The following is a 101,120-nucleotide window of genomic DNA, read 5'->3' as shown; positions in this document are numbered from 1 at the left end:
CCATATAGATCTGATTAATAGACACACACTAGGGAGAGGAAGCGAGTGATAAGAAACTCAGAAGTGGTAGCAAGTGCAGAGCCATGCACCAAAGATTCCTCTCTTAGTGCCCATTAAATTTGCAAGGTTCCGTTTCCCTTCCCGAAAGGAAATTTCATTTCCTTTCGGGAAGGGAAACGGAATCTTGCGACCCTGAAAAGAAAGGCTTACAAACACTCTGGAAAGGAGATAGGATCAAATGAAATGCAATTGAAAAAAACCCCAAAAAAACCAGAAAATTGGGAGTTTTAGTGTCTTCAAGAAATGGTCTCTGAGAAAATAAGCTGCATTGCAAAGGACCAAAACATGCCAAAACTAAGCTCACAGACATTGCAAAAGCAGGTGAAAAAGTCAAGGAGGAAGACAAAACTTGGAGGGGAAAATGTGTTGCGTAGCAATATAAACAAGAATATTTTTTAAAGAATTTTGTGTAATCCTCAGCATTCTGGCATTTAAGAAATATCTTTGTCCATACCAAAATGAGAAACCTGATAAGTCAAAAATGCGAGTAGTTTCTTAACAGAAACACTGCTGGTATTTGATACTGTCTTGTGGTTTATCCATTTTGTCTACAGTTATCTTAAGAATACGCCATACAAACTATCAAAAAGACAGAAAAAGTAAAAGTCAATGTCAAAGCTCAACCAATCAGCACAGCTTAAATCCTGCCTTTCTTCATCTTTTGACAGTTTTGAAAGATTGGAAGAAAAGACTGATTATATCAGATAGAGCACATAGAGGTAAGTGAAGAGTGAAGGGGAAAAAGCCCTCACAAATGTTTGCTTAGCTCATGAGGCTAAATTAAATTATTATTCCACAGAGCAGCTGTGTATTTGATCTGACACAGCTTCTTATTATATTGTGTAATCTGAAGCATGATAATGGAATCTGTGTCCACTGAAGAGTGATGTTTTCACATGTTTTCACAATGTTTAAGGAATACTCCCTCTGTTTCCACTTGAGGAGGCCTGTGCGCTGTCAATGACAGCAGAGGCACTTTGTCTTGAAATTATGGATATATGTTATTTAAAGAATATTTTTCTCCTTTGTTCTCTCACTATATCATTGGATTTTCCACTGCAGCGTTTGACTTCACCAGGCAGTAGATGGGCTCCCGGAAGTGCAACGTCAAGCACAAGAAGGCAAAAAGTAAGTATTTCCAACAGCCTCATTTCATTAATAGTCACACAAATTTGGAAAATCAGTATAATTTTGAAAAACAGAAATGCCGTGTGTCTCTGAAGAGCCTTGTTGATGTTAATAATTCTGTGCTTCTGTTCTGTTCCTACTTATGTTAGTGAACAAACTGTCAGCCAGACTCATGCTTTACTGAATACCACAAATATTAGCAATACTTATGCAAAGCCTGAAAGGTACTAATGTAATATATTTATTATTACAGAACTTTAATATATTTTTATGTCTCAGACATCCTGCCCATTATATGATTTCACTTTGACAAAATTACTTGGCATAAAGTGTATTTTTGCATGTATTTATACATTTTGAGGGGGGTGTTTCTTTTTACTTAGTATTGGCACAACAAAAAAGAGGATTGGACCAACATATTCTTCCAAAGCTGCACGAACAGGCCTTCTGATTTGTGACCTCCTCTCTGACTTAGATGATTTTCTTCAAGGTACAACTATTTTCATTTGTAAATATTATGTTAAAGAGTGATACATTTTGCCTGACTGATTTGCTTTTAAGGAGATGTTTTTAAATATGTGTCTGAATTTTGTATATAAATTGCCTAGAAGGAGAAGAAAACTGGAAAGAATGTGTGTGTGTGTGTGTGTACTTCCTGTACTTCACAGAGTTCCTCATAATTTAAAATGGAATTTTGAACACTGGGAAATGCACTGGTTGAAGTGTCAGAGTGCTGAGTATTTTCTCCCTATAGCTTTCAGTATATACTGTGCATAATATAAACTGAGTTCTTGCCAAAGGTTCTGTGAATATGTTCCTCATAGATACAATTTCAATATTTTACAGATTTAAAAACCTGGCACAACAGTACAAGTCAATGTTTCCCACATTGGAAATTGATACAGAAGGACAATTGAAAAAGCTAAAGGTAAGGATTTATCACTTGAAATATTTATTTTAATTTTAAAAGATAAAAATGAAGTGTACCAGACATACCACTTATTGAGCTAATTTAGATGAAAAATACGTATGTTCATTATTATGAGAGCTTTAATAAACAGTAGCTATGCTTTGTAGTTGAATGTTCTCTCTTACTGTAGGCATTAATGTAAGCTCTGTGGAGGATTTAATTCTCCTATAATATTTTACTTTTTTGAATGTTGTTTAAAATGACTGTTGTGTCAAAGAAGTCAAGAGAATGCAGGGTGATGATTTCAATTAGTGTCCAGTGTGTCAGTGGGACTTCCTTGCTTACTGAAGAATTGTTTGTGGAAGCATGTTTCAAGATCCTGGTATTACAAGAAAATTGTCTTTTTACAAATAAATCCAGAAGAGCAACTGGTAAAACAGCTTTCATAAATATCTAAGAAAAGAGGATGTTAAAAATATCTCTTACCTTTCCCATGTTTTTTCTTATAAGTTTTTGGAGCTGACACCCTGAGGATATTTTTTAATGTTCAAAAGGACTGATATGTTTGTCTTTTGGTGCTTCAACTAGTTCTAAGTCCCATTCTCAGTGTGGCTAGACTATAGCACACTATCTAAGGACATTAGCAACAAAATTTAGTAGGCATACCACATCTCTGTGAACAGCAATGATACAGAAATTATGGCATTCTAATGCCACAATAAGTCAAGTTTTCTTATATGAGTGGTTCAATAGATTGAAAGGAGTATAAACTAATGGTCGTATTTTTCAGGAAAACACAGTTATTGAGGCTGGAACCTTAGACTTATCTGTATGTTTTGTCTTTCAAAAGTGAACACAGTGTTCTCTGCTTGCAGCTATTATCTGGGGAAGCTGACATTTGTACTCAATTTGCAGGGATATGCTGAAAAAATAAGACCCATGGTTCGAGATGGTGTGTATTTTATGTATGAAGCTCTTCATGGCTCCCCAAAGAAGATCCTTTTTGAAGGAGCCAATGCAGCACTACTTGATATTGACTTTGGTAAGTTATATTCTAAACTCAGCTTAACTCCTAAGAGATCAGTTTTGTTTTGATTTGTGTTTATATTGACTTTGCAAGCAGCAGGAAAATAGAGAAAATAGTCTTTCCTTAATAGGAACTTATCTCCCAGAAGTAAAGCTCATTAAAACAGAGATTGTATCATCAACAGGATTAGTGTTTAGGGTTTAAATATTGATTTTTACTGAAGTTTATTCCAGTGCAGCTGAAATTTCACTGCAGATATTCCTGTCTTGATTGCTTTTAAATGTGTGTGCACATTGCTAAACAATCCAGGTACTCATTGCAGTGCAGTTTAGGTAATTCCTCTGCCATGGGAGGAGGATTAAACTGGTGCAGCAGCCTCTAAGTCTTGCCACTACAGTTGGTCTCTGCTATGCTTTCTTACCAATAGTCTAATTAAATCAATGAAGAAAAAATTAAGGACTTGAGAGATTCTTCAGTCCAGAGTCACTGTGTAGAGATCATAAGTAACTCTTAAGACTTAGACAATTTGTGGCAAATACTCAGAGCCACTTGTGCAGAGCATTGGGAATGCCAGTCTGTGACCTTTACATCACACTCTCCATGAACTTAATGGAAATAATTTCTGTGATACACAGAACGTTGAAAAAAGGCTTTACACAGCAGAAGCATCGTATAATAGATCCCGTGCCTAATGGAGGTAATATTGAGATGCTTTTGAATTTCTCCCTTGTGTGCAATCCTCGGTGAAAGTTGTAAAGGATGAATGACACATAATAAAAATAATTTGCCTCCCTCTTTGGCTGCTGTTCCAGTTAACTTTAAAGCCAAACATAGAAGCGAAAACCTTCTTTGAACTGATAAAAAACAGTCTTTGTTTCTTACCAATTGCTGACAGAGGGCTGTGCTGCTGTGTTTCCCTGGCAGGCACGTATCCCTTTGTGACCTCCTCCAGCTGCACCGTGGGCGGTGTGTGCACCGGGCTGGGCCTTCCTCCGCAGCGCGTGGGGGATGCGCACGGCGTGGTGAAGGCTTACACCACCCGCGTGGGCATCGGCGCCTTCCCCACCGAGCAGATCCATGTACGTTTAGTGCTACAAAATGGGCTCTGCACAGCTGGCAACAAGTAACTGTGCAGTGGTCTCGGGTTTCTGACCTCTGAGGTATTAGAAAGTCTTTTTTTTTTTTCCCAGCCCCGGCGACCAAAGAAGAAGTCGAGATTCGTCAGTTCTGCTTTTCAGGGTTGTTTATTTTTTCTTATCTATTACATTCTTTCTCTGACCGGCTGAGATCTGTCAGCAGGTTGGGTTGTGGCACACTTGTCTGCCCTTGGGGTGATGTTAACTTTTTATCCTACATACTATGTATACTTTATTTACAATAATTTTCCACTACCTGTCACCTATGTTAGGCAGTCTGTCTCTACTCTAAATCAATCAAAAAGTGTCACCATCCCAGCAGAAGATGGAGGACAAGAAGAAGGAGAAGAAGGACAGGACACAACCAGATTCCTCCATCTTGCTTCTTGAACCCCAATTCTAAAACCCCGAAATTCTACTTTTTGTGACAAATTAACTATCATTCTACTCAAACTCTTGTGGCTTGTAAATCTTCACAGAAAGTTGGTAATTTTTTCCATGGACTAAAATCAAAGGCACAGGTGTTTTTGACTCCATGCCAAGGTCTCTGAGCCCCTTGCCAGGGTCTTGAATCACCCAGGGCAACCAGAGGAATGTCCTGGGTCCCGACACAATGGGGTAAGGGTTTTCCACTGATAAATAAGCACAGTGATAATAATGCTGAGCAATCACACCCATAAAGAGCAGAGAATTTCATTATGGTGTTTGTCGTGAGAGGAGAGAAACACGAGTGTGGCGATGTTACATTGCAGTGACCACACTCCTGCTGTAATGATCAGTGTGAAAACAGATGTCATCATCTTATGTAACATCATTAGGTGTATTTCAGTGGAGAGAGTTTGTTGTGGACTGGAACTGTCAGTGCATCCCAGAAGAGCTTAAATTACAGCAACTTCTGTGCTTAACAGCCTGTGTTCTGTGTGATCTATAGAATAAATGGGGTGTGTGTCTCAGCCAGTCATGCACAAAGGGGTCAATAAATAGAAGGGAAGAGATTTTGGTTATTTTAAACTGTCTGCTTTATTTTCATTATCAAGAAATTAGAAAGTTCAGGATATTGATTGTGAGCTATGCATGCAGCAATCTCTAGGGCAGTGCTCTGAATCTAATTTAAGGATTTAGTCACTGAAATCCTTTATTTAATGGCTCAGATGAGTTGATGGTATCCTTGGGGTCTATGAATCATGAACATAAAGTTTTACCACAGTATAGCCACTGCCAGTCTGAATGGAACAGCTGGCAGTCTCATACTGTGGTAGAAGCAAGGTGCCCTAGGTGTTTTGACCTAGACCGTGTACAAGCATTGGTCTTGTCCCAAGCATTTAGAGTCTTGACCCCAAAAAGATGTGAAAAGACCAGATGAAGAAAGTAAATGCAAACCAAATTTAATAAAGGACTGAGTTGTCAAGAAAATCTTCCTGTTGGATGAAGAAGGGAGAAAAGTCTCTCCTTGGAACACAAAAGTCATATTAAATACATGATTTGAAATGCTAGCAATTGCAATACAGAAATCCTGTGCACGAGGGGATTTGTTATCTGCCTAGTCCTCTCCTAGTAAATTTTTTTTCCTGGAAAATAGCCTTCAAAATGGCACAACTGCATTTTTCTTGCTCTTCATCTGTATTTGTTTGTATTTGTTTTCCAGCCATGTTTTCAGTGAAACACCATCAGCATTCTTTCTGTCTTATTTCAGGAAATTGGAGATCTTTTACAGTCCTGTGGCCATGAATGGGGGGTAACTACGGGCAGAAAGAGACACTGTGGCTGGTTAGATCTGGTCATTTTGAAATATGCTCATATGATCAACGGATTCACTGCGTAAGCATCACAGATTTTGCACTACATTTGGAAGGGATAATTTTGTGCTTCGCAGAATAAATTTGTAGGTAACATTAATATAAGTCCAGTAAAGTGTCACATTTTAAGTAATACAATGATGCACAGTGGGCAATTGAGAATTGTCTTAATGCTAATAATAATCTAATTCCTTTGACTTTTTTTTCAAATTAAGTGATTTTGCAACATGATAGCTGTGATTTTTTTGGTACATGTTTTCATTTTGCTTTCATCAGATGGCCAGTGTAGATTGAATCAATATATTGGTTTTCTAACAGTTTACTCCAGTGTTTGTGATCCAGTGCTTTCATACTGACTTGTGCCATGGTCTAAAACCTGTTGGGTTTGAGGTTTGGTTGACTCTAATGGATCCTACTTGTAGGACCAATTCTGCATTATTTGGAGCCACTGCCCTGATAAGTGAAATTAATGGAGTGATACAAGGGTACAGCAACTGGCACAGCTTTCATTCCAGTTTCAACAGGTTCATATATTTACAAAGTGTAGTTAAATAAAGTTATATTTTCTTTGAGACCGAGTGGCTTCCTTGGTTGATGCATTCAAGCAAACTTGTCCATATATGCAAATACATGACTCTGAGCATTTTAATATATTATAGACTGAAACATAATTTACTATCATTTATGCTACTAATGTTACAAAGGAACAGTGGTCTTGTTCATTAATTTATCAAAAGGGGTTTTTAGCTTTGGCACTTTTTTTAATTGGATTTATATTTTGCTTTAACTTATGCAGCTCTAGTTTACATGGAAAATTTTAAGAAGGCTTTAGGTTTCCTTCCATTTCAGCTCTGTATAATTACTGCACTTCTATCAACAAAACTATACCCTATCTGATAACTGATAACTAAAAAAAACATGGGGAGATTTAAAAAGTTGAAGAACTGGCTCTATGGTGCTTCTTTCTCAAAAAGTCTCTTAATCCTTTCATTCATCATGAATTTACTGAGAATATATAGCCTGGACTATATGCACATACCTGTCTAAATCGTTAGCTGCTCAGATTTTTGCCAGGCAACATCTAGAATATTGTTTTGGAGAATATGACTAGTTTTAAAATGCAGTTTTATTCAGTTCAGTGAATAATACAGTGGAATAATGCCTCTTCTTGAGATTCCATTTTTGTCTCCTGATGTGTTCATTCACAAAATTAATAAGGTTCATTAAACTGACAGCACAGCCCAGTCACTGAAAGGCAGGATGGGATCCTTCCTAATGAGCTGCACATGTGGTTTTAGTAACCAGATTATGCTTGTTCTGTTATAAAAGTGTAATCAGTCACTAAGTCTGTGAGACAGTTGTTGTGAATCAGTAGGAATAACAGAAATAGTCCCTGTCAGTGATGTCATGTGTCAAACCCACCCAAACCAGGCCCAGCAGGTGCCCCTTTCCACAGTCAGGGTGTTTCCATGCACTGAGCTGAACACTGTGCACCTGTGTGAGTAGCCAAGCATTTGGAAATGTCTGGGGGTATCTCAGGGGGGTGTTCATCCCAGAGGTGTGAATTCAGTTAACAACAGTTTAATACAGTCGTGTATTTCTGCTGGCTGGGCTGCTTGAGCTGGATTTTTGAAAGGGGGAAAAAAAGGAAGGAAAGTATTTAAAAGATTGCATTATATGAGAGAATATACATCACTGATGGGGATGCAAGCAAGCTGCAAGCTGATGCTTAAGGTTGATGCTCATCTTAAATGGGCTCATTCTGTCTGTTTCTCATTACTAAACTCTTTACAAGGGTAAAGTACTTTCAGTACTGTGTATGTTGTGTTCTTTCTTGATTAATTTTTTCTCAGCTCCTATTTTAATCCTATCTTGGAAATGGTTTTGCCTCTATTTGTGTAGGTGGTCTCTTGTACTGGAATATACAGATTGTTTTTTCAGTAACATATAATTTATAGATGTTTCCTAACCAACTATTTCAAGTTGATGTGGAATTGTAGTCAGACTATAACAGACAATTTACATGTAATTCACAGTGTTTGTGGTGCACTTAACATTTTTTTTAATCTCAGACATGCTTAGGTGTAATATTAATGACAGACTGACACACAGTGTCCAGAAAGTGCTAGAGCTCATTCCAGCTCACAGTTACATGCACCAAAATAGCCTTGGCTGTAACCTCTCTTAGTTGAATTCTTCCACATCAAGAACTAGAAATGTCACTAGTTGTGGATGTAGGGGTATTTCACAATATGTTATTTAGAAGGAGGGATCTTCCTCTCTGCTCCTGGGATAAGTGGGTGGTTTAACTGTCCCTCCTTTTGCTGTGAATGTTGCACTGTATATTTTTACAGCCTTGCTTCTTATGGACAGGAATACTTGAATGTCCAACCCAGGATATTTTTAGAAATCTGTTTTGAGTGCTCACCATACACTGCAGAGGAGCAATGTTTTCTTGAAAGGTTTCCAGCTAGCTATTCATGCTGTTTCCTGTGGTGGGGTGTTTGAGTTTGCATTGGGTTTTGGTGGGGTTTTCTTCCTCTGGGAGGAGGAGAGGTGGGCCTTTTTTAGCTTTAATTTATATTCTGATGTTATGCAAGCAGAAGTTCAAAGAAAGAACAGTACTTCTGTTCAAAGAAAGAACAGAAGTAATATTTCTCTCAGCTCGTGTTACTGTCCACTTGCTTAGATCTTGCCCCTTGTGGACTCAGAGATACTTCCTTAATGATCAAAAGGTAGCAAAGTTACAAACTTTTCTGAAGAAGATAAGCTAATGTTATCATGCTCTTCAGTTTCTGTTTCAGCCAACAACATTGCTTCATTTTAATCATGCACTAAAGATCATTCCCACTCTATGAGAAAGAAAAGGAAATGCTTTGATGAGCTAGGAAACTAAGGATGCTTTAATTTGCAAAGTTCTAATTCATTTAAAGGTTAAATCTACTGTTTTAAATTAACAGTAACTCTTGGAACTCAGCTTATGCTTCCTTAAGAGTCCTAGACTCAAAGAGCTAGAATCCAGCCCATCTGAAAATTAACTCTCTGTGGATTTTTTTCCCCCGCTGAAGTAAACTGGTGGAGATTTCCTGTTATCCCTCGTCAGTTTTTAAGCCTTGGCTTAAATCTCCTTGAAAATCATGTGCTAACTTTATTAAAATATATAGATACTTAGGGAGCTCAAGTCACACCCTTGAGGTAGTTCAGATGGACACTATAAATGGTGCTTATTTATCCCCCAGGACTGCTGAAGCACTTGAATTAGCTTCTGCTGACCAGAAGAATGTGCCCATTGTCTTAGCACATTGTTTCTGCAGGTATATGAGTCTATGAGTTGTTGTCCTGTCAGGACCACTGGATTCAACCTTTCAAGATCTCCCTGCATCCACCTGCCATGCTGACTGGCCCTGAAGCTGCAGGGCATGGCCAGAAGCAAAGGGAGAACATTTGACCCCAAGTCCTACAAAGCCAGGGCAGGGGAACACCAGGCAGCAGGACCTGGCCCTGCAGAGCCACCAAGTTACAGCCTGCTGAGCTCCAACAGCTGCACAGGGAAAGGAAGGTGTAAACCTTGGGCTGTGCCTGTTCTCTTGGGAAGATGGGGGGAATGTAGAGGAGTTTTGTCATTGTAGCCTAAAAATGGTATCTAGCTCAGGCTCCTGAAATTCTTGACAACTGCAATAGGTGCATTTTCCTCAAGTGGAGGTAAACAAGATTACATGTTTCCAGTAGCCTTTGACAGCCTTTATGTTGATCAATTATTGCTTGCTTTTAAACTTAGACTAATACTAGAAGTTTTGCAAAGGTCAGTCATGCCACTGTCCACTGAGAGCCACCTACAGCTTGCCTGTTTCTTTTCCAATTGCAGCAAAAATGAGAGTAACTTCAGGAGCATTAAAGAATTTGAAGCCAGAACCTCTTACCTCCAACCATGTACTGCGAGTGGGCCCGTGCAGTAGGTCTGGAAACCAGCCTGGTGGCACTCTAAGCCCAGGATGATACAAGGCTCTCTCTCCCCCAAGGCATCAAGTACCAGACACCAACAGCACATCAGAAGCAAGGCCCTCATTCAGCAAGGAGAGTTAAGAAGGACTGCAAGCAACTGGACACACTGACCAGAGGAAAGCAACAGAATGACAAAGTTGGTCTGGAGAATTCACATGAGCCAGTAAAACAGTTTTTGCAATGCAACACTGAATGTCCCAGTCTTGTCTGCCCTTCTCAGCTCTCTTTAGCATGAGATGTTTCAACACTAAAGAGTGTAAATTCTAAATTGGATTGCATGACATTGGCAGGAGGTGTCACTCATGAGCTGGAAAGTCAACTCCAGTAATATACACATGGAAAGTATTCTTCTGCCTAATGTCTCTGAAAAAAACCCAAAACATTTACTACCGTCACTCTTAGATTAAAAGAAAAGGAAGCCTATTTCAAAAGAAATTAACAAAACCCCTGACCCCATAAAGAACCCAGTAATGTCAGATTAGCCTAGCACATTCATGAAATAGGTTCTGCCTTTCTATTTGTCTGTGATTTGCTAAAGCCTTTTGTTTACCACTGCTCCACTAAGCAACAAAGCTAAGAAAACATTCCAGCAGCAGTGCTGAATTTGCTGAACCAGAGTAAGGGGGCTCCCCCACAGCCCTGAGTTCAACGTGCATCACATGTCACACAGCAGGAGGGAGGCTGATCTGCCTTGCAGTCCCCATCTCTCCTGATGGATTCAGCCCTGCCTGCTGTGCTTGTGCTTATTAATATTTGCATCCTGCAGGGAACTACAGAAGCAAAACAAGGAACCTCTCCAAGGAAGCCTGGAACAAACTCAAATTGAGGAAAGCAAATGAAGCAAAGACATAACAAATACCTAGACTTCAGGTACTTCACTTAGTTGTAGGTGAGTTAACTGATGTCTTCTACCTTAGCTTTGGTAATACATTTGCAACTTGTGTTTTAGTTGGGGTTTTGTTTAATCTTCACAGCCATTCCTTCCTGTCCACCCTCATATCTTGCATCTAAGACATCCATTCCTCTTCCATTAGCTATTTCTCTCCTGCTTCCTCCTGCCAGTATGTTGGGAGCTTACATTCTTCCAGTGCATCCCTACTGCTCCTCAAGGCACTATGCTACTTTTCCAGAGACAATGAGGGATGCAGCACTTCCGAGGCAGGGAATACACACTTTCCCTTTTCCACAGTGCTTTGCAACTCCCATACAGGATCCAGCATTGGGCAGGATGATGTGGCCTGTGCCTCTCAGCTCTCCCCTTTAACCATCCTGCTTTATTATTTTGGTAAAGGGCTCAGCTAAAGAAAAAGCATCTCCCTGCAGTGCCAAGTACACTGAAGTCTATCTTCCAATCCCCATTTTTACATCTCTAATGGTAACCTCGTATGTCCATGCTGTGCTGCCTAACAACACTCCCCATTCCCTAGATGGGCTGTCACTAATAACAGCTCAATATATTCACAAATTACAAATTAACTGGTGAATCTCCTCTGAAACAAATTCAGGAGAACCATAGGCAGCAGCCAATGACAGGACCTAAGCAAATTTCATCCCAACTCAAACAGCATCAGTCTGACCCCTTAAAAGCCAAAACAGAGAGAAATTATACTTTGAAATGAGGTCATTTCAAGAGGGGAGGAGGGGATATTGCTGCTGAGCCCATGAGACAGCAATGGTGAGGGGGTGGTTAAGATTAAACAGCTAGAGAGATTAACATCTTATGACTGTTTTTTGTTCATTGCCCTGTAATAAAATAAACAGTAAGACTAACAAATAGGTGATTACCCTTGTTTTTCCAGTGCTGGTTTTGCTGTTAGACTACTGCCATGGTCTTCACTTTTCTATGGCTAATACTTTGTGGTTTTATAGATAAGACTAGTGAAATTAAGAGGAATAAGCAACAGAAATCTTATTATAGTATGTTATACTTACTATAGTATTACTTATTTGTGCTAATAAGCATAAACCCAGTGCTTTATTATCAGAATGCAAGTACCTGCCCTTTTGCTACTCCCTCCCCTGTTGGCTGGTTGGCATCTGATTGTCTGCACACAAAAACCAAGCCCAGCACATCATATGGTTTGCTGCTCACATGTTCAGACAGCCAGAACTAGAGACCTGAAAGGTGCCTGTGTGTGCACCACAGGATTGGTGAATCATAGCCTTCTGCTACCTTGACAGGAAATTCCTCCTTTTCTGAGCTATATTGTCTCCAGAATGAAAAAAGAAAGGTCTTTCAGTGACCAAATCAATTAGTCAGAACAACTTCAAAGTCTTTCTTCAGCTATGCAGAAAGCCTTGGACAGAGTTCAAATGCAATGCAGAGTCATGAAATTTTTCTACAGGACCCAGAAGAGATCTCTGATCATAGTGCACCCTATGCATACATTTAGTGCCTACCATTGCATGGCAAAACTACCCACAGTGGGAAAGGTAAGAGGCTATTCTGGCTCTGTTCTTCCTAAGCACCTGAAATCATGGAAAAGGGGCAAATGGGGAATTGAACAGGGCATTATCCACTTTTCCTTTGGCTAATTTAAGAGGAAAATTGTACCCGAGAGGCTGGCTCCATCAGTAGAACTCATGGTGGCAACTTTCTGTCTCAATTCAGAGCCCAGTTTATGACACTGAAATCAGATGGTTTCAGCTAACACGCCTGACTGGACAACACAGCAGCTGAGGCACAAACGTATTGTCTGCTGGACCAGAGATTCTAGCTTCTTAAATTGCTCCACTCAAGTTTGTGAGTCAGAGTCTTCGTACCACAGCCAGAGTTACTAGAGCACTGCCCATGCAAGCAAGCACAAATTTCTCCCTCATTGCTGCTATAGTAATCTTAAGACAAGTCACTACTGATTCTCTAGCTAGTCTGAAAATTCTCACTTATTATGTGAAGAGCTTTTTCCTAGCCCAATGTCATGTAGAAACATCTATCTAGCATTCATCATGGAAAAGCAAAATATCTTTTCTCCCCCAAACTGGTTTATCTGTTGGACAAAAATATAACCAATCTGTTCTGAAAAGCATCAATTTTGTCAGGTTGGAAAGTAATAGAAGACCACAGGACTATGTATCTTCAAGTGGCAGCTGGCAGCAACAGCAATTACCAAAGCCATGAGAAAATCAGTTTTACTGCATCTCTCTAAAACACTGTTAAAGATGCTGGCTTCACAAAGGGAGTCATGGTTGAAAGGGTGCTTAGAGGTCCTCAAAACAGAAACTAGCCCAGACAGGCTGTTATGGAGGTGATCTGCCAGGTACTTCCACACAGGTATTTCCACTGGCAGTGCTAAACCCATCATCTATTTAAGTGAAGCAAGTGTGTGGTGTGGTTGCCAAAGGCATCCAGGGCTAGATTTCATGGTCTTTCATGGGGACTTGCCAGCAGACAAGTATCAAGTCCTGAACAGTGTACTTACAGTAACAGCAGCAATACAGCAAGTCAAATACAACAGGTAAGCAAACATCATGACAAGGAAATCCAACAGGATGAAGGAAGGTGGTCTGAGGTAACACAGTCTGGGACAAAAGGGCTGAATATACTAAACAGGACAGAAGGGTATCTAACCTTTTTGGAAATGGTGAATGCACATTAGCCACTGTCATTTAATGTGGATGTAGTTAAAAAAAAAACATCAGTGAAGTGGTTTGTGATGGAAGGCTGTGAAGGTGGAGGTTTCATATTTCCCCAGAATACACTTGTCATTCTCTTTTCTTTCTTACTACAGCACTGAAAGCACTTTTCTTTGGCCTGAAACCTAAGCAAAGCTGAGCTCCACTAAGTCTCCCAAACTGTGCCCTGCCCTCCCTCCTTACAGCCACAAACACTCCTTTGTTCCATTGGAGGTGGAGGCTATGTAGTTGAAAATAGAGCTCTTTAAAGTAAATTAGATCTACAAAGGTGTACATCTGTGTGCCAAGTTACTAATGGATCATGTTAACAAGGTCTTCACATGCTTGAATGAGGTCCCCAGATACATAGGATTAAAAATCTAGTTTTGGAGTGCAGTAGTTTGTTTTGATCTGATGCCTCATCTACTGGTGATATAGGTCACTTTTATAACCAGCTTTGCATATTCCATGAAGCAGTTTGTTTTTCAGAGTCTAAGATTTAGGTGCAACAAAATGATAATTGAAACAGAACAAGTCAAGGTTTATTACAAACCTTCACCAAACGGGAAAAAAAAAAAAAAAAAAACAGAGGAAAAGTTTCAAAATGGAGGAATACAGTTTTCTCTAGCCTAGTATCTATGCTTTAGCGTTATAGCACTCTGCTTTAGGACTAAACAACAATCCTTCTGAGTTCCAGATAGACAGCAACTGGAGTTTAATGCTGTTTTCTCCCTCTGAATTTTTAAAACAAACTTTCAAAGGGAAAACACTGAGCCAAGTGACCCAAACTGATTTACAATGTTAGTTAGAAATTCAGATACACTGATAAACATCTAATAAGAATCACTTGATTTCAATCTTTATAGTCTTCTGGGATATTGCAATTAATCACGCACCAGGAAGAGACTGAGACTTTTAATCACTACTTCCTCCTCACACGTCTGTGTTAAAATCTGTACACAATAGAAAGGATTAGTAGGCAAAGGCTAACAACACCATGTGAGATGGAGACTTTTCCTGTCTCCAGGATAAAGTGTGTGCCAAAGTACTGAAATTGAAGCAAAGTTTATCTGCTGTCACAAAAGGAAAGTTCGCCATGGGACAAGCTTGGGCAAGTGGCAATCAGCACAGGGTGGGGAAGGAGAGGAACAGACCTACACCAGAAGCTGCTCAGGTCTGCTGAGTTTGAGAGCTTTCAGGCAAAAGAGGTTCTATAAAGAACCATTTTTATATACTCATACATGTGCTTGTACCTATCTCACATTGGGTCAGATGGACAACACGAAACACTTAACAGCAACTCAAAGTGTAGTCTACCCCACAGTTACAGCTTAAAATGGTCTCTTTTGTGTTACTTTTTGCAGATGGGGCATTAGGACTGTGGTATATAAAAGCAAGCACAATGTCTGCTCACAGCTCTCAACTTTCATCTCAGCAAATTTTCAGAAGTGGGAAAGAGAAGTGGAAACCTCAGTATGCCCATGCCCTGCTCTGACACAGACACCAGGGTGGACTATGAGTCTTTCTAAATGTTTATATTGCAGATCATTTTTTTATGACAATAAGAGCTTCTGGGTCACTGCTGTGAATGTTGCAGTGACCACCTTGACCTGCAGCCCTCTGTGAAACAATGCAATTCCTTTAAGGCAAAAAAAGGCTGCTAGAGTACTTATGAGTGCCCAGTTACTCAGAACACCATTACCTTTTAAAAAGGAAGAATGATCCTGACTTCCAGAAGTGGTTCAGTCTCTGCAATTCCATCAGGTCTTGCCATGTAATACTAAAAGTGAGTTCTGCTTAGCAGCACATCACAGTTTAAGAAAGTGGGTATAGTTTATCCCTTAAGATTATAGTTACACAGTCTCTCCAAGCAACTTTAGAGACAGGCAAAGTTCAGTAAGGGGATGCAAAGTTTCACTAAAGGTGAAGGAAATAATCTGTTTAATATCAAAGCTATTTCCAGGGCCTTTTCATAACTTGAAGATACTAAAACAAAGTGGAGTGACTGTTCCTAGGTAAAGAATATCTTTACAGCACCCAGGGAAAGGCTGGCAGGGCTAGCTGATAAAAACTTCTGTTGTGGGCTGATGTATGCAACTTGCTTATGACCATACTGCGTTATTGTACAATGATACTTGAACATGTTAAATCAGATTTGCAATGGGTACAGTTTTCCTAACATAAAAGCTGTGTCTGTTAAAGTGAGGCAAAGGATTAATACTTGCCAAGGTACTTCTCTCATTATTTTGATATCCTTTCAGTATGAGCCATAGCAGCAGGAATGTCTTTTAGTAGCATAATTCTGAAAAAGCCACATTTTTTCAGGCCTGGTCATGAGTAAGTGCCACATATCATCCACAAATTGCATTAATACATTTGCTCCTATTGTCTTGATACGGAGTCCTTATAAATCACATTTCTTGAAATCATAAAGCATCTTCCATTTACTTGCTATCACATGTGTGATCATACCCATTTGTTGGCATACCTGAGCTCTTCCCCATGGGTAAGAATTAAACCTTTTCCATTCATTTCAAAAGAGTGAATCTTTTTGCAATCCCAACTCCAGACAGAACGTCTCAGAAATACACATGGAAGCAGGCAACACTCCCTTTCCTGTATGTCTGTCTTGTTTAGTAATGTCAAAATCAGTTAAACTTCTGTCTTTTCTGTATTTTTGCTATTTGCCACTACAGAATTCTATTTCACACAATATTCAGCTCTATAAAAAAGGAATGCCCCAAGGTCAAATGTTGGATCTTACTGATATTTATCCCAGCCTATGTCCATCTCCCTGAGATCTGCTCCCTCAATGTCTGACATAGCTCTTGGATCTTGTATGAAATGCCAAAATTCAGGGTAGACTGTATTTATTGAAACCTAGGGAATAGAGAAGCATTCTTGACTGTGGTACAGTAAATGCCAAAAATTGTCTCTTTGCAGAGGCTGGCTGACACACACTAAGTTACTGCTCTCATACTAAATAAACAGTGAATGCATTCCAAAACCCTGGTTCAAACAACTCTTTCTTCAAACAAATTAAAGTTGTGCAGTTCAGAGGGAAATCTGATTTCTTTTATATTTTCAGGGAAGAGGAGGAATAGGTTTAAGATATATTCACAATCAGCCAGTGGTTCATGATAAGTTAAGGCATGATAAGTTACATAAATTTTAAAGGTCCAACTGCACATTGCTGGTAAGTGTACACTTACCATACCCTGGTAAGTGAAGGAAAAATCTGATTCTTTCATCTAAGTTCTCTATTTTCACAAGTTTTCAATCTAGGAATAGATCCCAGCTCTATACTTATCAGGGATACTACTGTTCTTCAGCAAAGTTCTGGAGACTTTTGGAAAGAGAACACAGTACTGAGAGCACAGAACAACTAGGACGCTGCAACCTTATCTAGTATGTGTTTAATTTTAAATCACTTCATCTTGGCTTGAAATGGTAGGCTTTGATTTTGTTTTGCCGAGAACACATTCTGATAATGGAGTCCTTGAATAAAACCAAGCAACTTTTACAGCAGCTGGGGAGACTGCTTAAAACTCACATCTCCCCTTGCTAATGTCAGAGACCTCATTTAGCCATTATTTCACACTCACATGACCCACCAGTAACAGCCTGTTCGTGATCCTCACCAGCCCTTCCCTGACAACACTGGAGAGGAGAATAGAACTATCCTTTGCCCTTCTTGTCCTTTCTTTTGTACATGGGACACTACCTCTGCCCTCCTGCCTGTCCTTCACTGCATGAAGTAGGCTGTTCAGCTACTGCAAATATTTGGTGTACATAAAAACACCATGCTTCAGCCAGAGAGAAATGGAGCATGAGCAACTTGGCTCTCAGGGCAGAGGTGTGAAAAAGCATGTTTCCTCTTGCTCACAAACACCTAATATTGTGCATTTATGGGAACTGCACAGTGTAAGGAATATGTGTGTTAGCATGCTTAGCTAACTCAGATTTGCAAAATAACACAGCAGTTAAGGTACAGTATCTGCTTGTCTGCTTAGAACAGGAAATCAAAATATTTCATTTGTCTTCAGCAGGAATAAATAAAGAAAGAAGAGACCAGTTCCCCAGACAGCAATTAGCATATGCCTACTTACTGCAACAAAGTATCTGGTTCAGTAAGTGCAATTGAGAACCCGGGCTCCATAGTCATGTGTAGATTATGTGCTGGCATTCCTCTGGCAAAAGGCAAGAACCAACAGAAATAACTATTCAGAGATCAGAGTGATAGGTAGGGTGTCTGGATTCTAGATTCTGCCACCGTCTAGAGCTTAGGGGTAGCTAAAGTTCTCCAAAGTTTTCCACCTGAGACTGAGATGGTGACAATACCTATTTTTAAGGACTACTGAGGGGCTGCACTTGCTTTTGTTTGCAAATGTTCAGAGACTCTCAAGGAGACGTTAAGAACAAGTTGAGAACAAGTTAATAACAAGTTTTCACTGGCAAGTCGTCTAGGCTCCTGCAGCTTGCTTTAAGGTTGGTAGCAGTTTATATCATCTTAGGTTTTTAAGATGTCAGGCAAATAAGTTTGAAATAACCTATATCAAACAAATGTAAGGAATATCACCAAACAATACCGCTTAATTTAATATTTCTAACTTGATTTTACTGCTCCTAAGATTGGCAGTCCAGCAGACCTAAAGTGCTCAGTGGGCTTACTTGCGTTGGACAGGAGAGTCTTGTTTTTTTCCAGTATCATTAAGAGATGTGAAAGCTTCAGCACGATTCAGATATAGTAGAATTATTCCTTCTTTGTCTGTCTTCTACATTACAGAAGATTTCTAGGAACCCAGGACGGACTGGGAGCATGAGATGGGCACCAAGTTGAATGAATTTGTGATAAACAGAAGTCATCCACAGAGCTATCAAAGAGCAAATAGGGTTTCACTTTCTCTAAATGCTCCCAAAATCTTGTCAACAGGATACTTTCAGCATGAAAGAATGATAACAGTTGCTCCCCACTTTCAGAGTCCCAAAGGGAAATCCACCATTCTCTAGTACTAGAGAAAGGAAGGCAGCAGTAATGATCTGCACATCCTATAGAAAATGGATATAAGGGCTTTGCTCGTCCCAGGGCTCAGCAGAAGGGTCCCTATGGACCCTTGCAGTCTTTGGATTGCTTTGTACAACCTAGGCAAAACCCAGTCAGCTTTCAAATACTTTGCAGTGTGATTGGGAGTACTTTTGTTTTATTGCAGATGTCTTTCTTTGAGGGCTGCTCCTGTTACATCACCACAGATCCATCCTCCATGCTTTCCTCAACTCCTGATGAAGTGGAAACCAGCTGCTGCATATCTATCAATGTCCCAACTACACAGGCCATCAATACTTCCTGAAGGTGAAACCTCTCCTGACTGCCAGCACTGAGTGGGCTTCAATGTAAAAAAAAACAAAACAAAACAAAAACCCCCAAAACTAAAAACAACAATAACAACAATAACAAAACCAAAAACTTTCAGACCTTAGAGAAAAAAATTCTTCATTTATGATTATGAAAATCCCAAACTTCACCTGTAATCGAACCCATGGGCTAACTCCATGCTTGAATTGATGAAAGGATGTACCTTTCATCATGAGTTGCCCCATAAAAGCAATGGCCTTTACAGAAATATTTCTTCTGTGAGTACACTGGCAAGCTGACAGCAGTGTCATCATGGAAACACTGCATACCAAGCCTCCACCTGTGACATGGATGGCTTAAGACAGAGCAAAGCATTTACAGTATTTACCAAGTTTATTAATACAAATTATTTCTAGCAATGACTATTTAAAATGCTACAGGTAACAAAATAAATCTTTCAGTTGCTTATTCACTTCATGATCAAGAAACACCCAACAAACAAACAGTCCTGGTGCCCAACAGTTCCTGCTACCATTTGGCATTAAATCCAGATTTCTGAATGGGATTGAATTGCTCCTACTTCCAGCTCAAGGCCTACACTGTCCTCTTTTGTTTAGCAAGGACCTCACACCATTTGGAGGCATGAACTCATGTTGACCCTCCACAGCACAGAAGTAACTGCTTTCCCCAGGGCCTGGGCTTAGGAACCAAAAGAGAGACCTGTTACATTAAGGCTTCTACAACCAGTTCAGTGTGCAAGTGGGCCCCCACAAGTCTCTCACATACTCTAACAGCACACTGTTTACACTCTACTGCAGAATCTTTAAAACTTAATTTCGAGTTTTACAACAGTAGCCGTCATTCAGGTCTCTATACCCTTTCTGTGCTCAGGAGTTAGGCTAGCCAAGTCCCTGGGATATTCACAAGGGAACCTCTTTGGTTTTGCATCCCACTCAGAAGCAGGCAGTGTGTTTGCAGCCAACATCTAACTTTTGGGAGGCTGTGGTACTAATATTTTGCAATAAGCCTACCTCTAGTCCAAGTTAGAGCTTTCCTAAGCACATTTTCCCTTAGTTACTTCCCATCATTTGCCTTCTTCCCCAAACCAAGAGAAGTCAGGCTCCAGTTTGCTATAGCATACATCCTTGAGACAACCTTACCCTGCTCAGCTAAGAGGGAATTAATTTCCAACAGATCAAGAGAGACTACTAACCCCTACTCATCCTTCAGTCTTGGTTGCTGCTATGCTGGTTTTTTCCTGACACACTGATTGCTTTCAGGAATCATACTGCAGATCCATACTACTGAGCACTGCAACATAGTGAAATAGTTCATTAAATACCCTCTTATCTAAAGTAGAATGATTTGAAGTGCAAGTATGGTAACTTCACTGATTCCTGGCACTGAGATTGTACAGAAAAGGATGACTTTGAGTGAGAACTCAGTTTGGTGAAGGACAGAGAACAATTTTTATGATGCAATCTTGTGCAGTAACAACTGGTGCCTTCAAGCATCTACAAAAGAAGACAGCTGTAGCACAAATCTACATGTTAGCTCTTGCACAGCTAATCTAAATGACAGCAGAGGATAGGGGCAGTCCTGAGACTCAACTCTCATCGGGAATTTTCACTGTTTGCTTAAGAACCTAGGCAGATCAAAGCATATAAACACATACTATCTATCTAGTCTGAAAGGGTCTTTAGGAGGTACCCCCACAAGAACATTCCGAGCACAGCTGCAAACTTAAGTTTGTAGTATGGGAGCCCATACTACAAAAAAGGGAGCAGAAGAGATGAAGTCACTGCCTGAGCCTTTGACAACGGCGGAGTCATTACTGAAGGCCCCCTGTGGAAACAAGCAGAAAGGACAGGCAAGGACAAAAATACTCACCAGGGTCCCAGGCTACCCTGGGGTAAATTCCTTTCTGAATTTAAGTCTGGCGAATGGCTTAACCCCACATATCTGAAAGCAGGGCAGGCAGGCAGACTTAATGCTATTAGTCAGACCACCACCACCCAGCTTTAGCTGTGGCCAGTCTCCAACACTTTGAAAGAAAGTAACTAAAATCCCTCGACACCAGTTTATATGTCAAGGGGCAAACAAATTCCTTCCCCTTTTCAAATTTTACAAACAACTAACAAGCTCTGAATTACCTCTGGTACAAAGTGAAAATAGTAACAGAAGGAAAATTAAACATTAGGTTTGCTGACTTAACAAACAGAATAATTGCAAACTCATCTGGCAATCATAGCCAGAGAAATTCAAATCACCCTCAGCAAAACATCCTCACAGACACCATCTTACAAGGACCAGCTTGCCTATTTCCAATAGCCACACCAAATCCAATCACAAGTTATTTTGTCTTGAATGTCCAGAAACTAGCATCCAAAAAGTCTTATTTCTTTACATTCAGCAAAAGGTATTTTGATAACGGAAATTTTACATGCAACCACCAGGCCATTTGTTTACTTACACTGTAAAGATTACTCCTTGCTACTCTGTGCAAGAGCCTGTTTGTAAAAAAAAAAAAAAAAAAAAAAAAAAAAAAAAAGAGGTGTGTAATAATTGAGGGCAGGTTCTTTCTAAGCTAATTTCCACATCCATTTCTATTTCAGGTCTTTATTGTTGGTAAACAAAGCGTTAGCTTTAAGACATCAAAAAAAAAGCTCAGCTAAAAGCTTTGCCATACATTCATCTCAGCATGATTTCTGTTGCTCTGGGGCTTGGTTTCAGTAGAAGCCTTAGGGCTAAACAATAGGCCTGAGAATATCTAAAAGTCAAATACAGATTTTTGCCTGATTTATTTGCATCCACAGAAAATAAGCATAATCTTGCAAAAGCAGTATTATAAGGTATGTGGCTTTTCCTGCCACTTTAGAGGTTCCTGGACTCAAAGTTGCAATCCAGTGTAGTCCATTTCTTTGTTAAATCTTTCCTCAACACACAATTAATGCCTGCTCCTTATCCACACCCTTCTTTCTAACCATTCTGTTACCTGGACTTGCTGACAAACACGTTCACTCCACAGTAAAATGACTGAGTTACTAATGTATGGCTCCTGATGAGAGATATTAAAACCCAAAGTAATAAACAAAGTATGAGAAATAACCACTGTTGTAAACAGTTACCACAAGACAGCAGCTAGGGGACAATGAAATACTAATGAACACTGCCTAGCTGACAGTTCAAGGTCCATGAAACAATTGGAATATCATTATGGAAGAGTAGGCAATGAAAAGTCTAGCAATTATCTCACAGCTGAAGCAATCCATAAACAGTCACGTTTTAAAGTACCCATCCATAGCTGGCAAGGCTTCTCTTTACACCTTCCTCCATTCTTTGATTTCCATATCATTTGCTGAGTATTCGTGTAGGTAAGTACACTGAAATATAAATTCACCTAGAATTATACTCCACCTGCAGAAATAAACCTGTAACCCACCTTTTTCCACTGACGTCTCCTATTATTGCCCATATAGCTATGTAAGAAAAAACTCATAGCAAATACTAAATGTCTGTCTGTACAGGGAAAGACTAAACTTGACACACACCCACTGATGCAGACACCCCAAAGCCACCTCAACAACTTTACAGGGAGCTTCCTGGCTTAGGAAAAACTCTAGGTCAGACCAGGAGACCACTCACCCTGAATGACACAGGAACAGACTGTTCTGTTGCAAATCACAAATGCTTTAGTTTCCATCTAGAGCACCTATATAAGGCAAGAACTGCCTACACAAGCAGCACTGATTGCCTAGGCCCACTAAAATAACTACATTGCTACAACTCCAGCAGAGTGGAAAATGGCTGCTTTATAGTCTGGGAGCATCCGAATTACGGGGGTGGCCGCACTTAGCCGGGGAGGAGTCTCCCATTTCTGTCAGAGGAAGGCTTTTTATTGCTTCATTGAAGGTTCTTGCAGGACTGGTGTGTAGGAGCAGCTGCTCTTACAGGAGTCAGTAATGCAAAAAATCAGAGCAATATCTGAAGGGAGGATTGGGATTTTTACATGGCTTTGCTAGGGCCTGACTTCTTCAAAGGGAGCAAATTGTAAGAGAAATTTGAAATAAGCTGTTGTTTAGTCTAGAAAAGGCTGCAAAAAATGTGATAAGAGTTTGTAACTCAAAAGACCTGCTAAGAAAGAGCTTCCTTTTATCAAATTACTGCAGAAGGGTCTAATAACAGTGGTTTGCATTGCTAGAAAGGTGATGCAGGTTGGCTGTTAGGGAGGAGCTCCCAGCAGTAACTCAAGCCCTGAGGTAAATCTCTCAGGGAGGAGGCAGGCTCCCTTTTTTCCTAGACACATTTCACCAAAGGGGGTCCAGGGTGGTTTAAGCTCAGCAGATCCTGCCCTGGGGACAGTTTAGACTCTAAGCTCCTATTTTTTTCTTGATGGAAAAAATGATCTTACATCCTAAAGGCAGCAGAATATTGTGGTTAGCATCAAGTATCAGAGCACATGTATCACACAACTAAAAATAATTTTACAGGCTCATTTTTGTCAGTGTCCCTCCATCCGTGCTAGATACTATGTTTAGATATTGCAGTAAAAGATACTTCTACCACTCCCACAGTGGTGATCCACATGAAACAACATTGAGCACAGATTAGCTCTTGAATTTCTCCAGGGAAACTTCACTGATATTCTAAAAACAAGACAAATATGCAAAGGCTTGTTGCAGGAATGTATCTGAATCTGTCTTTGGGCTCTTGGTGATACTTATCCATCCCTAGAAAAAAATTAATGTAGCAGACGCTACAATGATGTTGCAGAGTGAATTCCTTTGCAAAGGATTTCCAAACCTTGTATTAAATTATTGCAAAGATGTGAAAATACCCTGAAAGTAATCAACTGTGTAATGAATGACAAATGCTTTATTGCATGAAGCTGTAGGAACCCAAGTGAAGAGAAGATCCAGTGGCAGAAGGACCAGGGCTGTGGCAAGCTGCAGGTCTGTGATTCTCCCAGCAAGCTAGAGAGATGCCCCACGTCTCCTTAAAACTGCCTCCTCCCTGCTTTGGAGTCTGATCCAATATTAACTTCCAGCCTCACTGTCCAAGGGAGCAGGAGGACACGGAGAGAAGCCCATTCCCTGGGGAGTCATGCCAAGCAGATCCTGTTATTGAAGGAGCAGGAGGAAGGTCCTTCACTGGAGTGTGGTGCCTCGGCTGTGTGTCAGCACAGGCCGGTGTGCTTGGGCAGCGCCACTCGCAAGCTGAGGGATGTCTTTGCATTTCTCCTTTGGAAATCTAACTTTGGTTCCTTAGTCCTACGCAAACTCTGCATACAAGGTAGGGGGCTGCATACAGGGGCAGCAGGTTGGATGTATTGATATATCCATGCTCCGCAGGCTATGCTGGTAGCCCTATCTGGAGCGTATGTAAAACGCGTCTATGTGCTTGGTATCCTTTATTAACTTATGAAGCAAAGCAGTGCGGAGGTTTCCTGAGGTGCTCAGGATGGGGATGCTGATTCTTTACGGGCACGCTCCTGGTGCGGCCGAGGGGCGCAGGCGGGGCACGAACCGCCGGCTCTGTGGGCGAGGCGCCGCAGGCTGCGGATCGCCTTCTCGGCCGGGGCTCTGCCCCTGCGCCCGCTGCCCCGGGCGGGCACTGCCCCTGCCCGCTGCCAAGATGGCGCCCGCGGCTTCCCCGCCCCTCGGCGGCGGCCCGGGGCGTGTGCGGGAGCGCGGGCGGGGCGGGCGATGTGGCGAGGCTCGGCCCCTCCTGCCCAGCCGCCACTCGCCGCGGCCCGGGTAGGCTGCGGGTGAGGCCGCGGCAGCGCCGCGGGAGCTGGGGGAGGCCGGGGCGCGGTAGGTGGCGGCGCGGGGCGGCCGGTCCCGGCCGGGAGCGGGCGGCGGCGCAGCGCGGGGCTCCTCGCGCGCCCCGCGGCTCTGCCCGGCAGCCGCTGGCCTGTGGGGCCCGCCGGGGTCCGGAGCGGCCGAGGAGCCCGGGACAGAAGGGCGGTGGCGGTGGCTGTCACTGCCGGGCCGGGAGCGGCCGTACCCGGGGCTCCGGCGCCGCCGCTCGGCAGCCCTGCGGCTTCCCCCCCCCGCCAAAGCGAGCAAGCGCCGCGAACACTGAACGGCAGAGCTCTCCGTCAGCGGCAATAGTGACAGGGAGCAGAGCAGCGCGACCTGCCGCCGCCCCAATCCCCAGGTTGTCTGTGGGCTTTAAGTGCGGATTTGCTTTCCTCCCTCCACCAAAGGCCTGAAGGGTATGTTTTCACTTTCAGAGATTAAAACCGAAGCGGCGCTGGCGAAGAACGGACATGCTTGACACTTGTCTGCAGTTGCTTGTGTTGCACCTCGTTGTTTACTCGAAAAGGAGAGACTGAGATTCTGTTACTTGGCTTCTTCTCGGGTTATGATATAAATAACGATAAAGCAAAACTGTGGAAGAAGCACCTGGGAACTGAGCATGGTAGGATCTTGAAGGTAAAAGTAGCTGGGATCGACGGGAAGAGGAAGGGGAGGAATGGCATCCCGAGAGAGACTGTATGAGCTTTGGATGCTTTACTGCAATAAGGTAAATATTTGTGTTTGTTTGCTTTTCCCCTCTCTTGTTTGGTAGTCAGGTATTTAAACTGTAACATCTTTTTTCTTGGAAATTGCATAGACATGATTAGCCTCTGAAAGGATATAATTGCACTTCTTAGACTGTTTACAGCCTCATCCCATGGTTTGCTGTTCAAGTTGGTCTTTTTTATGTTTGAGAATTGCAGTGTTCGTGGGTCAATTTAAGCAGTTATTGTAGCTATATATTTTAACTATGTGAATGTACACGTTTACATAATTCTTCATTTTGTAGCAATTAAGCTGTACTGTATTAATTTAATTAAGTACTGCCTAGTATTTAGCTTTTTACTTACTGGTTTCTGAACAGCTTCAATTTTATTTAAACTTTTTTAGCAAAATCCTTCCCAAAGAGCAGATTTGTTAAGTTGCTCCAGAGTCTGCCTTTGCTGGCTATTGCCATAATATCTACATACTCCATTAGTAACGAATTTCCTTCACCTGGCAGAAATAATGCAAAAATGCTGTCCTGCCTCCATTTGCGTTTTATAGTGTAAAGCAATTAATGTGTTTAAAGCCCATATCCTACTTGCTGCCGGGTGTGCCGAGTATGTAGAGAAATTGGATTGCAGATTATCGGAATAGGTGGCTGTAAAATAAGTAGCATACAGAAAACAGCTGTAAAGGTGGAGGAAAGGACTGATCTACTGTCATACAGGAGCTCAGTGGCAAGGGTAGCTTTTGATGGCCTTATTCTCTGGGTTTGTTTTGCGTTTTTGCAGTCTCATGCTTTGTTTGTATTTCGGTTTCTTTAAGTCTCCAATCCAGTAGGACATTAAGGGTAGAACAGTCCTTCGCTTGTTCTTCCCACCTCATTTCTAGAGAATGTGAGATGTTAAGTACAGACCATTTAACACAAGTACACGAAGTACTTGTCTTAATTGTATTGTTTCCTAATTTTTGTACCGCCTTAATCCTCTACACGTGTTAAACCCTAGTGCAAGCATACCAGCGTGGTACCAGTTCTTACTGCTCCCCGTGTGGGTGATCTGCTGGCTTGGACCTTGCCTTTTAAACAGTGTAGTAATGATAATGGCAGTAGGAAGTGGAGTAGCACTGGAGAAGATGGATGTTTTGCCAGTGAGTTCATCGATGTTAGAGGAACAAATGCACTTGGAATACATTCAGAGAATCCAGACTTGACTCAGCTTTGAGAGACGCTAAGGCAGCAGAGATGAGCCAAGTTCTGAATTTCTTTGATTGGCTGTTCTTTGGCTCTTTCCTCCCTTGTTGTTTAAAATATTCTTCTGTCTGTCTTGGACCTACTCCCCCTTTGCTGGAACCTTTCATTCAGATTGTATGCTATCTGTCTCCATGTTGTTCATGGCAGGAAGTTTGCATGAAGGAGTGCTATTTAAAATGTGTAGTTTAGATCACTTAGGGGATGTTCAGTTTCTTTATGGGAATGATATGCCCACAGTTTACTCAGCTCTCAGGTGGTAGAGGATGAGCTGTTTGAAATAAATAATCTTTTAGCTATCAGTGACTTTTTTGATCTTTTCTTTCAGACCCATATATTAAGGGCACGATTAAATGAATTTGTTTGTTGATAAGGGCTTGTTCCTAAGTAACAAACCATGTATTTTAAAATTAAAATGGAGTGTCTTCAACATATGAGGGCAATTGGAGTGATCCAAAAAAAGGGAGTCTTCACTTTTTCAAGAAGTGTTAAGCACAAAACAGTTTTTTTCCATATCTCTCAACTGGTTCAGGTTAAAATGATATCATATTCTGCTTGAGGCATGCATCCAGAATTAGAGTATTAAACTTGGTGAAGTTAAAAGCAGGTGAAGAAGTTATGTCTCCATCTTGGGATGTAAAATGTGGGAGGCCTTAAAGTAAATTAGTTTATTCAGTCCACTTGGAAACATCTGTATATTGTGCTTTGTTCTTCTCAGAGCATCTAGCAGAATGGGAAGGTGTAGCAATAATTAGCAGTGATAGGATATAGTGGTTTAGAGAGAAGTTGTTTATAGCTGGAAGTGAAGTGTTTATACCTGCCCAGTGAAGTGCAGTATGTTGCACTGCAGTGACTGTCCCTGAATGACATCCTGGGAAATAAAGCTAGGCAAATTCTTCAAAGTAGAAAATGGCTGGAGAGTGACAGTTGAGTAAGGCACGATAAATTCCTATTTATTGTGCCCCAATCCCAAATACGTGGCTTTAGCTTTTGCAGCCTTGTTAGCTACAGAGACAGTGAAATCCAAGCTACTCCTTTGTGATGCTTCAGACTGTTGCTAATGGTCTTGTCTTTTGATAATCGGGTCCTTCGTGATAATCTTTTAAATACAGCACCCTGTGCTAAAGCAGCAAGGCTTTTCACAGCTTTCAAGTGCTACAGAATGCTGTGTCACCATCTTACCATCTATCCTGGGTCGTGACTTTTGTTCTTTGTGATTCCTTGACATCTCTGGCAGCATCAGGTGTCAGTTGCAACGATTAGTTTTGTGCAAAGTAACATTAGGAAGGCATTTCTCCATTTTCATTGCTTCTTGTGCAGTTGAAGAATTTGAGATATGGGCAGATAGCAGCATTAAGCAGGGCCTTTGCAGGAGCAGTCTTTGGAAGACACCATGTATGAGGTGGTTTAATTTTTCTGGGTTTTTTTTTTGTTGTTTTGGTGGGATTTTTTGCTTGTTTGTGGTTTTTAAAAATATTTTTAATTTTTTTTAAAGATAATATTTGGGTGTCTGCAAGAGTTTGGTTTTAGTTGGTATTCAGTTGTTTTCATTTCTCAGTTTCTAATCTAAGGGTGGGATTTGGTTTTGGATTTTTTTTCTCCTTCTGTTTCCCTAAAAGCTACAGATTGCAGTCGGCTGTTACAGATTAAAGTAGTAGCCACATTTGATGTTGCATGGAAGCAGTTTAAAACTTCTTTAGATTTAGTAAAATTTAGATTTGAGTCACTGCGGTTGTTACCATGTTGTATTATTCACAGCCTAAATCTGGTTTTGTCTTGAGTATTTTGTTGGTTTTGGTTTTTTTCTTTTTCTTTTTTCAATTTGTTAAAGTTTCTGCATAGAGTGCCTTGTTAAGGATGTAACTTCCTGATGATTTTCAGTTTGAAATTATTTTAGTGGTTGGGGGATGTTTTTCTGTTCAGTGAACTGTTAATGTACAATGCCTTTACTCAAATATTGATATGACTGTGAACTACTGTCTTCTCATCCAAATGTTGGAATGAGCATTTTAAGGTAATTGAATTGTGTAAAAGAGATAGCAACATTTTTTTCCAGTAGACTGATAGTTAAAAGCCTTCAATAACCTACAGAGGAGCATGGAGCACTCCTTATGTAAGTGCACATAGAGCAGATAGCTGAAAATGCTTTACTAATGTAAGTGTACAGCAGGAGTAGAGCTCCATCAGGTAGAAGGACATGCTTCCATGTGTGTCTGTGACTTCTTTGGGTTTGTGACAGAGCTAATCTACCAGTTTTGTCTAGTAACATTAGACTGTCATGGCTGCAAGATTACTATGGTAATGTTGCTGTTACTATTGTAATATTGGTTGACTATCCTTTTATTAGATATTAATTATATATCAGTATAGAAAATTTATTTCTGTTTCATAATCCTCTGAAGTAACTTTTGCTGCAGATTCAAATTAAAGAGATTCAACCTCTGTCCTATCTGTAAGATTTTAAGTATATGTAGTTCACCTCCAGTTGTTCTGTTAGGTATTTCAGACTCTTAGACATAAAGCATGTCAGGATTTCTGATATTTTGGATTTTGTTCAGAAAGTGTTCAGATAGCCTTTTATATGGAGATTTTTTCTAATCTGTGAAAATAAGAGATCCTAGTTGCCTTCAAAAGGCATTTCAAAGGCATTAATGGAAGCACTTAACTGCCGTATTCACATCAGTTTTCATGATACTACAATAGTTCTGAGCTTTTTCTTACACTCTTGTCTTGAATATAGCCCTGATTTCATTTAAACACTACTTTTTCCTGTGACATGAAACAATGATTTCAAGGGAAAGCTGTGAATGTTCTTCACTCAGTTTGGAGCCTGTGCTTCTCATTTCAAGAGGGAATGTTCAGCCTTGGTGTCATTGATACAGTCAGGACTTTGTGTGTTAGCTGATCATAATGATCTGGTCTTTACTAACGCAGAGAGCTGAGACAGCCACGTCCCTTGCTGTGTTAAGAGCAGCAGACCTGTGCATAAACTGTTATCTCAAATGTGCTTTCTCACCTTGTGCTGCACCTCTCATTTGTTTTTACAAAATCTGATTGTATTGAGATAATACACTACAATTGTAGTTTCCTCTCTGGCACAGTGAGGGATATCTTTGTATTATAAATATCGTCTCATTTAATATTGTAACATTGTTTCTCCAATACATGTGCCTTTAGCCAAATTATGCTTTGCTGTGATGAGAAGCATGTAATTCAACAAGAATATAATAATCATTGACGTTGAATTGTAAGCCCCGTGTGAAACACTGGCCATGGCATCCCAAATGTGATCTCATCCTGGCTTGGCTTGCCCTTGTCTTCCTTCTTGTGCAGTTGCTGACTTGTCAGTGATGCAGATCACATTGCTATATGTTGCCTTTGTTAGATTTGATAAAGAATTATTCAGCTTACAGTTAGATGAATTTGAGCAAACCAAGTGCTCAGTAAAAGTAGTTTTTAGGAATTCACTGTCATGTAAATTCATGCCTCTGCTGAAACTAGTGAAGTCTTATAAAGGAATTGTTGTGTAAGATATCTTTTCTGTAGATTGTTTTAAGTAAATTTCTTTGTTCCTAGGGATTGTAACTTGAAGAACATGTCACAAGTCACTTGTGGCCATGTGGTGACAAAAATATCTTTGTTCTGTCTCTATTCAAGAGCCTGAACTAAGAATGGATAGAGATAACAGTTGGTCTTCTGAATTAACAGTTGGTCTAATTCTGAATTAACTGCTATTTAAAGAGCTGTCTCCTAGTCCAAGAACTAACATAATTCTGATATTTACAAATATAGAACTTCTCATATAAATAGCTGACATCAGTATATGAGCCATCAGTCTCTGGAGTGGCTGTTTCCTTCCTTAATTATAGGCCAGGGTGACCTTGTGCTGGTAGTTGTTCAGACACAGAACAGAGACTGACACAGAGAATGCAGATTTCAGGTTGCAGTGAGGCAGCAGCTAAATCTAAACAGGCAAAGATGTAAGAAAACCATAAGGTTTTTACAAGCTATGAAGAAATTATTGTTGCTCATTCTATCATACAAGTAGCAGTGCATATATGTAGCTGCTACTGCTGGACAAAGTAGAGTCTGAGATTTGTTGGTGTTTTTGATGTAAGATTCAGCATTTTAGTGGAGTCCAACATGAGGTTAGAATTTCCACATGCCTGTGGGTTTGTGGATCAGCACTTTACAGAACCAGTAAGAAACATCCAGTTCTGAACATGCCAACAAATAATAATTCAGATCAAGCTTTTATTGATGTGAAAGAATTGAGTGTCTCTTAAATGGAATGATATATCACAAAGCTACGAGCACAGGCTTCTGGTTCTATATGTGATGCTCTAATATAGAGAGAAATTAACAAACCCTGCATTGTTGTGTGTGTCTGAGTTACAGCTCTTTTAACTTGGTCAGCTGGGCAGCTTTGGGGATGACGTGTGTCCTGGTGAGAGAATATTGCCAAATCAACTCAAATACGCAGTATGTTTGTGCTGATTCTGAAATGAGAGGAAGGCTTGCTAGCTGCCCATTGAACAGCATTGGAGCTTGAGGCCTGAATCCAAATGTTGTCAGTAGACACTGTTAAAATATTTACAGGCTTCAGAAAGGTTAAACAGCTGCTGTAGGAGAGAGAAGAGCTTCTCTAATTACTGAGCTTTTCTTGCTGAAAGAATTGTATGTGAGTAGGGGAACAAAATTCAAAACATGCACATCTCACCAGTACCGACAAGCACCTTTTTTCTTTAAAAAAACACCAACTTGCTCAAGTCTAACTTTTCCAATTTATCTTCTACTAAATGGGAGGTTGCAGTGGAGGACAATGGGAGAGATGACAGGGAGCACCAAGAGATGAAAACTGTATTTGGTTATTCTCTTCATAAACCCTGTCTTAAGTTTGGTATCTCAGGCTTCTCCAAGTATCTGCAAACCTAAACATTAGCTGTGAGTTCTCTGTGCTGGTAAGATGTTTGTGTGTGTTGATGCATTCTCTGATATTTAAAGCATAATCCAATTTATGATTGAGGCTTACATTTGCTTTTAGTAAGCAATGGGAATAAGTGATGTTAAATACATAGTGAGTGGGTAAAGCTCTTGGGAGTAAAGCAGGGTATAGAAAATAAATGTATTATTTACAGATATCTGACTCTAGTTAATTGTGCTGATCATTTAAAAACTGAACCAGCAGAAGTGTACTGGATGCCAAACAGCATTTAGGCAAGTAACCCATATTCTGCTATGCTGTAGTTTTTGAGGCGTTTTTTTAAAGTGTGCTTTTGAAAAGTGAATTTGGGGATTTTAAATTATACCCCTCCAGTCAATACATAAATTATACCTTCAGTGCATAGTTCAGCTTCAGTATGTTAAGTAGGGCCAGGTGAGACTGAGGAGGCAAAACCAAATAGTGAAATACATAGCTAATGATACAGAAATTGGTTTTAGTTTAATTTGGTATAATCACATGACACTTGGAAACACATGCTTTTGTCTTTGAAACAAAGACTTTTTTTTGCTAAGCTGTACTCCAGTTCTCAACGTTATCTGCTGGAAGACGTAGCTAGACAATGTTTAGCTGCTGATATGGTGAAACAGGCTGATGTTTCACTGTTGTAGCACCATCCTGCTTCCTTTGTGTCTGTGATAAACTTGTATTGTATCTTGCACTACATTGAAAGTTAGAAACTCAGTGGGGCAAAAGCTGACTTTGTGTGTGTTGGTGCTAAAATTCAGCCTTTTTCTCAGGTCAAATAATGGCAAAATTTGGAGTTTATAAGCAGTTAAGAGTTCAAGTCTTGTATAAGGTATAGTTTGAATTTTCATTAAATTTAGGCTAATCTTGACACTGTAGATTTTGGCATCATGTTATCTTTGAATTATTTAGGATGTTTCTTGTTCCCATTAAAATACAGCTTCCAGCTGGTTCACAATGCCAAATTTGGTGGGAAAATTGAATGTTGATAGAATGAAATTTGTTACAGTATGGTAAGTTCCTGATAAGTATTCTGTGTGGTGGACTCCAGAAGGCTGAAATAGGATATACCAACTTGTACATGGGGCTTGCCTGGTGGTACTTTCTGTCAAATGTGAAGACATTAAAATCTGAATTCACATTAATTAGATTCATCCCATGGATGGCATCAGACACATGCCAGTTTCAAGCTACAAGGTTGTAATTGTATCATCATTCAAAAACAACAGCAATAATAAAAATGGCAAGAGAAAGAAAAGTTGAGGCTTTACTTCTATTTTAGTAAGAAAATTCTTTCATTTTGTTTTTCCAGTTTTGTTGGAGATCTGAAGTAAAAAGGAAAATGAATAAATTGCTTGGATTGTCTTTAACGCAATACTAGAAGATTAAAAATATTTTTTGTTTTGAGAAGAGAAGAAAAATACTAAACTTGACCTAAAGTTGAGAAGAGAAGAAAAATACTAAACTTGAACTAAATTTTATCATGATTGACAGCTATAGGCTTATTTTGGTATAAATCCTTATGCTAAAGCGAATTTTTAACTTGTCCCAAAATAGTTGTTTCTATCATGATTCACTGCAGCTTCCATTTATAAAACAAAGCATCACCACTCCATCCCTTTTTGCTTTTAATTCTGGAAATGGAACAGAATGCTTGTGTGGATGTTGAAAACGGAAATTTATAGTTACTTGCCAGGAGCTTTTCTTCTTTTGGATCCACTGATTCAAAAATCAGTATTTTGATTATAATGGAAAGTTGAGCCCAAAAATTGACTGATTCCCCAGTCAATTAGAATTGATTGATTGAATTTATCAAGGCAGTTATGCCAATTTACAATGGTTTATCATGAAGTTTTTTACTAGTTCTGTCTGTGGTGTTGCTCCTATAACAAAGCTTTTCATGTTTTATTTTGACATTTTATATGAAAGTTTCACAAAAAGCATAGGCACTGTGTCATATTGCACAGTAAAGGCTTCTAGGAGTTCTCATGCTGGAAATGTAGCCTTTTATGTCTGAAAACATGAAGAGGAAAGGGCTCCCTTAACACAAATCTTCTAATTCCCAAATGAATAGTTTATTTCAAACAGTGTTGAGAAGTGTTCTGCAATTCTGCATTATGCAGACTACCTCAATTAATTTAAAGATGAGTAAACTCACCAGTGATCTAAAGGCAATGTTTCATGTTTAGTTTCCTAATGTTACATTTTGTAAGTCTAATTCAATCTTGACACCAAAGGATTGTTCTTACTTTAAATAAAATGCTTGGGGATGGGGATTATTTATGATAATGCCAGTGCCAGTGAGATTTTATGGTTGTGCTTCTAAGCTGAAATCCACTTTGAAGGTTGACTGAGTGCTAGCACAGGAGTCAGACCCGGCTGGCTGTTTGATGGCTGCATGTTAAATTTAACGACTTCAAACCACTGCCTTGTCCAACAAGTCGGGCTTGTCTGATAGCTGGACTCTGAACTGCCCTGCAGGGAATTTTTGCCTTCAGAGCATGGAATGTGACCCTGCCAAGAGCCTCGGGTGGATCCAGCTTTTGTTTTAGCAACTAATACTTCCTGAACATATCTGTAAAATTCTACTGAGCTTTGCCCTTCCAGTTCTTTGCCTGAAGCCTTAGTAGAAATGGAAGTTAGTACTAAATCTAAAATAAACCCTTTATATAACTACATAAACAGTGTTGGTTTGAAAGCTTGGGTAAATGTACAGGCACAGGGCTGAAGACTTTCAGTTGGGAGGACTTCAGTGCTAGTTTTCTGTAAAATGTTTTCATTTAACTGAGAACTAGCTGTAAGACTAGTACTACCTGGCTTCTTAATGGATATAAAAAACGTTACAGTGGTTCAAACATTTATTGTGACCTTCTTGCACAGATTGAAAAATAAGAGTGTATTAGAACATTTTTGTCATTCATTTAATGAGTTTCCATAGAGACTAGAAAAGGCTCTTGTAATTTCCAGACAATTCAGTGTATCAGAGACAAGAGCCTGTCCCCAGCTCGTGTAGATTTTGGTGTAGTTTCTTTTCCCTTCATTGCCTTAGAGAAGGTCCTGCCTGTCTGAAGGGCATCAGAGTAGATCTCCACTGGGCTCTGGGCTTTGCCTCAGCATGGTTCAGTGCTGAAGGTGAAGAACACCCCGTGTAAGAATAGCCTTTCTAGAGTTTATACATCCAAATTGCAAGTGTTAACACTCCATGGGAATCTTGGTAATTGGTTGGCAGAATTTAGTCACAGTACTGCAGTGCATACTGGAGACCAGTACAATTGATTTATTTAGCAAATGTTTTTTCTTTCTGGCATTGTACTATTCTAGAAAAGAAAAAAAAAAAAAACAACCAACCTAACCCTCCTCTGGCTCCTCTGGCTGTTTCATGGGAAATGGGTTTAGTGTGTTATGGTTTGGAGTGGTTTTTGAGGTTATTTTCAGTACCTGTTAGAAACACTCCACTGCTCAGGCCTGGCAGTGGTTTTTTTTGGGGTTTTTTTTTTAAGTGTAAAGAGCTGTAGCAACTCTTATTGTGCTGAGAGGATCTTGGGGAAATGGAGGCCTGAAGGGTGGTGTGTCATTGTGCTGGGTTGGGTTATTTGTTCATTTTTTTAATGAAAACCAGAGGTATTTAGGGAAGGGAAGGAACAAGGAAGTACTTTCACTTTCAGCTGCTCTGAGCTATATTTGATTTAATAGGCACAAAGGACTTGTTTTTCATTAGTGCAGGTGAGTGACTGCTATAGCACTTTCAAAGGCCTTCATTACAATGGACTGAGCTCAGAAGCATAAGCTTAGCTTCTGCAAACTTGTGGCTATTAACAAATTTTTATATTCCTGGGCTCTTTATTTTGTTTTTCAGTGGTTTTTTCATAGACTTTTGTTACAATGACAACTTTAAGATAGCTTTGTTAAAACTCTAGTTGTTTCCATGTATCACTATGAAAAGAAATGCTGTCTGAAGTTCTATTTTACCTTCTTGGAGTTCAAGCCATGGGGAAATTATCTTCCAGAAGTTTTAAGGCATGCAGTTTCTATATGTGAATTGTTAGTCAAATAAATTACATAAATTTGGCCTGCAGAAAAGCCAGGCAGGTTTCAGGTAAATAAATGAAAAGCTTAGGCTTGTAACTTAGAAGGCTTTAAGGCTTCAGAAAACAGCATTTTTTATCTTGTAGTAATTGAAAAGTTGTAACTGGTGAAAGGCATTTTATTACCTCTTAGAAGCTTCTTCCTGCTTTTACTGCTTCTGCACCAATCAAAAATATCCTTCTTGATTTCTTGCTGATCTAAGAGGACGTGTGTGCAGAGTGTGTGTGGTGGGGCTGGAAAAGAATACCAATCCTCACATTGGTTTATCAGAGTTTAGCCTTGTGGTGTTATTACCAAAGCATACAGTGCTTTGTAAACTGTGCTCTCCAAGTGCATCTTCAACCAGCACCACAGAAAACAATTTGGAGCTGTTTTCTGACATACAGCCTCCAGCTGCCTGTCTGCAGAATGATAACAAAAGAGTAATTTTCAAAGAGGGGAAATACATTCCATAGTTTTTGCTGCTCTCTTAGGAGGACCACAGATGTGATGTAGTAGCTCACAATTTACAGTGAATCAGGTGGAGCTGAGGTTGCAGTTCATTGATTTGTTGCCCTCAGTAGCATCATGGATCCCATGGGATGCTCTCTTCTGACACCTAGTAACACAGATATTTGTCATATTGCAACATGTACTGGCTTGGAAAGTTAATCTGGCACTGGAGAACACAAATGTATTAATGTTAAATTAAGATTAATTTGTGTTCTGCTCTTAATATGGTTTACCACTTCTGTTGTGGGACAATAGAGGATTGTTGAAAAGGTAAGTGGGGGGGGAGGACTTAACAGAAATACATTCTTTTTCACTTTTCATTCCATCAAATTTAAACTCCAGATTAAGTGGGACCAGCTGACCTCAAGAAAAAGTTCAGTTCAAGGTAAAGATGCTGGGTAGGATAATTGCATTATACATAAAATCACAGTGTAAACAAAACAGCTGATACCTGTTATTGCAGCCTGGTTTTATTATGAACTTGGAATATTAAACCACTGTAAAAAGACTGTCCTAAACTATGATACCTTTGGTTTGGAAGAATGTAAGGTGCATCTGATTCACATAGGCAGATCTTCAGAAAGGTTGTATGTATTTAGCTGTGTTTTAGGACATTTATATATACTTTGCCAAGGGTAACATTTACCATTTTCAGTTTCCTTTCCTAAAACTACTTCAGTAAAATCTAGATTTTCTTGGAGCTTTCAACAGGAGACTGGTGCCTAATAAAGAAAAATGAAAACCTGGGCCAGATTTGAAGTTAAAAAGCTGTTTATAGCTTCTGTTTCTAACATTATTGACATAACTTACATGAAATATTTTAATTGTAGCCCATTTGCTAAATATTTTGTCACTTTTTCCTGGAATGAACTTTTGCTTCACAAGTCTTCATTTTTGTTCATTTCTGGAAAGGAGGCATGCCTCTGTTAGCTGGTGTATAATGGAGATCTATTTCTTGGTGTTTCTCATGTTGCTAAGTGATCTTGTTTACTTTTTTGCCTTCATGATTTTTTAAAAAAAAATTTGTCCAGGTGGTTTGGAGTTAGTGATGGAAATATCTAGATTTGACTCTGAGTCAACTGTTGCATAAACTGTTTTCTGCTGGCACATACCAGTAGTGCTACCTGGTATTTTGATATAAAATCTGATTATTTTAGTAACTCGGAATATTACATTATTAATTGACTGTCAGGGGATTGAGATGAAGGGAGTTGGGTTGAATTGTGTGCTGCAGGAATAATCAAACAGTACAGCAGTTCTTGGTTTTTACCAGGAGCAGGAGGAGTTCTAGTGGCAGAGCAAATTGAGCAGGCTGTGTTCTACAGGTAGGCAAAAACTTCTGACTGTTTCATAACATGTGGTTTACTCTTGCCATCTGTATAAGTGCTATTTCTTGCAAATTTTGTCTGCCAGTGTTCTCTTATTCCCAGTCTGTACTGATAGCTTTGCAAAGGCATTGGAGTTCAAAGATAATGAAGCTTGAAACTCATTTAGGCTGTATCATTAAAAAGGAGCAAGCAGGCATTTAATATAACTTTGTCTTTTGCCCTACCCTTCCCCTTTTCTCATCCTTGACTTTTGTTAAAGCAATTTTAAGTCAGATAGTGTTGTTATTTGCACATCTTCTTTCATGGTAACCAAGAAAAACAGGTTTTTTACACAAGTTTACTGTTAGCAATTAGGAATGAGCCTGAGTTGTGTCAACAAAAAATTTTTATTTGGGAACATGAATCTAGTATTTCTTGTTGGATTTCAAGGAGAAGCTTCTCATGTCAACGAAGAAGCAGTTTGTTCAACAGGGAAAAAGTCTCTTTTAAGTTCAGTTTTTGCACGTGTATATGGCCGTTTTCATCAGAGTCATGGACACATGGATATGGCAACATTTCTGTTCATTACTTCCTGTAGTTGCTTTGTCCTTTGTAGCCTGAGCTCTGTTGTAATTACTAAAATGGTATCCTGGTTTCTCTTGTCTATATGATCCTGTGAAATAGTTTGCTTGCAGCTAAAATTACTTACTGTGAAATGCAAGAAAGTTAAAGCTTTGAACATGTGAACATTTTTGAAAAGCTGGGCTGTCTGAAGACAGTGTCTTCTACTACTTCTAAATCATTCTTTTAGGCAAGTCTTATTTCTTGTCTAACTTTTGCGTTGATTTTCAATATGTTTGATGTCTGAACCTGAGAAATGTGTATTCTATGCTCACCTACTTGTGATAATCGAACAAACTCTGTAGCTTAAAGCAGTATCTTGGAAACCTTGAAATTATTCTTTATCTCAACTGCTTCCTTCATTCTGTGTTTTGCAATTCCACGTTGAGAACAATTGGTAGGTGTGTTTAAGATTAGTTAACCATTTGGTAGGTGAGTGCATATTAAACATGAGAACAAGGCTACATTACACTTTCAGAACATAGTGCTGTTTTGACAAATTTTTAACAGAAAAAGAAAGGAAGTGATTACTTAAATAATTGAAAAGTGAATAAAAGCAGAGATGAGGAGAAGAAAGATTATGAAGGAGGGAGAGATTAGGAATTAAACAGAGGAAGGGAAAATAAAACAACAAGGAAAAATGAATAAGAAAATGCCATAAAGTCAGCAGAACTGAATAATCAGATGAGATATGTATCTAGCTGAAGGTTTTATTTGGCACCTGTTGTCACAGTACCTGAACACATTTTATATATAATTAATAGTCATAGTGAAGTAAATTGTGTCTGGATGTTTGTGACACTTCTTGCTTGAGTTGAGGATGGCTTTTGGGGACACAGAGAAGGGTAAAGGTTTAGAATGAGAAGGGGGTTCCCATGCTTTGTAACTCCTGTACATGCTGTGGAAAGATGCTCTGGGAAGAGCTTTGCACCACTTGAGGTTCTGGATTTATGTGTTTATTTTATTCTGAGGTTGTTTTTTTGTTTTGTTTGTGTGTTTTTTTAAAACTTGGTTTTGTTTGATTTCTTTCCCTCGTGGAGGGCTCTTTCATAGGTAGCTATTTTGCACTGACAGGACTCTCTGTCAGTCTTTCTTGCTGACTTTCTTTTACATTGACATTGCTGCAGAAGAGTGTGTGTGTTAGAGATATTCACTGTTTGCTCTTCAATCTTAACTCTACAGGGAAACATTATCTTATTTGGGAACATCTGTGGTAGTATAAAGGCAACAAACAAAAGGGAGGAGATACAGAAGAGGGAAAAAGATAAAGAAAAATGTTTTCAACTTCTGCAAAATGTTATAAATTATGGAGTGGATTCAGAAATCATTTGTAATCTCAAATACTTCAGGCAAAAATTTTAAAACTGTTTTGAAAATTATTTGTAGTGTAGAATGGGACTATGTGCATGTGTGTTAATGAACAAGACTGCACAGTCCTGGCAAAGGAATATGTTAGCTATGGGCTGGCAGCTTGTTTTTGAAAATTAAGCAGCTTGACTTCTAAAGTAAGACTACCTCAAATGCATATTTTGACAGCATTTCCCTGTGTGTTTGCAGTGGTCTAGGATCTGTCCTAGTTCCTGGGGCAGTGTCTAGCCCTGAGGGACTGCTGGTCACAAACACAGTCTTTGTGCTCTACTGGGAACAAATAGGAAGCTTAAATATAATTTTAATCTGTTAATAGCTATCTAATATGCAAGTCATAGTTTCTACATTGTTTTTTCTGAACACCATCTGTCTCTAATCTGCTATTATCTGCCATATTGACCTATGAGTGAAGCAAAAAGGAAATTATTTTGTGATTAGGATTGCTGTTAGGTCTCTTACTTAGTTTTATGAGCCATAAGGAGTGTTGTGTACTAGTATCTATGGTGTCAAGACTAGAACACATTCTAGTAAGTTTGTAAAGCTGGTATGGATGACTCTAGAGAATAAGTTAAGATTGTTTATGAGGGGAAAAGCTAAAATGCTTTGGTTGACACTGGTGCCAAGAAGAGGAGATGCATAAACTATTGAATAGAGCAGAAATGTCCCATCAGCACAACGTGGCTGAACATTTCCAAGTACACAGGTGGTCGTTTTTTCTTTTGGTTCTAAAAAATGTGTATTCTCTCATTTCACCCAGTTGAAATGCATTAAATAGAAACTTTTTATTTGTGGCAGTATTACAGAGTTGTTGATAGATGACCTTGAGTGCAATATTGCCTAATGTTCTCTTTCTTTTTACAGAAAGACCCAGATTACCTGAAGCTCTGGTTGGATAGTTTTGTGTCTAGCTATGAACAGTTTCTGGATGTGGACTTTGAGAAGCTGCCAACGAGGTATGTAGAATTACAGACCTGTTTATCTTTCCCTGATACCTGAAACAGACCTGGCTGAGAGCCCAGTCCTCTTCAATGGCAGTGCTGCCTTTAAACAAAAGTAAGTTTTTTAGTTGTCAAGTGGCACTCCCATTCATTTGAAGGTCGAGTTGGGTTGGGAATGATGAAATTAGGCAAATACTGGTATTTACATTGTATTAGGAAATTGGCCATGAGTACTTCTTGTTCTTGTTCATAGAAATATAATTGTTATTCCTTGTATTCGGTATAATTCTTTTGAATAAGTATTCATTTAATGTTGCATATGAAGTAGTGTTTACTATCTGCATCAGCAGTGACAGAAGAGAAGCAAGATATAGATAAAGCATTTGTGATTTTATTTCAGGGTTTGCTTTAAGATTAAGGATGAATGAAATTCTCAATGAAAGATTTGGCTATCTTAGCTGAAAACATGTAAAAATTAAAACATGCACCAGTTATAGACTTTAGAGTGATTTCCTTGCATCCATGAAGACTTCAGGGTAAGAGTATTGCTGACATCCCTCATGTTGCTGACCAAAAGCTCCCACTTAAAATCATGAGTCTATTGGAGCCTAATTTCAGAGTTTCATATTTAGTATTTTAAATTTGTATGCTGTGTTATCATGATTGTGTTTTCATGTCTGACTTTGAAAATGAGGAGTAAAAACTTAGGCATTGGATGTTCTGTTGCTTTTGAGGTGCTTGGATGAACTAGGGATTTTAAGAAAAACCAAATGTAAAGGATTCAGACTTCATGAGAGCTGGTGTCAGTATTACAGCTTATACCACCAATGCTCTTTGAAAGCACAGAATGGTGCTCCTTGCATGTGGCTGCATTCCAAGCCCTGTTGAAATCAATGGAAATTCTTTAATGGGCTTTGGGTCAGATGCTGTTTGAAGTGCAAGTGATAGCCTCAACTGTTACAAAGAAAGGAAGAATGCTGCAACTGCATCTCAGCAGATAAAAGCTGGACTTCCCAGCTCTTTGTATTAAAATTTTCCTCATAATGCCTCTATGAGAGCAAAATATATAGTGCAATTACCAGTAAGCAAGACCTTCAAGTTAATTCTGTGCTTTTCCTAAAAATTTATTTCTTTCTAGTGTCAAAAATGCATCTTACTATGTTTAGTTAAGGAGAAAAGTTTGTCCTTTGACACAGGTTATCTTTAACATACTGTTTAGTATTGAAATATGAACACAGGAAGATAAAAATCTCTTGGTACTTTGATTTTAAGTTTTTTAATTTATTTGTACTCTCAGTTTAAGTGGTTTTTAGTGTATGTGTTCATGGTTTTCATGTTGGATTTTTTTCAGCAACATAAAGCTTAATTATGCAGAACAGTAGTAGCATCTTCATTGTTATAAATGGTGACTTTAGTGAGTGTAAAAATAATGTGTTTTTCTGAGCTTAATGACAGGATTAGTGACTTAGTCTGGAGAAATAGAACCATGTGGATTTAGGCTTATTTGTGTAACAGATGCAAAGAAAAAGCATCAAAACAACATAGGGATGAAGGCAGATCCTTCCTGTGCTTTTATGTCTGCAATAAGCAAACCCATGGTGCTCAGATACTCGAGTTAATGAAGAATTGCAGTTTCTGCCTATATGTGCATTTGTGATATAATCAGGCATGTGAAAGTGGCATCTTTTTGGGCTGTGTCAATTTGTATTGCAGGCCTTTACATTGTGAAAACAGTATTACTGGGCCCATGAAAAAAAAAAGTAGGTCAGTGTGGAACTGTCAAATGCTGATTTCCAGTGAGTCCAGGGACCACAGGCCCCTGTGGACTCGCTTTATGTTTTTTTTTTTGTTTAACTGGATTCCTTATTAGACAACTAGTTCTGTCTGTTGGTCTTAAAAAAGCCTGATACTAGCTAAAATGAGACTGCACCAATAACTGCACCAATATTCTTTTCTTCCATCTATGAATCTTGGTGATTTTACAGCTGTATGCCTGCAAGACCTTGTGTAGTGAAGGGCTAATGCCAGGAAATAATGAGAAACTGTTTAGGGAGAAGGCTTGTACAGATTGCTGGACACAACTAACTTTTGGATTACAGGCATGACATTTTGTGTCAATCTAAAACATATGTGGGGGTTTTTAGCATCCAAGAAAATACCAGTTAAGAAATTTAAAGATTCTATTACAAGTTTGGATTTGGGTTTTTTTCCTTCCTGAAAGAAGGACTCTTAATTGGCAGTGTCACTTGCTGATTTAACTCATAAGGGTTTTTTTTCCCCCTATAAATTAGAATATCTAATTTCCTGAAGTCTGCTTTGGAAATGTGAAAGATGCTAAGCAGTACAGAATTAGGAAACCTCTAAATATAATGTGTGAGTGTACTCACAGTGATTTGACTGTATTAAGTAGAGCTTATACAGTTATGCAGCTTATACAGCTTCAGTTCTACCCCATCTTTGTGCCTCTACTCTGTATGAAATGGCTCATTGATGATGTTATAATTGATTTTGCTGAAAAGGTGAATATAGATATGCTAATGGTTTGATCATTGAGCACAAAAGACCAACACACCTGTCTGTTATTTCCCTCAAAATGTGTATCCATGTCATATGTATTTACCATAAAAAGGATAAAATCTCTACCAGCTGGTGTGAGGATTTTTTCTCCTCATTGGAGAGGAATTGTCATTTGATTCAATACTTTTAAAAATAACAAAGGCCTCCAGAGTGTTTGTCATACTTTTTTTCTGCTTTTGGTTTGCATGATCTTGAGCAAAGGAATTTAAAGGAAGCTCATGTAAAGTACCATAGAAACCGTATTTTATTACTTGCTGATTTCAAACCCACATAAAAATGATGCAGAAATCATGGTAAGAATGCTGATTACATGGTTAGTGTGATTGCATGGTGATTGTTGAAAAGTAAAGCCTGGTTTGCCACAGCAGTTTTTACCACTGGGGGAGGAGAGTTCCCAGTGTGTGTTTGAGCTGGAATTGATGCCTCTGAAGTGGAGGTGGTTCAGTTCCCTTCCAGACCCCTGACAGAGGTCATATGGCTGCATAACCATGCTAACATCATGAAGGAAATTACAAATAAAAGGATCCCAAATGTGTCAAGTTCTTTCTTATATTTTTGAGGTAGAGTACCAGCAGTCAAGTAACAATGTCAGATAGAGTATGTATTTTATATTCATTTTTTTCCTTCCTTTTGGAGTACTTACTTTAAACAATGACTCTGGTCGGGAAAAATTGGTACTACATGTCAACAAATTTAAATCCTTGTTTAAATCTAAGGTTTTTTGGTGGTATAGTAGTAATTTGGTCTGGGGTGAAAACAAGCTTGATTGGTTATAAATATTTACATTTATTTATATACTCTACAGTGTATTAATTTTGTGTAATGCCAGTTAAGATTTCTCATGCTGGTCTCACACATCTCTCCCAAATTGTCATGGGTTGTGCAACACAGGCAGCTACTGCAAAGAAAACATTCTTTGGGATGTGAGGCATGAAGGGTATGCTATTTGCTCTCTTGTAAAGCATTTCATGATCTTACTGAAAAAGACTTGTTGGCCATTTTAGGGAATTAACTTCTGGAAATATGATTTCAGCTGTCAAAAATTACAGTTTTCCTCATACTAAGAGGGAATTATCAGAATCTGAAATACAGAATCTGAATTATCAGATTATGAGAAACCATGCTTGTAATTCCAGAGTGAATCTGCCAGCAACTTGAGGGGTGAAGTTGCTATCACAGAATTTAAATTTATTTCTTGGCATTTGTGTTGGAAAAAAAGCAGTTGCTCTCAGTTTTGTGGTTTGTGTGGATTTCAGTTTAGAGCCTTGGCTATAAAATTTGTGTTACAATTGAGTTACAATTGTGCTCTGAATCCCTTGAGATTCTGAATTCCACAATCTGAAAAGCAAATTGCACAGCTGTGTGAGGGAGCAAAGGAATGAAGTAGGTAGTGATCTGTATAAGTGTAGGTAGCATTTGTTTTCTAGGATATGGGAGCTTCCTGTCACTTACACCTGTCTAGGTGTTTTACTAAACCGGGCCTCTGATTTTCCCTCCTATAAAGGCTTCCTTTTCAACATTAGAAGCTAAACAATGGTTGTTCCCCATTTTCCTTAAATAATAGAGTCATATTGTATAGGGTCAGTCACTGCATTTCTACACATCTTTTTTGTGGTTTTTCTCACGTAGGTGCAATGTGCACAGCAGTCATATTAGTGAGGGTTTGAGCGTGCTGAATTTTTTTGTTGTAGCTTTCCTCTGGCTTTGGCTGTGTTGGAGGCTTTTGTAAGCTCTAAGGCTCTTGCCTGTGTCTTCCTTTTCCTTCATAGAGTTCATAGAGGATGTGTCAGACTAAATAGCTGCTGCCGAAGGCTAACTGTTTTTAGCATGTGCTACGGTGGATAAACAATTCTCATCCCAAAAAATGTTCTTACAGTTCTGTAGATTTCTATACTGTTATTGAAATGGGTTTCCTTATGGTTGTTCCTGGGTCATTTTCTTATTTGGTTTTGGATCACTGGAAAAAAGAATTAAACCACAAATAAACCCATTCTTTTCTTCAAGTCTTGGTTCTCACTGGCGTGTTTCTAAAAATGTTTTAGTTTGCAGAAAACAATAGGCAAAAGATAATTTTGTATGGCTTTTTGAAATTTGTTAGAACAACGTGAGGTTCACTGTAGATGAATACCAACTGGGCTTCAATAACTATGCAGTAATTGGCATCTCATTTATTTGGACACTTTTAATCTTCAGTAGAAAGTAGAAAATGTTCTTCCAAATATGTTTTGTTCTCATGTTTCATTCCACTGTGACTGTCCCTGGGGATTTCCCAGGCCACCTTTTTACCTGGTGAAGATCATGCAATTTCTTTGTGGCAATTAAGGCAGCTCATTGCATGGAGGAGGATTTAGGAAGCCACTTAATGAATTTTAACACTTTTTATTTTTTTTTAATGTAGTTCATTGCTGGGGAAAAGAAAGCTCAGACTGGTGTATTGCCACCAGACGTTTCTGTGTGGCTCATTAGGAAGTGTTTGTGATGTGTCAGCTGGGTGACCTTTCCCACAGAACTTCACTGGAAAACCACATGAGTGCATGGGAATCGATTGGCAGCTTGGCATTTGTATGATTAACAATTTTGTGTCTGGCTTTTTTCATTAGGGTGGATGACATTCCACCGGGAATCTCGCTGCTTCCTGATAACATTCTTCAGGTCCTCAGGCTCCAGTTGCTACAGTGTGTCCAGAAAATGTCAGATGGCCTGGAAGAGCAGCAGCAGACCCTGTCACTTTTACTTGTGAAATTCTTTATCATCCTTTGCAGGTATTTGTTCCAATTGGTACCTCAGCAAGGCTGTTGTTTTGGTTAAGAAATCTTGATGCAGCCTATAAATATCGATTTTAATGACACATAGTATGTGATTTGATACATTCCAGTAGGTACAGAGAAATAACACTTCTCACAATCTTCAGAATAAAGGTAGAGGGAATAAAGAGAGAGAGGGGAGCAATGCAATGATCTTAGCAATAATGTTTGCAATGGAAATAGAAGGGGTTTAAACTCTAAATTCTTTGTAGCTGTAGAAGATAAATCTGTGGGAATTCAAGATATGATGTACCTCGTATAAGAAATACTTTTAAAAGAAAAGGTGCACTCTAACAACTGTTAGCTATGAAATAACTCAAGAGAATTGTACAGGAAGAACTGTTGCACATTCTTAACATGCTTATAATTCCATAAACAGCTTGTGAAACTTATTATTACACTACTCATGCAGCTGATTTCTTTCTGAAACTTCTGCCTGATAGTGTAATTCTGTTGACACAAATGAATAAACTGTTTTTAGGGATCTACTCCTCACTATTTCTTCAGTTTGCTGTTGCAAAATGCTATTAGAGAGAGGAAGGAGATAAAATATAATAGAGAATCTCCTTTACTGAGGAGTATTTGAAGCAGCATTTTTGAATACTTTCTCACTGTACCTCTGAAACAATTCAAAGAGCTGGCAGTGTTTAAATACCCTGGAGTATTGAATATAAGCTGAGTGGATGGTGGTAATGTGTTTCTGAATTACAAACTGGTGTCACCTTTACTTGCTGAAAAGTTATTCTATATCATCGCTTTGGTATTTGATCTTTGTAACTTCAGAACTGAGAAATTCTTAGTTGTTGTTGCTTTATTTTCTAAAATAATTTATTAGATGTTTGTTTTGCTCCAGAGAATTTAAAGTGAGAAATTTAAAGTTTCTAGGTTATATGTTTTCTAAAGTTTTAGAAAGTGTGTGCACTAGTAAAGGGGAAGTTATTGTCTTTGTTATCAGATGCCATTTCTGAGCTTTCTATTTAGGGTGTCCTGGGAATTTGCTTAACCTCTGAAACCCCAAATTCCAGATGGAATTGGCCTGTAGCAGAGTGATTTGAATCTTTCTTCCTGTTAGATGAAAACTCGTGAGCTCTGTAATGGTGACAGAAATAAACATTTAAGTATGTGCAGCCTTTTGGAGACTATTTTTGAAATGCTGGTATGAATATAGACAGAATGCTAAAGCAAACATTGTTTGAACTAGCTTCAAATGATACACAGTGTACAATCTGTGGTTTTTATGTTGTCTTTGCAGGAATTTGGCTAATGTGGAAGAGATTGGGATGTGTTCATACATTAACCATGTTATCACCATGACTACATTGTACATTCAACAGGTACATGGTTAATAATTCCTGTCTGTATTTTTGCCATCTCCTGCTTCGTTTTATGTGATCTGCTCTTTCAGTAATAGTGGGGAACAATTCATAGGCTCAGAACTGTTCTGGGGGAGATCAAGATTAATTTTCAACTTCTGGAAAGTTTCTGACCATAGCTTTCTTTTTCTTCTCAGTTAAAAAGCAAAACAAAAGAAAAAGAAGTGGAGGATCAGACCCCCATAGAAGAATTTGTGAGACATGCATTGGCTTTCTGTGAAAGCCTGTATGATCCGTATCGGAACTGGAGGCAGCGAATTGCAGGGTATGTGTGGATTAGCACAGGATGGTAAATACTCTGGTTTATGAGAGCTTTAACCATCAATCAGTAGAATCACACCACAGAAATGTGTTATGCTTTCTCAAACTGGATATGATTTAAATAATTTTCAGAAATTATAATATTTTTACTGTTAATACTAAAGTTAAAACAAAATTAAATTTGAGGATATATCAAGAGGTGGTTGGTTGCAACTGATCACCACGAAGGTGCTTACATTATGTTCTCCTTCCAAAAACTGACCATTTTTCTAAATTAGTGGAGCAAAGCCAAAAGGAATGTGGTGGGCAGACCTGCTTGAAATAGGGTAAAAGAACTTATTGAAGTTCACAGTGTAGATAACTTACATCTTTGAAAATGAGTTTATAAGTGTAGCAGTAGAATTACAGCCCTTTAATTTGACTATGTGTTCTCACCAGCCTAATGAACTCATAATAATGTTTTTGGCCCATTTAAAATGGCTTGGTCAAGGAATGTGGCATTCTAGCTGGTGGCTTAGTTGCAATAAGCAGGGACTAAATAAGAGATTGCTGGTTTTTTTTTATTTTATTTTTTTAACTAAACCATTTTGTAAAATGTTAAGTATTTTTAAGTGCAGACTGAATATGGGATTAGCTGTGATTCATGTCTTCAGGATGAAATACTACTTCACTATTCTTTTTCATCCTGTAAGCAAAAGATAACTCCTGATTTATGGCAACATTTTCTACTATGTCGTATTATAAATCCACATTATAAGTAATAAATTAATAAGTAAGTAATAAACAAAGGTATCATATCTAATTTCTTTGGTGTATGTTTTTAATGTAATTGCAGACGTTTCCTTAGTACAGTTGAAAGGAGCAGACAGAAGTATAAACCAGCTTCCCTCACTGTTGAGTTTGTCCCTTTTTTTTACCGTAAGTATTACTTAACAACCTGTTAAAAATAGTTTTCTGTCGAGGAATGAACTTAGTGAGCCCAAGTAACTTTCTCCTAAGCATGCCTGATAATGTTCAAGTCATTTACTTGCTTTCTGAGACTGAATGTAGCGGGTTACTTTATTTTCTGTGTTTCTTCTTGGCTTTGAGCATCACTATTTTGTCATTCCTGCTCATCTTTGAAAGCCTTTTTCTTTATTTCTAGACTTCATTTCAGTGCCCAACGTGGTTTAATAGGGTTGGTTCTGTGAACTTTCTTTTTATTGTGGTACACAGTGATTGCACATGCGATCTCTGTAGTAACTGCACTGATAACTCATGGAAAAATTATCTCAGGAGAGTGTTCATGTGCTTCTGTCTCTTTAATATGCTTTAACAACTAGAAAAAATGAAACTGTGCCATTCAACTAGCAAATGCTCCTTGGCCTCGAGTTTAGGAAGCAATTTTCTCTGGTTAAGTCATTAAATCATGATGGCTACTTTGGAATTTATGCGTTCTTATGATTACAGATTGTTTGTATGGAAGAGAAGAACTTACATGTGCATATTCTGTACTTAAATCTCAAGAATGTGGGATATCCAGGTAGTTCGCCAGTTGAGCATACCAAAGTGCTAGTGCCTACAGAATTGAAGCTGCAGGAACAAGCTGGAGGGAAGGGCGGTGAAGGAGTGAAATCAGTCCTTTTTGCAGCCATCCAATAACTTAGTTTTAATTGAAAATAAAAAAAAAAAAAAGAGGGATTCTATTCATGGAGTGGTAGCATTTATGAATTTGATTTTTCTAGGTTTGAGTCACAGCTCCTGTTCCTTGAGATTCCATTGCTGCATACAAAAAATACGATAGTTGCCAAAAAGACCAAATTGTTGCTGCCGGTAAAATGCCTTTATCTACATATCAGAGCACTGGAAACCCACTCTAAAGGCTGCTACTGAGGAATATCATCTGTAGGTTCTCTCCTCTCCATTCAGTGCATTGCCCTGTGGTTCCTCCTGTCTCTTAAATACAGTATCATGTGACCGAGCTAAAAGTCTGCTCATTAGCCAGCAGATACTCATCTGCTTGTTGGCCAACTGGCAGAAAGGACAGAGTAAGAAATTGCTGAGCATGTCCCTTAAGCATCCTGCCATGCCAGGACTAATTTGAGGGGGCGGGGGGGGGGGGGGTTAGTCTAGTGACTAGGAAAAACCCAGCCTAATGATTTATTCACAATCTGATAGGTACTGCTCTTTTCAATTTGCCTGTAGTTCTACAAAGATCCAGAGGCTATAAGTCAAGGAATGGTGGTACTAGCTCACTAACAGTGGCATCATCTAAGTAAGCTTTGTTCTGTTTGTAGAAGAGATTGGAAAAATAGCTCTGCCATCTTCTTTTAAAATAGGCCTAGACATTCAGTATATAATCAGAAATCTTACTTTCCAATAAGTTGCATTTCCAAAAATAATTCTTTGTAGTTTCTTGCTGCTGTGTTAGGTCTACAGTTATTGCTATAGCAACAATATCCAGGTTATATCTATTGCTAAGAAGAGACACTGAGGCTGTCTGGGCCTAATTTCTATCAGATATGGCAAGAGAAGAGATGCAAGATAGTTGTCATTAAAGAAATTACTGCTAGAAAGGTTACAGATCCACGCAGGATTCTCTGACAATCTGCCTTAAAGTCAGCAAGCTCAAGAACTGTTTTTTTGAGCTACCTGCACTGCATATGGCATCAGACTTTTCATGCCAAAATTTCTCTGAACTTTACCATGCTTGATAACTGGTTGTGTGTTAGAATGTCCTTCTCTTTCTCATTAATATGGACAAAATGGGCTCATTTTTACATTACAAATTGAGAGCAAAAGTTGTGTGTCTATAGTTCTGTCAGCTGGCATGGGAAGTTTATGCAAGCTGAAGGTGTGGCCCTGTGAATTCCTGATAAATGTGGTAATGTTGTGTTGCTTTGATAATGCTGGAATTGGTGTGTTTGTGTCTGAGTTATATAAAACAAAGTGGAGATAATACAGTTGATTTTTTTTAAATTTGTATGATAACAGGGAATAGAGGAGGGATTTTTTATTATTTGTTGGTGGGGTTTTTTTTGAGAAAAATCTTCTTTTTATTCAATCAGAATGCTTTCAAGAAAGTGAACATCTCAAGGAAAGCCTAAAATGTTGCCTGCTGCATCTCTTTGGAGCTATTGTGGCTGGTGGTCAGGTAAGGATACTTTGAACTTTTCAGCTGCTGAAACCTCCAAATGCTTGTTCTTTGTTTAAGATTTTTAAATACTCCATAACTTGTAAATGAGAAGAATTTATTATCCATGATTAATTATTTTTGTCTTAGCAACTTTGGGATCATTCTGGGCAATAATACCTAAATGCTAAAAGCTAGGTCCCAATTTCAAGTAACCATAGAAGTTTGCTGTTTAGAACAACTATGTGTTCATATGAACTTACTGTAATATCTTTAAGAAAAAATGTGCATAACTAGATTAGGAATTTCCACCTGCACAGATGGATGTTTTGTGTTCATGTGCATGAAATTGATCTATCTTACTTCCCAGTGCTGAAAGTAAGCTGTTTTCAGTAGGAGGCGTGGGGCATTACAGCTTGGAAGCTGTTTAAAGTCTTTGAAAGAACATGAGGAAATGAAGGTATTCATCAGCAGCAAAGTCAACATCCACTTTCTCACCTGACTCCTGTAAAGTCCTACTTAGTCTGGTCACAAGCAGCTGCTACTTCTGGTGATCTCCAAGAGGGTGTTTTTAAAGGTTTCCAGGGAGCTGCAAAGCCAGGCTCTGCTCCATCATGGAAGGCAAGTGGAGTCTGAGCAGGATGGCCAGCAGCAGTTTCCCTGACCACCAAAGGGTGCACTCTCACTGCACCCAGTGATGGGAGCAGCTGTGCTGGCTGGAACCAGGATGGACCAGCCCAACCCAGCCCACCACACAAGGCTGTGGTGATAAAGCCTAAAGTCAAGCCAGGAAGTCTGGTCAGCACGTCAGAGTAAGGGTTTGCTCTGCTGGTGGTAACCAGAGTCAGTCAAGAGGCTGGTGGCTGCCAGCCCCATCCATAGCCATGAGGCAGGGCTGAGGTCAAGCTGCAGTCAAGTCAGTGGGTCAGGTTCAAGACATGACACAGCCAGGCATGGCCATGGCTGCAGTGTAGATCAAACAATAAAGGGTTGAGAGCCAAAACTTGAATGCAGCTCCCTACACAGGGCAAGGAATCCCTGACAGGGCTTCTCAAAGCCTGCCACAAGCTCAGGCTCCTGTCTCTGAGCCTAGACAGTCAGGCCCCCAGGAAGAAAGGTGAGAAAAATGCATTCAGTGCCCAGGCAAACGTTTGCTGATGAGTATCTTCTTACCACACATTCTAAAGTATCATGAATCTCATAATCTAAAATGAAAACTCAGGTGAAGGTTTGCCTCAAATTAGCAGTTTATCAGGGCTAATTTAAAAGAATGTTATAACACATATTTAAATTGTATTTCCTTTTCTATATAAGCATTCCCTTTGAAAAAGAGAGCCTATTTATGTGAACAAGATGGGATGCATTTCATCTGTAGCCATCAGCATAATCCAAATAGAATGTTTCTTAGTTATTTAACTACACAGCATTAGTGGATGGAACAATGCATATTGCATGGTTCAGATAATTCAAGTAGACACAGCTGGCTTGAAGAGGTTTAAATTCTTCTAAATTTATTTTTCTTAATCATTTTTTTGCCTTAATGGGTTTCAGAGGAATGCTCTTCAAGCAGTATCCCCAGCCACCATGGAAGTCTTGATGCGTGTTTTAGCAGACTGTGACAACTGGGATGACAGAAACCCTGAGGAAGTGAGCAGGAAGGCAGAGCTGACTCTGAAGTGCCTCACAGAAGTTGTCCATATCCTCCTAACCAGCAGTTCTGACCAGCGCCAGGTGGAGACAAGTACAATATTGGAGAACTATTTCAAGTTGCTTAACTCAGACCATTCAGCCTTACCTAATCCAAGGCGATGCAGGCAGTGGGAGAGCAGATTCATAGCACTGCAGATCCAAATGCTGAGTGAGTACACAGTTCCTTTCAATAATTCTGAAGCAAAAAATATTGACTTGCCTAAGCAATTGAAAAATTTCTAACATTTCTTCTTAGATATTTCTTGTTTTAATTATTTACTGTCGTAGTTGAGAGGGTCACAAAACAAAGCAATGCTCCACTTTCAGGAAGCTTCAAACCCGGTTTTATTACAGCATGCATGCTATTTATACATTCTTACAAAGCTCATAAGTTTACACTTTACTCATAGGTCAGGAAAGACAAACAGAGAGCTTATTGGAATAGGCAGTTGTAGGTTTCTCTTATTTATCCTTCTCTCTTTCTTGGTTTCTATGTCAATGACCTTGGTAGAAAATTCTTTTGGGGTAAACATGGATCCTCTTATCACACTCCTTTCTGGTTCACAGAAGTCACTGTGAAACCTCTTCCACAATTTAGTAATAAAAAGAACAGAAGAAACCATATCAGATTGCTACCATTTAACCATTGTCAAGGTTCATAGGCCAAAAGTGTCTGTTGAAAGAGAAAAACTTTGCTAGGCAAGAAGTGAAGCTTATCAGTACCTTAGTAATTGCAGAATAAAACTGTTCTGTAATAAAATAGCTATGTGGTGTTGTTTTGTGATAGTTTGATTTTCAAATGGCGTTACTGTAAACATTGGCCTGAAGTAATAGTCTGAAAGAGTTGGGTATAAATTTTTGGGTTAGAATTCAGGGCTTTGAATTTTTTCCATTTTGATGTTCAGCACGGGGAATAAAGGTGTTTCTTTTCCCATATTTCCAAGAAAACTGAGGAATAGTACTGTGGCCATGGAGAATGCTTACACTATAAGGCTGCTGTAGAATGCGGAGTAATTGCTTGTTGAGGAAAGAAATGTTCATGTGCTGTAAAGAAAAGGTGATGCTGCTTATGTTCTCACTATTGGAAATTACTTGAAACAGAGCCCCAAAGCAATCAAAGATATTCATTTGGTAAAATTTCTCCATAATATTAGTCTGTGGTAGTCTTTACAGTGTCAAAATGTTTAGCTTTAGGCCTAGTGATTTGTTCTTAAAATGCATATCATTCTTGATCAAAAGTGCAGATAATATGATTTGTATAATTTTTTCCTGATATGTATTATGGAATGTGCAGGAAAAAATGCTTGATGGATTTGGGATGTGTTTTGTCTTTGATGCCAGTTCTATTTTAATTTTATAGATACCATCACAGCCATGTTAGACTGCACAGATAGGCCTGTTCTGCAGGCAATTTTCCTTAACAGTAACTGCTTTGAGCATCTCATTCGACTCTTGCAGAACTGCAAGGTAAGTTTTCCCTTATCAGCATATTTTTAATAAGCCCTGCCTTGTATTATTACTAATGAGGTGGAGGTGTCTCATCTGTCTTGTGGTTAAAGCAATGAATACTTTGAGTCCTGAGCAAAATACCTTTGCCGACCCTGCTCAGTCTCTAAAATCTGTTACAATCTTTGAATTACTGCTGAATCTTTTCCTACCTATTACAATCTCTCAGATGTCAGACTTTGAGCTAAGCACAGTAATCTCTTAACAGTATGTCTGATTAAAAAAATCAATCCCACCGGCCTTTTTATTTGGCTTTTTGTTGTGGGGTTTTGTTATTTTGTTTTGTTTCTCTTATATTCTGTCACTGGATCATTAGGAAGTCACTTAACAACTGCTGCCAGATGAAGGTCTGAATTCTAATTTCAGAGGAATGTTTTTCCATTTAAAAAAATCTTTCTGGTGTCTCATTTTAAGTCTTTCAGAATATTTGAATCCTGTGTGTGGCTGACATAAAATATGAGCTCTAACTGTTAAAAATGCTCCTCAATTTTTCCTTTTCTACATAGGATCTAGGGTTTTCATCTGAGCTGCGAATGGTCATAATTTGCAAACTTCCGCTGATTGCACTGATTTTATTTTTCCCTGTGTGAAAGAACACAGATATGATGTAACTCTCTGCACTATTTCTTTTTGTGATATGTTATTATGATATGTGATATGTTAGTGACATAGCTGTTTTGAGCTCTTCTGATGTTAGATAATTTAATGCTAACTACACTGTGCAATTTGTTTCTAATCCGTTTAGATTTTGGATTAGAATGTATTTCAGTGCAATGATGTATTAAAAATAAATGTGTTTGGATTATGTCCTAATTGTAATTATAATTAGAGGCAGAATGCCAACTGACTTGAAGTGTTTTAAATAGTCTGTAGCTTTATTATCTCCTTCTGAAAATACATTGTTTGACCTTTCCATTCTTCTCCTGCGTTTGGGAATCTGCCTGTTTTTGTACTAACCTCGTACTTGATAAGAAACTCCTTTTTTAGTTTCTTCTAAAATCATCAGCAGTGTGATGTTTACCTCTTCATGGAAACTCTTTGCTGTGTACCTGCACTCATAAACAAGTGGTGGAATTTAAGAAAGCGGGAACAGCTGATCTGTTTTTTCAGCTGATCTATTTTATCTGTTTGCTGTTTTTATTTTCATTCTGCCTGTCTGTATGTTACAAGATATATTCTTTTAAGGCTTTTTTCCAGGGGTACAGACTCACATATCACTGTGTTGTTTTGAGATCAGTGCTGCCAGTTTGGTACACAGTGTGCTTTTTTAGCCTTTCACAGGCAAAATACCCCCGCAGATGAGAAGTGGGAGAGATAGAGGCAGGGCAGGTGTCGCAGTATATTTGTACTTCCAAATATACTGTGTCTCCATTCTTTTTCAAAGCCAAATAGCAAAGATTGAGTTAGTTTTGGAATTAGCATTTCTCCTTATTAGCTGCGGGTGGAGATCCTAGTTCTAGATTTTATTCCTTATTTTGTGAAAATTGCTGCTGGGTTCCTAAGCAAACTGTGTGTGGAAAGCATGTTCTGCATTTCTGCAGAGAGCATGAGAGTCCATACACATACCTGAAATTCAGGAAGCTATTGGATCTTCTGCAAACTTGAAATGCAAGTAATTTCTATGGAAAGGAGGGGTAAAGCAAATCCATATTTCTGCTCTAGATATCCCAAAGAACTTGGGGTGTTCAAGGCTGTATTTCTACTCATACTTCCTAGTCATTTGCAGTATTACAATCTTCTAAGATGTAAATCCTTTTTTTTTTCTTTAATGTTTGCTGGTTTTAAGGCTCATAGGTAAACTGTCTTTCTTTAGCTATGCTTTAAGGTTAGAGATCTACACAAAAGCTTTTCAAAACTGCTTGGTTAAGTTTTGATGATCTGAATGTTGCTTTTTGCCAGTGATATTCAAAAAGAGGGACTGTAATTTAGAGGTATCAGGAGGTGCTTATTCTGTACTGAGAGTCATTTAACAATCTGGTTTTTCAGTGCTGAATCTTTTCTCATCTGTTTAACTATCTCAGAGGTCAGACTTTGAGCAAAGCACAATGACCTTTAACAGTATGTCTGATTAAAAGAAAAAAAATGTGGTTTTTTAACAGCTTTTAAATGGAAAAATTCAAACCGTATAGACTTTGTAAAAAGAAATCTATTTTTCCTTTTCACATGCCTTATAAGAAATGAAGCAACTCATACCAAAAGTTTGATGACATTTTTATTTTTTCATTGTCTCCATTTTCTTTTGTTTAATGTTCTTATTCTTGTTAATGTTCTAGTCCTCTGAGACATATTATAGTTACTCTGCATTGTTGAGTGCTCTTGACTATGATGTACCTTTCAAAGTGTTTCTAACAATGTGCTATGTAAGTCAAAGTAATATCTTCAGTGTTGTCCTTTGTTTTAGCCAAATTTATGGAAGTTGATTTCTTAGGTTGTTCTTCTTCAGGGAGACTAAGCTAGCAGATAATGGAACAAAATGTGTGTGTGTCTGTGTGGGAAAAGAAATGCTTAGGTTTTACCCACTGGAGGAAAGGTTTTACCCACTGAAGGAGAGGGTTTATATTTTTTTAAAGGAACTTTTAAAACATTTTGATCAGATTTTTTTTTTTTAATGCCTCAATAAAATCTTAAAACAGAAGGAGGTAAATCTTAGTTCTGATTACATTTCATCTAAATTTGGCACACAAATTGACTGCAATTGATTATGAATTTGGGTGAGTTGGAAACTGTCAAATTCAGGTACTGACTGGGAATTTAGCTACTGAACACAGAGCGGTTCCTTAGCTGTTCATGCAGTATGGGTGTATGTTTGATTTAAAGCTATTTGCAACCTGTCTGATCCTCAGGATGATGGCAGAGATATTTTGCCCTTCTTCCTGTCCCAAAGACTGTGTGCCCCAGAAATTCTGCTACTATGCTGTTTGAAGATGAACATATTCTGTCTAGGTATCTTCAGCTTTCACCTAGGCTGAAATATAAGTGGAAAATGATGAAACATTTGTATCCATTTCCTTGTTAATGCCCCACTCTTGTCTTTATTTCTTACAAGTAAATTTCTTAGAACTCTGTCATGTTGCATATTGAATGAAATCACAGTTGCTAAGCCAGAGATGAGTACAAATTCCAAATAAATCTCTCTCTTTGTCTCAGTGATTACATATTTTCTTTTTTGTTTTTAAAAAAAAGTAATTTTTTTTTGCAAAAATACAGTGTAATCATCAGTATTTTTTCCCCCCATTTTTGTTTTTGTATGTGAAATACCAATCTAAGGCAGCCTCCACAGATTTGGCTGCAGGTAACTGTTTAATGCAATTATTTCCATTATTCTTGTCTCTGTTTCTAACAGCTGTTTTTAAATGCTAACAATAAAGTGGCAGACAAGAGTGAGAAAGACCTTACCAACAAATTACTGACAGAAATGAATGAGGACCAGGTACCTACCTAAATTGTATTTTGCTTCAGTTGAAGTCAAGACACAATCACAGGAAAATTGATTCCTGTGCTTCACCTTAATCATCCTCCTCAAGCCTTCTGCAGCAAGATAAACTTTTGATGCTGCAGAGATCAGCATTTCCTGTCTCTGGAAAATGATTTTTCTGAATAACAGATTGAGTTCAGCCTATGTTTTATTCATCTGCTTCAAACTGCAGATATTGGCAATAGAATGAGCATCAGTTATGCTTTTTTTAAGGAAAAGGTGAAGCACATGAATGAGAGCCAAATTAATTTTCTCAAACTGGTGGTGATTCTTTTTGATTCTTTTTCCCCTCCTTTTCCTCTTTTTTGCTCTTTGTCTCAGCACTGTGGTGTTTTGGATTCTGGGGCCTTGTTTGTGAATCTCAATGGTTTTGTGTTTGGTGTCCTGGTTCTTAGCTTGTCATCAAGAACAGATGTTCACAAAACAATGGACAGGCTGAATCAGGGAGGTAGGAATAGCCTGTTGCTTCGCTTTTCCCAAATATTGTGGAAAGTTACAAATGCCAGGTTTTGTATAAGTTTTATAGTAGAATTATTTGTTCTGATTAAAAATGTAAAAAAAAAAAGCTGAATACAAGGGATGGTTATTTACAAATTGTGATTTTTAACTAATAGCTTTGGCTTTTTTGGACACAGCACAATGCTCTAACCACATGTAAATGTTTCTTCACATCTAATAATCTGATTCTTGACATTTCACTTTCAAAATATGTCTGAGGTGCACATCATATTTCAGAGATGATGAAACAGTATGTTTGTTTGTACAGTGTTGCTAATTAGGTTTACTGATGGATGCAAAAAGTGCTCCAACATTTTTGTTCTTAAAACCATCATAGAAATATCAATATAAACAAGAATTATAGAAAAAAACCTCAAAAGGTTACATAAATTGGAGAGAGAGGTGTTGAATCAATGCACTGAGGCTATGGGTGAGGCAGCCACCTAACTGTGCTGGTGTGACTTATCTCTTAGATTTTGGGGGTGTGTCTGTGCTGCACTGGTTTGCAGGGCCTTGGATGGAGAATAAGTCACTTTATATGAACTGCAGATGCTGATTTTCCAGCAGCACACACACTGCAAGAGATTTCCTAATTGTTTTCCTCCCTCCCTCTTGAGGTTGTCCATTAGACGCATGAGGAAAACTTGTTTGTCCATCAGAATATTTGAGGTGCGGTTTGTGTTGCGAATGCTTCTCTCCTCTTGAAGTCTGTGGTTAGTTGTCTACTGTGATGTAATTCCTTGTAGGCTGTGGGGTTTGAAATTTTGGCAGGTGGGGAGATGATTTTTGAAGCATGTTAGCAAACTCTTGGTTTCCCTCCTGGCAGGAGGGCATAGCACAGATTTTGGAGCTGAACTGTCTTTGCATGTGTTATATGACTTCTGTACCTGCTCCTTTCAGGTGTTTCAGGGACACCTGGACTCCTTGGCAGTGTCAACCATTCAAGCCCTCACAGCAGTAATGCACAAGTCTCCAGCTGCAAAGGTAACAGTGTCTATGCACAGGGCTGTTTGCAGCTTCTTCATCTTGTTTCCAGTTATACCTTGATGGAAATGAGCAGATTGTGCTCACACATTCATGCCTGATAGGAATAGCTGATTTCTTATCCCTTTATATGTGTCTAATGGCTGAACACTGAGCCATCTTTCTTAGCAAAACTGGAAGATCTGAGTATGCTGGCAGTTGGAACCTCTGTAAAGAAAGGACATTGGTACTTGTCTCATGGATATATGGGGTAGACTTAGTGGGTATTTGGAGGAATTTTCAGGCAGCTGTTTGTATTGTAGTTTTATAAGGCTTTAAAGCAAGCCAAGACAGTATTGCTGCCAGATGGTGATTATGCTATTGCCCTGTGCCCTTCCCTGATAGTTATTCTTGTCATTTGGTAAATGGATAGGTTGTGGTTAGTTTGTGATTATGACTGGAAGCTGAGCCCATGGAAAAACAGTATATTTATTCCTGGGTTGCTGAGTTAATTAAATTCAACCCTTGGCTGAATGATTCCCTGGACTTGGCGCAGGTAAAGGGATGTGACTGTCCAGTGGAGGATAAAGGAGGAGTGGGAATCATTAATTTTTTTGCTACTTGCATTACAGCCTAAGGGAGAGACAACAGGATCTATTATGCTCCTCCAGAGCTTTACTGAAGGTGTTTATTTCTCCACTGACTCAGGAAAGCCTGGGAAGAGTTGTGTGTTGGAGATGGGGCCTAGCTGGGATTCACAGAGAGTCAGAGTTTTCAATTGTACTTCTACTGCAATATGTGTATTTTTTCTTTTCATGTTTACCTAAGTAGTCACCTCACTTCTGCTGAAAGATTTATTCTTTTAAAAAAGTAATTTCAACACAAACTAGAGCCAGGAGAAGAGTATCCATTCCATATGATGTGTTAGCTGTTTAATAATTGAACCATAAATGGATACTACCATTTGAACTTTGCTGGTTGGTTTTTTTTTCTTGTAAAATCAGTTAGTTTTCAGGAAAACTTCTGTGGAACATTTCTCTAATTTTTTAAAGTTTTTAGGATAGGTGGTTTTTAATCTTCTCTATTAAAGTTTTTTACTGAAACATTAATATTTGAATACTTCTGTGTTTCAGTGTAAATGTTTCAAGCTATAGTTTGCACTAAAAAGATGAAAAACTAAGTTCTTTATTCATTGTGATATTATTAACATTTGGATTATACCAACGTAGTTATATTCTTTTATAGGTAATTAATAAAATACAACTTTGAACTGTTATTTATCTGTGTGCTCCACTGAAATGCTTCTCATCTGCAGCATTCTAGAGACATAGATTGAACAGGTTATCAAAAATAGATTTGTAACCTGTAATTATTACATTCTAATTATTATGTGTCTAATATTGCATTAAACTGTCTAAATTAAAAGTTGCTTGTCTACCTGCTGCAGTAGACAAGCAGTTTTTGTGCATTTTACTTGTTAGTGAGATGGGAATTTTTATCCCCAGGAGGTCTTCAAGGAGAGGATTGGGTATGCACACATATATGAGGTACTGAAATCACTGGGTCAGCCGTCACGGGAATTGCTGGAGGAACTCATGAATATGGTGAGCTGTGCTTGCTTTGAAGCAGAAATCTTTCATCTTTCAACAGTACTTCTGGCCCTGTCTTATTGTGTTTCATGTCTGAGTTCCCTGCTGTTTTTCAGGCTGTTGAAGGTGACCACATGGCTGTTGGGATACTAGGCATTAGTAATGTCCAGCCCTTATTGCTGCTGATCCAGTGGCTTCCAGAGCTAGAATCCCACGAGCTGCAGATTTTCATCTCCAATTGGTTGAGGCGAATCTGCTGCATTGACAGACAGAGCCGTGCCACGTGCGTCAACGCAAACATGGTCATCCGCATCATCGAGACCCTCAATTCCCACTCGGTGCTCCACTGCACCTGTGCAGAGAACCTGATTGCCCTGCTGGGCTCCTTGGGGAGCCAGTCCATGGGCTCAGAAGAGCTGCTGCAGCTGGTGCGGCTGCTGCGGCCGGAGGAGCCGCGGGGCGCGCACCCGTACGTGGTGCCGGTGATGCGCGCGCTGCTGGCCATGGCGCGCAAGCAGGGCCTGGCCAGCGCCCTGCAGTACTTCAACCTGCACCACAGCATGGCCGGCATCGCCCTGCCCGCCATCCACAGGTGGCCGGGCTCCGCCTTCTCCTTCAACGCCTGGCTCTGCCTCGACCAGGACCGGGTGGACCCCGGCACGACGGGCAAAAGCGGCAAGAGGAAGCAGCTGTACAGGTATAGTTACTGCTACAGCCTGCAGGGGTGGGCCATCTGTGCCCTGTGGCGTTTGGTACCGTGACATGTGCTGCTTCTGCTTAATCTCATCGAAGGCAATACTTAATGCTTGGTCTGGAAAAGGGAGAGCTTTCATTGGTCGCCACAGCCAAGTTCTGTTACAGAACTTAAGTGTGGTTTCTCTGTTGTAATGTCTTGTCATCTGCAGTTTCAACATCCATAACTCCAAATTTTGGGAAGGTTCATGGCTTAAACAAAACAGCATTAAAAACCAAAACCCAATCCCTCCAACCTCCCACCCAAAACCAGAACAAGCTTTCACACAGTTTGTTGTAAAGGTAATAAAGTCTGGATTTGTATAAGTGCGCAAGTGAGAAGGCACCTTCATGGTGCTTAAATAGTGCATATTGACATGAATGCTTCTTGATGTAATTTAACTTCTTAGGTATTAATAGAAGCAAACAAAGTGTCTTTTTGGTTTTTTTTTGGTTTTTTTAGTTTTTTTTTAATAAGAGAAGTAACAGTCACATAGTAAATATTGCACCACCACCAAACAACTTGAGTGGATTGTCTTCTTAATGATTGTATTGTTAGGTGGTAGTTTTGATGAAGTAAGTCCTTGATTGTATGTCTTTTGTAGTTTTTTTACAGGAAGTGGTATGGGGTTTGAAGCCTTTATTACATGCTCGGGGGTATTGGTGGTTGCAGTGTGCACAAAGAGGGAATATGCAACAGTGATGCTGCCTGACCATTGTTTTTTTGACTCACTCTGGGTAAGATTTGATACTGACAAACACTTTGTTTAGGATTGTATTGTTGGCTCCGAAGTCAAAATTGTTTTTTTGATCATTTAACAAATAGTCTGTTTTATAATATTGTAGTAATTCATTGCATAAGAGCAGTTTTAATCTCAAATAATGCAAGCAATTTTCAGATAGATTAGTTATCAGTTGAGCTAACTTATGCATGTGTGTTAGGCATTTTTGTTGATTAAGTTTGTTACAGCATTAGAGGTTTTTATATTAAATTAAAACAGGCATAGATGGCTGTGGTGCTGTTTCTGCCTTACTTTTTTCTATTCCCATGATTAAGAACTGATGTGCATTACTATGAAAGAGCTGTATCTTTCTCTTCCAAACCTGTTTTTATGTAAACATTACATTTACTACTTTGAAATAGAATCAGCAGGTGTTCTTGTTATATTCTTGTTGATGGTTTGGATTTATTTTCTTAAATGCTTTCCTCCAGCTTAGTAGAGATAAAGTTAAATAGTTTCATATAGTAATTTCACTGCTCTTAATAATGACTTAATTATTTTTTATTGCAGCACAACATAACTATTGTCCACGTGCCTGGAAAGAGGCCCTTTGGTCAGAGCCTTGTGTATATCTATGTCAATGGACAGCAGAAGGTCTCTGCCCCACTTCGATTCCCTGCTATGAATGAAGTAAGTTCCCTTCTGAGCCATTGCCTGGTAGGATGAGCTCTCATACAGCAGTGAGTCTTCAGACTGCTGCTAGTAATGTTCAGCCATGGATACTGTCCAGAATTATCCTTTTGGAGTGTAACTAACCATTAAGTAATTATTGTTTAGTCATCTCTGTTTAAAAATAAAAACGTCTACCAGGTGACATTGATTAAATAGTGGGGTTTTCCTCAAAATAATTGCCTGAGTATATTGACATAATTTATGATGACATCATCATAAGTGGCAGCTCTACCAGTAGGATTGATGTAACAGTACTCAATGGAGAATATTCCCTGTTATTTTCATGTATTTTTACTGGGTTTTTTTAATGTTTCCTTAATGTGCTATTCCTTATTCCTTTAGTAACTGAATAAGCACTTTATGTACAGGTAATCTAACCATTTGAATGTATAAACATTTAACAATACACTAGCCATCAAAATGAGTGTATGTCATGTTTAATTTCCTCTGTAAGCTTTGTTCCTTCATTTTGGGAAACAAATTTATATTAAACTGGGCTATAAGACCCAACATTCTTCCCTCTTTTTTAAGTTCTAATTTGATATTTGTTAAGTCTGTTGAGAAAACAATTAAGTTGGATGCTGTAATGGTAAAATCAGTATAAAACTTATAAATGAGAGGAAGTGTAGTTTTCATTTCAAGATAAAACTCTGGATTTTGGCCCATCTGTAGAATAAACATTATAAATCTCAAGGTAACCAGAAATAGGGCAAGTAATCTTACCATGAGAGCATCTGTTTGAGTGGACTAAGTGATACGAGAAATGTGCAGTAGCAGGTATGCTGGGCTAGTATTTTGGAATATAATCCAGAAGAGGAGTATTTACAGAGGGGTATCAGGAGCTGGCCCTCCTGCTGTGCTCCTGCCAGAGGTCATGCAGCACTTGAAGTAGTGCTGCAAATTGCTCTTAGTTGGAAAAAGGGTGTTCTTTCTATTATGAGAAGTATATGCTCTGGTTTTTGGCCTACTGTGATGGATTGCTTGGCAGAACTTGTTGCTTGGGGTTTCATTTATTTTGTTCAGATTTGCTAGATGCAGTCTTCAGATTTAAAGCAGAGATTTACAGTATGTGTTTTGTTTTCTTTCTTCCATGTATGACTCTCCAGTCTTTCACTTCTTGCTGCATTGGTTCAGCTGGTCAAAGAACAACAACTCCTCCTCCCTCTCAGATTCCAGATCCCCCTTTTTCCTCCCCAATCATGCCCCACCGGACATCGCTTGGGGGCATTCTCGCTCCAGGAGCTTGGGGTGGGGTGCTTGGAAAACCAGAGTTCATCACCAAAATGATCTCAGCAGGGACTCAGGACAGTGAATGGGGGTGTCCAACATCTTTGGAGGGCCAACTTGGATCAGTTATTATCTTTCATGAAGCACTGCAGCCTTCTCAGGTGAAAGCATTATATTTAGCAGGTGAGTGGTGATTGTACTGGTTTTAGCAAAGTAAAAGGAATGAGTTATGAACAAGACCACACTAAGCTTTGCTTTACACAGACACATAATGAAGAACTTACAATCCAGAAGAACTGCAGAGCTGACCTAAGTGAGAGGGCTTTAAAGCAAATAAGCTTAACATTTAATAAGTATGTTATGAAGTTTGATTTTAAAATGTTACATTTCCATAAGCTCATCCGTTTATCATATGAGCAGACCTGTAAAATTAAACATTAGGGAATAACTGCACTTGTAAATTTCTGAATTTTTGCTACCCTTTGCTCACATGTGTTTACAGTTGAGACTCTTTAAAAGCATTGCCCTTATTTGTTAGGCTACTTAAAGGTGATTTATGCTTAAGGATTCTTCCATAAGAATCAATAATTAAGTGGTCATTTTGAAGAAAGTACTCTGAAAGCTATGTGGTACAGTTCAAAGTGTGAAAGGTATTAAGTTGCATAATGACTCAAGGTTGTTACAGATTGGCATTAAAACACTTGCACCATTTAAAGGAAGTATTTTGTATTGCTAAACAAAACTATCTTGAAGGTTACTCATTTTCTGGGCATTTAGGCTTGATGACAGAGATTAGTGACAAATATGAGATAGGTGTTTTTTTGCCTTCAAGCAGCTCTCATGTTTGTACAAACACCTCTTCTTTGTGCAGTTTAGCATTTCATGTAGGATGTGTTCCTTTTTAAGCAGACTCTCTGAAATGAATGATTTAAGTCATAGAAACTCTACTTGAAAGCATGTCTCAAATAGATATGGTTCAGACTGTCCCATTTGTTCTTCCAACAAGTTTGGTAGTATAACATTTGTAAAGGGCAACATTAATAACCACTGGACTCTTAAAAATAGGTCATATGATTTTATATACTTTTTTTAATAGGTCCAAACTGTTTAACTCCATGGAAGTCTCAAGAAGCTGAAGTAGCAGACCTCCCCAGTAAGGTGCTGCTTCATTATACACCAAAGGTATGAAACAGGACATAATTTCTCTTTGACTACACAGCGTGCATTGCTTTCAGTGTTTGCACTGTGGCTTTTATGGGAAGATAAGGGGCAGTGAGAGCTTTCTTAAACTGTAGTCTTGTGCAGACATAGTAGGTTTGCAAAAGGATGGAATTATCTTGTACAATAGAGAATGTCAAATCTAAAATGGCATATTCTAGGGGTTTCATGTTGTTTAAATACTTTAATATCAACACATTGGCACAAAATCTTGTGTTCAAGCAGCTGTAGATGAGTGATGATATCATGGCTTCTTTATGTGTTTAACAGGCCTGCAGAAACCCTATTTGCCTTGACCTGTCTGCAAATCTTTTACATGGAAGACTAACTGGAAACAAAGTAGTGAATTGGGACATCAAGGTAAATGTCTTGTGAAGAGGCAGAACCTGATGCAGAAATAACAGTGGTTGTGTGTGTTCATCTAACTTTCAGAATGCTGGAAGTTAGTATCATAATGTAAATTATATTTAACAGATGCATCATGTTTTTATACTAAGAATTCATGGGCTAACACTGTAGCTGAAGTACTGTTGCCTTTACATTACATTTATTGAGAACTTATGAATGCCACTGCATTTACTGTCACAGTACATGAAGATATTTTGTGGCAGCTGACCATTCTTCATAATAATGTTGAATGCGTGTTGTGTATCAAGAGCATTTTTTCATCTCTAGGGAATTCTGTCATGGTTTTCTTGCTGTCATAAACTTTGAGTTAGATGAAGATTACTAGGGTTTAGTTAACACTTGGGACTTGTCAGTAGAATACCACATTTTTTCATCTTGAGGAAAATGTATGCACTGTAAATAAGATCTGCCTTTTTTTCTAAGAACTGTGAACAATTGACTGTACTGGCAAACTGATTAATAAGGAAATCTTGCTGGACCTACACCCTACATATCCACTGTGCATATCTCTACAACCACTTGCTGAGACTAATGTTAAGAAAATGCAGACACTCGTTCGTTAATTTTGCTATGATATGAATAGTTCTAAAATTTGTCCTCTACACCAGCTCCACAGTATTGTCTCTGGACCAAGCTGGGAAAATGAGTGGGTGTCTCTGACTAGCTTGCTAAAACCCTGATTTTGAAATGATTTGAAGAGGTTGTGAATCACTTCTAGAAATCTTGTGTTTGGAATATATTATACCTTACCACAAGAAGCATTGTTTGAACAACAGAATCCAGAATCAATTAAATTGGAAACATCCTCTGAGGTCATCAAGTCCAACCTGTGACCAAACACCATCTTGTTAACCAGACTATGGCACTAAGTGCCAAATCCAGTCTGTCCTTAAACACTGCCAGGGGCTGTCTTGTGCTATCTCCACTTGTGAGAAGGAGGGGAAAAAGGGGGACTTGGGAGATTTGAATTTTAAGGAGAGGCTTAGAATTGATGTATGTGTAGAGTTATTTAAAAAAAAAATGTATTATTTGATTGCCTGAAGTTGAAATGTTGCAGGAAGATGATTAAAACAGAGATGTGTATAATCTTCATCTTATCTTACTGCTTGCTGCAACTTAGAAATCAGAGAGATGTTTTTTCCTGTTTTTCAAATATATTTAGCAGAAGATTCTTGTTAAGTTTTTGTGTCCTTCAGTTTTCAGTGTTTATATGGGGGAGGAGGAAGGAAATGTACAAAATGTACTTTCAGAACAAGAGCTGACAGGATGGCCCATGTGTAAGTGGCCTGTGAGACATTCTGATTGGTTTGTGAGTACTCCTGTATGCAGAGTAAATTTTTGCTATAGTGGAAGGGATTTTATTTATGGTGATTATGCTGTTTATCCTGCTTTTTCTCTTGATTCAGGATATGATCAACTGTATTGGTGGAATGAACGTGCTGTTTCCATTGCTGGAGCAGATCAGTTTTCTTGGTGCACAGATGCCTGAGAAGTCTGAAGGAGAAGCTCTGCCTCCAGAACTTGTAACTCCTGTAGAGGGTGACTGGGTGGTGTTTTCATCCCCAAAGGCATCAGGTAGGAAAGTGAAGCTGAAGTGACCTAATTTTTGAGCTTGATTTTACAAGTCCTTTTGTGAATAACAGGTCTGTTTATTATGTGCTGAATTTTCCAGAGCATCTATGTAAAGCTGAAAGGCTCTTTCTGTTCCTAGATACCTGACATGGATACTGAATACCAGGAGTTCAGTACTATATAAAAAATAATATAACATATTTCAAGTATAGATATATTTAATAGCATTATTTTTCTTTTAATTATTTACTGTTACAGGTGCCAAGGTATGACATTGCTTTAATTTCTATTCTGATTATTTTGAGAAATTGTTTGATGTAAAACTTACTAATATCAACAGGAGAAGCTTTCCTACAGCTTGAGAGCTGGATCACACAGGCATGTGGGGACAGCAGCATCAGAACTGCACTATTTAGCCTTTAGCCAAACTTACATTTTCCTAATAAAATATTCAACTCCTACCTCTTCCACATAGTCACATTTTGGATTAAAATAAAAAGAAACTGAAAAGATGCTTTAAGATTAGATTTTTTAAAGCTTTGCTAATATTGAGAATTAACTTTGACCTTAACAAAAACCACTGAGAAAGCAGACCTTGCAAGGCAGAACACTACTTTTTTACACAGATGAAATGGTGGAGAAGAGTGAAAAAAATAGATCTTCTGTCTCTAATTTTTTGCATACCATGGCTAGGAAGTGTCAGTTTGCAGCTACAGAGGGAAAATAACTGAGCATTTGCAAAAGATTGTAACAAAGAAGTTTGTAACCTACAGTCATGGATGAAGCAATTGAAGTCAGGACTGGGATCGCTTTGCTCTGGAGGGGCATGGAATGGCTATGATTCTGCACGGGAAAAAATCTAAAGACAGGCTACAGCTAAGGAACGGGAGTTCAGAAGTTCAGGAAGTAGTGAGGAATATAAACAGTTGATTTTACTTTTTCCCCTCTATTTTTATGCAGTGATCCAATGATAAACCATAAGACTTTTGCTACTGTTGTTCTGTTCTGCAGAAGCACGTCTAGAGAAGAACATAGTTGCAACTTTCATCTTGATGATAAAACACTTTATTCAGGGACATCATGTTAATCAAGAAAATCTCATTCACTCCCATGGAGTTGCCACCCTAGGAGCCTTGTTACAGAAGGTGAGCAAACTTGAGAAACATCCTTTAGTAATGAATTTTGTGGATGAGGTTCTGATTTTGAAGCATAGCCAGAATGCCACGGTCTTTAAAGGCCTCCTTAGTAAGAATTTTATTTCTTGTGTTTCTAAAAGCAAAAAGATGTGAGAAGTTGGTCTTTATCTGCAAAGTGAAATACAATGTTTCATTTTCTGTAATGTTCTGGTTTTTTGATATAGCTATTTTGTTGTTTGGTTATTCAAATGAGACTACTTTTGTGTTTATTTTATTGCTTTAATGGAGCCGAAATTGCTGTAGAAGATAAAATAAACTTCTGTTTTTTAAAATAAAACTTTATTAGGACATTCAGTATTTTGAGTGCTGACACCTGTTGTTATTTTGCAAGGTGCCAAGCATCTTAATGGATGTGAATGTCCTGATGGCTGTACAGTTGCTGATAGAACAAGTCTCAGTAGAAAAGAACATGCAGCTTTTGCAACAGATGTATCACCACTTGCTTTTTGACTTCAGCATCTGGAACAGTGGTGACTTTCCCTTCAGAATCGGTGAGTTCTTGGCCTGAGGCAACTGTGTGAAGGCACAGGACTCTTCACATGACACAAATCTTTATCTTGGTTCTAAAAGAAACCTTTATGTTGTAGGACATATACAGTATCTTTCTACAATCATCAAGGACAGTAGAAGGCTCTTCAGAAAGAAGTATGGTGTGCAGTTTCTTCTAGACACACTCAGGATTTATTATGGGTATGAATTTTACTACTTCTGACTCCTCATTTATTTTATGTGGCTCTTGGGGATTTTTGCCATCATTTTAAAATTAATAAATAAAACCACAGGTTGGATTTTGTTGGTTGATTTTGTTTACAAAATTGCATTAATTTTTTCCCATTTGACTTACTACTTTGCCTTGCCTTGAATTTTTATGCTAAGATTACGTAAAGTTTTTCAGTGACATTAGGAGTGCTTGTAAAAGTAATTACAACTACAAAATTGTAGGACTTGTGTTAAACAATGCAAATTAAGTCATAGATCATTACCATTGTAAAAAGTTTAGCATTTTAAGTTCTTTTAAATGCTTGTAGAATTTTGAAGTAGGACTTCTTTAGAAATTTAAAATTGTAACCTTTCAGTGCTGATGATTTATATCTGCTTATGAATATAATTATGTGTTTGAGGAAGATTGGCTAGAGACTTTGCTGTTTCCTGTGGGAGGTGGGAACCTGCAATCCTGACCTACATCCAGATCAGTACAAGTCTGCATTTCAGGGCTTGGATAGACTTGCAAAGTCTGATCTAATTATTACTGTTCAGTTGCTTGAGTTCAGTAAAAATTGAACACTTGTGCACGTTGCCTGGGTAAATGATAAATTACCAAACTGGCACCATCAAATTGCTATTAATGAGCCATGAAGAGCGTCCTTAGGTTGTCTTTCTGGTCTGTTGGCAAGCAGGACTGGCTGTAAAGACGGCGATTTGGCTCCTGATGACCTGAGGACAATACGGACATCCCTGTATGGACTGATCAAGTATTTTCTGAGCAAAGGTGGAACACATGAAGAAATTCAGAGCATTGTAGGATACATAGCTGCCACCAGTGATGAGGAGCAGGTATGCAACATGGCATCAATTAACAGTTTAAACTGGACATGTTTTGGCTTTGCATTTTGGCATTTAGAAATCTTGCCTTGTTTTCTTAAGGGTGAACAAAGAAGGAAATGACCACGAACAAAAGTTAACTGATGTATGGTTCTGTTTAGATGTAGGTAAGATAAGGATGTGCCATTAGAAAAATTATCTTAGTTTACAAAACCAAATGAATTGATTTTCAGCCTACCAGGAATTGGGATGTGGTTTCTATTCTATAGCATCAGCAGCACTTGATCTTGCTTTGTGTCCATGCTTAATGTGATAAGGTATTCTATAGAGAGAAAAAATGTATTAAAAGTTGTTTAAAGGCACTAATACAGAGCAACAAACTGTCTATTAACCAGCAAAAGTAAAACTTAAAAGCCAAGAAAATTTTCCTAAAACAAAGCATGAAATCTAAATGAACTGGGTATTAATTTGGTTGTCTTAATTTTGTAGCTCTGCGGAATTTTGGATGTTCTCTTCAGCCTACTTCATTCCAGTCCAACCCCAGACCAGCTTTTTTTATTGCTCTTTGAACCAGGGAATGCTGATATTCTTTATGCTCTGTTACTGCATCAAAGATACTCTGACAGGCTTAGAGAACTTGTGTTCAAGGTAATGAATTGAATGATACGTTCCTAAATTAATCAATTGAACATAAATTTGTGTTTTCCATTGGTCTGGCAGAAGTGTATGTAATTACAAAGATACTAACCATCCAAGTTTGCTTTTTTCTTTTCTCTAATGTTAGCTAGATGGCATTGTCACAAAGGAATTAGTGTTCTCTTAAAATAAAGTGTTGGGATCTTTAAAAAAACTATCCATGTTGTTTGAGTTAGTTTGTCAAATAAACTCTAAAAACTGTGGACCAGCATGCTATATCATACACAAGTTTGAGAGATAAGGATGCTTTTTTGTGCTCAATTTGCATTTGTGTCTACTTTTCCTTACAGATTGTGGAAGAGATGCTGAAATGTACCAAAGTTTATGAGCGGAGCAAGCACCGGATGAGGCTCAGAGAAGTGGGGTACTCTGGGCTGGGACTCCTTCTGAATGAATCCCCAGTTACTGTTTCTCTTATTAAAAACCTTCTTAACCAAGTTCTGTATGCAGGTAATTGGCAAGTGCTATATCTGACATTAGTACACTTCTGCTGCTCAGAGGCCAACATCTCTGGTTTTTGTTGAGGAAAACCAGAGGTGTTACTTGTAGAGCTGTTCTGCTCAAAGTTCCTATTAGTCTCAGCTAACATTTTCTTAGTTAGCTGAAGTTTGTTCCTTTTACTATCCCTGGATGCAGTCATAACTTCCAAGGCAATTTTTAAATATTTATCTGTTACATTCTTTAGTGTAATATTGCTTATGGTGGCTTTTTTTCTTTTTTCCCTACAGATCCTGCTGTCAATTATAAAGATCTCCTAGCTGTAGTGTATCTGGCTCATAGATCAGATATAAACATGAGAGTGATTATCTGCAGAAGGGTTAGTTGTCTTCTTTAGAACTGGAATACTGTCCTTCAAGCCTATAAACTGTACAGTGTGATAACTAAATTATTTCTTTGAAACACAGTGGCAGTATTTGTTGTTACTGTTTTCTTTAGCAGTGATTTATTTTAAGAATTAGACCCATCTGTCACTTACTGTTGAATTTTGTGTACTCAAGAACTTTAAAAAGTCAAAACAAAAAGTGAAGCTTCTATCATGATTCTCAAATAGCTTGTATTTTCTGCAAGTTAGAGATAGTAGGCTCCTTGAATTTACTGAGTTTTCTCAAAGCTTGTATCACTGGAATTAGTACTGAATGGTAGCTGTGAGACACCATATAGTCAAATAAGGTTTCCCAAAATGAAGAAGTGAAACTATAATGTATACTACCAGTAAGCTATTAATACTGTAATTTTATTAATAGTTCCCAATCAAGTATATTTTCCAATTTAGATTTTTTTTTAGACTATAGGGGAATGTGATTATTTATCGAGATAACTGGCTTTTGGAGGAATTGTTGCAGAAGTGTTGCTGAAATATGGCAACTTACCAATATGCTTTTATAGCTTCTTTTCTCCCCTACTCTTGAGAATTTTTTACTTTTTGTTTTCTTTTTTCTCAACTATATTTTTTTATGAGGAAAAATTACTTTGTGGGCTGGTTTGCTTATTATTAGCTGATTATGGCTCTTTATATAAGCTTGTAAGAAAAGAAGTTGTAAGATTGTAAAATGTTTAGTTGAAAAGCCAGATGGATGCAGTTACAAGCTAAAATTAATGTGTAGGTATGGGATATCTTCTATCCTTAGATTTTGCACCTTTTGCATTCCCAATTGGATGCAGCACAAGAGATTTCTCAGCAGCTGGGCTGGCAGGACACTTTGGTTAGACTGTTCCTGAAAGAAAACTCAGAGGTCCGGATTGGCTGTAAGGAGAACAGGACTGATTCCTCCAGGGAAGAGGATAAAAAGCCTCCTACTGAAGAGCTACAGAAACATCAAGCTGATAAAACAGAGAGAGATAAAGCTGGCAGCTTTGCATCAGTTAATGGTCTCTTTGATCAGTGGAGTTTAGAAGACAACAAATCCCTGGAGGTCCCTGCCCATTTCTCTGTTAAGCCGCTGGAAGATGCATCCACAGCAGAGATGTCTTTCGGTTCGGAGGGCCGAGAAGAACTGTGGCACAGTAATCCTTCACATCTGAGTTTGGATTTGTCCAGTGTTGACTCTTATGAACTGGCTGATGGTGGGAATCAGATGACAGACAGCCAGCCCAGCACTCCCTCACCCACAGAGAGCACAAAGCCCTTCTCTGGGCAGCCTGACAAAGAGCTGGGTGTTACAAATGATGTGGGCTTGGCTGCTGAGCTTTCTCTCTTTGAAAACCAAGGAGTAAGTAACTATGGGACTGGTTTCTCCAACTGTTGGAAATTTCATTTTGTTCTTTCAATCTCCCTAATGAATCATTATTAGTTTTATTTGTCTCTCCTATCATCCAACAGGAAAGTGAACAAAATGGCTCTTTTATAGTGGATAGGGGTACTTCCTTTTGTAATGTGTCTTCTTTTTTGATTGTCCACTTGGGGCTTGGTGTTTAAAAAAAAAAAAGAACAAAAAAGCAAATAAATAAGGCCAACCTCCCAACCATAAGAAACCACAAAAATCCCTGCAAACTCTTCTCCCTCTATATTTAAACATCCTTTATCATCCAGAGGAGGTATGGAGCAGACTTGCTGTGAAAAAATCAAGGCTGGCTAAAAGGCAGTTTGTTTTACATCATACAAGCAAGCTACAGTCTCTTATATTTGTGTTTTCCTGAGCTTTTCAATTGGACTTTAGAGTCCACTTGAAGACTGCAGAGTTTCAAATGTTGAAACATGAAAACATAAGGGCTGTGATGAATAAGAAATGTTTTGAAGGTTTTCTATACTAGAAGGGCTTTAAATATTTCACTTCTTTTGTAGGGGAGTGAGAATGAACTCATACAGTTACTCACAGACATCCTACTGTGCATAATGTGGAAAGGTATTGAAAAATCTGATGATGATGCTTGGATTGAGAGAGGACAGGTATTCTCTGCTCTCACCAAACTGGGGATGTCTAACGAGTTGCTGCGGCCTTCTGATGAAATAAAACTCAAGTGAGTGTGCAGTTCATCCCTTTTGTGGATAAACAGAAATGAGGGACATGAGTGAAGCTGGGAAGGGGTGGGTGGTTTCCACAATATGTACTTTTCTCTACTGTCTCTTCACATACTGTCAGAAATACATTCCTGTACCTGTTTAGGAGGTGTGTCTTGAGGCCAGAAGGTTTTAAAACTATCACTGTTTTCATGAGTCTCTCAATCGCTTTTATCTCATTGGCTTATCAAGAAGATGGCAGTTATGTAACTGCAGACTAAGAGATTCAATTAAATGCTTAATTGGATTTTTTAAAAGCCACTTACACTCAGAACATGTAATACTTACTTTGGGATTTCGTTTTCCATACAGCTTGCTGGAGAAGATGTTAGAATGGTCAGTCACTGATAACAGAGATTCAAAAGCTCTCCCTACGCATGCTGAAAATGCCTTCAAGCTCTTGCTAATTGTACAAGGTTTCCTGCAGGCAGAAGGACTAATTAATTCAAATTTATGGACAGAAAAGGTACAGTAACTGCATAATGGAAGTACTGTATATGGGCTGAAATAGTAACAAGAAAGTTGTTGGTTTGGAAACTGTCACCCTTCTAGTCATATTAAACCACAGATATTACAGAGTAAGGATTTATAGTAGAATGGATTAGAGTGCCCTTTCATGAATAAAAAATGTGAATATTTACCACAGGGAATATAGTAAATTTTGCAAATTAAGTAGGCATGTAAGTAGTACTCTTTACTGAGAATCCAGGTTTCTTCAGACTGGAGAAATATTTAGAAAATGTAAAAGCTAATGGAACAGCAGCAGTTGTAGGCTAAGCAGATTTTGCACTGTTCAGCAGCATTTATGACTCTCTGAGCATCCTGAATGAAAGACCAGCCAAAACTCTGCCCTTGGTTGCAAGTTGGGAAATGTCACTTCTGGGTTTTGACCTATATTAGAGTTTCAACAGGTACAGTTTATCTCAACATTTATGTAATCTCTGGCACTGGTCATGCTTCCTTCACAGTCTGAGTTGGCATTGCTTTTCAGTTTTTCTAAGCAAAAAAAGAGAGATATTATTTGGAAGCCATCATTATTTCTCTAGAAATCCTTAAAAATACTTTGTAAGACTACTTGCTTTAAGAAAAAAGTATAATGTCAAGAGTCATTAACACAGTAACTACAATGCTGTGTTAGAGAGTATGTCAAGGTGTATTAGTTTTAAACAAACACATCTGGATAGCGAAATGTGCCATTTGCCTTGGGAATACCCACCTTTCACAAGGCTTGTGTCACTTTTGCTATCTAAATACTGACAGAAAGAAGTGCCTCCTAAAGTGGAGTCGTTTAAATTTTCTAAGGATATGGCATTTACTGGAGTTAACTTATAGGAAAAGCAGTAAGCATATATATACTCTCTCTCTTCCTGTACACACACACAGATATATATATATATATATAGATATATAGATATGCACACTTTATTTAGGGGAGATATTGACTTAATGTACTGGGCTGGGTAGATTTTTGTTGTCAGGAATTTCTTTAAATTACTGGTTTAACTGCAGTGTTCTCAAATGATTTTCTGGGTTTGGTTAAGTTACAAATGTGAACACAGCCTCTTCTTCAGCTCTTTGAAATTATTGTGTCTCCAGCTAGAGTAGTTATTGTTACTTTTATTCCAGTTTATTTTATTTATTTTAATGTTATGCTTATTTTCTGTTTCTGTAATAGCTCTTGGAAGAACTAGTGACTCTCATGGATAGTCTGTCAGTCTGGTACTCTGCTGGCCTAGAAGCAATTAGGCTTTCACAGGTGCAAGTCCAGCTCCTCCTTGGATTTATTGCACAAGACAACTTACAGGTTTGTTGCAAATTCTTGCAAGTGGTACTTGAGTTTTAAGGGCACATTTGATGTAACTGTTGTGGTTTTTGGGAGAGCTGCTCACACCAGTGAGCAGACCTGTGGCAGTCCCTCATCCTTCTATTGGGAAGATGTTTTATTGGCTCTTTGCTTTTGCAGGTTTACTCTACAGTCCTGCCAGTGTGCACCTGTGGAACACAAGAAGGAGGTAGAGGGCTTCTGTTTAAGGATGGGAATATGAAGGCAGGAGTGGCAGGAAAAAGATGGGTGCTCAAGGAAGATCACACTCATTTTTTGCTGTCTGTTTTTGTAGGTCTGTGCTATGGCAGCAGCCAAACTAAACACCCTCCTTCAGACCAAAGTAATTGAGAGCCAGCCTGAAGCATGCTACCTCCTGGGGAAGTTGGAAGGCATTTTGAGTAGGTCAATTGAAGAGAAGACAGAAACTTACTCATTTTTGATTCCCCTTGTTCGGACATTGGTATCCAAGGTTTATGAACTTCTCTTTATGAACCTGCACCTTCCTTCACTGCCTCCTACCAATGGCAGCCCATCTTTCTTTGAGGACTTTCAAGAATACTGCAGATCTGATGAGTGGCAAGTTTATATTGACAAATATGTAAGTAATAAATTCTTTTTGTATCATTTGCTCCCTCTTTTCAGCCATGAAAGCAGAGGAACCCATTCAGAAATTACATGGTACTTTTTATTTTGTTTTGATGGAACCAGATTATTCCAAATATGAAGCAATATGAAGAGAATTCATTCCGTCATGATAATGAGCAAATGGCACTTTATTGGAAAGATTGTTATGAAGCATTTATGGTGAACATGCACAAGCGAGACCGGGAAAGAGGAGAAAGTAAGCTTAAATTTCAGGTAAGGTTTTCAGTGAGTGTGAGGTTCTCTTAAAAGAACTCTCTCGAGAGCTGCCTTCTAAAAGATGGAGAAAATTCATTTCAGGATGATCCAGTTCAAGTAACTGTAAACAGGTTAATTAAATTAAGATTTTATGGGCAGTGGAACTATATGCACTTCTAGGATATACTTACTAATTCTGCTCTGTCTATTAACAGTCTTACATGCAATCAAAGAGATTTCAGTACAGTAGGCCTTCCTTTTCATCAGCAAGGTAGAAATATCCTCATCCATAAGCTGCATCCTCTTTGATTTGTGTTTTGAATTATTAAAACCTGATTTCCATTATGAGCTGTTTGTTTGGGATTTTTTTAAACCCTATTTTAATACAATTAAAGCATTTACAGCAGTGAACGTTTCTTACTTAATGTGTGGAAAAATTGCTTCTAAACTGACCTTTCTATATAAGGTCCAGATTGAGTTTTAGCATTAGAGCTAACTTGTAATTTCAGGCAATACCGTAGTGAAGTTACATGTCTCTTTGCTTTTTTAATAACAAAACTTGCAGGTCTATTTTATTCAAATAGCTAAAGGAAAAATACCATGAGAGTCGCATTCAAGAATACAGAATTTAAGAAAAATCCTACGTATTATAATAGAGTTTCTCATACTGACTGCTTTCCTGATGATGAAAATTGCTTTAGTCTGGATTCAGCATTGATAATACTTTCTTCACATCTTTAAATCAAAGTCTGGCACTATTTCTTCTAGGTCTAAGCTTTTTAAAATTTCTCTCCTAAGTATTACCTTAAAATTTCAGAATGTTTTATCGCTAAACCTTTTCCGTTTCTTCTTGTTTTCTGAGAATTCTTGGGAAGCTGTTTTCCAAGGTCAGAGTAAACTCAGTGCTGGATCTATTTGCACTGGTGTTTCAGGAGCACTTTGTGGAGCCGTTCAGCAGGAAGGCTCGGCAGGAGAACCTGCGATACAACAGCATGCTCAAACAGCTGAGCAGCCAGCACACAGCCACGCTGAGGCAGTGGAGAGCAGCCCAGCTGTACTTGTTCTCTGAGCGTGGGCCTTGGGCTGAAAGGTGAGACCGGACTTCCTAGACTGGGTGTGATTCTTAAAAGGGGTTTGCTCACTGTTTCATGTGGTTAAAACCAGGTCAGATTGACTGCAATAACCATGCTTGAGGTGTACAGTCTTGAGTGACAGGACAAGGGGAAATGCCTCAAGTCATGCCAGGGAATGTTCTTATTAGAAAGTAATTTTGGGGTGATTGTGATGATGGTAGTTTGTCAGTTGGACTTGATGCTCTTGAGCATCTCTTCCAACCTTGCTAATTCTGTGAAAATAAATACTGTTTACAAAATAAAGAATGATGGACAGAGCTGCAATATGAAACAAAAGCAATAGCTGCATTTTAATCTTTTATTTTTTACAATGTACTACTGGATGACCAGTATTTTTCTAAATAGGTACTCTTTTGTAATCAGTTCTTTCCTGTAGGTCTTTATTCAGATTGTTTTTATGAATATTCTTGTTTTCCTAGGAAACAGCGTCCTGTTCACTGGAAACTTTCAAATGTGGAAAATTTTTCACGTATGAGACTAAAACTAGTGCAGAATTACAACTTCAACTCTCATCAGGATGCTAGTGACCTGAGAGATAATTTAGGTATAAAGTTGTATTTGCTATCTCACTTGAGTTCTTACCAAAGAAAGGTACCCACTTTCCTCTTTGTGTTTAATAAGCAGTATATGCTTATATACTTAAATATTGATTTTTTTTTAATTTCATCTATACTAAAATCTATATTATAAGAGCGGTTCTTTGACCTTAAATAACATTTTCCTACTAAGTAGAATTCTTTTGCCCTGGTTCGTTGAAATGTGGGGTTTTGTTGAGCAATAAATAAAAGTCAACTCCTCTGTTTTAAAATAAGAAGTCACACAGCTTTCTTGTATGAGATTTTGCTTCTTTCTTGAAGAAATAAAGATCACAGTAAGCAGTATTTGTTCAAAGCCTTTTAGAATTTGTGGCTAAAATGTGTAGATAGGAAGTGCTTTGTTTCAGAAGTGTGCCAAACAGCTGAGTTAGGTGTAACTGTGAAGTTTGGTGTATTGGATATCAAGGCTCAAGCAAAAAAACCCCCACGAAACACTCTTGTAAACCCACATAACCAAAAAACAAATGCAATGCGTTTCTACTAAATCTGCATGCTTTAGAAATGTCTGGAAAAACATTGCTAAATATTTTATTGTAAGTGTCCACATCAGAATTCAAGTTAAATTTTTGTTGTCATAATTTTCAGTGTAGCTCAAGGACTGTTTGTAGTGTTCTGCTTAACCACAAAAATATATAAGAAACCTACTTGCTTCTTACTTGGTTAAAACCAAAATTCAACTGTAGAAGACAGGTTTAGTAGGCTAGATTTCCAAAAGCATTGTAGCAGAAAAAGTTATGAGCTGTTATGTCTATTTATGCTAGGTGTGCACCAGACACAGCCCTCTAGTGAGTCTCTGCTTCTGGAGGTGGTGAAGCAGGTGAAAGTGAGTGACTTGGAAGATGATGTTCTGGAACTACCAGAAGAAGACACAACAGCCAGTTCCAATTTGTAAGTAGAACAGGATAAACAATTATAATTTGTTTCTGTGCTAGGGGTAGGGAGCAAGAAACAATTTTGGGAGTTGAATAGCATCCAGAGTTTCCCTCTTTTTTTTGTCTGGCCTTAACAATTCAATCCAGGGCAGTTTTGATCAGCAAAGTTACTGTTGGATTTATCCTTGTTACCGACTAAGACAAGAAAAGCCCCAGGGAAAAGGAGGCAGAGCAGATGTTTATGAGAATCCATTAGTGATTCACTGCTCACAGGTGGGCTGAAGCTACAGAATTGTTAATGCTTTTCAGCTGTGTATATTGACTGTAATTCTCAGGAGGCAATCTGCTGTGTGAGGACATGGACCATACTGGAACTGCCTCTTGTCCATAGTTGCCATGTCATTCACTCCATTGTCAGCTGCATAGCGTGAAAATTTGTGTGGTTAGCATTTGAGTGCTGGAGAGTGCCTTGTGTTTAAGAGCATTCCAGAGGGAAGGCTGTGCTTCCTTCATGTCACTTGTGTGACTACAACCAAAAAAAAAAAAAGGGCAGGAGAGAGAGAGCAGGGAAAGGGGAGTTGAGGGAGGATAGCAAATGCTTTGCTTTGCTTCAGTAATTGGACATGTCACGTTGTGCATGCATCTGTGTTTGTGCTGTTAAGTTCAGTAGAGAGTTGGCACTCTGAGTGGTACTGATACATTTTGTACTTTAAAGGTTATTAAATGCTTGCTGTAGATTATAGCAAAATAACCCTGAAGATAACTTCAGTCACATGAACTGGAACTCAGCTCTCATCTGGACCAGAGAGCTTAAGCCCCTAACAATTAAATAAAGTAGGGAAATGCAGCCTGATATTTTTGTGCTTCACATGAAGTCAAGTCCACTGTGCCTAAGACCAAAATATGAAGACTGAAGAGTGATGCTGTTTGTGGTCTAGTCTGAAACACCCACGACTGCTGATGAAAGCAGCTTTATAGAATTGTTTATGCTGCAGTTTTAATGCCATTTAAATTTGATTCTTTTCTAACTGTGCTCTTACCAAGGATCTAAGCAACAGTATAATCTACCCAACCCTGTAACACTTGGTGGTGTTTTTGCAGGGATGAGAAGGATGAGGAAAGTCAGAAAGAAAAGCTAATATTGTCTGAAGACTGTGAACTCATTACAGTAATTGATGTGATACCGGGCAGGCTGGAGGTCACTACCCAGCACATCTATTTCTTTGATGGTAGCATTGAGAAAGAGGAAGGTAAGCATGATCAATGTCTCTTTATTTTCAGTGTAGTTCAGCATTCTGCTTTTCGTAGGCTGTTTGTTTTGAAAACGAGTGTCAAAGTAATTGTAAAGAGACAAGTTGTTGGTCTGTACTTAAAATTAATATTGCTTTTGATGGTTAGTGGCTGACTGATCCCTTCAGAATCAAGAATCTGGAACTGTAATTTCTGAGCTGGTAAATTGATTCACTATTCTTAATATTTCTTAAAAATAACTTACTAAAATCCTGCTGACTAAAAAGAAGTTACTACCTCTAATTTGCTTTGTAAATGGCACCTCTCTGTTCTCTTTCTACAACAAATAATGTTGTACTCATGCATTGATTAAAAAGCAGTAGTATGTAAGCATTCATCATCCATATTAATTTAGGGAACTTTAATAGAATATACACAGCTGGCTATGAAAACATGGAAGTGAAATGTTGGACAAATAATAGTAAAATTTTCCAAATCAGTATACCGAAGCGTTCAGCCTTGGAGTCTGTTTAAGAAAGCAAAGGGGTTGGTTCATACTTTTTGTCAACAGAATACATTTATAATATGTCTTTAATTAGAAAGCAAATGTATTCTACATTCCATCAGGTATTTCTTGCTTCATTTCTTTCAGCACAACAATATCTGAAGTTAATATTTTCCTAGCAAAATGGTTAATCACATCAGCTATAAGACTTTCCTTTTCTGGGAATAACTCTGAGGTGATTGAAGCTGGTACTGCACTGTGTCTGTATGAAAAGGGTTTTTTTCGTGTATATTCCAAATCAGTAAACAGAGCGTTCCTCCTAGGGGTAGGTTTTGATTTCAAATGGCACCTTTCTCAAATTCGAGAGATCCATTTGCGTCGGTACAACCTGAGGAGGTCGGCTTTGGAGATCTTCCTTACGGATCAAACCAACTACTTCCTCAACTTCAGTAAGAGGTATGGGTTTCCTAAATGTCATGGATTCATGTAAGAAGCTTAAGGTTAGGTTTAAGATCAGTGATTGAATTTGAGTCTGGTGCCTTCCTTAATACCGTAACACTAATAGCAAACTGTTTGCTTTACATAGTCATCATGGAAAACTACACTGCAGTCTGGCACCTAGAAACTGATTAATTGTGAAAAGATAGCTAAAATGAGATTCTCCTTTTTCCTTTCTCTCTCTCTGTAATACAGAATTACCATTTAACTAAAATCACATCAGTAGTAATCTAAATGTTTTGAAGCCCATCTTCTTAAAGATAGAACAAATTAATTGCAAATCGAAAGGGACTTTATTTTTAACAACAACATTAGAAATCATTGATATTTGATGGTCAAAGTGTAGTGAACTTTTTCCCTCTCTGGGTAATTTCAGTGATCCTTTTTATGAGGGACTATGATAAATTTCAGAATTTAGGGTGAGTTACGTACTAGTAGGTCAGTGTACTAGTAGGCCATCCCTTAGAAAATGTTGCGTGGTTTGGTTTTGATGTGAAGGATGTCGCATCCATCCATGTCCAAATGTTTTAAACAGCAAGAGATCAAAGTACTTGAAAGTGTATCTGTGTCCTAATTATTTCATATTTTAATTAGGAGACAAATTGCTTAATTATCAGCTTCAATCTCCAGAATATTGTTTTATTAGTGCTGTTTCTAACAGGTACGAAACAAAGTATATAGTCGGATACTGTCGCTGCGCTCTCCAAACATTTCTGGGACCAGATCGCCACAGGAGCTTTTCAAAGCATCAGGTTTGATGCAGGTATGAGACCTCAGCCCAATGGTCTAAAGAATTCCTCTGCTTTTTGAAGGACTCCCCCAGTGTTTATATGGCAGCTGCCAATTTCTACCCTCAGCCTGGTCCCTGAACTTCCATGTGCATAATTTTAGGATGGTTTGGTTTGTGTTTACAGTCAGGTAAATGGGTATAGGCAGCTCTGGTGATGTGATTGACAGGCATTTTAGCATGAGCATAAAACGTGGCAGATTGGCTTCTGGTTTTAGTGTATGATCTTGAGTGCTGTTTTGAAACTTCTTTCACTGGATGTGCAAATAATTTTCCCTGCTATCTTTTCATGATGGAGCTTTCAACAAAACTCACATGAAGATTAAGTGGGAATTAGTAATATTGGTAAAAAAGGAAAATGTCGTAATGTCCGTATAATCATAAACACAGATAAATTTTTAAATATAGTAAATTGTAAATATAGTAAATGTATTTTTATCTTCCATCTCTTTATGCCAAAATTGCTTTCTCTGAGGGAGGAGGCGTTACAAAGAAGTTTAAGATATTGGAAATACTTTGATTGCTCTTTGTTTTCCTGACAATAAAAACTATTGAGTTGTGTATTTACACAGAGAAAATGTCATCTTTCATGACATGTCTCCATCACTCTACAGACAAATACTGACCCCTTCTGAACACAGCTCTATCTGTTCTTTGGTTTAGAATATAATAATGGAGCAAACAAAGGTGCACAGACAATTTGGTTTACAGATTGTTAACCAATGGGAGAGTAATTTAGAAATAAATCTTGATCTTAGCACTTAGATGGATTTCAAAATTCTTTTCTCCTTTTCATCAGTATCTGCATACTTGCCTTCTTTTTGTTTTTCTTACTTCCTATTTTTCTTTTCCTTTTTAGCAAGGTTGCTAATTATCTGCTGCTCTGTATTTGAAACAGTACTGTCACTAGTCAGGACCTGATTTCAATGAAATATAGATAGCACAAGCACTGAATCAAAGGGAAAATAAACTTCATTATGAGAAATTGAATCTGGACTTGCATACAATTTTTGTGGTCTTGTACCTTTCACTTGGCAGTGCTATCCTCTGGCATATGGATATTGACAAGATGTGTAATTTGCAATAAATATATCTTTGATATAGTGAATTCCATTTAATCTTTCTTTGTCTTTCAGAAATGGGTGAATAGAGAAATATCCAACTTTGACTACCTTATTCAGCTAAACACTATGGCAGGACGAACTTACAATGACCTTGCTCAATATCCTGTGGTAATTAAAAAGTTAATTTTTAAGTTTTTGCCAAAGATATGTGTTTCTTCTGGTTTGAAAGACGTATTTTTAATCTCTATCTGATGCTTGACTTACTTTTTTTTAGTTTCCCTGGATTTTACGAGATTACACCTCAGAAGAACTGGACCTAAATAATCCTGCTGTATTTAGGGACCTGTCCAAACCTATAGGTGTGGTTAATGAGAAGAATGCTAAGACTGTGAAAGAGAAGTACGTATTTGAACACTTGGTTATATTTCTTTGTCTTTTCTGAGCCTCCAGGCTAATAGCACATTTAAAAAATAAAATGGTGGCAGTGAATTTTTTGAAGCTGGTTTTATGACATAGCAGATGCACTTGCAAATATGGTTGGTTTGTTGTTGCTGCTGCATTCAGACTATATTATATAGCACTCAGTTATATGGCAGTGAAAGGACAAAACTTACTGTTGTAAATTTTCAGTTGTTTCTCAGCTGTGGAGATGAAAAACTGAAAGATTGTAGAAACAATTTAATGGATTGAAAAGACATAATGTGTCCCATATCTGCTACAAGATAGGGAATGTGAAATCATACTGCTGAGTTGAACTGCCTAAGAGGTAGCATTGAGCCCAAATCTGTGCTTCCTCTTTTTTTCAAGCATAGATTATTATCTTCAAAATAAAATAGGTCTCAAGTGACTTTCAGCAGGTCCTCTCTAGGTGCCAGTGACAGGTACTTACACCCACACAGCGGTGTAGTGATTTTCCCCTTGTTTGCTAGTCGGGAGAGTGAGTGTTCTGTCATACCAGACTGCAGCCAGGTGTCTTCCAAAATCTTCTGAAAACTTGGAACATGGAGAATTTCCTTTGGATGACTAGGTTCTATCCTGATTGTAATGAAGTGGGTTCTCTAGAAGTATGTTCAACTAGAATTTCTCTTAGCAGCCTTGTGCGGCTGAGGAAGGTATCAGCCAGATGGTGGCATGGTAGAGTGAGTTTGCCAGTAGAACAGGAAATGGGCATGAGTGTGAAAAAGATCTCTCTCCTGCATCCTGCACAGTCAAACACATTTCCTAAATCTTGCAGGAAGCCATCACAAGTCTATTCACAAGTAAATATTCATTTTAGTGGTGGGGGGTGTGTTGGTTTGTTGTGTAAAGTCATCAGTCTTGTCTGCCCTTTGTCTGGTTTCTGACAGCTGATAGCAAATGCCTAGGGAAGAGTATAACAGGCATGCAAAGGCTTCATCTGGTGTACATTTTTATCTTTCAGCAGTCTTTTCTTAGGGACTTGCTAAGTAAGATTTGGAATCTTCATGTTTGATGGCACTCAATGTATTTTTCCTCTCATAGACTGCTGTGGTAATTTCTTTCGAATCTTTGCCTTGAATAAGCATAATCCCCATGTAAATCAACCATAATGCTTAGTTGTATTTATAAAGATTTCTTTTGTCAGATATGAGAATTTTGAGGATCCTCTTGGGATGATCGACAAGTTTCACTATGGGACACACTACTCAAATGCTGCTGGTGTCATGCATTACCTCATTCGGGTGGAGCCTTTCACAACACTCCATATCCAGCTTCAGAGTGGCAGGTATGCTGGGCAAATAAGCAGCCCCCTCCTGCTTCTTCTTTGTCGTTTTACTGAGGGAATTGTCTAAGTCTAACCTGGATTTTCTGATCCACAGATTTGACTGTGCTGACAGACAGTTCCACTCTATTCCTGCTACCTGGCAGGCACTCATGGACACCCCCAATGATGTCAAGGAACTTATCCAGAGTTCTTCTACTTCCCAGAGTTCCTGGAGAATCAAAATGGTAAACTGACTGCCAAGAATATTTTCACAGAAAACGGTTTCTGTATTCTTCAGAAAAGAATTGTTACAGCCGTTTGTGAATGCTGAGGAACACTTACTATTTAAACCTTATTGTGTGACTGTAGACATTAATCATGATGCTGGCTTTAAACTTAGAAGTTTTTCCCAGTGAAGATGCCAGTTGTGTTAAGCAGCAGCCTAAACATAGTTTAAAATTCAGGCTATGGGCTTAAGGATGGCTAAAAATATTGTTGTTTACCCAATGGAGAGATCAGAGATGCTCACTGGGATGTTTGAAAAAGTTAGTAATAGTTAATACTGATTAAATACATAGCAAAAGTTAAAAGAGATTAATTATAATTATTATAATGCTGATTAAAAAGACAGTATCCCGCATTCAGACATGAGACTCCTTTTTAAATTCACATTTATTGTTAAGTGATTTGTTTCTCTATCTTTGCACAATTTGAGAATGGATTTGTATGTTTGTGCTGGAACAATCTACTAGAGTTCTAAATTAGAAAAATTGACAACTCCCAAGTCCCGCTTTCAAGTCATTTAAGTGTTTGGAGTTGTTTCAATGACAGCTGGTGAGATTTCAGACTTCTTAAAAGCCTTGATTTTATAACCATTTAAACTTCTAAGTAACTCCCTTCTTATGAATAAACTTTCTGAAATGTTTTGGACTCTTAATCCTGGACAATTGCAATATGCAATTATGTTTATAAACAAGCAAATACAGATATGTTTACAGATGGATGTGTAAAAGACCAATACTACTTCTATGGTTGGGACTTCAGCTTCAAAATAGTTTCGATGTTTTGGATAATTGTTATCCATTATCATTTAAAATCGTAAGCATGCAGAACAGAACTTAGCCTCCTATGTTAGTGTAGAGTTATTAGGGATTTACATTAATAACTTTTCAATATCCTTCTCTTGCATTGAGAAAATAATGATTTTTAATTTTTATTGAGAAATCAAGGTACTTGAAATATTTTGTAGCAACTCTAAAACTTTTCTGAATTATTCACCAGGTTTTAACTTAGGCCAGCTTCAAATGTCCAAAGAGGTGGTAAATGATGTTGTTCTGCCTAAGTGGGCCCGCTCCCCAGAAGACTTTATTTATAAACACAGGAAGGCTTTGGTAAGATGTGGTTTGTGTGTGTAACGTAATCATAAAGGAAGTGCACCTGCAGATTGTTACTGTGGCTTAAATGTAAAACTAGTGGGATGGCGTTGACACTAGAGTTGGCGTTGCATTTGACATTACAAGTGCCATTAGAACTTCCAGTTAAAAGCTCTGTGCACGTTGATAAAATGCTGAAAAGAGCATTTAATCTCTTGGGCATTTTGGGCACTAATGATTTGGGCATTTGCTGTCTTAGGAGATAAAATGCAGAGGCAGGTGAGTAGGCTTCCTTTGCTATTTAAAGATGACTCTGTCTGGTGTTAGGGAGCTGGCAGGTTACCTTCCCTTGCACAGGTGCATTTCAAAAGTGCATACCTTTTGTGTCACTATATTGATTTTCCCTCTTACCTGGCAGTTACTGCCCATAGCACACAAGATTCTTATGCCTCTGCCCTATATGTTGCTAAATACCTAATTTGTGGATACTCTTAATTTAGGAATTGAATCTTTTCCATAGAGAATAGTAAAAACTTCAAGAGGGAGCAGTATTCTCTTATTCTTCTAAGAGCACTTTTTTTCCTTCTAGGAATCTGAGTATGTTTCTGCTCATCTTCATGAATGGATAGATTTGATTTTTGGCTACAAGCAGAGGGGACCAGCTGCAGTGGAGGCGCTTAATGTGTTCTATTATTGTACTTATGAAGGTACAAAGCATGTTCTCTTGTCATTGTCATCAGGCTTGTGAGTTTTCATTATTAGACAGTAGACACTTGATTTGTGAGTGTACCATTCAGTAGCATATGGTAAGGCAGCAGATTTATAGATGAAATATGGCAGCAAACCTTGTAATGTGTCATCAAAAAAAAAAAAGTATAGTTTTTTTAAAAGGAGGGCTGTTACGATTTTTTGTCTTTTTTTTTTTCCTAAAAGTTACTGGGTTTTCTTGCCACTTATGTACTTGCTTAAATGCATATGTGGGAGGAGGTTTCTTGTGGTTTAGAGTTCAGGCACATCGACTGAAAGCAATTAATATTAGAGATAAATTTAATCTGTTAATTTCAAAGCTAAATTTTGGGTGGTTTTTGTGTGATACTTGTTGCTTGCAATGAGGTAAATTAAATTCATTTGATAAGACAAAGGCCTGCACTTCTTGCCTTGACAGATACACTTAAAATTCCACATGCAGAGTGGAGTTTTCAGATTGTGTTTTAAATGGAGGCATTGTCTGGGGCTTTTCTGGGGGTAAAGGGTCATAATGCTGCAAGTAAATTAAGTTGACCATATTGGTTCTTAATAAGTTGTTTGGATTGTGTTCTCTTTTTTTTTCCTATTCTTCATTCTGATTGTGATCCAGGGGCTGTGGATTTGGATGCTTTAACAGATGAGAAAGAAAGGAAGGCTTTAGAAGGGATGATAAACAATTTTGGGCAAACTCCCTGTCAGCTGTTAAAGGTACTGCTCTTTTGCTCCCTCTCAACCAGACCTTTGTGGTTAAATACAACTGAGTTACAGGGACTTCTGAAAAAAACAATGGTTTTTAAGGTAATGGTTTGTAATTTTAGCAACATTAAATCTTTGTCACATTACCAAAGAATCCATTTTCAAAGTTAATAAATTTACTTCAAGAAGGGATATTAGGTATTTAAGACTGTTTTCCCATTAAGAGTCTGAGTACTCATGTGCATTGAACAAATTGATAAACTAGTCTAATTTGTTACTCCTTCAAATATTGCCTCCTAGGAGCCCCATCCACAAAGGCTGTCAGCAGAAGAGGTAGTACAAAGACTAACTAAAAGCGATACCTCTACTCTGAATCTCTTCCAACACCTCACTGAGCTGAAGTCATTCTTCATAGAGGTAGATGTGTTACTTGAAATTGTTTGAAGTCTAACCTGAAATTTGATGTACTTGAAACAAAAGGTCACAACCTGGATGAAAATAAACTTGCTTCCTATTTAGAATATTTTACAATGCAATGTGTATTAAATGAGCTCTGTCTTTTTAGTTGGCTTCCTAGAGGTTGAATCCCATAATCTGCTGGCTGCTTGTGTGGGTGTTGAGTATTAAACTAGTCACCACACCAAGAAAGCTGCAAGCCTCACTGGTGGTGTGTGAGGAATCACTGAACTTGGTAGTTAAACTCTCTGATTGGGGTCAGGGTTTCATTTGCAGTGTTTGTGATGAAGGTTACCTGCACAAACTGAATGGGTGTGTGCCAATGCCTTAGGGTGCTCTACAGGTCTGACACTGATTCCAGAGCTTTGCATCTTACTCTTTACAGGTTCTAGATTTATCCTTTAGCTTTTGGATATAATCAGATCAAACCCATGTCCTTTCTCTTAGGGAATTAGTGATGGTGTGCCCATTGTCAAAGCTGTTGTCCCCAGGAATCAATCACGCTCCTTTATTTCTCAGGGAAGCCCAGAGATCTTGGTGAGTTGCATGTGTCAATACTGTTCTTAAACTGCAGATAGTCAAATGGCTGTATTTTTTATGCAGCTTGTAGAGAAATATTTCTTAACTGTTCCTCTTCAAATGTGTTCCTTTAACCTGAAGCAACTGTCAGTTGAGTTAAATATTTATCTTCCAAGGAGAAGCCAGGCTGATTTTTTGAATGGCGTTTAAGAGCTAATGAGATATGACTGTAAATTATAGTGAGGCATATTGTAAGTTGACACTTGATCAGCTTCCCTGCAACAACCAATTTGCTAATGCAGTGCAGCCCAGATTTAAAATTACAGCATTGAGTTATTAATGGTGTCATTGTTTGTCGTTGCTTTCCAACCTGTATGTTAAACTATACCATATCTGGTGCATGCACCTTCCAAAGGCCTGCACTGTTTCTAGAACTAACTCTTGCACTAACACATTCTTGTACTATGGCAGATACCAGATAATGAAAGGAGAGCAGTGGTTTTGTATCTGCATCTGTATATATGGCCTAACACTGGCCCCAGTGCAATAATATCTCTGTTTTGCAGGAAAGAACATTCCAATATTCCTATATTGTATGTCAAAGTTACTGTGTTCACTTAATTGTGGTACATTCATAGGTTATTGGAGCACATCTAAAATTCTCCTTGTGTTTTTCATAACTATCTAATCAAAGTACCCTTGAATATTTAGATTCCTTTGTTACTTCCTCAGAAATGAAACTGTAGTACAATGTTTGTTAAACTTCTTGTGTTAATATGTTTACTATTAACAGTTAGTATTTAGAGAAGAGAAGAAGCAGCAGCTTAAACTAAATGACTGATTTGTAATTAAATATTTGAGAGGGGTTGGTTGACTGGGATTTTTAGTGTTTGTCTCCTCCCATCCTTCCTACCCCAACTTCTCTGACCTATGTAGAACATGTACTATTCTAATATGTTTCTGTGTACCACATGTGGATTAACTCATCTGAGTGGGATTTTTTTTTATTGATTTATTTGTTCAGGGAGAGGTGCATGTGCTTTTTCCTTTGTGGTAGGTTTTCAAGAAGCCTCTGCTGAACTTTATGCAAGCTCTACTAGCATTGAGGCAAGCAGAAAGCAAACCTCTGGGTTTCATCAACTTTTTCATTAAACTTTTTTAGGTAACAGCAAGTCTGAACTGTGTTATTGGAACTCATGGTTGGCTGCCTTATGACAAAAATATTTCCAACTATTTTACATTCATCAAAGATACAACAGTGACAAATCCCAAGTAAGCAAATTTTGAGGGGGGGTACAGATGAATGCATTTAAAATAATGAAATACAATAGTTGTTGAAAATCAGTGAAAATACTGTTTTCACTGTCTGGGTTTTCACCAAAAATGTATCTTCTGGTGTTCACTAATATTACCTCTAATCTATAATAGCATTCTAGTACAGTTATGTAAGTGGTATTTCAGGCTTCATTCTTAGAGCTACTCCTAATTTTTTCTAATTATCAATCACAAAAACTCATTGTGTAAGCTGAGATAGTCTTCATACATTCTTATGCTGTAGTAATACATAGACATATATGGCATATTTGGATTTTTTGGTTTTAGAAAATTCCTTTTTTGTCTTTAATGTTACAGTGCTTAGTAGGGACATGAGTTATCCAATTGTGTAAAAGGCTGAAAAAAAACTAAGATGAAATCTTGCTTCCAGTCACTGGTGGCAGTGCGAGTTTTACCATGGGTGTAGCCTCTTCTATAGATGGAATTCATTAGTGATGTTTAAAGACAGAGGAAGTGCAAAATACATGGATGTGAACCAAGGTTACTGTTAACTGCTCATCGTTTGCCTGCAGAACACAGCGCAGCATGAGTGGTCCTTTTGCCCCAGGGCTGGAGATCACCTCCAAGCTGTTTGCAGTGTCCCATGACGCAAAGCTGCTCTTCAGTGGCGGACACTGGGACAACAGCATCCGAGTGACATCCCTTACCAAAGGCAAACTGATGGGACAGCACATCAGGCACATGGGTCAGTCACTCTCTGTTGGGAAATGGAAAAGGTTATGTGTGTTATTTGGTGGTCCCAGAATATATCCACATCCCCTGGGCACCCAAGTGTAGCAGCTGTAAAGGAATGGCAGCATAAGAACAGAGGGATGCTTGAATTGTGATTATACATAAATACTTGAGCATGGCTTTTCAGTCATTGGACTGGTGCTTTAATGTAGTTTCAAAATAAGGCTTGCCTGCTATTTTTAAGTAGCAGAGCTGAATGTGTAAAGTGGGTACATTTGGCTGTATGATAATTTCACTGTTTAATAGTGTCACCAGCCCTTATCACAGTAGAGTGTTTCATGCTGACTGCAAATCAGGATACAGTGTGACAAATTGTATCCACATTGTCAGGCTGAGGGAAATTAGTCTTAATTACCTATGTGACAACTTTGTCTTCTTTTCTTTATCTAGATATTGTGACCTGCTTGGCAATAGACCACTGTGGAATTCATTTAATTTCAGGCTCCAGAGATACTACCTGTATGATATGGCAAATTGTTCACCAGGTGGGTTATTTAGGCATACTCAGAAGCAGTTTCTGGATGTATTTTTTTTTCCTCTGTTTTGCTATTATGTTTTATTGATTTCTTCTCAGGTTTGTAGGGAAGATAGTGCACTTTAGCTATATAGTAACTGATATGTATAGTACTTCAGAGAAGACAATGGGAGTAAAATTACTAAGCTGATTGCTTTTAGTGCACTATTTTAAAGGCTCTCTTTAAGATTTCATAGATTATTTTCAGGGCAGGCAAATAAGAATTTTACATTTCACTCCTAGTGGTTGCATTTTAGCACTGCCTTTTCTGTGTGGTGGGTATTGATAACTATAGCAAAGACAGCACTGTCTATTTCCTGCATTTGCACTGGCATTTGAGAATTCTTTAATATTAGTCTCATGCTTTCACACAGTGAGAGTAGTTGTGTGATCCATGTGTGTACTTATACTCAATCATTATTTCCATCATTATTCATTTAAATGCTGATTTCTGATTGCTGCATTTAAGATATACAAGTAGGATTAATTGCTGGGGGAATCTGTCATGTTTCGGACAGTAGATTTCATCAAGTCACCTTGTGCTTTATCGTGGAACTAAAGTCAGCACATTAAAGCGGTAGAGTGGTGAATAATTGCATGTGCTTTCGTGGAAGCTGTCTTTGTGGTGGGAGTATTTATAATTCTGTAAAGTACTTTGTAGTTACAGTGCATGGTCAAAAAAAGTAAGACCTTAGTGCTCATACGGGTAGCTTTTTGTCTCAAGTGGGGATAAATGTTGGAGATTTTTTTAGTTTATCTTTTCATGGTCAGTTAACTCACACTCTGGAAATGATCTTTATTTAGAAGTGCTTTTTCTGAAGATTTTTAATGTATTTTTTATTAATAGATACATAAATGCTATTTTATGTATAGTAAATGTTTCTCTGAGACTTTTAACTTGGTCTTTACAAAGTGGCAGCGTATGGACTGCGTACTGGCATTTCCGTTCTACTTGTCTTCTCTGCAGTGACACCTTCTGTATTTTGACACTTGTTCTGTATTCCTGCATGCTTCAGGCTTTCAGGGCCTGATTGGCAAACAAATCCTTATCACAGAAATGAAAATAAATAGTTCTCTGTAGGACTATTTACAGTACCTTCTCTTTAAGGACAGTTCTTTCCTTAGAACTTGTTTGAGAATAAGTCTGTATATGCTGACAGTGCACTCACTGGGACAAAAGCTGTGATACCTGGAGTTACATGGGGACATTGCTATTTTTAATGAGCATTATTCCAAGATTTCCTTCGTGTATTTTACTACTGGTAGTCACTGAGAAGTACTATTTGCTTCCTTTTCCTTGGAAAATGGAAAGAGTTGCTGTTATTTTAAGTAAAATAAAAGTCAATTTCAGCTTTTTTTAAGCTTGATTGTGAAGATAGTGCTTGATTCCAGGGTAAACTCTAAGAACTGGAAAAGCCCAGATACACAGGTGAAGAACAAGTGTGTGGATGGGGTATGTGAACAACTCCTGTTAGGCCTGCTCACTGTTGTCCTTGCACTCCTGGACACCTGCAGGGGTAGGAGGGAAGTCAGCAAAGTAACCTTGTCTCTCACACCCACGCAGTAACTACATGTTCATTCATTCTTGGGATTTCAGTAAGTGAGGTGCTCACAGAGGGTAATACATTGATATTGGAGTGGTGAGTTATGCCTTTGGCTCTGACCTCTATCAAATACACACCTCACAACTGGTACTGAAGATACCAGAAGTTCATTTTTTGTTTGTCCTTCAGCTGCAAGAGAATGTGTCATTGCACTTTTTGTTACTCTCAGGGAGGAGTGCCTGTAGGCCTGGCACCTAAGCCATTACAGATCCTTTATGGGCACACAGATGAAGTTTCGAGTGTTGGCATCAGCACTGAACTGGACATGGCAGTGTCAGGATCCAGGGTAAGCACCTTCCTACTTGTCTTTTTTTGCCTCTTCTCAACCAAACTCAAACCGTATCAGGTGTTTGAAGTTGATTAAGAATAATAGAAAAAAAGGTCACTATTTCACAATCTCTTTCTTAAGCCTTGCTTATAAAGAAGATATTTGCCATCGCCTTTGCTGTCTGCTTAAATCAGACTATCTCAAACAGCTGTGCAGAGCATAGACCTCACCTCCTGTGTGGTGTTATTCTGCACAGATGAGCTTTTATGTGTGTGGACTTTCTTGGAGATTTTAAGCTTCTCATAGCAGCAGTGTTCTGATTGTTTCTTCCTTGCTATGTTAACCCTGAAGGTTCTGTGCCACTTGCTCATGTTATGCCTTACTGTACTGCACAGGCAGGCTGCTGAAGTCTGGCTTTGTACTCCATGTAATGCCTACTCATAAATGTGACCTGTGAAGTGGCTGATTTGCTGCCTATCCTCCCTCTTGCCCTACTTGCATTTGTTTTTTTCACATGCCTATAGTACATGGTCTTGAGGGGAAGACTTCTTTGTGAAGAGTTCCTAATGCTCAGGAGTCCTTATCTCCCACTAAGGATTGAAGTGCATTCAGAGTATCCCCTGTGTACTGTGTATGTAAATTCTGAGTGTTGTGAATATCCTGTCCTGCTGAATATCCACTGCCCTTGATGTGCTTGCTGCAGGATGGCACCGTCATTGTCCGCACCATTCGGAAAGGTCAGTACGTGAGGACTCTGCGACCCCCGTGTGAGAGTTCTCTCCTGCTGACTGTTCCCAATCTGGCTGTGTCCTGGGAAGGCCATATAGTTGTCCACACCAGTGTGGAAGGAAAGACTACTCTCAAGGTACTTAAGTTTGTGGAAAACCTCTGTTTCTGTCACTGAAGATTTTAATCATAAGTGTATCTAACTTTATCTAATTTCCTGTAGTAATGAGGCGTTTTGAGCGTGCAGTGTCAGTTTCCATATTTTTTTAAATTTTGCTGGCCAATTCAAGTGAAATTTGAGTTAACAATTTGAATTGTTAAAGGTAAGTGACAGGCATATTGTGCTTCTGTGGGTTTCATGAAAATCTCCAAACACCTGCAAGATGTTCAAGCATACATTAGTGTGTCTTCCTGGGAGAGCCACTTTGGACAGAAAAACTAGGGGAAACAAGTTCCACTGTGCACAGGAACAGAGGCTTATAAGGAGAGCAGCAAGTTCTGGATGGAAGATGCTCAGCGTCCACGGAGTTTCTTAGTTTGGGATTGGAGATACAGCTATAAGTTTGTGTCTGTTGAGCTGTGTACTTGCTTTAATAATGGTAGAGCTGTTGTGATTTCCTTAAACCTGGGAGATTTCTTGGAAAACAAATCTCTGATGTAGGCATACTAACTACATTAGGAAGATGGGGAGAGAAGAGACTCAAGGTTATGCCAGGCTGGAAGAACTTAAGATGGTTTTGTTATTTGCATCTGTAATGCAGCAAGAAGTCATTGGCTTGTCTAGAAAATGCTTCTGGGTCTAGCTCTGTGGAAATACGCTTGTTTCCTTCTGCTTTTGGATTTGGGAGGGCAAGAGAGTAAGGAGGGGTGGTAGCAAGGCTGAAGATGAGTGCAATCATGCTTTCTTCTTTCTTAACAAAAAATAGGGACCTGTCTATTAGATCCATGGATGTTTCCAAGAAATTTACAATTGATTGAATGGGCTACAATATTACATCAAGAGGTAGCTTCAAAAACTTCTATACAGGACCTTACCTCCACACACACTGAGTATAGGCTCACTACTCTTGCATCATTCAACAGGGAGACTGCTGTCAGCATTATCATCTGTGGTTGTTGCCAAATTGGTGCCTTTTAATGAGCAAAAGATACAAGTACAACACTCTTCATCCTGTCAGTCCTCTGTGACATATTTATTTTTGATCTCTTCAGGATAAGAATGCATTACATCTCTATTCTGTCAATGGGAAATATCTGGGTTCTGAGACTCTGAAGGAGGAAGTGTCTGATCTGTGTGTAACTGGCGAATATATCGTCATGGGCAGCTTGCAGGGATTTCTTTCCATACGGGATCTCTACAGGTAATGTACCAGCATTTGTACTGAGATACAAATATGGAGCCTTATAGAGAAATGGCTGTGTAATAAACTTTGCTTGGTGCTATAGGTGATAGTTGTTGCTCTTTCTGTGTTCCCAAAAAAAATTTTGGCGGAACTAAGATGTGGAGAAAAATAAAATGAGAGGTTGTAGCAGATCTCTTTCTTGCCAGACATTTATCCCAATTAAACACCTAGAACTGACAGGAGGAGCTGTCAGTTTGCAAACTGCTGTGATTAGTCACAGGGAGCTCAGCAATTGCAGGATCAAGCCTCACATAGTTCTGCACCAAGTTTTAAGCTCCACTTACTGCTTAGATCTGTAGAGCTCCATTGCTCCTCAGAATGGGAGGGATGTTTGTCACATAGGCAGCTGTGGGATTAATGTCACTGTTTTTCAGTGTCTTAGCTTACTGACTTAACCTATCCACATCTGTTTTTGTTATTGAAGCTCTATTTTGGGATTAAATTAGATTCTTAGGATGCAGTAAGATAATTGAAACTGCAAATTTTATCCTTGAGAAACTGTGTTTTATAGTGCATCTCATGGACAGCAATTTCACTTGCATGAGATTCTTTGCAGTACGTGCAAGCAAATACATGACTTACTTTCTCTCTGTGGTTTTTGTTCCTTCCAGCCTGAGTCTGAGCATCTCTCCCTTAGCCATGAGACTGCCAATCCATTGCATTTCTGTCACCAAAGAGTACAGCCACATCCTTGTTGGCTTGGAGGATGGCAAGTTGATTATCGTTGGTGTTGGCAAGCCGGCAGAGGTAAAACCCACCATCAAGAACTTTTTCTACCGAACAGTGGGAAGTTCACTTATTTCTGCTTTCCAGTTGAGCAAGAGGTCTCCTCTATGGCAGGGTAAATTTAAGAGCAAGTTTCAGTTTTCAGTGGGAAACAAATAACTTTTGAGACTGCTCTGCTGAAAGTTCTGATTAAGAATCAGATGTGTATAGGGATCGCAGATGGGAAGCTCAGCTGGACTAACTTCCAGACTTTATCACTCACATCTGAATAAGCAAAGTCATAATAGCTAACCTTTTCTGAATGGGATAGTGTTGTCAGCCTCTTCTTGATGAAATAATTTTCCAGAAGAAAATTGGAAATGAAAGAGAGCAAGCTACTTCCTTTATTTTTTTTATGGTTTCTATCAGATATCTTTTAATATGCATTGACTGACATTGGGGAAAAAGGTATTATTTATTTCTGTTGAGAGTCTCTAATGGCAGTGCACAGGGAATCACTTCTGTAGGTTCCCAGTATGCTTGTGTTCCATATGGTGAATAGAAACTTGCTGGTTCTGCATATGCAATATCAATTACAGAGCATCCATCTCTCAAATAGATATGCCCAATTTTTCTTGTGCAAAACCATAGTTTTTGCTTAATTACTTCTTGTAATGACTTTCAAAGTACTTGAGTTAACTTAAAACTGCTTATTATCTTTATAACTCAATCTCTGTTGTGCTGCTATGTATTTATTTGAAAATGTGATTATCACTTTTGCATGATCTTAAGTACATGCTGGAAAAGTGTGTATTAATTCTATTTTATATTCTAAATGTGAAAACAGAGCAACTTTATTTGTCAGTATTTTTAAATTTTCTTGCTAGGATATACATAGTTTAATATTGGAAAAATATTCACACAATGGTAGTCTGATTTTGCTTGCACTGGATGTGGAGGGGAGATTTCCACTGACTTTCAGTTTTCTATTGTAGAATTGAAAAAGAGATGATTATTATGTGGTTAAACATATGGTTGTAACAGCAGTTTTAAAGCCACTGTCATTTCTAAGCTTCCTATTCCATAGAAAAGATCTTTTGTAGGCTGAAATTTGTGTGTATCATTAGACTGAAGGCTTTTTGTTTTCTTATTTTCATTTTTTAATCACATCTATTTTTCTAACTATGCAGAAAATGTTGTTTCAAAGACTGGATTCCCTTTATCATTATAGAGGCTTTCCAGTGACTTTTTTTCCCAGGATTTTCTGTTTACAGTTCAGATGATATGCAAGCTTAATATCCATGTAAATAGGTTTTTTTTTAACACAAACATATAAGGAACAACATTATGCCCCAGATTTTCTAGTTTTCTATAATGGCATCAATCAATATATTTGAAAAGTGTGTGTATGTGTGGTGTTCATTTGTTGAATGACTTATTTGGAAGGAATGTGTTAATTCCTGGAACTTTATCTGTATGCAAAGACAGTGTTGTAGTTCTGGCTTTCAGTGGTGATATTGATCCTTAGGACAGAGGATTGGATACTTGGCACAGACTTGCTTTAATGTGCAAAAAGTGAAATGCTGCTTGCTATCAAGATTGGCCCTTAGTGTTTCTGCACTGACAGTTTCTAATATGGAGTATAATAAATGCTTTTATATTTTTTAACAATTACTTAGCTGTTTTGGATGTTGCAGAAGTCTGGGCAATTATCACTTGTTAGTGTTAATCCTGATCAGTGCTGTGCCTTTTCTAGAACACTGCTGCTGTGCTAATATAGCTCAGAAGCTGGTAACATTTGTAGTAGTAACTGTGAGGAGCTGTTCTCAAACTTGTGAAGGCATGGATCTTATTTATTGAACTGTGGGGATTTTCAGAACCTAATCAGCTGCCAGGCTGATCACTACTGGCCAATCATCAACCTTGTGCTTAGGTAATGAAGAGTTTCTTACAAACTGTTGTGAGACTGTAGACCTACCAGATGCTGGATTTAATATGGCCTCTGGTTGCTTGTTATCCATCTTATCCTATGGAATACTCTATGAATTACTTCTGCTTTAAACATTCCTCTGATCACTTCACCCAGGATCTTTGGAAGACTGTATAAATTTGATACCAGGAGATAACCTTTCTCTTTTTCCTTTATTCTGCTATCACTGTCCTGCATCTTGGCTATTTTTTTCCCACTTCTGACAATTTCTGTTTGAAATTTCTAAAATAAAATGTCCTTTCTTCTCATTTAGTTCATTTTTGCTTGGCATTCACCTCTTCTTTTCTCTTCCTATCAAAATAGCAATCTAAACACTCTTTCTAATCTGTTTGAAGTAGGTTAAGCATATAAGTACACATTAGTGGGTAATACCCCTTTAACTGTTCAAATTCAGAGAAGACTGTGGTTAGTGTGTTTTGTGTGTTGTTTTTTGTCAGTCCCAAGAATAATCCCTAAGTGTAACTTTTAGTTTATTTTCAAAGAATTTTTGTTGGTATATTTTGTTTATGCAGTACATTGTAGTGTCTGCATTTCACCAGATTCAGTGTCTGAATTCTTTTTTAATTTATCCACCTTATCCCTTCCCCCTCCTTTTGTTTCTCTGAATTACTTTCAAACAGATGCGCTCAGGTCAGCTTTCCCGAAAGCTGTGGGGATCAAGCAAACGGCTCAGCCAGATTTCAGCAGGAGAGACTGAATATAACACTCAAGATTCCAAGTGATTGCTGCTTCTACATTCTCTCATGGATTCCAGAAAAATGTTTAATCTTTTGGTCACTTTAGATGTATAAATATGTAATTAGGGCTTTGAATCTGAAGCCCTTTGATTCTTGATGAAGACCTTATGGTAGAGGTATAGTAGTAAGCGTATGTACTCATGCAAGTTAGCCTGCTTGCATATTTGTCCTCAACTGTGTTGACTTGTTCACAGCAAAATCCCTCTCTCAACAGCTGCTAAAACTGTGTTTTGGGAGGACTAAAAAACCCTGAACCATCCCCCCAGAAGTCTTCAAACCCCCAGATTACTAATTGAATTTAAGATAAGTAGCGTTTGATTTAAAGCTGAGTAGGGCCAGATGCTCCTTGATAACAAACGAGATATTTGGCTTTGCTTTGACAGCACTGTTATTTCCCAGTAAATTAAAACTCTGGTAGTTGCAGTGGTTGGATTCAGAATTGAATAGATGATGGTTATGACCTTCTCAGTACGTTTGTTAGCCTAATCAACTTTATTACAGTTTGTTTGTGTAAATGGCTATTGCTCACTTCTTTTGTGTAGTTCCAATTTTAGGCTGTTCTGCAAGGGACATCTGTGTTGCACTACTTTATCAGAAATTGTTTTAAGTACAGACATGAATAACTTCAAAGGAGTTGAAGGTGGTGAAGGAGCTGAAGGAGGTAGGAAATATTGCTGCTGAAAATTATTTATATTGTTAAGTAAACTTAAGACATACACCAAGAAATCCTATTATATATTTAACATCTTGCAGAAATACCCAGGAAGACTTCTTATCTATATTGGTCAGATAATCAGTCTGCTTTATTAGCAAGGCAACTTCTGCAAACAAAAGATAAATTTCCACTGCAGAATCATTATGCAACATTGCAGCACAATTCAATTAAAAATAGCACCTGTTTGTTTCTTGGTGTTCACCAAACCAGTTGTTAGCCATATTTTCCTTTCTGTAAAAATAAACAGGGAAAACTAGATGATATATCCATTTTCAAAATGCATTGAAGACCTGGTAAAAGGAAATATCAGATCCTTATGTGTGCTCTATCAAATTGCTTACTATGTTTTGGAGAAGCCATTACTGATTTTTTTGTTTGTTTGTTTGTTTAGCAATACATGATGATAGAAGGGTGCATTTTCCTAGCAATCTGATATTTTTTTAATGTTACTGATTGAAATTATAAACTCTATACTGTTAGAAAAGCTGGGTGCTGAGGGAAAACACGAATTTCCAGATCAGTGTGCGAAGGTGTGTGTGTATGTGTATATATGTGTGTGTATGTATATATGTATATTCATGTATGTATTAAAAGAAGAAAATCCCATGGGGTGAGGGGAGCACAGATACAAGGCAGGTGTGATTGTTAGCTAATATGTTCCCTTTTGGGTCCCCATTTCTTCCCTCTACTATCGCTTTTCTTGTTATTTTTTATTTATTTATTGAAATGAATGTGTGTTGTATCTCACATAAATGTTATCACATATGCCTTGTGGCTGGGGAGTTGTTGAACTACCTGAGGAACATAATGTATAATCTCATTTCATTAACTTTAAGCACAATATTTATTGACTTTATAGAAATAATATCTCCTTACCCTGCTAAAGGATTATCTCTACAAGTTGTGTTAGTCTCATTCAAACTGATTTCTCCTCCTCACTTTCTTTACTGGAAAAAAAATCCCTCTTGATGGCTGATTGGTACTTGGTGTACTTGTAAAGAAAGCTGTGTTGCATTTTCTTAACTTTTGTAAATTAAATAATAAATCAGATTAGTGAACAAGTGGGTCTATGCATAGTTGCAATATTCTGCCTATTCACTGTGACAGACTGGATTGTCTGGAAAGTTAGGAGAAAATAAGAATTATTTTCTTGAGTCACTTGCCAAGAGAAGATTAAACTTCCAAAAGTAGAGTGATGTGGGTTTTTTCATACTCCACATATGTAAAAAAAAATGTAAATTAACCCACATCCCATATTTTCAAATAAGCTATAGAGAAGTGAAAATTACTATTTTTAATCAGTTACCTATCCAGTAAGAATACTAAGGATACTATGGAAGTATTAAGTTTGTTCATGAGAATGTGAAGTATGTTTGTCCATTATGATTTCACGAAGAAAGGATTTCAGGGGAGCTCTTTGTAGATTAGTTTAAAAGTATTTCAGCTCAGAATGTGAGCTCTTTCTTTATTATGGGAGGTTGAAAACACTCAGTTGGGGCATTGAATTGATGGGTTTTATAGGTGTGCATTAATGTTGTGTTTAAATGCATAGACAAGGCTAAGTCTTTATTTGGAGGGGAAGGGGGCAGGAAATTATCATGTTTTAGGCTATGAGAATGAAGTGAAAAAGGGAGATGGGTCTTATGTAGTGTTTGGTGGGAGCACAGTTTTCTTCTTGTCACTTGCACAGAGGGGTTTGTATAAGCATTTTAAAACATCCTATTGTGGGTTAGGTACGTTTATCCAACAGCTGACTTAACATTTTTCAATATTAAAGAATAATGAATATAGTGTGTCAGTTTAAGTAAAATATAATGTTGCAATAATTGAAATAATTTATGATTAAGACCTTTGACATTTGAATACCATAATTTCAGTGCATCACAAGCACTGGGTGATCATCACAAATACCTGGACCAGGTTTAAATGTGGACAGTTCTTGGGCTCTCAAACTCAAGGCTGGTCTGTGCTCAGTACAAAGCAGCAGCAGCAGAATGAGGAGGGGGCAGGTGAGCTCTGAGCTGCTGCTTTATGCCCCAGGTAGAATGGCAACATCCATGGCCTTTGGATCTGAGAT

The 101,120-nt window shown here is 38.4% G+C and overlaps 2 protein-coding genes across 2 annotated transcripts; both read left to right on the top strand.

Annotated features, from left to right (window-relative positions):
- The first annotated feature begins 1,983 nt into the window (after nucleotides 1-1,983).
- On the top strand, nucleotides 1,984-10,013 carry LOC118689097 (adenylosuccinate synthetase isozyme 1-like). The gene is made up of 5 exons (XM_036387184.2): nucleotides 1,984-2,116; nucleotides 3,014-3,140; nucleotides 4,050-4,204; nucleotides 5,955-6,079; nucleotides 9,923-10,013. Exons 1-5 carry the CDS (start codon nucleotides 2,000-2,002, stop codon nucleotides 10,011-10,013), a joined length of 615 nt encoding a protein of 204 aa, XP_036243077.2. The 5' UTR covers nucleotides 1,984-1,999.
- A 15,006-nt stretch (nucleotides 10,014-25,019) lies between these two features.
- On the top strand, nucleotides 25,020-100,018 carry NBEAL1 (neurobeachin like 1). Its single transcript, XM_036387185.2, is given in 57 exon segments — nucleotides 25,020-25,552; nucleotides 40,484-40,575; nucleotides 45,738-45,899; nucleotides 47,194-47,275; nucleotides 47,452-47,579; nucleotides 48,411-48,493; nucleotides 50,623-50,708; nucleotides 52,239-52,545; nucleotides 53,737-53,843; nucleotides 57,226-57,312; nucleotides 58,756-58,839; nucleotides 60,324-60,422; nucleotides 60,524-61,104; nucleotides 61,745-61,877; nucleotides 62,432-62,551; nucleotides 63,700-64,003; nucleotides 64,917-65,002; nucleotides 65,309-65,398; nucleotides 66,853-67,021; nucleotides 68,030-68,163; nucleotides 68,546-68,705; nucleotides 68,802-68,904; nucleotides 69,612-69,768; nucleotides 70,246-70,404; nucleotides 70,743-70,902; nucleotides 71,181-71,269; nucleotides 72,081-72,662; nucleotides 73,235-73,410; nucleotides 73,763-73,916; nucleotides 75,126-75,254; nucleotides 75,568-75,873; nucleotides 75,984-76,133; nucleotides 77,048-77,205; nucleotides 77,668-77,792; nucleotides 78,606-78,732; nucleotides 79,818-79,966; nucleotides 80,775-80,907; nucleotides 81,448-81,508; nucleotides 81,611-81,712; nucleotides 82,873-82,968; nucleotides 83,075-83,199; nucleotides 84,404-84,544; nucleotides 84,639-84,721; nucleotides 84,724-84,768; nucleotides 85,805-85,914; nucleotides 86,486-86,603; nucleotides 87,254-87,351; nucleotides 87,640-87,756; nucleotides 88,243-88,332; nucleotides 89,477-89,586; nucleotides 90,162-90,334; nucleotides 90,772-90,866; nucleotides 92,669-92,785; nucleotides 93,471-93,632; nucleotides 94,706-94,854; nucleotides 95,508-95,643; nucleotides 98,212-100,018. Coding segments are annotated over 57 exon segments (8,232 nt in total). The 5' UTR covers nucleotides 25,020-25,501; the 3' UTR covers nucleotides 98,314-100,018.
- Nucleotides 100,019-101,120: the final 1,102 nt, after the last annotated feature.

This window comes from Molothrus ater, chromosome 7 (assembly GCF_012460135.2).
Source record: "Molothrus ater isolate BHLD 08-10-18 breed brown headed cowbird chromosome 7, BPBGC_Mater_1.1, whole genome shotgun sequence".
NCBI lineage: Eukaryota > Metazoa > Chordata > Aves > Passeriformes > Icteridae > Molothrus > Molothrus ater.
This window is presented reverse-complemented; position numbering and strand designations above follow the sequence as displayed.

What these genes read in the sequence shown, in the direction of transcription:
- LOC118689097 (XM_036387184.2), top strand. Translation starts at nt 2,000, where the DNA reads ATGTTCCTCATAGATACAATTTCAATATTTTACAGATTTAAAAACCTG. An exon ending in GACAATTGAAAAAGCTAAAG is followed by an intron (nt 2,117 to 3,013) that starts GTAAGGATTTAT and finishes CTCAATTTGCAG; the next exon opens with GGATATGCTGAAAAAATAAG. An exon ending in TCCCCACCGAGCAGATCCAT is followed by an intron (nt 4,205 to 5,954) that starts GTACGTTTAGTG and finishes GTCTTATTTCAG; the next exon opens with GAAATTGGAGATCTTTTACA.